Below are 144,179 nucleotides of genomic sequence, written 5' to 3' on the forward strand. Positions count from 1 at the left end.
TTTCAGTGCTCTTGACAGTACTCTTCACACAGTATCATGTCTCCCATTTCATCTTCATCTGCATCCTCTTCCATTTCCATAATACTATCCAAGTACATCGCCCTTGTATTGACCCCCTATATACCTCTTCCACCTTTCTGCTTTCCTTCCTTTGCTTAGAACTGGGTTCCATCTGAGATCTTGATATTTATGCAAGTGGTTCTCCTGTCCCCCAAAGGTCTCTCTACTTTATATGAAGGCAGTATCTATCTTACCCCTAGTGATGTAAATCTCTACATCTTTGCATTTGTCCTCTAGCTATCCCTGCCTAGCCACTTTGCACTTCCTGTTGACCTCATTTTTGTGGTGTTTATATTCCTTTTTGCCTGCTTCATTTACTGCATTTTTATACTTTCTCATTTCATCAATGATATTCAATATTTCTTCTGTTAACCAGCAATTTCTACTGGCCATTATCTCTTTACCTATTTCGTCCTCTGCTGCCTTCACTATTTCATCCCTCAAAGCTACTCATTCATCTTCTACTGTATTCCTTTCCCCCATTCCTTTCAGTCGCTGCCTTATGCTCTGATATTTCTCCAATACAACCCATATAATTTGGCTATGCAGATGACTCGTCAACATCATCTCACCTAGCCATATTCAGCCAAAACTTCCAAAAAAAAGTAGGTTACAACCTAATGTAAGAAAACGCAAGTTACACATTTTCACTTGTAAAACAGACTGGCACATAGAGCCCTTGATGCTCATTTTGACAGAGACAGAGTGTCATAATGTGCACTACCTTGGGACAGACACTTCCTTTTATGTAGCACTTACAACCAACACCTATAAAGCTGTAAAGCACATACAACATTCTGCACCAGCTCTGTGGTCTTGTCGGGCAGTGTCAGCAAACACTTTTCAGTCAATAGCAGAGTACATCTACTGTGTGCTCATTTAGTGGAATAGTACATATGTGAAAAAGGTATATGTACATCTTAACTGATGCACATCCACTGTCAGTAGGTCTGTACAATATATTTCCACACATTGGTTACCTATCTCAGGTCACATTCCACATCATTACATACTGTGAAAAAGTGCTCTACTACACACATATCAGAATTCTTACCATGGCTGGGTTTCTTCCTGAAAATGAATTCAATGCCACCAATAAACAGAAATGCAGTCAGCAACAAAAGTGTTCTCTGCCATGACCGAAACTGTCTTGCACCCATAAGAAAACCCATGGACTTGACAAGCCTTGAGAAATTTGTGTATTTGAATGGTGCAAGGAAGATGTGTAAACACGTTCCGCAAGTGAGGCAAATCTTCATTACCATCTTGGGACTGTGGTGTGCGATGGCAGATAGTAGCTCGTAAGTCAAACATGTCCCACAAGTGCCTACAAGGTTTGTTTTGAAGAATTTCTGACAGTGATGATTAATGTGATGAACTACATAACAGAGCTGCAGGTGTGAGTAATCTGTAAAGCATAAATATCGAAGTAATATATCATCTCGTGTCAAATCTTTTCATTTAAAAAGTAACCATCTGAAATTACAGCTACTGCCATTTGTGTCATATTACATTTGAGAGCTGTGTTGAAATGTAGTAGTTTGTATATGTATCATTTGATTGAAAATCTGTTAACATATGCCTTAAATAAATTGGTTATTCCGTCTTTTTCTCATAGTCACCTACCCTTAGGTAGATTGAAATGAGGGACTAATCCAGAATGTTTTGCCAATGGTGAGTTCATTGTGAACTGTAAATAAAATAGCTTCACCAAAAACAACAAATGAAATTAATTACCTTTATTCTTTGTCCACTCTGAACAGCAGTGTCTCCAACATCGAGGTACTCCATTACAAAATTTCCTCTTTATCTCATCAGGCACTCCTGAAAACATAAATAAAGATATATCAATAACTATAATTGACACTTGGATATTACCTAAAATGTAAAAAGAAGTTCTGCTTTACACCACAGAGAGACAAAAATGAACAAAAGGTGACAAATGCTTTAGATACAGAGTTTGCATGATTTAACAAAAAAAAAAGTGATGCACTGCAGAGAATATTACACACGAATTACGTCAACCAGAACTCTGCACAAGGAAAGCACAACATTTGTTAATAGCAGTACATGTGTGAGTAATCTATAAAACATAAATAAAGTAGTAATAAGTCATCTTGTGTCCAAGCTTTTCATTTCAAAAGTTACCCTCTGAGGAGAGGAGGAGCGGAGTGGAGGAGCCGAGAGGAGGAGCCGAGAGGAGGAGCGGAGTGGAGGAGCGGAGAGGAGGAGCGGAGAGGAGGAGCGGAGAGGAGGAGCGGAGAGGAGGAGCGGAGAGGAGGAGCGGAGAGGAGGAGCGGAGAGGAGGAGCGGAGAGGAGGAGCGGAGAGGAGGAGCGGAGAGGAGGAGCGGAGAGGAGGAGCGGAGAGGAGGAGCGGAGAGGAGGAGCGGAGAGGAGGAGCGGAGAGGAGGAGCGGAGAGGAGGAGCGGAGAGGTGGAGCGGAGAGGTGGAGCGGAGAGGTGGAGCGGAGAGGAGGAGCGGAGAGGAGGAGCGGAGAGGTGGAGCGGAGAGGTGGAGCGGAGAGGTGGAGCGGAGAGGTGGAGCGGAGAGGTGGAGCGGAGAGGTGGAGCGGAGAGGTGGAGCGGAGAGGTGGAGCGGAGAGGTGGAGCGGAGAGGTGGAGCGGAGAGGTGGAGCGGAGAGGTGGAGCGGAGAGGTGGAGCGGAGAGGTGGAGCGGAGAGGTGGAGCGGAGAGGTGGAGCGGAGAGGTGGAGCGGAGAGGTGGAGCGGAGAGGTGGAGCGGAGAGGTGGAGCGGAGAGGTGGAGCGGAGAGGTGGAGCGGAGTGGTGGAGCGGAGAGGTGGAGCGGAGAGGTGGAGCGGAGAGGTGGAGAGGAGAGGTGGAGTGGAGAGGTGGAGTGGAGAGGTGGAGTGGAGAGGTGGAGTGGAGAGGTGGAGTGGTGGGAGGTAGGGAGGGAGGGCAGGGAAGAAGGAAGAGGATGAAACATGTTATCGATTCATGGCCCAATACTCACCGGGCCACAAAGCTTCTAGTCCCCGTCTGACAGATGGATCCCTATGAACAATGTAGTCAGTCCACACAGAGAAGAGGTGGGATATTGATTGATCAGGATACTTGTGCCACCACACCTATTCTCCATGGTAGCCAAATACTAGCAATGAACATTTCCTACGCCACCAGTATTCAAGCTGGCTTGCCTCTGAACAGAGCAGCACAACAGAGCACAAGTGTATTCAGTGATGAAAGGATGCTGACTAGCTGTCAGGTAACACAAAAAATTCCCACTTCTGATGAGTACCTAAGGAAAATTGCCCCTCTATAACAGCTGCTTTTCTGACTTATACAACCCGAGGCAAATAAAATGAACCATCACAAAGGAATTGACTGTATGGGATAGAAATCGGGATTTTGTGTACATATACAGATAAACAAATGATTACAATTTTAGAAAAATGGGATAATTTATCCCACAAAAAAGAGCTTCACAAACTGTGCAAATCAGTAATGCATTGGCCCAACTCTGCCCATTATGCAAGTGGTTTTCAGCTTGCTATTGCTTCATAGAGATGGTGAATATCCTCCTGAGTGATCCAGTGCCAAATCTGGCCAACTGGTGTGTGTAGTCATCAAAATCCCAAGACGGTTTGAGTGCTGTGGTCATAATGCTCCAAACACACACTAGTCAGAAGAGGTCAGGTAATGCTGCCGATTGAGGTAACATTAGTCGAGCATGAATGCTAGCAGTAGAAACTCTCACCATGTATGAGCAGACATTATCCCAATGAAATGTGAGCCCAAAATGGCTTTCAATGAATGGCAATGAAAGAGGCACAGAATATCGTCGTGTACCTCCGTACTTTAAGGATGCCGTGGATGACAACCCAAGGAATCCTGCTACAAATAGAAATAGCACACATCACTACTGGTTGTCAGGCTAAATGGCTAGTGACAGTAAAGTTGATATCTCACTTCTGCCTGTACCACTTCGTGACATGCCTTCTGCCTGGAATCTCAGTGACTTTAGTAGAATTGTCTTCAGTGACGAGTCCTGCTTTGAAGTGAGCCTCTATGACCACAGTACATTATCACATGCACAATCTGCAAACACAGTGGGTCTTGTTTGTGCTTCACCATCGACTGTTTGTTATTTTGAGAAGAGAGGCCAAGAATGAATGCCTTTCTGCAAGCCTTAATTGTCACCCTTAAGCTCTTATAATCGCTCCAAATCATAGAAGAAACAGCCAGAATCAAAGTGAGACCATGAGTAATCACAACAAAAGTGTAGCATTTAGAACCTGTCTGTCCCACATGGTCTACCATTGAGGAACTTATTGCACTATCTTCATTTGAAGCCATGCATGTTTCTAACCGATCTTAACTGCTTTCAGCTAAAGTATTATTTAGAACTATGACATGACTCGCCTTTTATTTTAGGGAATTGGAAAAACAGTGCTTCTGCACATTCCTCAGGTCCCACAACATACAACTGCAAGTGACGTTCTGTAGATACCAGTTTCGAGGACATGCTAAAAACTGAAAAGTCAAAAAAAAAATTCCATCACATTCAAACCGCTCCCCATCTGGGCACAGTTTTTCTGAAGAAAATTGTTTGAAAGCTATCATTTTATGAAAGTATATCGACAGCCATGAGATTCTGTATAATACTCATAAAAAACTTATTTCTGACATTTTCTTCAAATTTTTCTCTCTGAGTAACACAAAGTTTTCTGAATGTCTGAAAAGACTTGTCACACATTGTGTGAGTAGTGTAATGTAACGGTCTACTGAAACTACCGATACCGCCAGTTGGCAAGGTGTGCGGTGCCGTCAATCAACTTGAAGGAGCAAGTGAACTTTAACTACGTAGATATAAAGTGAAATATTATTATTTTGTTACAAAATAATACAATGACAATAATGAGGTATATTGCCACAGAATTATATTATAAACACTTTTCATTTTTCAAACTACGATTTTCATATATGTATACGTGAGGTGTGTAAAATATCGATATACAACCAAGGTTGGCAATACTGCACAGTTTGTAATCTCTGAACAGGAGCCGGTTGTTGGCGGGTGTAGAGTCAGTGGGGAGTTGGTGTTGGGATGTCTTATAATATGCATGCTTTGAAAAGATGAAGGATGGAGGGAATGAAATGATGTACTGGAAAAGTTGTTACATTGAAAATTATTGAATATCATCACAATCAGGATTTGTAAAATAAAAGTTGGAAGTTTAACTAAGCATCTGTTTTTATGCAGCAAAATACACACCCTGGACCTCAAATTTATTTAGCAAACAGTGGATGGCGAGATTCATCACTGGACGACAAGCGTACACCAACAACCAATAATGGTAAGAAAGTTATATTACTCTAAATTCATATTGTGATGATACCTATCTTTCTCCATGTCTTCAGCCCTAAATGTACTCTGTTGTTGGAGTGAACAACATGATGGGGACTGGTGGCCGTTTGACACACCAGGGAGACCACACAAGTTTAAAAATCATAATTTGCAGCTTAATACACTACTACTGATAATAATTAATATTTGTCCCCTGGAGAAAGAGGTGCTTTAAAGTAGGCACAGAACATTTGGACAATTTTTGTGTTGCCAGCTGTAGTTGTGTAAGATTGTTAACAGTATAGTGGTACCTGTTAAACACACAATGGTGGCATGCAAGTGCATCAGAAACACATATCAGATGGAATGTCACCCTTTGTGGTACAGGTAACACAAAGACAGGCAGACAGACTGACCATCAAATGACAATACAGACTTGATAGTTTTACTATATTGTGATTATCATGCAGACTGGTCATGTTGACCCTTGGGGCTGAGATTTAGAAACACTGCTACCTGGACTGAGAATCCTTTGAAGACAGCTTTATCGAGGCTTGGCACTGCTCACATATTCACTAAAAACTGTAGGTAATTGCAGATTGTATTTTGCCGAGGGCACAGAACAGTGTGAGGCAACTTGGGCAACATTTTTAAATCTCCAAACATACCCACCTCTTGTCCCACCTGTACTTCATTGCAGTATGTTCAGTTAGATTGTGATAAGCTGGACCTTAAGCAAAACAGCTTCTACTACTTCTTATTTGGTGGCAATAAATTGCAGAATTTTAAGTATCTGAAGATACATTAGTGGGAGAGGGAGACAAGTGACACAATATCACACAGGATACTATTTAATAACTGATATTTCCCCAACAATGCTCCTTTTTACAGGTGGAGAAAAACTGAGTCCCAAAATTTTAACCCTGGATAGCTGATGCTAATAGGAACCAAAATTACTAACATAGTGTCGGTTAACAACACACCATTTTTAAACTATTTTAACTTGGTGCAATTCACATCAATTGGCCATGGGATTGACTTGTTGCTGTTTGTCAGTTGACGGGCAGTGCTATAGCTGTCAATTCTCACAAACAAATGTCCCTTTCACTGTCACTGCCCTAACACAATATGAACAAGTGTCAAATAGGTCTCAATGTTTGTCTCCATCTCACATAAGAGGCATTCACATGTTACCTTTGTTTTGGAGCACACACATCTTCTGCAATTTGTTCATACAGTGAGTGTGGCGACACAGTATTTGTTTGAAGAATGATGAGACATGGATTTTGTTCATGGACTAGCTGATGGTAACACACATGAAGCTTGATGTTTGTATGAGGAATGGTACCCAGCAACATGTCACCCACACTCGCAAACATTTACAGCAATTCACCATTGAATTGGTGAATCAGGCTCGTTAACAGGATATCGTGGTGATGCTGGAAGACCTCAGACATGATGGGACACTGCATTTGAAGAGACTGTTCTCAATCACTTTTAGGAAGCACCTAAAACATGTACTTGAGCAGTTGGAAGCAACATAGAGGCCACTCATCAGTTAGTCGTGAAGGTTTTGAGGAATGGTGCCCAGCATCCATTTACTTTCCACCCTGCTCAAGACCTAAATCCTTTGGGGGACAATGAATACGGGCTAGAGTTTATCCAGTGGTTTCTGCAACATGTTGCATGAGATCCCAACCCCCCCTCCCCCGCCACTACCTCAATTGTGTTTTTTACCGACGAGTGTGCCTCCTACTGAGATAGTGTTTACAGCACTCAAAACATTGGGGCAAGAGGAAATCCTAGTGTCATGTACATCTACATCCATGGACCCCAGGAACAATTTTTGCTCAACATTTGGGCGATCATTGTGGGTGACCATCTTACTGGGCCTGTCCATCTACCTCTTCGACTTAATGGAGGAAATTACCTTCACTTATTGAACAAACTCTACCCGGCCTGCTGGAAGATGTTCCCTTGGAAATACAGCTATGCAAGTGACTGCAGCATGGGGTGCCTCCACATAAGAGTCATGCTGTGCACAGATATTTAAATGAACTTTGTGATGGCCAGGTAATTGGCAGAGGTGGCCATAGGACACGGCCCCCGCAGTCACCAGAACTCATGCCACAAAACTTTTTCCTGTGTTGATTCTTCAATATTCTAGTTCACCCACCTGGGCAGGATCCACCTAGAAACAAAGAGGAATTAATGCATCTCATTCAACATGCTGCCAATCACGTCAAGGCCATGCCAGGAATCTTTGAAAGAGTTTGGCAAAACACCATTCCACATTACCAAGCTTGTAAACAATGTAGTAGCTACAAAAAAGGCCCTTCTAAGGGCCAAAAGAATTTGTAAAAGACTTTCTGTATGCAAATTAACAGCAGCTGATGATTTTGTTCTCAGTACATCTTATCATGAAACTACAATGGATGTGTTGGGACCCTGACGGATTTGCCCCTAGGGCCCCAGAGTGGAAGGCTGGCATGCTACCACTGAGCATGTGGGCCGCCTCAGATACACCGCGATTTCCAACAGGCAAAGCATTCCAGTCACACGTTGTCCAGAAAACCTGGCAACATGGCAATCCCATGGCCAATTGGAGCACATGACACCAAGTTTCCACAGTTTAAAGACTGTGCATTGTTGACCTACACAACATTAGTAATTTTAGTTGCTACTGGCATCAGGTATCCGGAGTTAAAATTTCACGGCGATTTTGTTCCACCCTGTATATGGATGACAACCATTACGTAGGCCAAATTCAGAAACAGACCCCCGAGAACTACCCAACTATGGGACATCCAGTACGCAGTTGCCACAAGAGTTGAGTGGCATCTGTGGGTCATCAGGATCTCTCAGACTCAGCACTAATTAGAAAACCTGCCTCCAGCATATAGTCTCATCACACTACCTTTCTAAATTTAACCTTCCATCAGTATAACCTCCCTTTTCCTGTGTAGTATATATCACTGAAAGTAAAGTGTGGTCAAGGCTATTACAAAAATATGATAAAATAAACTAGTTCTTAAATTAAGGTGTAGAAGTTATAACATCCCAGCTTCCTCAACCAAATTATAACATTTCAGCTCCTCAACACCAAATTAAAACGCTCCACTTCAATTTGTTTGCACTTATAGCGATCCCAGCTTCCTAAACCAAATTAAAACGTTGCATTAGGAGGTGTCTGCTTCGTGCAAAAGGTCTTGAGTTCATATTGACGACAAGTAATTCTTCATTACAGACGTTTATTTACAAACAGAACTGACAGACTTCACAGACTCAACAACTGACTCTCCGAGCTAACCGCACTGCATATCCGAACTGGCAACTGACAACTCCTAGGTGTATTAATATCTTTCCAAACAGTGAGAGTCTTTTACAATGTTTTGTTTACAATACGATAGCAATTCACGACTTAAAACTAAATTAGACATTACAGAATTTTAGTACAGATTAAAGTAAGTAAAAGGATCAGTACATATAAATTCTTACAAGCATAATTTCCAAATAGATTTTATAACATTTTTCTACCAGCTTCTGGATAACCTTCACCAGATTTGTACCGATGTTTCCAGAAATATCTTGACATTTTATTCTGGATATTTCTTGAGTGATTTAGAACAGTTATTTATATGTAAAATGATTTAAATCATGTTTCAAAACGTAAATAAATCTTTTTAGCAATATTTCTTGATACAAATCGTCTTCGAAATTAGGTTATGAAACAGTTTTCACAAGTTTTTGAATTTTTGCGATCATAATATAGAATTTCTCCATAGAAAGTTCAGGAAGTGCGCATTAAACGTTCATTTACAGACTTTCTCTTTAGCTCGTGAGTTTTTAAAAGTATCTTGTCCATATTATACGAAATAATTTAGCTCAAAACTGATAATTTATACAATTAATCAGAGCTACAGCAAAAAGTGACCCTTTCTTTTAAAAAATGAAATATAATTACAAAATTCTATGAAAATAGGTTACTAACACTAATATATTATTATTATTAGTCGTAAAGCTCCCATGTGGAAGACGCTAAGTAAAGCTGGTTCACTTTCCGTTCTTCTTGGTCTTCTGGTTCTTTTTATTTGCCCACCAGTTTTTCATTGTTTGCGAAAATTTAGTTCTTCTTTCTTCGCTCCATTTTGTTCCGGTTCTCGGTGCTTTTGTCTCTGGTTTAACCTCCCACTTTTCAACTTTTATTCTAAAATTGTTCCTTGCATTTATTTCTTCTTTAGTAATTTTTGCTAATTCCAAATCTTTTTTAACTTTTTGGATCCATTCTCCTTCATTAACAAGAGAATCTACGTATTTTACAATTCTTTTTGTTATTCTGTGTTCAGGAAGTCTCATTATGTGGCCATAGAATTTAAGGCGTCTTTTTCTTAACACTAATACATATTTACATTAATTCTATTTTTGTTCTTTCTGTGCAAAATGTCCTAATATTGACACAGTACAATATTTAAACATCACCAAAGTTTCCCTTTACATTTTGCATATCTGTATCGATATCCCCTAAAAGTCTACAGTATCTAATACTTCAATATGTCCCAATATGTCCTGTAATGTTGCAAAGTATTAGTACTGGTGATGCACGCATATTACTATCCTAGCTTTCAGCACTGTTATGTCTTTCCTCAGTGATAGGCTTGCACAGATTGGGAAGGTTGGAAATGTGGGTTAATGAAATGAGGAGACAAAAAGATGAAGAGGGTAGGAAAAGGAAGGGGGATGTTGTCAGAGAGAGTACATCACAGGTAGTACATTAGTAACCAATGTGCCTGATCCACTATAGAGACAATGACAAGGTGAGCAGAAATAACGGACACGTGGGAGAGATGGAGTAGTGCACTTACAAATGAGGAGAAAAAGAGAGACAGAGGGTGAGGAGGGAGAGAAACAAAGGCAAAGGAAAAAAAAAAAACCTAAAGTAATAAAGAAAATAATGGGACGTAATAAATAAATAAATGTGTAAAATACAATTAAAAGATGGTAATGATGATGATGGCATAAATATGTCAACAAAGGTTAAGTCTCTTAAGATATCAGTACGTAGGGGTGTGTTGGAGGATAAGTTGCCACCTCCAGAGGCCAGGTAAACTTACCAGGTAGGATGATCTCAGTGCCTGCAACAACACATTGTCCCACTAGGTACTGGTTTTTACGGACTCCAGAGAGAAGAATTCTTCCTCACACACACACCTTTGCATCCCAACAGCCTTATGAACTTAGCTTCCATTAACACCTCCCCTTTTTTCACAATAATAACAACAATAATAATAATAATTATTATTATTATTGTAGTAGTAGTGGTAATACCCCATGGAGGCCCGGGAAAAGAATAGGCCTCCAGTCATGAAAGGCGACAAAAAGAACAAACCACCAATAGGGCTAACACCCTTTAGTGTTTTTAGTTGGTTCAGGACAGAACTAATGAAGCCTCGGACAAGCGCTGTCATGGTCGGGGATGACGCTTAAACCCTATACCCGCCCACATTGGTAATGACACTGCTAACCACACGGAAAATAATTTAAATCCGAATAGAGGTGTTTTGTAGGATATGCTTCCTGCAACCACTCTAGAAGGAAAACAAAGAAATAGGGTGAGATGGTCTGATGAAGTTAACCGACACATGATGATCTGTTATAACCAAGCAGCAAACTTAGGATCAAACAAAACTGGATACAGTATACACAACATTTTTACCAGATAACCAGAATTAAAATTTTTAACAGAACAACGACTAGCTAATCAGATCCGTGTAATGATCAAAGGTAACAGGATATCACAGTCAGAATTAGAAAATATCAAACAACAAGTACAACAAATACTGGAACAAAATAATGTGCAATCAGAACAAGAAGAAAATACAGTAATGGACTCTCACATCCCAGAGCAAACAAACAAAGAACACCACACATCAATTAAACAGTCAGTGAGAAATTAAATCTCAAGACAGCCACCAGACCAAGCACAAATAGAACACGAAGTGACACACATGTTAGAGATAAACAAAAAATTTCTGTTGACATATATGGAATACAAAGACACAAATACAGACATTTGACCATTTTTGCGTAGACCACCTAATAAGCCCCAAGTCGAAACAACAATAACTATCAACACGATCATACACAACAAAATAAATGAAAATAAAACTATGGAAAAGTTACAACTACTAGTTTATGTAGGAGCACTCACTACACTAAATATACACACCAGGCAGAGATCAGAACCAACCAACACACAGAAGATACACACAAAACCAGCATGGCAACACAGCCTACAGATCAGAATAGAAATACTGAGAAAAGACATCAGACAGCTAACACAATTTATAAGACATCAAATGTCAGAAAAAAATGAAAAAGGTTAGGTAAAATCTCACAACAAAAACCAATAGAGCAATTAGGTGAAAAGAAGCAGAAATTGCAAGCATTGGCCGACGACTTAGAAGATACAAAAATGTGGAAATAGAAGCAAACAACACCAAACATTCAACACAAACCAAATGGTATTCTACCAGACAATAGACAACACACATTAAAATAGACAATCCACCAAACATAACAGACATGGAACACTTCTGGAGCAACATATGGTCAAACCCGGTACAACATAACAGGCATGCACGGTGCATAGAAGCAGAAACAGACACATACAAGATGATACCACAAATGCCTGAAGTGATAATTTTGCAACATGAAGTCAACTGAGAAATTAATTCTACGCACAACTGGAAAGCCCCTGGAAAAGATAAAATAGCAAATTTCTGGCTAAAGGAGTTCACCTCAACACATTCACATCTAACTAAATTATTTAACAGTTACATTGCAAACCCATACACATTCCCTGATACACTTACACAATGAGTAACTTATCTGAAACCTAAAGATCAAGCAGACACAGCATACCCTGCAAAATATCGCCCCATAATATGGCTACCAAGAATGTACAAAATATTTAGTTCAGTCATTACACAGATATTAGTGACACATACAACACATAACAAAATTATAAATGAATAACAAAAAGGATGTTGCAAAGGAGCATGAGGATGTAAAGAGCAACTGACAATAGATGCAGAGAAGACAAATCAAGCTAAAACTAAACAAGGTCACTACACTACACACACATTGATTACCAAAAAACTTTTGATAGTCTACCCGACTCATGGTTACCACAGGTATTGGAAATATACAAAGCAGATCCTAAATTCACACAGTTCCTAAACATAGTAATGAAACATTGGAAAAGCACACTTAATATCCAAACAAATTCAAATAATATCACATCACAGCCAATACAGATTAAGCGTTGAATATACCAAGGAGATTCATTAAGTCCTTTCTGGGTCTACCTTGCTCTGAACCCACTATCCAACATGTTAAATAATACAGATTATGGATATAATATTACTGGAACATACCCACACAAAATCACATATTTGCTATACATGGATGATGTAAAACTACTGGCAGCAACCAATCAACAACTCAACCATTTACTAAAGATAACAGAAGTATTCAGCAATTATATAAATATGGCTTTTGGAACAGATAAATGTAAGAATAACAGCATAGACAAGGGAAAACACACTAAACAGAAAGATTACATATTGGATAACCACAGCGACTGCATAGAAGCAGTGGAAAAAACAGATGCCTATAAATATCTAGGATACAGCAAAAAATAGGAATAGATAATGCCAATGTTAAAGAGGATCTAAAAGAAAAATATAGACAAAAACTAACAAAAATACTGAAAAAAGAATTGACAGTAAGAAAAAAGACAAAAGCTATAAATAATTACGCTATACCAATATTGTCCTACTGATTTGGAGTAGTGAAATGGAGTAATACAGGCCTAGAAGCACTCACTCAGTACACTTACACGATCACAATACCACAAATATAGAATTCATCACACACATTCAGCAACAGAAAGCTTCACATTATGTAGAAAGGAAGTAGGAAGGGAATTTATTGACACAAAAGCGCTATATTATGGACAGGTAAACGATTTAAGAAAATTCTTTATAGAACATGCAGAAACTAGCAAAATACACAAAGCAATCACTCATATAAATACATCGGCTGCACCATTACAATTTCATAACCACTTCTACAACCCTGTAGATCACATAACATCAACAGGTATGAAGCAAGTAAATTGGAAAAAGAAAAAACTACATGGCAATCACCCATATCATTTAATACAGCCACACATCGATGAAGACGCATCCAACACATGGCTAAGAAAAGGCAATATATACAGCGAGGTGGAAGGATTCATGGTTACACTACAGGATCAAACAATAAACACCAGATATTACAGCAAGCATATTATTAACGATTCCAATACCACAACAGATAAGTGCGGACTTTGCAAACAACAAATAGAAACAGTAGATCACATCACAAGTGGATATACAATACTAACAAATACAGAATACCCCAGAAGACATGACAATGTAGCAAAAATAATACATCAATGACTTGCCATACAACATAAACTAATAAAGCAACATGTTCCCACATACAAGTATGCACCACAAAATGTACTGGAGAATGATGAATACACATTATACTATCAACTACCGGAGTAATACCACACAGTATCCACCAGTACATGAATGCAATGCAGCTACATCCAAACATATATATACAACTACAGAAATATACAGCTACAGAAATATGTAATTAATGATACATGTTCAATTACCCAAAAGTTCCTAAATGCAATGTAACATATACTGTACAATTAAAAGGAAGTCACACTTGATCAAGGTCCACACCACTTTCCATTTTTAATGAGACATAACGCCTGAAAAATGAAATTATATAATAATAATAATAATAATAATAATAACGGTAGAAGTAGTAGTTGTAATTATCATACCTATTGCATCTCATTACTTCTTTCACTGTTCTAACCTTCTTATTTTCAGCCTACCCTCCCTTTCTCTGTCTAATGCTTCTTCTCCTTGCCCTCCATTTCTTAATTGTATTACTCATTCTTTTCCTTCCTCTAAATCTGTTTTCTTTTTTAATCAGTGTAGCTCGTATCTCTGAGTACAGAGAGAAGATTCCAAATCAAGAAATTAAAGCACTTAAAGCGGTGCTACTTTTAGGGGTGAATCAATCTATCCAGAGGGTAAGATAATGGAAAATGAAGGCACTGTATTTTTTACCTACCATGAAGATGACATATCGAGTTGTATCCCCACACAATGAAGAGTGTTACTCACTTTGGGTTTGGCCAAAGCCTTCTTCAGAAAAGAAAACTCACACTTTTACAAACAAGCACACATCATTACCACTGTCTCAAGAAGCTCCAGCAACAGTGCTACAGTCACACTGATTTAAAGTAGCAATCCAGAATGGGGCACAAAAAGGGTTGATATAGAGAATACAGGTGTGACAAGGGAGCAGCACTGTAACAGAGCAGGCAGGCACAGTATCTGGAAGCTGTGGGGGAGCAAGTGCAGAAGGATTGGGGAGAAAAGGGAATGGGGAAGGAGAGGAGCAGAGAGGGGGGAGAAAAACCAGTGGGTGCATTGGGAGAGAGCAGCACACAATGGAAGTGAGGGAAGGTCGTGCGGGACAGATGCAGCAGAAACTGTTGGGTAGACTGTGTGTGAGCAACAGGTTGTAGTAGACTGAGGAAAAGATAATTTTTAGAGTGGTGCAAGTGCTGAGAGGATAACTACCATCTGTACAGTTCAGGAAAGATGGTGGTGGAAGGAATGATCCAGATGGCCCAGGTTATAAGACAGGTACATAATGAAACATATTATGTTCTGCTACATGTTGTTCCACATGGTGGGCCACATACCTGTTGGCCAGTTCGGCAGTGACCATTCATCCTGGTTGGCAGCTGATTGATAGTCCTTCCAATATAAAAAGCTATGCAATTAATGCTGCAGTGCTGGTATCTGACAAACTTGTTTTCACATGTGGTATGCCCTTTTATAGGTTAGAATAATCCTGTGACAGTACTGGGACTGGAATCACTGTTTTGTTGGATGGCACAGGTTTTGCACCTACGTCTCCCATAGAGATGATATCCCCGTGGAGAGCTGAGGGATTTTGAGTATCATAGGGATGAACTAGGATTTTGTGAAGGTTGTGCAGGCATGGTTCACTACTTTAGGAGGGATGGGAAGAAGCTCTGTTAGGGTATCCCTTGTTTCAGGGCACAATGATAGGGAATCGAAGGCCTATCAGAGGGCTACATCTATCATCATGCTACAAAATGTGGTACTTCCTACCCTATCTCTTTCTTACCCATCCTAAAATGGTGTTCCATAGCCCACCCCACCTCTGCAACATCTTAGTCCATGACTATGACTCTCCCCCCATGCCATATCCTTGCCACAGGGGTCATAGCCCTGTGAAAGACCTAGGTGCCAAACCTGCATTATCCAACCACCAACCACTTCCAATTACAGTCCTGATAAAGGCTTATGCTGCCCCCCCCCCCCCCCCCCCCATCATCAGAGGGCAGCCACAAGTGGAAATAGCCTTATTAAATGCCACCTCTGATGCAATCATTGCACAGATTTTTATATTGTTAAGATTACCAACCAGCTGTCAACCAAGGTGAATGGCCACTTCCAGGCCATGGGAGAGAGGTATGTGGGTCATCCCATGGAACAATATGCAGCTAAATGTAACATGCTTCGGTCTGTTAATAGAGAGGTGCTGCCTTCACCAACTACTATAATTGAACCTTGTAGAAAGATCTCCCACAAAAACAACAAATTCTACACATGTATGAATATTATCAGCAGCACCAATGTTAATACCCAGAAACTTATGGATGACAAGGGAATGGAAACTGAGGTAAAAAAGCAAAGTGAAACAGAACTTCAGGACCCATAGAACTCCTCAAAGTGAAAGGAAGCACAGGTCAAATCTGCCTTGAGAAGGGTAGCAGAAGTGACCAACAAACTTATATCCAGTCTATTAATATCCATTTGTTCTAGAATTCTGGACTCAAACCTGACGACATATCTCAAAGAGCATATTCTCTTCCACATCAAACAGCATCCATATAATGACTGTGTGAAAATCAGTTTCTCCTTCTTTCACATGATATCCCGAAATCCAGGGACCATAGCAATCCTGTGGATGCAGTGTATCTAGAGTTATGAAAAACATTTTACTCTCTACCCCACTAATGTTTTTTACAGAGCTATGACTTTATGGGATATCAAACAGAACTTGTTTCTGCATTGATGATTTCAAGATAGGAAAGGAGGAAGAAAGCTGCACAAATATCCAGACATACCTTGATAAGATTTTAAAATTGAGCAATGACTGGTAATTTATACTGGATGTTCAGGAATGTAAGATTATGCATTGCACAAAGCAAAGCATGGTATACTATGACTACAACAGCCGTTTCAGAAAACTGGAATCAGTTAACTCACACAAATACCTGAGTGTAGTAGTTAGTTGGGTTATCAAATGCAATGCACACTAAGCTTAATCACAGGTAAGTAAGGTGATAGATGCCACTTCACTGGGAGTATACTAGGAATCAGTTTGCAAAGGAGACTGTGCAATCACTTTGTCCATCCCACATTTGAATACTGCTCATGTGTGGCACCATATCACGATTAACATACAATACAGAATGCATATGAAGAACAAAAGCAAGAATTCCTGCAGGTTAGTCTGACTCATGGGAGAGTGTCACACAAATGTTGGAAAACCTAAATTGGTATGCTTTGTGATAGATATCACTGACCCTGTAAAAGTCTTCTTGTGAAGGTTTCATGTACGGAAGTAAGTGAAGAATATGTGCATATTCTTCATCTCACTATGTATCACACCAGCAGGGATTGCAGAGACAAGATTAGTTTAATTAAAGCACAGAGCCATTTAAATAGGTGTTCTTCCTGCATGTCATACAGGACTTGAATGGGTAGGAAACTCAATGTTACAATTCTATGTATCCTCTGCCACCCATCTCAAAGCAATTTCAAGGTCATGCAAAATTGCAAATAAAAGTTTCTGTTTCAGTAGCAGTTTTTATTTTAGGAGAGACTCCTCACAGAACTTCTCCTTCTCCTTCTCCTTCAGTCCAGAGACTAGTTTGATGCAGCTCTCCATGCTATCCTATCCTGGGCAAGCTTCTTCATCTCCAAGTATCTACTGCAACCTACATCCTTCTGAATCTACTTAGTGAACTCATTTCTTGACCTCCCTCTAAGTCATAGCATATAGGTAAATGAAAGGCAAAGCTATGGTTATAGCATTTGTAGATTTAGAGAAAGCTTTTGAAGATATTAGTGGAAATAGTCTTTTTAAAATTCTGAAGGTATCATGGGCAAAATACAGGGATCTAAGAGCTATAGCAATAGTGTACAACAGAGATACAGAGGTTGAGAAGGGAGTGAGACATGTTTGTGTTCTATCCCTCAAGTATTCAATTTGTACACTGAACAAGCAGTAAAGACAATGAAAGAAAAATTTGAAGTATGAATTGAAGTTCATGGATAATAAATGAAATCTTTGAGGTTTGCCAATGACATTTTAATTCAGTCAGAGGGAGGTAAAAACACTTGGAGGAGCAGCTGAATGGAATGGAAAGTGTGTTGAAAGGAAGATGCAAGTTGAACATCAACAAAACCAAACAAGGAGAATCAAATGTGTTTGAATTAAACCAGGTGATGCTGGTAGAATTGGATTAGGACATGACCCATTTAAAGCAGTAGATGAGTGTTGCTGTTTGGGCAGCAAAATAACTGGTGATGGCCAAAGTAGAGAGGACATAAAATGTAGACTTGCCATGGCAAGAAAGCAGTTCTGAAGAAGAGAAATTCTGAAGAAGAGAAATTTTTTAACACAGAATATAGAATTAAGTGTTAGGAAGCCTTTTCTGAAAATAATTGTCAGGGTTGTAGCCATTTTTGTAAGAGGAACGTCGGCAACAAAGTGTGGCCTTTGTGGTACAACTTGACCAAAAGAAGAGATTGATTTATAGGACACATTTTGAGACATCAAGGGATCACCAATTTAGTAATTCTTGGTGGGGATGGGTGGGGTGGGGAGGATGGGAGGGAAGGAGGGAGTAGGTTAAAATCTTAGAGGAACGCCACATGACAAATACAGAAGTAAGCAGATTCAGAAGGATGTAGGTTGCAGAATTTATTCAGAGATGAAGAGGCTCGCACAGGATAGAGTAGCACAGTGAGCTGCATCAAACCAGTCTTTGGACTGAAGACCACAACAACAAGATGATCATCATGAGGCACTGATGTAATTTTGAGGTACAATGAGTTACAAAAGAATGCACAGTACTGTGTTAGATAGAAGTAGTTTCATCATGATAGTATCTTGAGTTGAGTGAGGACAAATTATTATTGGTGTTCGATAGGATTGAACTACAGAACCACTCCTGTTCTTGTTCAATATAACTGGTTTTCCACTTTACACTGTCAAATCAGGTAGACTACTCATTTAGTATAATCCAAGATTCAACAACAGGTGCAATAAATGAAATGTTACAAGGCCTCATTAACTGATTCTTGGTAAGCAGTGTATCACGTAAATGATGAAAGGTACAGTTCATTCAGATCTGTACAAGATAAGGTACATTGTTTCAGTGAGGAATACAGTATGTCATGCAAGATAATCTGCAAAATTGGCTGTTGAAAATTCCTGAGTGCACTCATTGTAACGTCCAATGGAAATCACATGATGATGTAGTTCTCTAACCCCTGCCTGCAGCGATTTAGCTTTCTGCATCATTTCAGGTTTTGGTGATGACAGCATTATAAAAATAGCTTACTTCGCGTACTTCCATTAACTGATGTTGGGTGAAATAATTCTCTGGGCCAATTCCACATGGTACACAATGTATTCCACAGAAATTTGCAGTAAGAATATTGTCTGGTGTAACTTCATCTAAAGGTGAGATCGGTAATGCACACCTGTGGGCTGGAGCTCAACTCTGAGCTATGCTGTTTTGAAACCTGATGGTGGAGAAAATTTTCACTGTTTGTGTCTGGCCAGAAAGGACAGAAGAATTGGTGGCATGCATGTTTTGAACATCCATATTTCTGCTAAATTCCTGCATTAAATTCCAAACACTGCCACCACAACCACCATGCAACACTAACATGACACTATACTATACGTGATTCCATTACACTCTCCTACACACTATAAATCCAATATTGACACAGATCCCACATAACAACGAAGACAGATGCTAGTATGCATGGAGGAAAAACACCCTTTGAGACAGGTGGCTGTATCCACCCTATGGGATATCTCAGCCAACAATGAAATATGACATTTTCATTTACATCTCACGGCAATCCTTGAAATTTGTTTAAGCATTGCTTAAAATATTTGAATGACTAACATAAGCCTCACCACATGTTTATTCTTATGAAGTCTGTTGTGTGGAGTTAGGTACAATTTTTAGAAGAGTAGGCATCTTTCATGAATAGTTCACTAGGAAAAACAACGCCGTCCAGCAACTACAATTTAACCTTACCCCACCCCAGAAAGAAAACGTCTGCATCTGTAAGAGTATTATATCACCTCTTTTATGAATTAAAGATACGGATAAAAAATGAATATTTTGAAACAAATTTAAATAATTTCTACGCAAATACTTCTATGGAATAGATCAAGTTCTAAAGTAATAGTACCTGTAGGTGGTCAGTATGGATACATTTATGACATTTTATTAAGAATTACAAAAATTTCCAGCCTGTAGCCAAGATTCCAAAATGAAATTTACCCAATTTCAAATCTACTGAATAGTTCACTAGGATAAACAATGCTGTCCAGCAACTACAATTTAACGTTAGTCGACCACAGAAAGAAAACGTATGCATCCATAAGAGTATTATATCACCTCTTTTATGAATTAAAGATACGGATAAAAAATGAATATTTTGAAACAAATTTAAATAATTTCTACGCAAATACTTCTATGGAATAGATCAAATTCTGAAGTAATAGTACCTGTAGGTGGTCAGTATGGATACATGTATGACATTTTCTTAAGAATTACAAAAATTTCCAGCCTGTAGCCAAGATTCCAAAATGAAATTTACCCAATTTCAAATCTACTGACAAATACTACATCGTGGCAAGCACTCACAAAAGTGATCCACATAACTCACAAGAAAATGTAATCGAACTGAGCTTGGCATCACTTTCTTCTCACAACACACAGGTCCTCTCAGTCTGTGATCCGAGTGAGTTACCCCATTTTTACAACATTGCCTAGCCAATAGCTCCATCCTCAAGGAAGAAGAAACACACAGTTCCAAACCCTATGATTTTTTTTAAAATGTGGTATTATTAGAAGTACTAACACTGTATTATACTGCCAGAAAAGACCACAGTGGATAAGCTAACTACAGAGATCAAACTTGAATGTATCAGTCGCAGTAGATATATCTATCAAGAACTGCTGGGGAGCTGTATCTGAGCCATCTTACACCAGCACAGAAATTTTAATCACAAACTTGAAAAATAAAATTTTGTAACAATTTTTTTGATTGATTGTACGCAAATCTCTGCATTCCTGATAAATTGGAGAAGTGTGTGTCATTTTCTGAACTTAAGGGAGACAGTGTTCCTACAATCTATAATGAAGTGGAAGTGTACAGTAACAGTGCATCATAACATGCAACAGTTAAATGCCTGTGACACTTTCTGTGTCACTAAACAAAAAAATAATCTGGGCAACCATAGCTATGACAAACCATATTGAGAAATGAAACCACATCAGCTCCAAAATCCTTTTATTCTTGGGTACTACCAATTTTGCAACACTTAATGCAGCATCTTCAGGTGCAAATCCGTATGTAAGCAGAATAACAATCCTATAGAAAATAAATAAACCCAAAGATAATATCTAACTGTAATGAAGCATGTACTCAGGGTGAAGCCAATTCAGAATTTAAGTAAATATTACAGGAAGAGCTTGTACTCATTGTCAGCCCACTAAATAAACTATCCCCAAAAATGTGTATGTCCTTAAAGTAATAAAAATGGTGGGGAACACTTACATAAAAGCTGTGAAGAAAGATTAAGAGATGTAAGAGGCACTCACCAGAAACTTTTGTCTGCTACAGTATAAGTATGTCAAGGAATGTATGCCATGTATGAGGTCCCATTAAAACCTGGAATACAGCATGATACTACAAAAAGCAGGTGCATTCCATGGCCTGAAGGTTTAGCCAGCAACCCAGATGACTTTCACACACTATGATAATTAGAATGATGGAAATGGAGAACACTAACTTTTATGCAGCAACAACAAGTAAACTAAATCACACACAGGAACAGGCCTATTTGCTGCAAATGTGAAAGCTAAACTGAGGATTATATGCTACATATGTACAACATACTTTCATGTTTTAGTTTACTTATTGTCATTCCAGCCCTACACTGTCCAACCAGCACCACACATTAGATTATTCTCTCTGTCTGTCATGACTGTCAAAGGTTGTTTAGCCCATATACTGCCACCCAGATAGCATTTACCTCTACACACTGACGTTCAGCAAGTGCCTCTTCCATCTCCCCCCTATCCATTATGACATTACATAAATTCATCCTCTGTTTCTTAACCCTTCTTCATAGGGTTTATTACTTACAAGGCACTCACATTTTTGTGGATAATTATTTCAGTGGACTAACAATGCAAGCTAGGTCATTGCTTGATTCCAGTGATTACACATTTTGATTCCAGTGACTACATGTTTCACTGCAGCTTCATCATAGCTTTGGAATTATGGATTTTCTACATGATTGATTGTATACAGATTTGCACCTGAAACACAGCTGTAACTGCTTTGAAATTTGTAGTTACTAATAATTTTACAGCTGAAGCAGTTTTATTTCGCAACATGCTAAAACAAGTCCAAAGATGAAGAATGACGATGACCACAAAGTGGGTAACTCAATGGTCAACAATTGAGGTGATAGTGGAAAAAGTAGAAATCACTAACAGGTCAGTTTTCAACATGTTGCATGATGTTTTGAGAATATGACAACAACTGACATCTACAAGGTTTCACACCTATTCACTCCCACTTAAGAAAGCCACTGAACTAATGCAGCAGCAGATATATTGCGGCTGTGTTTGGCTAACACAGATGGCTTCTTTAACCATTTGATCACAGTGAATGTTTCTGGACATATTTACATACATCTGCATACACAACACCACGAATGTAGGCAGAGATCTAAATATCATTAGATAATTTGATGCTGTGTGTTCTTTGGAACCGCCTGTGGTGCTTAAAGACTGCAATTATAAGGGGAAAATCTCCACAGGAACATACTGGCAAACTCCCCAGATGAGGAAATTTGTGGAGGTTGTCAAGTGTCACAAGATGCTGTGTGACAGCATATTTTTGCTCCACAGCAACATCCCAGCTTATTCTGTACAGGACGGACATGCTGCTTCTTTGGCTGTGTAATCTTGCCACACTCATATTCTCCATCCAGTGATATTTTCCTCCACCCAAGAATCCACTGGGTAGCAACCATTTTCCAAATTAAATTTAATCAATTTTTACAGTGTAACATTTTCAGAACAATCAAAATGCAGGCTTTTGTGGCTGAGGTATCTGTCACATCATCTGTAATTGGAAAAAGTACATTGCATTAACTCTTGTGTCTACACCAAAAAATTATACTTCTTTCTGTTATCTGATTACCAGAATAATGTTATGAATTTATTGTTCTGGTATGGTACAGTAGGAACAACCATCCCCGTGTGTAGACAGAATTGTTACAACAATGCTGCACAACATTAAGAATTATTATAGTTTAAATGTTGCTATACTGGACATTATCTCTGGATTCTCACAGATGAGATACAAGGATTAATTGAATCAGAAAAAAGTAGATTAAGCTACGAAGCAAAAACAATTATATTAGAAAGTAACTGTCTACTGTTGATCCAGAAGAGAATGAAACTGCATATGTCAGTGGAGAAGATTGTACAGACAAATGGATTTGAAGTAATGAAGGTGCCGCTGCTTCTAGTGATAATGAAGTTAAGTGAGTCACAAACACTAATAGTAGCAATGACAGTGACAGGGTTGACAAGAACCGTGAAGCTACTTTGTTTTCTGCAGACATTCTCTGTGGTAAAGATAGAAATGAATGTCACAATGAAGCTTCTGGGAGAAGAAAACTGCCAAAGCATAAAATTTTGTGGGAAATGGTTGATCCGACAACTGCAACAAAAGTTCTTAACATAAAAGATACTTTCAAGTTTGTATTTACAGACAAAATATTTCATATAATGGTATGTGAAAACAACAGGAAGGTGAAGCTGATATTGCTAAATTATAATCAATTGTGAAGGAGTCGTGAAAGTCTGGAAGCGATTTACAACTAAAGAATTTTACACTTGTCTCGGTATACTAATTATGGCTAGATTAAAGTTCTCCAACAGTGAACACACAAAGGAAATGTGGAAAGCAAATTCTTTCTCATTGCATTGTGCAAACTTATCCTTCAACAGGTTTTGATAGGTAAGCAAATTTATAATATCTATTAGTGTGAAAACTAGGGCTACACTTTTGGAAAGAGAGAAAGCTCCTGCAGTATTTGAAATATCCGATATACTTAATTCAGATTTCGGAAGATGCTATATTCCTACCAATTGCCTAACTGTTGATGACATAGTTTTTTTCCTTAGAAAGGAGAGACAAGATACACAGAACATACACCCTAAAATATAGGCAAATATGGCTCAAAGGCTTGATGGGTTTGTGATTTGCAAAATTCTTACCCAGTAACTGCCCAACTTTATTCACTTAATGAAACATTGATTTCTGCCTTTTATCGTTGTCAAAAACAACTGAATCAACCCTATTGAACTTGGGCTGCTGAACTTCACGGCGTCAGTAGAAAGTGTCGATTTGTTACTGAAGTTCACAAACAATCTTATGCCGATTCCATGGTACGGGATGCTATTATCCAATAGGCGCCTGACAAATAATTTTGGCAACATGCCCTTTAGTTGGCAAATCGGACTCTAAATGAAGTCCTATCCGTCACTCAGAATTTTGAAATTTCTCGCACCGCTGGAGTGCAAAGAGAGACATGGGGCGACGTCGCAGAAATACAACCTCTGTGCAATGTTCAGGAAGCGTGTGGCATGTCCCCTCCAGCCAGGGTGGCCGCAGTACGCTCCCAAGCACAGCCTCGGCCTAACTGTAAACAAACCTCTAAGAAACTGCAGAGAAACCCATGGCAACTTCCATCACGTCAGTGGTGTTTTACGAAACATTCATGAGTATATTGTCCACAACATTTGGCTGTGTGTCACAAATGCGAAAAAAAAGGGGGTCATGTGTCATCCATTTGAAAATCTGACAGCATACATGATGTTTATGAACATGACACTGAATCTGATTCTGTGTTGTCTGTCAATTGCACTTCTTCCCTTTCAGGAAAGCTATTCCTCACTGTCCAAATACTTGGTCGAGATGTTCACATGCAGGTGGATACTGGTTCTGCTGCCACTATCATCAATTCTCAGACGTATCTTCAGTTGGGTTCTCCAATCCTGTCACCTGTCACTAGGCAATTATGGTCTTACAACAAACAGAAGCTTTCTCTCTTAGGACAATTTGACGCTGAGGTATCTTACAAATCTGTCATTTGCACTGTTCCCTTATTTGTGGTCGACCATAGTAATGAGTAGAATCTTTTTGGTTTTGATGCCTTTTGCGTTTTTGGGTTCTCCATTAGATGACTCTGTCAATATCATCTCTGATGCTAATCCTTATGCTCAAATGGATTTCTTGTCACTGAAATTTTTGTCCCTTTTTTCCTCTTGGGTTATGCCGTGCAAATCACTTTGAAGTTCCTATCACGCTCAAATCCAGTGCTCAGCCTAAGTTTTTTCAGGCTCCACCCATTCTGTGGCTCTTCATGATCAGGACAAATGGGAGATGGATTGTCTCCTTGCTTGAGGGGTCTTCCTTCCTGTCACTTCCTGTGAGTGGTCCGCTCCTATCACTGTCGTTGCTGAGCCAAATGGTGAAATTCGTCTCTGTGGTGATTTCAAAGCCACTGTAAATGCTCAATGCCTGAACACTTACCCTATGCCTCAACTTGAAGAATTGTTCACTAAACTTGCTGGGGCCAGTATTTTTCTAAACTTGACCTGTCAGAAGCTTATCATGACACTTCCTCTGGATGCTGCTTCCCCTGAGTTTCTGGTCCTTAACACCCCTTTCAGCCTCTATCAATACCAACGATTGCCATTCGGGGTTGCCAGCACCCCTGCACTCTTTCAGCGATTCTTGGAACAATTATTGTTCACTGTCCCTGCATGTATAAATTACCAGGACAACATTGTTGTCACTGGATCCACCACTGAAGAACATATTCAAAATTTCTGCACACTTTTTCACGTCTTACAGACTACCGGTCTTAAGCGTAATCTTCAGAAATCAAATTTTTTTCAGGCATCTATCACATACTTGGGGTACAACTCTCTCGAGATGGTATTCGTCCACTTCAGCAAACTGTTGCTGCAATCGATGCCCTTCTTCACCCTATATCTGTTAAGTAACTGTAGGCCTTCTTACCATCTGCTGCTTCGGTGGCTCAGCCATTGCATTGCCTGTTGCATAAAAACGTGCCTTTTCACTGGTCCGCATCATGCAATGTGGCTTTCCAGTAACTGAAAACCATGCTGAAACAGGCCGCGTGCCTGGCTACTTATCGACCTGGCCAACATCTTGTTCTTGAAATGGACGCCTCTCAATATGGCGTCAGTGCAGTCCTTGCATATCGTTTTTCTGAAGGTTCTGAACAATCCATTGCTTATGCCTCAAAATGCTCACAGATGCCAAACATAAGTGTTCTCAAATTGAGAAAGAAGCATTGGCCGTTATTTATGATCTTCATAAGTTTGGTGTTTTTCTCTATGGATTCAAATTTCATCTTGTTTCGGATCACAAACCACTTGTTTCCTTGTTTCATCCATCAACATCACTTCCAGAGAGGGTTGCACACCACCTCCAGCGTTGGGCTCCTTACTTCTCTCATTTGAATTATGAGATTCATTTCCGGTCAACAGCTCAACATGCGAATGCTGATGCACTGTCTCACCTTCGCATGGGTCCTGATCTGGCATTTGATAGGGTTGAACATTTGTGTTTCCACCTGGATGTTGCCGAGCAGTGGGTTGTGGTTGGGTTCCCCATCACCGGGGACCGGCTGGCAGCTGCTACGGGTTCTGATCCTACGCTCTCCAGGGTTTTACACTGTATTCGGAAGGGTTCGCCAGATCATCCATCTGCTAAGACTTCTGATCTGTTGCGGAACTACTACGCTTTGCGTTACTGCCTCATGGCTAGGGATGGTGTTATCCTTTCCACCGAAAATGCTTCAATATGTATTGTGGTACCTGCGCCTTTGTGTGCTTCGGTATTGTGCCTCCTTCACCAAGGGCACTAGGGTTCTCTCACAAAATCTCTGTCGTGCCTTCATGTGTAATTGACCAGCACCGACTCTGAAATCGCACACAAGATTGCTGCCTGTGGCCGTTGTGTGTCACAGGCTACTGCCCTGAAGTCATCTTTGTCACCGTGGCCTATGCCTGAGAAGCCCTGGGAGCATATTCATGCTGACTTCGCACGACCTTTTTTGTAGGTAATTATTGGCTTCTTGTTATTGATGCCGACTCTAACTTTCCTTTCGTTGTCCTTTGCACGTTGCCTACCACCGCTGCAACCACCAATGCTCTAGCTTGTATTTTGTTTTTGGAACGCCTTCCTCTACTCTTGTTACTGATAATGGTCTGCAATTTGCCTCTACCGATTTTGTGGATTTTTTGCCCGTCACGGCGTCATGCATGTCACAGCCCCTCTGTTCCACCTACAGTCAAACAGTAAAGCTGACCGCCTCTTCTGCACATTTAAGGCTCAGATGAAGAAACTCCTGACTTCTTCTTCTGCTGGTGATGATGATGATGATGATGATGTGATTCTCCAACTTCTGGCTTCTTACCATTCCACCCTCATGGGTGACCACAGCCCGGCTGAGCTCTTCAAAGGCCAACAGCCCCACATATTACTTCATCTTCTGCGGCCTTCCCCCTTACGGAAGTGGGTGCCTTCACTTGGCCGGTTCACTGCCTAAGACCTTCTATGGTTGCAGGGATATGACAGTCAACCAAAATGAAGTCCTAGCCGCATCTTATGACACCGAGGCCAATGCCTGTATGTAATCCAGATGGATACAAGTGTTGCAGTGCGTCTTTCGGACCAGCTTCGGCCTCGTATGCTGGCAATGCCTGTTCCAGATGCCGCTACACCACCTTTGGCTCTACCTGATGCTCGCGATACTGGAATCTCTCATTACTCACAGGTAGAGGTACAAAGTGGTGCATGTTAACATGTCCAGAGCAATTAAAGAGTCAAGTGCCTAGCAGAGTCTTCATAGAGTCATCTTCACAATTGTCTACCATTCCAATCCTGTATAGTTTTGTATCCTTCGGTTTTCCTTATTTTACCACAGTGATCATTTCTCCATATGTCAGTCAGCATCAACAAAATATTTTCACATTTGAAAGAGAAAGATGGCGATTGAAATTTCATGAGAAGATTCCACTACAGTAAAAAACCTCTGTTTTGGTGATGTCCACCCCAAATCCTGTATCATTTCAGTGTCTCTCTCTCTCTCTCTCTCTCTCTCTCTCTCTCTCTCTCTCTCTCTCTCTCTCTCTCTCTCTCTCTCCTATTTTGCAACAATACAAAAAGGTGCTGACTTTCTTTTAACTTTCATTATGTACTCCATTAATCCTATCTGGTAAGGACCCCACATCGCATAGCAGTATTACAAAACTGGACGGACAATCATTGTGTGGCTAGTCTCTTTAGTAGATCTGTTACCCCTGTCCTGCCAATAAAACAGTGTCTTCAGTTAGCCTTCACCACCATATTTTCGATGTTTTCCTTCCAATGTAATTAGTTTGTAATTGTAATTCCTATGTATTTAGTCGATTTTACAGTCTTAAGATTTGACTGATTTATCATGTAACCAGAGTTAAATGGACTCCTTTTGGCACTTACGTGGGTGTCCTATCACTTTTCATTACTTAGGGCCAACTGCAAATTTTTGAACCACACAGATATCTTTTCTAATTTGTTTTGCAATTTGTTTTAATTTTCTGATAGCTTAACTAGTTGATAAATGGCAGTGTCATCTGAAAAAAACCTAAGAGAGCTGCTCAGTTTATCTCCCAAATCATTTATATAGATAAGAAACAGCAAAAAGCCTATAACACTATCTCGTACAATGCCAGAAATTACTTCTGTTTCACTCGATATCTTTCTGTCAGCTACTATGAATTGTGAGCTCTCTGACAAGAAATCATGAATCCAGTCATGTAACTGAGACCATATTCCATAAGCATGCAATTTCACTACTTGTGTGGTACAATGTCAAAAGCCTTCCAACAATCCAGAAATACAGAATCAATTTTAAATCTTTTGTCAAAAGCACCCAACACTTCATGTGAATAAAGAGTTAGCTGTGTTTTGCAAGAATGCTCTATTCATACACAGGCAGCACAGATTTAGAAAACATCACTTTCTTCAAGGTAGTGCATAATGTTCAAACACAATATATTTTACAAAATCCTGTTGAATATAATATGGACTTGTAATTTATTGGGTTGCTGCTACTACCTTGCTTAAATATTGGTGTAATCTGTTCAGCTTCTCAGTGTATGAATACGGTTCTTTTGTCAAGTGAACAGTTGTATGACTGTTAACTATGGAGCTATTGTATGCATAAAGTTTCTTCACTACTCTGAGTATACCTGTTTCTGTGTTACTCATGTTGGCAGCTGTTCTTGATTCAAATTATGGAATATTTACTTGATCTTCTGTGGTGAAGGAATTTTGGAATGGTGTGTTTAGTAACTTTGGTTTGGCAGCACTGTTTTTTATAGTATATTCATTTCAATAGCAGAGAAAATAATCATTTAAAAATGATCAGTGTCATCAGATGCAAGCAGACATTTGTTCTTTTTCCACATATGGCCATGAGATATCAGAAGTAAGAACATGATAGCCTTTTACAGAGAAACCTACAAATTGCATTCAAAATATACTCTAATAAATGAAAGCGTTTAGACACTGATACAGAGTGATGAGTTGTTGATTGTGGCACTGAAGATTGAATTATTTACCTTGTTTTGGAGTGATAATAAACCCACTGACATTCTTATCTGGCTTGCAGGCAAACTGAATCTTCTTTGTATACAAAGGATATGGTGGTCAAACAGTGCTTAGTGTTGGAGTGAATTATTCAAAGCAATATAACAGATACAGCGTCAGAGCTGAAAATGGATAGAGAGTATTGTCTCATCGACCAAATTCAGCAATTACATGATTTAACTACCACAGGGCATTAGCTTTATGAACTAGAAAATAAAATCTTGTATTAGTAAATGAATATTTTAGTGTATCAGTAAATGACTGCTGTTAACATCCTTTCACAAAGCTGTATTCCCTTTTGGAGTTTTATAGGTTCAATTGTAGTGATTGTAAGTGCATTTTTCTTTATCTTTCAACACTGCAAATGTGTCAAGATTCTTTTTAGTTCCTGTTTAGAGCGGTGGATCATTCATGAATGCTGTGAAGAGGATCAATAGTGTATCAGTATGCTACAAGAGAATTGGTGAGATGTAAATCTGCTGAAAATACTACAGAGAGAATAATGTAGAAGTGTTTGAAAGAATATTCATCAGATATGAAATGAGAAGTGGTGGTGATGTAACATCTGAAATAAACTGTGTCCCAAGGTTATATTTGGAGGATATATAGAGAGTATAACCTCTAATGCTAATGTTAATGTTAAGAACAGACAAAAGACAAAAAGATGGTATTATATTCAAAATATAAACAAAAAAAGCCAGTGCATGTAACTCTATACTATACACATATCGTGTGTTATTCTTGATAAGAAACTGAAGAATTGATCTTTTAAAAGTATGTATTTAAGAAGATTACATGTAAATGTAGGAGTAGGTGTAGATGTAGGTGTAGGTGTAATGTCAGGTGTGCCCCATGGAAGTATGCTGGGACCCTTTCTGTTCATGTTATATATTAACAACCTATCAGAGGAGTTGCTAGTGTAATGGTACTTTAACTACGCAACTATTATGGCACCTCACCTGAACCTCTCGATACCAGTAATATTCTACTGTATTTCTATTAACTACTTGACATATTTCTGAGACAACATTCAGATTTGATTTCACTTTTGATAAATCAATATGTTTATATTGCAATGATATTATTCTTATGTGTTTTCTTTCTTTTATCACTATGACCTTTGACATACTTGTAACTCTGAGTTTTGGGCACATAAGCGATTGTTAGTTAGTTGTTATGTTGTTAGAGTGTTGGATGTTGAAAAGGTCAAGTGCTGGACATCATGTTGGAAAGACGCTTAACATAGTCTGCTTATAAAATATGAACTTTAACAGTGACTGTGAGAAAGATGTTTTGTGTTTACATGATATTACAATTAAAAGGAAGTGTAACTTGAATTCGGAGTGCAGTTTTTCTTTTTTTTATTTATTTATTTTACATCACTATTGTGCTAATTTTGAAAGGTTTAATCTCCAAGAATGGTTTGTGAAGTGCATCTACAAAACTTTTGAATATAGCAGGATAAAACCTAGGCCTCTTTGCATCTGAGCTTGGGATCATAACCACCTAGATTTTCAATGATTGAGCCATGATTTTACATGAGACAAGTGTGGGAAACACGAAAAGATGAGTGCCTAGTATTTTTTATTATTATTACATGAAATGACTTTATTAACTGTGCTCTAATGACACCTGCCACATAATATGGCTGTTGTTGCCCAAAAATGCAGTATTTACCAGCGTAAAATTGTGACCTTTGTTGTGGTAGGGTTGTTAGACTAGTCTCCTCCTTAGCCTCTCTGTAGGTGGTGAATAGGAGGATGCTCACCAGGTATTGTGGATATCAGGGAAATTAAATACCAGGGGCAGACCAAAACTAGTACCAAGAGCATGATGTTTTCACACACCAGTGGCAGTATCCAACAGCTGCTGTTCTACATGTCAGTGGTGGTGGATTAATATCCTCAGTGGTTGGCAACCTGATCAGGTACACAAAGCTTGCTCCACTCAAGGTTGATAGCCTCTGACAGTCAAATATTAAATGGTCTTCTACAGAAAAATTTCCACTCTCCAATGCAGTAAGGAAAGAGTAGGCAACATCAAATTCAGTGGACAGCCAACTAGGAGACTCAAATGAATCTGAGCATTTCATGTCACTCATCCCTCATCAAGTGCACAATGCCAAAATACAACAAACACACTAATTGCATTACAACACATTAATGCACTAATGAAAACTGAAAAGCTCAAAAATGTCACACATGAACTGGCAGACAAAACATCATAATAGCACGATTCCAAGAAATAAGAAGTATAACAAGAGATCGATTTGAACCTTATGGGTATATAATTTACAATGAAAGAAAAGGGAAAAGAGTTATGAAACAGTGTTCACAATCCAAGACAGGGTTTACAGAACATAATACATTCAACAACTGATTTTGAAGCTATTTCTCCATAAATTGCAATTTTAAGTCTGAAAAACACACACACCAATGAGAAACTTTCCAACAAGAACTATGGTAGAAATAGAAAAATTCTGGGGTGTTTATGATCAGGAAATAAATCAAGTCAGTAAAAACAACAAAGATCATAATAGAGGATTTTAATGCCCAACTGGGAAAGCAAAATTAATTGAGAGATATTATCTGGAAATGAGCTCCACATACAAAAACTAAAGAAACTGACAAAGACACAAATTTGCAGAATACATGGGCTCATCTCTAAATCTACACATTTTAAAAGAAAGGTGCCAGCTGAACCATGTCTACATTGTTAAATTCTTTCATAAATAAATTTGAAATGAAATTACTGAGAGGAACCGACAAAGGTTCGGATCATTATTTGGTCAAAAAGCCAAATTCATCCCATTAGGTAAAAAAGGATAGAGAGCAGTAGGAGATAAAGGAAAGTATTACATAATAATTTAATAAAAAATGAGAGCTATAGAAAACACACAAAATGTAATAGTAATGTATAATATTGAGGGCCTAATACCAAGAAAAAAATCATGCTGAAGAATCGGCCACAGAAACCAACATAAAAATTATGCATGGTGGACTGTGGCATGGGTTGAACTTCAAGCTCGGATGAAATTTCAAACTCATAAAATAGAAGAAAATTCAGCTGACCTCAAGACATGAGCAAAAACATGGGAAAAAAATTCTCTCAGATTATCAGAAAAATAAAGTGGTGATATGTAAAGGATCTATTGAGCGACTGTGAACAAAACTACTACAAAACCAAATCCCGAGTGCATTTCAAAGCCTTTGGTAAAGAACTGCATAATTACAACCCTCAACAATAATTCCAAGAAATAAAGATTCAAGAATAGCTTGCAAAAACAAGAAAGTCACAGAAGTCTTGGCAAGTGCATTTGAAAAGCTCTCTAACTGTGATGAACCTGGAAAGCTATTAACAATACGTAAAGACACTCCTTTAGAAACAAGACAAGCAATGTAAAACCGACAACAGTACAAGAAACAGAAACTGCACTTGAAGAAGTGAGAAAATACAAAGCATGTAATGAAAATCAAATTTTTGTGGAAATATGCAGGTAAAACAACTTTGACATCTTTAAATATTACATTCTGATAAGAATGGGTCAGAGTTGTAATTAACGCACTTCACATCATAGGAGACAAAAGTAATTCAGAAAACTATAGACAAATCTCAGTGTTTGACCGTACCTAAAAGATTTCTCCAGGATTTAACACAATAGAGTCACAGAACAACTGGATAACGAACTAGGGGAATACCAAGGAGGCTTCAGACCTTGGAGAGGTTGTGCCAAACAAATAATTACTCTGAAATTAATCATGTCATTACTAAAAATGAAACAAGCCTGTCTCAATTATGTTTGTAGATGTTAAGAAAGCATATGATTCTATCCATAGACCTTCAATGCTAAAAGTTTTGAAAAATTTCAGACTCCACACAAAATTAATTAAACTCATAGAAATCACCATAACAAATTAAGACTTGAAAATTAAGTTCAGACGAGAAGTTTCTGGATCATTTTTGGAAAAAACTGGTTTAAGGCAGGGAGATGCCTTGTCTCCACTCCTTTTTGATTGTGTCCTCAAATACTTAATGAGGGTACCGTTCGCAGACAACTCGAAGAACATTAGTGTTGGAACACAAAAAGATGGCAAATTTTAATGGTCTAGGATTTACTGACAACTTCTCTGCTCACCAACAACATTAAATAAACCAAACAAGAAATAAAATTATTAGAGGAAATAGGACAGAGTATTGGCCTTAAAATATCTTTCGAAACAGCAGAAATAATGCGAACCAGAACCGTCACTGGCAAACAAAATTAGAACTGGAGAACATGATGACATAAAAAATTGTTGAAAAGTTTAAATTGGGAGAAATAATAACACACAACATGAATGAGAAACCATCATGACAGAGGAGAATAAACAAATTGATTGAAACGTGTTATCAAGCACACACGTTACAAAAAATACCTCTCGGTAGCCACAGAACTGAAACACTACAAGAAAGTCACACAGCCCCAAGTAACATATGCTACAGAAATATATTTAAAACAACCAACACAGTAGCAGTCAACAGATTACTCAAAATAGTAAGTAGTATATTCAGAACATGTATAAATAAAAAACACTAAAAAGAGGGAGTCTTGAGAATAGCTTCAAATGAAACAGTTTATAAATAAATAGGACAAATGACAAGTATAATGAAATAGCAACAGATCTCTTTCCTAGGACATCTGATGAGGACAACAAAAAGTAGAATAAGCAGGAGAGTAATTAAGAAGTTATGGAATAGCAAACATTAGGGTGTTTGCAAAAATCAAGGAGAGAATTGTGAAATTACACATTACGATGCAGGATCTAAAGGGCTACACAGACATGCTCAAGATACTTTTCAGGACAAACATATCACACTACAAATAAAAATTAACAAACAGAGAATGGGAGGGTGATTTCAGAAGAGGAGAGTAGGCCAAGATCTGAAAATAATGAACAGGTACTGGGCCAACAAAAAAGAAAAAGCAGAAGTATCTAATCATAATATTGACTGAAATGGTCCAATGTAGGCCATAAAACAAAACGAACAGATGACCGTGCAGACAACATGAATGGTAAAAATCAGCCTTTTTGCAGATGATGCAGTTATCTATCATGAAATACTATCAAAGTAGCTGCATAAATGTTCAGTCTGATCTTGATAAGATTTAAACATGGTGCGGAGACTGTAACTTTTTCTAAATGTCCAGAAATTTAGAATTATACACTTCATCAAAAGAAAAAAAAGTGTAGTATCCTATGACCATAATATCAATAGGTCACTGTTGGAATAAGCAAACTCATACAAATACCTGGGTGTAATGCTTTGTAGTGATATGAAATGGAATGGAATGGAATGATGACATAGGTGCAGTTGTGAGGTAAGCAGGTGGTGGACTTTGCTTATATACTATATACTGGGGAAGTGAAAACAGTCTCTTAAAGAGATTGCTTACAAATAGACCAATTCTAGAATATTGCTGAAGGGTATGGGGTCCACAACAGATATGACTAACAAGCAATATTTAATGTATAAAGAGAAGGGCTGCACAAATGGTCACAGGTTTGTTTAATCTATGACAGAGTGTCACAAAGATACTAAAGAAACTGAACCAGATGACTAAGATAGGCCTAAACTATCTCGAGACAGTCTATTAATGAAGTCTCAAGAACTGCCTTTAAATGCTGCGGGTATGGGCAGCACACGATGCATGGGTGCTGCTCATTTGGCAGCTTGTATAATCCGTGCAACGTACCTCATGAGGGACTCCAATGACAGCTTGTTCCAGATGCTGAGTCTGCCATGCTAGCACTTAGCTGCACAGGATAGACAGAGGACTATGGAACATATGAGGCATTAAAGTAATGGGAATATTTGCTTTTATTGAAGAATATTTATTTATTGATCAACAACAAATTTGTCCCCTTCAAAGTAATCCCCCTCACATGTAGTACATTTGCGCCAGCACTTTTTCCTATCTTGGAAGCACTTATGTAACTCACTTTCTGTTATGGTGTTCAGCTCCTTCAGCAATTATGTTTTTATCTCATAGTGGCAACACAACATTCTTTCATGGTTCTCTGTACCTTCAGGAAAAGGAAGATGTCACAGGCAGCCACATCTGGACAATATGATGGACACTATAACAGTTTTATCTTTTGCCCAAAAATCACGGACAAGCATTGAAGTGCAAGTGGGAACATTATCACGATGCTATTTTCACAAGTAGTTTTGGCGCAATTCTCGTCATTTTCTTCAGATTGCTCTGCAAAAATGGTGCTTAACTGCCAAGTAGTGCCTTACTGACCATATGACCATAAGGCAGGAAATCATTATCAACTAAGATCTAAGAAAACAATGAGGAGAACCTTCACATGAGCTCAAACTTTTAGAATTCTTTCTGTCTTGGGTCTTCAGACAGTTTCCATGGGAACAATTTGTCCTCCGTTTCAATTTCATACCCATATACCCACATTTTGTAACCTGTCACACCCTTCTTTGAATGTGCTGGACAATTGTTGACTTCATTCAGCAGTTCCTGAACAATGTCTATGCAATGTCTTTTTTAGAAAAAGTACCACAATGTTGGAAAAAAATTTACTGCTGCATGTTTCTTGCCTAACATATAAAAAAAATTGCTTGCCATGAGCCAAAGGATATGCCAGGGTCATCAGCAGCCCCTAAAATTCGCGAGAATCATTTTTTTTCTTCACTTCTTCCACAATGTCTACTGCAATTGGTGTGCTAGGGCATCCACAGTTCTCATTGTCTTCATTACCTGCAGTAGGGCACTTGCCCACGAAAGGCATGTGCCGAGTTCAAGTCTTTTACACACACACACACACACACACACACACACACACACACACACACACACACACACTGCTGCAGAGTGAAAATCTCATTCTGGAAAGTCGTGAACTCTTTTCACACTCATAGAACATTATTCCATTTTTAAGCAAATTTTAATGCAAATTCCTTGATTCATCTTTCTATCAAGTAAAATTTTGTCCAGAACTAAAAAGAGATGTATAACCATCTCAATTGTCAACAAGAAACTAAATATTCAAAGAACTAAAACTAGAAACACATCAGGAACATATATACGTAAGAGATAAAAAATTGGAAATATGATACATAACACATGTGAAAATAAAAAATCCCCATTACTTTTTGATCACCTCTTGTACAGTATGTTGCTGCCTCATGGGATTAATGCCAATTTCTTATCCTAAACTTTTGTCTCATCTCAGGTATTGGTCAGAGTTTACTCTTCCTTTTTGAACACATTTCCTAGCCTGGAAGCTTTCCACCCCATAATTTCACACTCCAACACAAAGAAATTGATGAGCCTGCCACACAATTGCAACTTAAAATCAGGTTACTCTGATCCTGACCCGCAATCAGGATGCTACTGCTGTGAAGGTGTATTTATTACAGAACATGCAGATACCTGTTTATCGTTCTGCTTATTCAGCATTTCCAAATTTCTCCCCTGTAATTTTTTTAGTTCATCAGAAGTCATTATATGATTGAGGATGCCAATTAACTACAGGCAGAAAAAAGAAAAAATGCAATAAAAACTTAAATACCAGAGAAAAGGAAGGTCCAAATGTAGGAATTTCTAAAAAAACACTGTTGACTGATGATATATTTAACCTTTGAAATACTTACGATTATTATCATCCCACAACTCGCCGAGGAGATGGCAAGTGTTGCCATCGGTGAGCCTGACGTGACTGCAACTCTGGCCCTGGCCAACTCTAGCCTTCACAGCTGCAGTCACATATCTCATTACACTGCCTCGGAAGTACCTAATGACCATAAAAAATGAATTACATCTGTGTATTACTTTACATTAAACTGCATGCAATTTAAAGAAAAAAAATGATTTAAGAAATTTTCACTAAAACTTAATAGTTACAAAACTCGGTTTGAGGACTGTAGAAATTTCATATCTCCTGCTTTAGGGTACACAAACAGTATAAACATTTACCTCAGACCTATGGGGCAAGTAGCACCCCAAGGCCCATACAATGTTTTGAGTACTTTTCATTGGGTTTTCTTCTGAATGATGTAGGGCATTCTCTTCAAAGTCAGGAGTGAGACATGTCCATGTAGCACTCATTATCCTCATACATGTAAATGTACCAGTTTCTTGCAGCCATTGCTGTAGTCAAATGTAAAGTGGTATGTTGTTCTTGTGGTCTTCAGTCCTGAGACTGGTCTGATGCAGCTCTCCATGCTACTCTATCCTGTGCAAGCTTCTTTGTCTCCCAGAACCCACTACAACCCACATCCTTCTGATCTGCTTAGTGTAGTCACCTCTTGATCTCCCTCTATGATTTTTACCTACTACACTGCCCTCCAATACTAAATTTTCCATCCCTTGATGCCTCAAAACATGTCCTACTAACCAATCCCTTCTTCTAGTCAAGTTGTACCACAAACTTCTCTTCTCCCCAATCCTATTCAATACCTCCTCATTAGTTATGTGATCTACCGATCTAATATTCAGCATTCTTCTGTAGCACCACATTTCAAAAGCTTCTATTCTCTTCTTGTCCAAACTATTTATCGTCCTTGTTTCACTTCCATACATGGCTACACTCCATACATATACTTTCAGAAATGACTTCCTGACACTTATATCTATACTCAATGTTAAAAAATGTCTCTTCTCCAGAAATGCTTTCCTTGCCATTGCCAGTCTACATTTTATATCCACTCTACTTCGACCATCATCAGTTATTTTGCTCCCCAAATAGCAAAACACCTTTACAACTTTAAGTGTCTCATTTCCTAATCTAATTCCCTCAGCATCACCAGACTTAATTCGACTAAATTCCATTATCCTCGTTTTGCTCTTGTTGATGTTGATCTTATATCCTCCTTTCAAGACACTATCCATTCTGTTCAACTGCTCTTCCAAGTCGTTTGCTGTCTCATTTCCTTTACTGCTTGCTCAATATACAGATTGAATAACATCAGTGAGAAGCTACAGCACTGTCTCACTCCCTTCCCAACCACTGCTTCCCTTTCATGTCCCTCAACTCTTGTAACTGCCATCTGGTTTCTGTACAAATTGTAAATAGCCTTCCGCTCCCTATCTCTTACCCCTGCCACCTTCAGAATTTAGAGTTAAGCATTAGGAAGTCTCTAAAGCAGGTATTCGTCTTGAGTAGTAAAGTATGGCAGAAACATAGACAATAGCAGAGTAGAAGCTTTTGAAATGTGGTGCTACTGAAGAATGGTGAAGATTCAGATGGGTAGATTGTGTACATAATGAGGAGGTACTGAACAGAATTGGTTGAAGAAGAAATTTTTGTTACAACTTGAGTAAATAAGAGAGAGGTTGGTAGAGCACATTATGAGGCATCAAGGCGTCACCAGTTTAGGAGCAGAGGGAAGCAGCGGTGGTGGTGGTGGTGGTGAAATTTGACTCTACAGAGAACTATGTGTGCTTGTCTGTCCCTGTTACACATCCTATGAGAAGCTCTTCTAGTGCATCATTCACAATCCATCTTAACTGTAGACCATGGTTAGTATAGCCTTATTGTAGGTTTGCTGTTTGAACATAAATGGATTTACTTAACATCCGTTAAGTACAAATTATTCTCAGAAAATAACAGATCACTGCTCTTCTTAAACCAAACATAAACAAGATTTCCTAGAGGCAGATACATCTTGGAAGTTGAAGCACTCTTAAAATCTACCAACAACTCTAACATTAGTGCTGGAGAACACTAACATTGCCAGGCTACGAATCCTCTTATATGGAACACACATTTCATGCACACAAAGCTGAGAGTGCACTCTCAGTAGGCACTACATGCAGTTGAATAGAGGATGAGGGCTGCCCACATTAGGAAAACAGACATGTCCACATGCAAGCCAAACAGCAGTGGTTAGGGAAAACAGAGTCCAAATCAGTGTTCATGAATAGCTAAATTTTCTAAGCTCACAATAAATATGTCCTCCAGACACTACATAACACTCTTCAGCGAGTACATACAAGAGGAGCTGACGTTGACTTTTGCTGCCCTTTCATTTGCTGTTGGTTTTTAGCCACTTGGCCTGGTGTTGACACATTTATCACTACATGCCATCCTCTGTTGTGCCTAGTGACCTCACTGGGTGTGTTTATAATCACTCTGATTGAGCCATCTTGCTTCCAGTGGAATTATAAGAAATCTCATTTAATAATTGGAGCAAGAGTTGCATCACAGATATTAGTCCAACCTACAGTCAAAGGCAACACAACTGGTCATTGTGCTGCTAAACCGCAATGAAACACAGACTAGTGAGGCCTGTTGCATGCTACAATCCATTCACCTCATTTTTAAAAGCTGTGATTAATTTATTAACTAAAACACACTGTACCTCCTAGTGTAAGAACCTGAACATTCCATTAGAGAATTTGCTCAAGGCATGTTATTCTCTGAAACATGGTTAAGTGTGGCACTTTATTTCATGACCATTACAAATACGGGACTCTACAACTACATTTTTTTTTTCTCTCTACTGTGTGTCTCGCACATCTCCAGTGGCTGTTATCAAGCAGCAAGATTCTTTTCTTTCTATTTTCTAATATTTATGACAAACATTAATGATATTCCAATGAGTCTGCTGCATTCCATTTTAACAAATTTGATAGCCACTTATTCCAGGCAACAAGCCAAACTGTTTGTTAACCTGAATTGCTGATGTGATTTCTATATTTTTTCATTTTTCTTTTTACTTCTTACTCTTTCCCAGTTCCCATTAGATTTTCTTTTGTCAACCTTTCAATTGTAGCTACATGATTACTAACTTTGCATGATGTACACTAATACTTGTCCTCTACTCTCTCCTGCCTAACCCACAGCTGTGAGAGAGGATCATCAAGCACTTGATCCCTCCTTGTGACCAAACCACAAAATCGATCCATAATCATTACATGCCTTATTGAAGAGGTGCCTATATTATATCAAACTTCCGCTAAATCACTAGAGGCAAGCACAAGACTGACTTTCTTGAACATCCTCTCTCAGTCCAAGATAGAGTTCCATTTCAAATGACCCAACTGGTGACAGGATATTCAACCTTAGTCATCTTTCATTCCTTTCTACCTCCCTTACTACTTATCTTAACTGAATACCCACCTCTGACAATATGCCACTACTTATAGCAGTGACTCACAGGTCACTCTTTCACACTTAAGGACTTTTTGGTGTTAAGATGCCTAGATGGTTAAATGAAGGGACTAAATCTTGGCACAATACCTGTCCAGTCTTTATACAATGACACAACCCTAGAAAAATCCAAAACTCATGTCTCACTAAACTCAATAAACCTAGTTCAATAATGGAAGCAGCCAAACCATGATGGAAACTACAGCAGCAACATACAGAAGACACCAGAGGCCTTTTGAGTTCTACAGAAATTTTGTCACAGTGGTGGGTTAAAAAAAAAACTGCCCAAGTGTGGCATGACATCCAGTAAGTACACAAATTCATGTTAAGTTTGAAAAAATATGTCACTGACAAGGTGTGACACATACCTCAAGTCTCTTTCAGTTAGGATATTTTTTCAATCACTGTTAACATGCTGTGCTACAGCTGTCCAAGGAGATATTACAGAAGGTATAACCCTTTTAATGACTTTACTTCAGAGAAAACTGTTTGTTCTTACTTCTCTTTATCTTCTATCAAATTTTTAAAACTTTTTACTAATTACTAGAAATACTTGAACTAATTAGTATAAACACTCAAATCTGTTTTGAAATATGTCTCAATCTTTCACATCCAATGATAAACAGGCACTGGGCAATATTTAACAAAATACATGTAATACAACTCATTTATAAAAGGATCTACATCTACACCTACATCTATGTTTATACTCCACAAGCCTCCCAGCAGTGTGTGGCGGAGGGCACTTTACGTGCCAATGTCATTACCTCCTTTTTCTGTTCCAGTTACATATGGTTCGTGGGAAGAACAACTGTCTCAAAGCCTCTGTGAGAGCTCGAATCTCTCTAGTTTTACATTCGTGATCTCCTCAGGAGGTAGAAGTAGGGGGAAGCAATATATTTGATACATCATACAAAAACGCTCCCTCTCGGAACCTGGCGAGCAATCTACACCGCGATGCAGAGCGCCTCTCTTGCAGAGTCTGCCACTGGAGTTTGCTAAACATCTCCATAACACTATCATGGTTACCAAATAACCCTGTGACGAAACACACCGCTCTTCTTTTGATATTCTCTATCTCCTCCATCAACCCGATCCGGTCCGATATTCCGTAGGCTAGAATGAGATTTTCACTCTGCAGCGGAGTGTGCGCTGATATGAAACTTCCTGGCAGATTAAAACTGTGTGCCCGACCGAGACTCGAACTCGGGACCTTTGCCTTTCGCGGGCAAGTGCTCTACCATCTGGGCTACCGAAGCACGACTCACGCCCGGTACTCACAGCTTTACTTCTGCCAGTATCCGTCTCCTACCTTCCAAACTTTACAGAAGCTCTCCTGCGAAACATGCAGAACTAGCACTCCTGAAAGAAAGGATATTGCGGAGACATGGCTTAGCCACAGCCTGGGGGATGTTTCCAGAATGAGATTTTCACTCTGCAGCGGAGTGTGCGCTGATATGAAACTTCCTGGCAGATTAAAACTGTGTGCCCGACCGAGACTCGAACTCGGGACCTTTGCCTTTCGCGGGCAAGTGCTCTACCATCTGAGCTACCGAAGCACGACTCACGCCCGGTACTCACAGCTTTACTTCTGCCAGTATCCGTCTCCTACCTTCCAAACTTTACAGAAGCTCTCCTGCGAAACATGCAGAACTAGCACTCCTGAAAGAAAGGATATTGCGGAGACATGGCTTAGCCACAGCCTGGGGGATGTTTCCAGAATGAGATTTTCACTCTGCAGTGGAGTGTGCGCTGATATGAAACTTCCTGCCAGATTAAAACTGTGTGCCCGACCGAGACTCGAACTCGGGACCTTTGCCTTTCGTGGGCAAGTGCTCTACCATCTGAGCTACCGAAGCACGACTCACGCCCTGACAGAAGTAAAGCTGTGAGTACCGGGCGTGAGTCGTGCTTCGGTAGCTCAGATGGTAGAGCACTTGCCCGCGAAAGGCAAAGGTCCCGAGTTCGAGTCTCGGTCGGGCACACAGTTTTAATCTGCCAGGAAGTTTCATATCAGCGCACACTCCGCTGCAGAGTGAAAATCTCATTCTGGAAACATCCCCCAGGCTGTGGCTAAGCCATGTCTCCGCAATATCCTTTCTTTCAGGAGTGCTAGTTCTGCATGTTTCGCAGGAGAGCTTCTGTAAAGTTTGGAAGGTAGGAGACGGATACTGGCAGAAGTAAAGCTGTGAGTACCGGGCGTGAGTCGTGCTTCGGTAGCTCAGATGGTAGAGCACTTGCCCGCGAAAGGCAAAGGTCCCGAGTTCGAGTCTCGGTCGGGCACACAGTTTTAATCTGCCAGGAAGTTTCATATCAGCGCACACTCCGCTGCAGAGTGAAAATCTCATTCTGGAAACATCCCCCAGGCTGTGGCTAAGCCATGTCTCCGCAATATCCTTTCTTTCAGGAGTGCTAGTTCTGCATGTTTCGCAGGAGAGCTTCTGTAAAGTTTGGAAGGTAGGAGACGGATACTGGCAGAAGTAAAGCTGTGAGTACCGGGCGTGAGTCGTGCTTCGGTAGCTCAGATGGTAGAGCACTTGCCCGCGAAAGGCAAAGGTCCCGAGTTCGAGTCTCGGTCGGGCACACAGTTTTAATCTGCCAGGAAGTTTCATATCAGCGCACACTCCGCTGCAGAGTGAAAATCTCATTCTGGAAACATCCCCCAGGCTGTGGCTAAGCCATGTCTCCGCAATATCCTTTCTTTCAGGAGTGCTAGTTCTGCATGTTTCGCAGGAGAGCTTCTGTAAAGTTTGGAAGGTAGGAGACGGATACTGGCAGAAGTAAAGCTGTGAGTACCGGGCGTGAGTCGTGCTTCGGTAGCTCAGATGGTAGAGCACTTGCCCGCGAAAGGCAAAGGTCCCGAGTTCGAGTCTCGGTCGGGCACACAGTTTTAATCTGCCAGGAAGTTTCATTCCGTAGGCTGTTACTTTGTTTATCAGGCGACAGTGCGGAAGTCAAGGAAACTAGTATCTACCTGGGAGCCTGTATCTAATATTTTCTGGGTCTCATGAACAAATAAAGCGAGTTGGGTCTCTCGCGATCGCTGTTTCCAGAATCCATGTTGATTCCGACACAGTAGATTCCGGGTTTCCGAAAACAAGCTGTTAGAATGGGGGCTAGTTCTTTCGCGTACTCTGAGTAGAATTGAACTGGTATCCCATCAGGTTCAGTAGAATTTCCTCTGTTGAGTGATTTCAGTTGCTTTTCTATTCCTTGGACACTTATTTTGTTGTCAGACATTTTTTCATTTGTGCGAGGATTTAGAGAAGGAACTGCAATGCGGTCTTCCTCTGTGAAACAGCTTTAGAGAAAGGTGTTTAGTATTTCAGCTTTACATGTGTCATCCTCTGTTTCAATGCCATCATCATTCTGGAGTGTCTGTATATGCTGTTTTGAGCCACTTACTGATTTAACGTAAGACCAGAACTTCCCAGGATTTTCTGTCAAGTCGGTACATAAAATTTCACTTTCGAATTCACTGAACGCATCACGCATAACCCTCCTTACACTACCTTTGACATTGTTTAGCTTCTGTTTGTCTGAGAGGTTTTGGCTGCGTTTACATTTGGAGTAAAGCTCTTTGCTTTTGCAGTAGTTTCCTAAATTTGTTGTTGAACCATGGTGGGTTTTTCCCATCCCTCACAGTTTTACTCGGCACGTACCTGTCTAAAACGCATTTTACGTCTGCCTTGAACTTTTTCCATAAACACTCAACATTGTCAGTGTTGGAACAGAAATTTTCACTTTGACCTGTTAGGTAGTCTGAAATCTGCGTTCTATTACTCTTGCTAAACAGATAAACCTTCATCCCTTTTTTTATATTCCTATTAACTTCCATATTGAGGGATGCTGCAATGGCCTTATGATCACTGATTCCCTGTTCTGCACTTACAGAGTCGAAAAGTTTGGGTCTGTTTGTTAGCAGTAGGTCCAAGATGTTATCTCCATGAGTCAGTTCTCTGTTTAATTCACATGAAACACACACTATACAGAAGTGCTCAACCTATGGCTTTTATTTTTATCTAAGTCTGATTACCTCAAACAATAGTTTACAATGGTATCCAATGCCACTTAAGTCTTGTGTAGGCTTAGCTACAATTTTAAAATATGTTTGATTTATGAATGCATTAAGGGATGTGTATCCCTGATAATTAATATACCGTATTCAATTATAATTTTGTTGTAAACAACAAAATAGAATATTTTTTGGGAGTGTGTAACTTTATCCACCCAATTCATATGTATAGATTTGTGTGTTGTTCCAAAGTTTCAAATTTTTTATATTTTGAATCACATATTTCATCACCTCCTTTGCGATAATTGTGTACGGACTGCAAGGTGACTGTTATGCTACCAGCGCAATGGCTTCACGCTGACAGTTTGTCTGCCCTCAGCCCACAGATGTCTCTCTCCACTAGTGTGTACTTACGAATACCACAAGGACATCCACATTGTGAACATGATGCAGTATAGAAACAATTTGTTGATACACGAAGTGTTACATGTGCCACCAGGGGGCACTAGCCACATTTCTGCAGAGTGCACTCATCAGGAAACAGAGGGCAGTGCTATCAAGGAAACACATTCCATCTGCACATGATGTGGTAATGTACATTCAATTGTTTACTTACTTCCACTCCAGGTGTTGGCTAAATCTCATCTAGCCCAGACCAGCACAGATGCTCCATTCTACACCACACTGCCACTGCACTGCATCATGGTATACTAAACAGTGTGCTGCCCCACTCCCATCCTCTTACCACCCCCCCTCCACCACCATCCCCTTATCACCTTCACACCGTGTGAACACCGCTTGTAATAGTGTCTCAGGATGAGGCTTCCCTCCAAACTTGTATTATGGCAGCAGACTTTGTTTTTCCTACTCTCAAGTGTCCGCAGATGATACATCACTGGCTGTCCAAACAAAACTTCATTGTGAAATTGTGCTGCAATTGAAGTGTTCTTCAACTGAGCATGGAGATTGTCACTCACTATCACATCTATCACACACAACATGTCATAACACTAATAATGACTTTTTTGTGGTTTTTGGGCTCATGACTACAATGGTCATTAGCGCCCTGACTAATTTAGGAATGTGATGCGAGGCACAAGATTAAAACAGCAACTAAAAGGGTCAACACTATAAAAGACGTATTAAGAGGCATAGGATTAAAAAACTACAGCATAATCGAACGTCCTTAGACAGGTGTATCAAGACGATAAAACAAAGAACGCGAGCAGCAGCTCCTGGGTCATCCGCTAAAATGGCATCCAGAGTACATGGCAGGCCAAGATCAAGACGCAGCGTAGTAAAATCTGGACAGGATTTTAAAATTTGGCGGACTGTCAGCAATTGCCCACATGGACAGAACGGCGCCGGCGCTGCCATCAGCAGATGGCGATGGCTGAACTGGCAGTGTCCAATTCGTAGCCGAGCCAAAACGACCTCCTCCCGCCGAGGAGGAGGTGAGGAGGACGTCCAAGCTACGGGAAGAGGTTTCATGGCCCGAAGCTTGTGGTTCGTAAGTGCAGCGCAATCGGCATGCCACAGCGATAAAATGCACTGACAAATGAGCGTTCTACAATCTGATGAAGGGACACAACAAGAAGCCGTCCGAGGCTGGAGGACCACAGCCTTGGCCGTGGCATCTGCAGCTTCATTCCCAGGGATACCGACATGGCCAAGAACCCACATAAAGCTAACTGCAGACCCGTCATCCACCAGCTGCTGAAGAGAGCGTTGGATCCGGTGCACGAAAGGGTGAACCGGATACGGATGACTGAGGCTCTGGATGGCGCTCAGAGAATCGGAGCAGATGACATAAGCAGAATGTCGGTGGCAGCAGACGTAAAGAACAGCCTGGTAGAGGGCAAAGAGCTCAGCTGTGAAGACCGAACAATGGCCATGTAGCCGGTATTTGAAACTTCGTGACCCGACAATAAAATAACACCCGACCCCGTTGTTGGTCTTAGAGCCATCTGTATAAATGAAAGTCATATTAATGAACTTCGAACAAAGTTTGACAAATCGGGAGTGGTATACTGAACCGGGGGTAACCTCCTTTGGGAGCGAGCGGAGGTCAAGGTTAACGCGAACCTGAGCCTGGAGCCAAGGTGGCGTGTGGCTTCGCCCGCTCTAAAGGTTGCAGGGAGTGAAAAATCAAGGTGTTGAAGGAGGTGAGGAAAGCGAACTCCAGGGGGTAGCAGGGCAGAGACATACAACCCGTATTGACGGTTGAGAGAGTCATCGAAAAAGGAACGATACGATGGGTGGTCGGGCATTGACAGAAGCCGACAGGCGTAACGACAAAGAAGTATATCGCGCCGGTAGGTAAGTGGCAATTCACTGGCTTCAGCATGAAGACTCTCGGCGGGACTAGTATAAAACGCTCCAATCGCAAGCCGTAAATCCCGATGTTGTATGGAGTTGAGGTGGCGTAAGATGGACGGCCGTGCAGAGGAGTATACAAAGCACCCATAATTCAGCTTGGAGCGGACGATCGACCGATATAGGCGAAGTAGGACGGTTCGATCCGCTCCCCACGACGTGCCACTGAGAACACGGAGGATGTTTAGAGAACGGGTACAACGGGCAGCCAAATATGACGCATGTGGAGACCAACTAAGTTTCCTGTCAAATGTAAGACCTAAAAATTTTGTTGTCTCCATGAATGGGAGAGCAACGGGGCCGAGTCATAAGGACGCTGGGAGACATACTCTGTAGCACCAGAAGTTAATACAGACTGTTTTCTCGGAAGAAAAACAGAAGCCATGGCGACATTCCAGGAATAAAGACGGTCAAGAGAACGCTAAAGACAGCGCTCCAGGAAACATGTACGCTGCGGGCTGCAATAGATGGCAAAATCGTCCACGAACAGGGAGCCTGATACATCATCTGGGAGGCAATCCATTATTGGATTGATCGCTATGGCGAAGAGAGCGACGCTCAAAACTGAGCCCTGTGGCACCCCATTCTCCTGGCGAAAGGTGTCTGACAGGACAGAACCTACACGTACCCTGAACTGTCGATCCATTAAAAAGGAACGAATAAAAAGCGAGAGGCGACCGTGAAAGCCCCATGTATGCATGGTGCGGAGAATGCCCGCCCTCCAACAGGTGTCGTAAGCCTTCTCCATATCAAAGAACACAGCCGCGGACGGGCGCTTCCGCAAGAAGTTATTCATAATGAAGGTCGACAAGGTAACCAGATGGTCAACAGCAGAGCGGCGCCTACGAAATCCACGTTGTATATTGGTAAGTAGGCGTCGAGATTCGAACAGCCAAACCAAAGGAGAGTTAACCATTCGCTCCATCACCTTACAGACACAGCTGGTAAGCGAGATGGGTCGATAACTGGAAGGCAAGTGCTTGTCCCTCCCCGGCTTAGGAATCGGTAGAACAATAGACTCGCGCCAGCATGCGGGAAAATGTCCCTCAATCCAGATGCGATTGTAAGTACGAAGAATGAAACCTTTATCCGCAGAAGAAAGGTTCTTCAGCATCTGAATATGAATAGAATCAGGCCCCGGAGCAGAGGACCGTGACTGGACAAGTGCATTTTCGAGTTCCCCCGCATGGTGAATGGGGCATTGTAGTTTTCACAATTCGAGGAGTGGAAATTAGGTGGCCGAGCCTCCTCTGCCTGTTTTCGTGGGAGGAAGGCAGGGGGGTAATGAGTGGAGCTCGAAACCTCTGCGAAAAAGCGGCCGAAGGCATTGGAGACACCCTCAAATGCCACAAGGACGTCATTGAAGTCCTTCAGAAACTGGTGAGTAGACCTTAGTGGCAGATAGCCGGTCCAGGCTACCCCAGACAACAGAAGAAGTAAAACTGTTTAAGGAGCTTGTGAAAGCAGCCCAGCTGGCTTTCTTGCTTTCTTTAATAACCAGACGACACTGCGCACATAATAGTTTGTAATTGATACATTCGCCACTGTAGGGTGGCATTTAAAGGTGCGTAAAGCACACCGACGAGCACGTTAAGTGTGTCTACATGCTGCAGTCCACCAGGGGACCGTTACGCGACTTGGAGTAGAAGTAGTGTGAGGGATGGAATATTCAGCAGCAGTGAGAATGACTCCCGTGAGGTGTGCGGCCTGACTATCACAGCTTGTGAAGGTTTGATCCTGAAAGGTCGCCCTGGAAGAGAAGAGCCCCCAGTCTGCTTTGGAGATGTTCCAACTAGTTGACCACGGAGAGGGGGGTATGATGCAGGAGATGGATAACACACGGGAAGTGGTCACTCGAATATGTATCAAAAAGTGCATACCACTCACTCAAACCGGCGTGCAAGTTGGGTAGTACATACAGAGAGGTCTAAATGGGGAAAGGTGTGAAAGGTGTCTGAAAGGAAAGTAGGGGCGCCAGTATTGAGGCAGATATAATTGAGCTGGTTGAAAACGTCTGCTAACAGGGAGCACCTCGGACAGGATGCTGGAGAGCCCCAAACAGGATGGTGAGCACTGAAGTCTCCAGTTACCAAAAATGGTGCAGGGAGCTGAGCACTAATTTGCAGCATGTCTGCCCTGATAACGGCAGACAACGATGGAGTGTAAACGGTACAAATGGAAAATGTAAAAGTGGGGAAAGTAATGCGGACGGCAACTGCCTGCAGGCCGGTGTGCAATGTGATGGGATCATAGTACATATCATCCCGTACCAGCAACATAACCCCTCCATGAGCCGGAATACCTGCCATAGTGGTAAGTCAAAACACACAGAGGTGTAGTAAGCCAAGGCAATTTGATCGCATGGGCGTAGCTTAATTTCCTGGAGGGCTACGACGAGTGGACGGTGCAAGCGGAGCAACAATTTCAAGTCCTCTTGGTTGGAGCGAATGCTGCGAATATTCCGGTGAACAAGTGGCATCGTGAGAGGAAGAAGATGCAAGAAGGGGTCATTTCGAAGGCCACTGAGAGCCCGGCTTCGAGCGAGCACTGCCGCCGCTAGCAGGAGGCGGACAGTCATCGTCCATTTGTTCTATAGGTTCATCGGACATCTTGTGAAGATGGCCGGGAGGGGGAGCTTCCTCCGCTGGTGAACGGCCAGATGTTCGGCTACCAGCGGTGCGGCCAGGCGAAATGGATGACAGCCTGGGGCGGCAACCGCTGGGGGGTGCAGGAGGAGAAATGCACCGTGGCAGGGAAGGAGAACTGTGCTTCCTATGAGCCTTCTTGGAAGGTCGTTGTGTGGAAGGATTGGTCGATGGCTGAGGGCTTGAGGTATGTAGAAGGTCTGCACGAGACGGTTATTTCTTGAAGGCCCGTGCTTCTGACTTCTGTGTCTTCGTCCTGGCAGAAGCTGATAAAGGTGCTTGTGTCGCAGGGGCGACGGGAGGAAGAGGAGACGTCGACCGGGCGATCTTAGCACTGGCCGAATGGACGACCGTAGTGCTGAAGGTCAGATCACATGTCTGCATCGCTACCTCCCTAGTAGTCTGAGGAGAGGCGAGGACAGTACTGTATATCCCCGCTGGGAGCAACGTGGGTTTCCTACTAGCGAATAGCTTGCGAGCAGCCGAGGTGGAGACTTTCTCTTTGACCCGAATTTCTTGGATACAGCATTCTTCCTTGTAGATGGGACAGTCGCAGGAGGACGCTGCATGGTCACCGCGACAGTTCACACAATGAGGAGACAGAGGTAGACAGTCACCCTCATGGGCATCCCTGCTGCAAGTCACACGTGTAGCCGCATTGGAACAAGAATGGCGAGTGTGATTAAAACGCTGACACTGGTAGCAGCACGTAGGTGTCGGGACATAGGGGCGAACAGAAATAACATCGTAGCACGCTTTGATGCGCGACGGCAGCTATACGCTATCAAAGGTCAAGGAAAGTATCCGGGTCAGTACAAGGTCATTGTTAACCTTTTTCATGACCCTATGGACAGCTGTCACGCTATGCTCAGCGAGGAATGACAATCTCCTCGTCAGTCAATCCGTCGAGTGGTCTAGTGTAGACCACACCAGGAGACCAATTCAAAGAGTGGTGAGCCTCCACCCAGACAAGAGTGTGGCCCGAAGCAGTTTTTGTGCCTGAAAGGAGCTCTCAGTTTCTAGTAACAATGTACCATTACGCAACCTGGTACAAGACTTGACAGATCCGGCTATGGCATCTACGCACTTCTGGATAACGAAAGGGTTGACAGAGGAAAAATCCTTTCCGTCCTCAGATCGAGAAACTACGAGGAACTGTGGGGCAGGCGGTAGTACTTTTGTCACTGGTGGCTGGTCAAGTTTCCGTTTCTGGGCAGAAGTCAAGAGAGAAGAAGAAGAAGAGAAATCCATTGCAGAGGAATCCACCATGATTGCCAGCATTTCCGATGGCACGCTCCTTCCTTGTGGGGACCCTCTCAGAGGGCACTCCTCCCAGGTCACGCCTCCCAAGAAACGGACGGAGGGACCAATCGGCATGGTCAGAAGGTGTCAGCTCAGGCAATCACCCCTCCATGGGACTGGCCTTTACCAGGGGGTACGTGCGTGCCTTACTTGGCTACCCAGGGCGGGGAATTACGCGTTACCCCGTCACCGGCTACACGTGTGAATGCGTGGATTGGCCTTCAGGCATGCACAGGGAGGAAGCAACCAAAGGAAGGAAGCAACCAAACGAAGGAAGCAACCAAACGAAGGAAGCAACCAAACGAAGGAAGAAACCAAAGGAAGGAAGAAACCAAAGGAAGGAAGAAACCAAAGGAAGGAAGAAACCAGAAGAAGTGAAAAACCAAAGGAAGGAAGAAACCAAAGGAAGGAAGAAACCAGAAGAAGTGAAAAACCAAAGGAAGGAAGAAACCAAAGGAAGGAAGAAACCAGAAGAAGTGAAAAACCAAAATGAACGCAAATATAGGTCGTGAAATCGTCCGTCTCCATACGCAGGCGCTAACTAGCCCCTTGAGGGGGAGGGAATCCTTTAGTCGCCTCTTACGACAGGCAGGAATACCTCGGGCCTATTCTAACCCCCGGAACCGCAGGGTGGAGGTTTGTACTGAATTAATACCGAGCGTGTGTGTGTGTGTGTGTGTGTGTGTGTGTGTGTGTGTGTGTGTGTGTGTGTTTTTTCAAAAAACGCTGGTCAAAAAAAAAAATACATTTTGTTCAGTAATGGAGTGACTACTTTGTTAGCCTCCAAAATGGAAACAGTGACATATCTAAGCATTGTATTAATAGGCAATGGTATTGCACACAAAAAATGTAGATTTGGAAAATTCCACACGCAAGAGGACCAATGTCTAATTCAGCACTTGCATCATCATCATCATCATATCATCATCATATCATCATAATATCATCATCATCATCATCATGTGTTCTGTTTCAGTGATGAACTAATGATTGTTCACCATTGAAGTCGAGTGGTGTCAGATACTGTAAAATCTCAAATATTACCAAATCAGTAAAATCAGACATGTACTTTTATTATTAGTTTAAATACAAACAGGTTAATGGGTTCAGTGGAGTTCCAGAACAACAGAATCTTGCCCTCTATGTAAAGAAGTTTTCGAAAAAGCCACAATGCTGAGGAAAATTAGAAATATTTTTACTTTTTCCTGGCAAATCTGTAACTAATTTTCCTAACATTTTCATTCTGATACCCAAATTATTATTTTAATTAGTGGCATCTGAATTCATCATACAACCCTAGCATCGTGTTAGGCTCCTTTTGAAGAGAGATTAAGACTGTGATCAAGTCAATTGTACTTTGGTCTACACAGAATCACAGTGACTTGTGATGATCTTGAACAGTGGAACTAATAAGGAAAATGGACTGGAGTGGAGAAAAACAGCAAGCATTTGTAAAGGCACATCTGTATGTAAGGGGAAAAGTTAAATTTAAAAAATGATAAATACCTCAATCCCTCAAAGTGGAGATTGCCCGCCTCCAGTATAGGGCACCAATCAACCAGCTGTATTTCCTGTTCCTGAAATAAATTGTTTGTGTGTAAGGTCTAGAACAACAAACAAGCAAATCTACAAAAATTAAATAAGATTATACTATGTCACATTTAAAGCAATTTGCCAATCATTGCATCGGTTTGGAAACCTATCGACACGTGACTATTTTTATACAATACATCACTACAGATAAATGTCATCTCTGCAAAGACTGAATGTCTATTAATATTGCTTGTCTTGTCATCACTATACAATGTAATGAGGATCATAACATGATTTCCTTGCTGGAAGCTACAACTAATATCCGTATCCATACCTGCCTTATTTTTTGCATTAGGTCGTAAGTGCCCATTCTATCAGAATATCTAAAATCATTGGGGGAAGTGACAACAAAACAATAATTCACATTGGTGTGTAGAATGTATGAGTCTAGCAATATACCATCTGACATTCAGAAGAATATCGTCAGCTGTTGTGAAGAGTAGGCTGACATTCAAGAGATTGGTCATCAAGACTCGATACACAAAGAAGTGCAGTTGATCAATAAAAGAAGGAAGTACAGAACTGTTCAGGGAAATTAAGGAATACAAAAATAAGTCACTGAGGGATGAAATAAATAGGAACAGGGAAGCTAAGATGAAATAACTGCATGAAAAATGTGAAGAAATCGTAAAAGAAATTATGGTCAGAAGGACTAAATCGGTATGTAGAAAAGTCAAAACAATGTTTGCTGAAATTAAAAGTGAGAGTGGTAACATTAAGAATGCAAAACGAATTCAACTGATAAATTCAGGGAAGTGAGTGAATAGGTGGAAAAGTACTTTGAAGGCCTCTGTGAATGGATAGATTTGCCAGCTGTGGTAGAAGAAGAAACAGGAGTCCATCCGGTATTATGTTTCCATCCAAGAACAAATTCAGAATTTCTTTTTCTGTCTTTTTTATATGAGTTTGCTTTTTTGGTCTAGGCAAATGCATAATAAAATTACAACATCTGCTTCTAACACTGGTAGGATATTTATTTTTCCTCCGTTTAGTTATTCCATCTTTCGCTAAAAAAATGTATCCTCTTGACTTCCTTTTTTCTTTGATTCAGTCTCTGAGTCAGTGCCATCACTATTAGCATCTTCATCACTCAGCTCATTGAACCATTCCACCCATACGTTAGGATCCCTACTGAACTCTGTCTGAGATTATTGCCTTTGACATTTCTTCCACAATTTAAAAATAAAGATAATACTAGGCAACATGGAAGGCAACTGCAATGAGTTTCAATACATCTAAGTTTACACCTATGAAAGATTGACAGAATCTAGGGAAGCAATAAAGTAATACAGACCTGATTTGTTTCAGACTGTGGCAGCACAGCTGTCCTCCAGACTATAATAATGTTTCATAAACAATGATTGGAGCTAACTGCCAGAGAGTTAACAGAGAGGTACTGAAAATGGTGTGAACTGAATCCAGCCCTGTCAGAGAAAACTGAGCAAGAAAAATGGTGTGGATGACGAGTGCCATCCATGCAAGCAATGAAGGGTTACATGTCCTTTGAAAAATTGCTGTCACTTCTAAAACAGCCTGCATGTTGTATGCTAAAATGGCCAATAATTCATGCAGCAAACATATAGTGAAACGTAAGCAGTTCAGAAAAAGATATTGGCTCAAGAAGTAGCAAACCACAAAATCATTATTATGACAAGCACAAATTGGTGAAGGATCGCTGCTTATCAAATGGTAATGGTCAAATAGACAGTGCCCAATAAAAGGCCTAGCTAAAACAATCATCTTGTGATGAAAGGGCCAAGAGGTGGCCAGCCAAACCATTGGGAGAGGTTCAGTTCCCTGGAGCTTGTTCCTGTGAAGAGAAGACCAGCACTTATTCCCAAGTGGTACCATCTACCAACAGACAGCAACAAGGAGATCATCCGAAGCAACCAAAGAGCTAGCAGGTCAAGGTAGGAATGCAGCTTCGGCAGCAGCCTCATTTCTCATCAGACCAACATGACAAGGAAATCGTGGTGGCTCCCTCAAAAGCAAGCAAGTGTAAGCTTCCTTGGACTTGTTGCACTAAGCACAATGAGGCCCTGAATGCTCCTGAGGGAATTGGAGCATACGGCACAGTTAAAAAGTATATGTTGTTGGGTGTACTAGGTGGTTTGACAGAGGAAATAGCTTTGCTGTAAAAATCTAGCAGTTTACAGGAAGCTCATAACAAAAATGGTCAGTGCCAGTCACCAAGGCACATCTGACGCCACGGGCTGTCTGAGTCAACAGTCTACATTAAGATGCTTCCACTAATTTGTGTGCAAAGGTTGACAAATCCAAACAGAAGAATGGTGTGGCCCATACAGGCAATTGAGGGAGTCATCAAAATACAGGGAATAGGATGTGTGGCTGGGCACACACAACGAATGGCATTCATATCCGCCAAGGAGAAGATCATGCCAGGAGTGCAGTTGTAGTTAGGCAGCTTCTGCATAGAGGCTCTCAATGGGACTATGTAAAGGTTGCCAGTGGCCTAACATATTCCACTCTGGTGGATTGGGTTACATCCATGTACAGTGGATGGATGTGTAGATTAATAAATCAAACAGATGTAGTCTAGTTTCAAATGGACAAGGGATCAATAAAAATGGAGGAGGGTGATCTGATTTAAGCCCCAGGAAATACCGCTTTGGACATGTAGGACACTGATAGACTGGATACAGTGTGTGGCCAAATAAGACACGTGGGAGGGACAAAAACGTTTCCTAACAAGCACAATTTCCATGAATTTTGTAGTTGCAGTGAAACAAAGAACAATGGGTCCAAGATGTAATGATGGTGGAACCCATTGCACCACTAGAAATTTGTACAAACTGTTTTTTTTCCCAATGGAAAAGCAAAAGCCATTTTTGATGCTGCACAAATAAAGAGAATTGAGACACCACCAAAGATGTTGGTCAAGGAGATGAGTCCATGGAGAACTGCAATAGATTGTTAAGTCATCAACTAAAAACGAAGTCAGAGATGCCTGGGGGGAAATGCTTTAGCAGGTTTAATGGCGCTTAGGACAGAGCCTCGAGGCACCCTGTGCTTTTGGATAAAGGTATAAAATAAGGGTGAACCGACATGTACCTTGGAAATTTGGTCTTTTAAAGATTTGTACACAATATGTGGCAGGCAGCATGGGAAGCCCCACATGTATATAGTACAAAGGGTTCCAGTTCTCCAACTGGTATCACAGGCTTTCTCTAAATCAAAAAGCCTGTTCACAGTCCACAGTTAGTAGATTGTGAGACTCCAGGCTCCACACCAGCTGGCCATGAATCATACATTCCATCATCCTGCAAACATGACTGGTGAGGGTAATGGAGTGGCAGTTAGAAGACACGTATTTTGTCCTTACCAGGCATATGGATTGGTACAAGGGTGGCTTCTGCTAGTGTTGGGAAAACATGACATCTGCCCAAAAGAGTGTCCTACTATGGAGGAGACAGTGATTCCATTCTCTAGTGGGCAAACAGTGTCTGGCTCTGGGGTGGAGGATTGGGATGAGGTGACAGCACATAAAGGCTACATTGTGGTATTCATAATTCTGAGAGGAGAAGTATATCATCCAAGCTGCCTCCACTCATTTCAAAAGGAGTAAGTTGGGGTGACAGTGAGTGTAGCTATAATTCTACAAAAAATAGTGGCCCACACTGTTGGAGACAGGTGTAGGTTCTACAATGACATCTGCTACAGTCTGACTGGTCATCTGTCAACAGACCTCCGTCACAGAGAGACGTTGCAGGGTGCACCCTGTGACAGAAGATGGGGGTGGAACTGTTGAAAGAATTAGTAAAAAAAATTCATTTAGATTTCTTGCTACCCCAAAGAATGAAATGGCACTGAACATGCAACAGTTTATAATCAATAGATTTTGCCATCATGGGATGACCGTTAATAAAGGGGAGAGCACTTCTCTGCATGTAAATTGCATCACAGCATGCCTCAGACCACCAGCTGACCATGACACAGCGTGGTAAAGAACTGTGTGGTATGCAACATTCTGCAGCAGTAAAGATAATGTTCATAAGGTACTGTATCTGGTCATCTTAACTGGGCAGATGATGTCCGTTGAAGGTAGTCAGGGGCAACAAAGCCTCCAGTCAGCCTTGGGAAGGTGCTAATTGGGTTTACACATACATGGAGGTATGAGTTGGCAAGTGGATAGTGCCCAGTAAATGGTTGCTCGGGTTTGTGTCAGAGAGAAATGACCACTGAAGATGATGGGCAAGCTCGGCAGTGCAGAACAAGACATCCATAGGTGTGTATCTTGTCTGAAAGGAACTTGGGTGCTGCAGTGTTAAGGTAGATGACATCGAGTCAGTTGAGAAGGTCAGTCAAGAAGGAACCTATCTGACAGGTTTTCAAACAGCCGCAAACAGGATGGTGGACATTAAAGTCATTGAGCACGGAAAAAGGGGTGAGGGAGCTGACCATTAAGCTGCAATTGTGACAGGTAATGATGGAGGGACAGACCCTGAGAAAAGGTTAAATAAAGAAGGAAAATGTGGACTGCAACAGCTTGCACCTGTGTATTCAATAAGATTGTTTGGTACAGTCACAACAAAGGAGCAGCATGATGAGTGATTTCACTGTAATTTTTCCCATAACTTGGTAAAATCCTGTGTAGACCTGACCATACTGATATTGGTTTCCAGGAACTAATTAAGCTTGTTTTCAGATTACATAACAATTAGTGGAACTTTAGTCAATATTGTCAGTAGCTGTGGAAGTCATGGATAAAATATTGTAAGTAACAAAACAAATGGTTTCCATCCCATTGAACTCAATATTAGGACCCACAGGCAACTGGGACAATGCAATGGCAACATCATACCTGGTGTTGGGACAAAAGTGGCTATCATCAAAATAATTGTTGAGAAATATTCCTCAATGGTGTAGTGTGAGCCATCTTTTCAGGAAGTCTGGCCTTATGTTTAAACAATGGTACTTACTGTTTATGATCCACGACCAACTGAGATTTGGAGCCATACAGGGAAACTTAAAGCTTTTTTAACACCACCTCTGTCAGAGAGTAATTCATTTCGGTGTGTGGAAGGGTCTTAGGCCCAAAGATAATTCTCTGCTGTGATGCATCAGTAGCCAATATTAAGGTTTTCTTGGGATCAAAGGTTGTAAGGCAATGATCATCAACAATGTTTTAACCACAAAAGGACATTCTGACAAGTGTGTGACCAAACAAATTTTGCATCTTTCTTAAGGAGCTGATTGAGAGAGTGAGAGACCACAGATGCTTTTGGTTTGGATTTGTTATAATAGTTCCCCTTGGCAAGGAAAAACAACATCCAGCTCCTTCAAGTTCTGATGTACAGGCAGCTGATCAACTGGTAGAAAGCAGTCATTTAAGGCATGGCGTTAATACTCGACATGGGGTGCAAAAATGTACAATTTCCCAACCTACAATGCAGACCACTGTCCTCCACACCTGAACCACCACCTGGAAGTACTGAAAATCCTGGCAGCACCTCTGAAAAGAAGAGCATCCAGATAAGGTGCACACTTCATGTTATGGTGAGCTCTCGGCTTGATGACATTCTCCAACTGTAAGAACACCAAAAGGCAATCTGGTAAACTTATAGAAGCCAAATGTCATATCGGTAATTGGCAACTGCAGTTACGTGTATCTCTAATCAGTGTTTGAAAAATAATGTCCACCAGCCACCCTCATTAGTATCTCCTTGTTGCCAGTGACCTGATCAAGTTCCACCTCACACTGGTTTTTAATTGTGGCCTTAAAACTGCCACATGATCCAATTACTGCACCGAGTTTTTTTAATCAACATTAACTGTATTGCCTACTGACTCAATGCTGCAGGCAAAATAACCCTTAATTCCTATAGTTTGGCTAATTCAGTGGCAACTGCAAAACTCATAGCAAATGGCAAAGTGCAAGGACAGGAAACATTTGGGTTCAGAGGTCACTCTAGCTAAATTTGGGCTAGCAAATCCCTTGCTTTACCCAGCATTTGCTCAAAACACTGTTTATGCAACTGCAAAAGTGAGTCAAGGTCACAGAAGGAAATGAATGATGACACTAAATTAATGCAGTCAACAACTTTGAAATCAAAATGCTGTGAAAGCAACTAATTGAAAAAAATGTTGTCAAAGAGGGATCAACCACCAAGAATGCTACTCGATTCTCCAAATTCTCATACTCTGCAGGCCACAACCAGTTGATCTCTTAATGGAGCTATTTGGCAACTATAGGAGACACTTTCTTTGCTAAATGCTACACAGCTCGTGATACATATGGCACATTTACCAACAAGGCCACAGTGCCAATATCAAGCTGAAACACAACCGGCCATCTCAAAACAGACAAGTGCATTATGAGATTGTGAGCTGTTTACCTGATTTGTGAGATAGGCATGGAAAATGTGTTAATTGACAACTAGTCCGCATTGTAAACACTACACTCCACAGCATAGACATCAGTGATGTGGCTACAGTGGTTGCACCCGACAACACCTTTATTTACATGCAGACATTTCCAGCACTTATGTTGAGTGTAGCAACTGAGGCATGCCCTACAAACTAAGAAGCTTACCAGTGCCAAGGAGGTGGCCAGTATCTTCTCTTATACTGGACAACAAATTGTGATACCACTGCACCTTTCATATGAAGACATGTCCACTAACGGGGAAAGCCTATCCCTACTGTCTGTCTTATTAAGTTGCTTAACAGAGCTGTAGCAAGACTGCTTTTTGACAACTAATGGTTGCAGGTGCAGATAAGTCCCAAGGAATTGGACCCTATTGTGTCATCTGACAATGTACTACAGGAACAGCTACGATCTTCTTACGCTATATGGCACTCGTCAACAAATGCTTCCCAGGTCTGTGCAGACAGCTTGTATGACCACACCAACTGTGCTATGTCATATACAGATACATCAGTCAACTGAAGACTTCACTTTCAACAACTGATTAAAAAGTAAGCTCATAATTATATCACAGATAATGGCATCTACATAAGATATGCCACACTGATGACATTCAAACTTACAATTTCTAGACATATCCTGTAATTCTGCTATCCACTCTGCATCCAATTTTTTAGCACACATCAATCACCAATTTACCTTACGCTACATTGCCACAACTTGCAATTTACATTCAACATTTGCAGTTATTGCTTTACACTAACCATCAAATTTCAATAAGTTGGGTTCACACCAAATTATAAAGAAAGGAACTAGAATGAATGAAGTCCGCACTCACAACCAGTTCAGGTAATTTTTCCACTTCATACATGCATACATAATAACGTCTAGAAATTTGGATGGGTTAGGGGAAATGGGAAGGATGCCTGGTGTCAGTGATATGTGTTTCTATAGTTTCTCTCAAAATGACAACACTTGAAGAAGGTGAACTATCCAGCATGTTGTTACTACAGTGCTCCTGCTGATGCCGTTGCCACTGCCATAGTTCTGTAAAGTGACTGCATGAGATGATGCAGTTGTATTGATGGATGCATGAGCCACAATTGTCACCACTTTTACAACTCACTCAAAGGGTTCAGGTTCAGATAAGCTAGGTCACAAATGGGGGTGGGGTGAATGACATCACACCCTATCCAGCCTATACCAAATTGTGAACAGCAATAATTTGAACTTTCGAAGAACTGAGCCAATTCAACACTAGACAGAAAGGGGAGCATAATACATCAAGAGAGGAAACAGGCCACGTCTATGACTGGTAGAATATCAGCAGGCCTGACTTTTAAGCAACCACCCTACCAAAAGCATCAAGTCAGTGGTTACCTTCCGTTCCCTTTAGGCCTCATAAACCAGAGGCTTTTCCAACATACATGATTAAGTCAAGCCCTGTCAGCAGACACTGTAACTGCACCCCATTTGCTGGCTGCTAACATTGTTGTTTCTGATCTGAGAAGGGGCTAGGCAAGTGAAGGAAAATGACTGATGAACGAAGGTTGAGGCCAGGAGGGGTACAGAAATGTTGGGTACATTCTAGGGAGAGTTCACTACTGTAAAGTTCAGATACGCTGATGTTGGTAGGAGGAATGCAGGAGGCACAGGCTGTGAAGTAGTCTTTCAAGGGAAGAACATGTCAGGCAGCATGCCCACCAACTGGATGGTCTAGCTGTCTCTCAGCAACCTTATGTCAGTGGCCATTCGTATGGAAATAGAGCTTGCCGTTTGCTGTCCTCACGTAGAATGCAGCACAGTGATTGCAGCTTAGCTTGTACATCATGTGACTTGTTGCATAGGTGGCCCTGCCTCTTGATGAGGTAGGTGATTTTGTGACTGGACTGGAGTAGATGGTAGTGGTGGGAGGAAGTACCATCCAGACCTTGCATCAAGGTCTATTACAGGGTTATAGGCCAAACAGACAAGAGATTGGGAGCAGGGGTTGTGTATGGATGGGTGAAGATATTGTGTAGGTTTGGTGGGCAGCAGCATACCACAGTTTGAGAACTGGGAAGGATAGTGGGTAGGACATTCTTCATTTCAGGCCACAATGAGTGGCAGTTGAAACCCTAGGAGAGTATGTGATTCAGTTGCTCCAGTCCTGGATCATGATGAGTCATGAGGGTAATACTCCTCTGCAGCTGGACAGTGGGACTTTGGTAGATGGTGGGTGACTGGAGACATCACAGGCCTCCTCTCTCCAGTCATTCAATCACCCCCAGTAAGCCCCACCATCCGGCCACAAAGGAGCCTTCTCCTCGTGACTCAGTACCACCCAGCAGCGGAGTAACTGAATCACATTCCCTACTAGGATCTATTGCCATGGCCTGAAATGAACAATGTCCTTCCTACTAACCCTCCCACCCATCCCATAGTGGTATTCTGCCACTCACTAAAACTACACAGTAACTTCCTCCATCGTTACACAACCCCTATTCCCAAACCCTTGCCAGACCAAGGTTTCCCACACACCACCACCACCACCACCACCACCACCACCACCACCACCACCACCACCACCACCACCACCTGCTACAGTCCCATCAGAAGCAATTACTATCCCATAAAATGCCAGGCTATTTGTGAAACAAGTCATGTAATGTACAAGCTAAGCTGCAACCACTGTGCTGCATTCTACTCAGGCAAAACAACAGATAAGCTGTCTGTGTGTATGAATGGCCATGAACAAAGTATCTTGAAGAAACAACTGGACCACCCAGTTGAGAACACTGTCCAACACTGTGTTGTAATGACTGCATCCACCAATGGGCTACCTGCCAACTGCAACTTTTTAATATTATACAGATAAGATATATGTTGTTGTTGTTGTTGTTGTTGTCTTCAGTCCAGAGACTGCTTTGATGCAGCTCTCAATGCTACTCTATCCTGTGCAAGCTGCTTCATCTCCAGTACCTACAGCAACCTACGTCTTTCTGAATCTGCTTAGTGTATTCACCTCTTGGTCTCCCTCTACGATTTTTACCCTCCACGCTTCCCTCCAATGCTAAATTTGTGATCCCTTGATGCCTCAAAACATGTCCTACCAACCGATCCCTTCTTCTAGTTAAGTTGTGCCACAAACTTCTCTTCTCCCCAATCCTATTCAATACCTCCTCATTAGTTACGTGATCTACCCATCTAATCTGCAGCATTCCTCTGTAGCTCCACATTTCGAAAGCTTCTATTCTCTTCTTGTCCAAACTAGTTATTGTCCATGTTTCACTTCCATACATGGCTACACTCCAAACCAATATTTTCAGAAATGACTTCCTGATACATAAATCTATATTCGATGTTAACAAATTTCTCTTCTTCAGAAACGCTTTCCCTGCCATTGCCAGTCTACATTTTATATCCTCTCTACTTCGATCATCATCAGTTATTTTACTTCCTAAATAGCGAAACTCCTTTACTACTTTAAGTGTCTCATTTCCCAATCTAATTCCCTCAGCATCACCCGATTTAATTTGACTACATTCCATTATCCTCGTTTTGCTTTTGTTGATGTTCACCTCATATCCTCTTTTCAAGAAACTGTCCATTCCATTCAACTGCTCTTCCAAGTCCTTTGCCGTCTCTGACAGAATTACAATGTCATCGGTGAACCTCAAAATTTTTACTTATTCTGCATGAATTTTAATACCTACTCCAAATTTTTCTTTTGTTTCCTTTACTGCTTGCTCAATATACAGATTGAATAACATCGGGGAGAGGCTACAACCCTGTCTCACTCCTTTCCCAACCACTGCTTCCCTTTCATGTCCCTCGACTAATAACTGCCATCTGGTTTCTGTACAAATTGTAAATAGCCTTTTGCTCCCTGTATTTTACCCCTGCCACCTTCAGAATGTGAAAGAGTATTCCAGTCAACATTGTCAAAAGCTTTCTCTAAGTCTACAAATGCTACAAATGTAGGTTTGCCTTTTCTTAATCTTTCTTCTAAGATAAGTCGTAAGGTCAGTATGGCCTCACGTGTTCCAACATTTCTACGGAATGCAAACTGATCCTCCCCCAGGTCCGCATCTACCAGTTTTTCCATTTGTCTGTGAAGAATTCGCGTTAGTATTTTGCAGCTGTGACTTATTAAACTGATAGTTTGGTAATTTTCACATCAGTCAACACCTGCTTTCTTTGGTATTGGAATTACTATATTCTTCTTGAAGTCTGCGGGTATTTCACCTGTCTCATACATCTTGCTCACCAGCTGGTAGAGTTTTGTCATGACTGGCTCTCCCAGGGCCATCAGTAGTTCTAATGGAATGTTGTCTACTCCGGGGGCCTTGTTTTGACTGAGGTCTTTCAGTGCTCTGTCAAACTCTTCACATAGTGTCTTACCTCCCATTTCGTCTTCATCTACATCCTCTTCCATTCTCATAATACTGTTCTGAAGCACATTGCCCTTGAATAAACCTTCTATATACTCCTTCCACCTTTCTGCCTTCCCTTCTTTGCTTAGAACTGGGTTGCCATCTGAGCTCTTGATATTCACACACGTGGTTCACTTATCTCCAAAAATCTCTCTAATTTTCCTGTAGGCAGTATCTATCTTACCCCTAGTGAGATAAGCTTCTACATCCTTACATTTGTCCTCTAGCCATCCCTGCTTAGCCATTTTGCACTTCCTGTCAATCTCATTTTTGAGACGTTTGTATTCCTTTTTGCCTGCTTCATTTACTGCATTGATAAGATATATAGCAGCGTGAATTCCCCTGTTCCCTTAAACCTACTGGTCTGTACTTCAACTACTTAACTGCTTGCCTGTTCCCTGTCCAGGATCACACAACCTTTTATTCCACAAGAGCATTCATAGTCTTTTTTCCTTCCCTCATTCCCCAGTTCCCCTCCAACACACCATGTGAACTCCCCAATGCATCTCGCTGTCCTACCCTCTCCTCACCATATCCCTGCATAAAACTTGAAACAACATGGGCTGGACTAGATGCACTGAAATCTAGAGGGTGGCAGGGATGAAATACAGCGAGCAAAATATTATTTGCAACTTCAGAAACCAGCTGTAATTGTAAGAGAAAAAAAAAAAAAAAAAACAGATAAATGTGGGCATTGCAGTTGAGGAGAGAGGGAGACAAGATTATAGCCTATCCCAAATGTTATTAAGTACACATTTACACCTACAGTTATACTCTCTGCAAACTGCAGTGTACTGCATGGTAGAAGGTACTTCCTATGGTACCATTGTTTGGGCTTCTTTCATATTCCATTCATGTATAGATCTTTGAGAGAATAACTGCTGAATTCATCTTCCTCAGTATCTATAAATGATATAAATATGGGTTTACCCTTCTTCAAGCTATTTTGATAGGCAAATTCTAAAGACAGTATTGACATTTCTGCAGTACAAAATCTAAACTTCCTAGAGATAATGTTCTATCTGTTTATTGACAGCATGTGATTTTGCAGTTCTAATCAACACTTCATAATAAATTTTTGTCAGCAGTCACATCTCCCCCAGGAAATGTCTGTTTAAAATGTGGTGTCAAAATATCTATCTCACCTTTAGATCAATTAGAAACCTTCCAGTGATCCCAGATATTTCCCAAATATACAACCATTTTTTATTGTAGCTTGCATTTCATCTTCTTCTTCTTCTTCTTCTTCTCCTCCTCCTCCTCCACCTCCTCCTCCTCATTCATTGTTAAACCTATTCCATGATTACTGCTACTTAACTTTGTGTTGACAGCCCTGAAATGCCCTGACCAGATATCCTATTCTTTCTTCCACAGTATTTTACTAGTTCTCACTACATATATCTTTTCATTACAAAGGAAGATACAGAAGAATTGGTTCAGTTTCCTTTTTACACCACTGCAAAGATGACTGCTGTAGATATTAGTCTCACTGGAATTCAGAAACAGCTAAAATCACTGACATTGAACAAGAATTAAGGGCCAGAAGAAATTCTTGTCGTGACCTATATACAATTTCCAGCTGAGGTAGCTCCTGTTTTCACTCTAGTACATTACACCATAAATACCTCGAGCTAACAATCTGTGTCCAGTGATTGGAAGGAAGGACAGGACATACCTATCTACAAAAAGGGTATTAGAAGTGTTCGACAGAACTAACATACTATTTCATTGACATTCATGAATTGCAGAACCTCATAACATATTTTGAAATCAATATTTGAACAGAATTACATACTAGATGCAAACCACCAAAGATTGCATGCTGTGCGAAATGTTGGGTGAAGGATGTAGGGACAGTAGGTTACAATAGGTTACCATAGGTTGAGGCCAGGATGATTTCTGGAGCAGTGAATGTGTTGTAAGGATAGCTCGCAGCTCACAGCTTCACAGCTTGGAAAAGCTTGTGGTGGTGGAGACAAACCAGATGGCCTGGGCTGTGAAGCAGCAACTGTAATTTGATAGGTTATGTTCATCTGCATGTTGTGCACTGTGCTCCACTTTGCTCTTGACCACTTGTCATGTTTACAATGAGCATCAGTCTGTCCTTTACAGAACTGCTTTTTTGTCGTCAGTTATCTGACTGGTTTGATGTGGCTCACTATGAATTCTTCTCGTGTTCCAACCTCTTAATTTCAGAGTAGCACTCGCAACCGATGTTTCGATTATTTACAGGATGTATTCTAACTTCCTCTACAACTGATTCTATCTACAGCTCTCTCTAGTAACACAGAAGTCATTCCCTGATGTCTTGACCCATGTCCTATCAACCTGTCCCTCATCCGTATCAATGTTTTCCCATATTCCTTTAATCTTCAATTCCGGGCAAATCTTCCTCATTCCTTAGCTTATCGCACCTATAATTTTAAATATTCACCTAGAGTACATAATCTCAAATGTTTTGATTCTCTTTTCTTCTGGTTTTTCTGCTGTCCATGTTTCACTATCACACAAGGCTGTGTTCCAAACATACATTCTCAGAAATTTCTTCCTCAAATTAAGGACTATGTTTGATACCAGTTGACTACTACTGGCCAGGAACACTGTTTTGCCATATCTAGTATCCTTTTGATGTCCTCCTTGCCCATCTATTGTTTGTTGTTTTGCTGCCTAGGTAGTACTGTTCCTTGATATCATCAACCTCATCACCATCATTTCCAATGTTACGTTTCTCATTCTTTTCATTTATGCTACTTTTCATTACTTTCATCTTTCTTTTAATTTACTCTCAATTCAAATTCTGTACTCATTAGATTGTTCGCTCCATTCAGAAGATCACTTGATTCTTCTGCACTCTATACCTGTAGTACAGTTCACTGATTACATTGCTACTCTCACCTTCAATTTTAATCTCATTACTGATTTTTCATCATTGCTCCTACACTGTACAGATTAAACAGTGGGGGGCAAAAGATTACATCCCTGTGTTACACCATTTTAAAACCAAGCAATTTTTTCTTGGTCATTCACTTATTTATCCATCTTAGCTATTTTAAATATTGTATATTACCCATCTATTCCTATAGCTTACCCCTATTTTCCTCAGAATTTCAAATATCTTGCACCATTTTACACTGTTGAACACTTTTTCCAGGTCAACATATCATACAAACATGTGTGTATTTTTCTTTAATCTTGCTTCCATTATGAACTAAAACCTCAGAAATGTCTCTCTCATGCATTTACCTTTCCTAAAGACAAACTGATCATCATGCAATACATCCTCAATTTTCTTTATGATTCTTATTCTTGTCAGTAACTTGGATGCATGACCTGTTAAGCTGATTGTGTGATAATTCTCACATTTGTCAGCTTGCAGTCTTTGGACGATATTCTTCTGAATGTCAGATGGTATATTACCACACTCATACATTCTACACACCAATGTGAATTATTGTTTTGTTGCCACTTCCCCCAATGATTTTAGATATTCTGATAGAATGTTATCTACGCACTGTGCCCTATTTTATCTCAAGGGTTCCAAAGCTCTTGAATTGTGATTCTAATACTGGATACCCTATCTTTACTGGATGGACTCTTGTTTCTTCTTCTACCACAGCTGGCAAATCTATCCCTTCGCAGAGGCCTTTAAAGTACTTTTCCACCTATTTACTCACTTCCCTGAATTTATCAGTTGAATTCGTATTGCATTCTTAATGTTACCACTCTCACTTTTAATTTCAGCAAACATTGTTTTGACTTTTCTACATACTGATTTAGTCCTTCTGACCATAATTTCTTTTACGATTTCTTCACATTTTTCATGCAGTTGTTTCATCTTAGCTTCCCTGTTCCTATTTATTTCATCCCTCAGTGACTTATTTTTGTATTCCTTATTTCCCTGAACAGTTCTGTACTTCCTTCTTTTATTGATCAACTGCACTTCTTTGTGTATCGAGTCTTCATGATTCAATCTCTTGAATGTCAGCCTACTCTTCACAACAGCTGACACTATGAATTAAGTAACTGAAAGCCCAGTAGAATCTGAATCTTTAGTTTAGATATTCAAGGAAATGCTTCTATGATACTAGACAGTCAATTTATTTCTCTGTATTGGGGAAGAAATGTAAATTATGAACTTCATAGTTTTTCTGGTGTACATTACAAAGAGTTACTCATCACGTTGCCTTTATTAAATCTAATACAAATTTGATTTAGCATTTACAGACACAAATAATGAAACAAGAAAGATAAATGAAAATTTCCAAGTGGCATTGAAATGTTCGACTGTCATTTTACAGATAATCCACATGACCAGGATAAATAAAGGTTCTTTATCTTCAGAACATAATAAATCTTGAAATTTGATGCTGCTCTCTCCTGGGTACCATTATGTCCTGATTGGTTTTCTAAGCAGGTTACCCCATTAGGCTGTGATGTTCTGTTTCTTTGCTTGGCAAATATTTTTGGTTTTGTTGTGAACCATAACATTTTGTTGGTGTTCCTTTTCTGCTAGCAAAAAATTCAAAATAACATTTGATCTGAGTATTTTGAGACCTGCAATGAGATGGTGGTTCTTTTTGCTATAGTTGTGGAGTAGATATAATAACATGAAATGCTGTAGCATGTGTGTTAGATAATGTGGCCATTTATCTGTCATTCTTTGGCAGTGTTCTGTGAATGTTCTGGATGAATTCTCTCTAAATTAGAGTTATAACTTGGGGAGAACTGTTCACTGCTGAATGGCTAGATAGTAAGTTAAAGTCATCTCAGGTGAAATTTGACGCTCTGTAAAAACTGAACATGCAAGTCTAGACTTGGGAATAACTTGAGGATTTGAAGGAAAGACTCCTGGTTCTTTGAAACAGTCAGCTCACCTGGTGCCATTTCTTTCAGCCAGGCACTTCCAACAACAACACATGTGACTGGTTTATCTCTTCCAATTGTCCAGTACTTAGGTCAGCAACATCCCAAAATATTCAAATGGTTTGAAAATACCCTTGTCAAGTAGGGAATGTTCACATTTCTAATTTCTTTAGAAGCAATAAAGTATGTATTGTTTCCTTAAGCAGCAGCAACAATAATTGTCATCATGACATGATTTACCTCCATTAACAATGAGGAAGATTTTTTGAGGATACTGGCTATCACTGAGTCTTTTCTATACTTGATACAAGTGTTACCAGATTAATTAATGTGCCTTTCATCTTTATACATCCTTCCTCTAAACAAAATCATGGGAGGAATACTTTTAAGTACAGCATTTACATGTTCAACTACTGTTACATTCTGAGCTTGTTCATGAACAATAATCTAAAGTCCTCTTATTACAACAAATGTATGAAGCAAGTGCCACCAAGGTTTTATTAGAGACCTACTTTTCCTCATTCAGCTACTCACTAGCTCCATACCACAAATAAATTTCAAATTTAATAACTATTTCCTAGTAACAGAGAAATGAGCGTTTGAGGCATATATAATGACAGTTTTCCTACAAATTACTTTGGATATCTGAAGTCACATTATTTGAAGCTGGTCTAATGTAGCACTCTAAACCAATTTTTTAAGGGGTGAGGGGGACGGTGGGGGGGGGGGGGGGGGGGGGGGGGGGGAATTATATCATAGCTTAAATACATTACTAGTGACTTAAGCATATACAAGCAGAAGATTCAGTGCAAGCTGCAATCTTCCACATATCACTCACACTTTCAGAACTGTGAGCTGTGCATTTCATTTGAAACTGGAAACTTACTTCTTCATGCTCCATTCGCTCATAATAAATTATTCACAGTAATCAAGTTAAAATAATAGGATCTAAAACAGTTTCCACAGTGAAACTTTGTCTCGAAACCTGGCAGAAAATCCAAAGAGATTCTTGCCACATGTGAAGTATGTTAGCAGCAAGAAACAATTAATGCCTTCTCTACATGATTGCAATGGAGATACTACTGAAGACAGTGCTACTAAAGCAGAGTTACTAAACGCAGCCTTCCAGAATGCCTTCACAAAAGATGGAGTAAATATTCCAGAACTCAAATTGTGAAGAGCTGCCAAAATGAGTAACATAGAAGTAAATATCCTTGGAGTAATGAAGCAACTTAAATCATTTAATAAAAGCTAGTCTTCTGGACCAGACTGTATACCAATTAGGTTCCTTTTGCAGTATGCTGATGCATTAGCTCCATACTTCATGGTCATATACAACTGTTCGCTCAATGAAATATCTTTACCCAAAGACTAGAAAGTTGCACAGGTCAGGAACAGTACAAGGAGTAACCCACTAAATTACAGGCCCATATCATTAACATCGATATGCAGCAGGATTTTAGAACATATATTGTGTTCAAACATTATGAATTACCTCAAAGGAAACAGTCTATTGATGCACAGTCAACATGGGTTCAGATATCATCGTTCATGTCATAAAAGAGCTAGTTGTGTTTCACAGGAAGTGTTGAGTGCTATTGACAAGGGATTTCTAAAAGGCTTTTGACACTATCAAACAAGTGACTGGTACTGAAATTGCGTGCTTATGGAATATTGTCCCAGTTATATGACTGAATTTGGATTTCCTGCCAGAGAGGTCACAGTTTGTAATAAATGATGGAAAGTCATCGAGTAAAACAGAAGTGGTTTCTGGCATTCCCCAAGGAAGTGTTTTAAGCCCTTTGCTGTTCCATATCTATACAAATCATTTTCGAGACAATCTGAGCAGCCATCTGAGTCATTTATCGACTAATAAAGTCATCAGAAGAATAAAACAAACTGCAAAATGGTTTAGAAAAGATATCTGAATGGTGCAATTGACCATAAATAATGAAAAGTGTGAAGTCGTCAACATGAATGCTGAAAGGAACTCGTTTAGCCTAATCTAAAAGCCACAAATTCAACTAAGTACCTAGGTATTACAATAACAAACAACTTGAACTGGAAGGAACACACAGAAAATGTTGTGCGGAAGGCTAACCAAAGACTTAAATTTTTTGGCAGTTCAGTTAGAAAATGTAACAGACCTATTAATGAGACTGCCTACACTACACTTGTTCATCCTCTTTTAGAATACTACTGTGCAGTGTGGAATCCTTACCAGATAGGATTGACAGAGTACATCAAAAAGTTCAAAGAAAGGCACCACATTTTGTCTTATTGAGAAATATGGGAGAGATCACGAAAGAAATGATGCAGGATTTGGGTTTGAAATCATTAAAAGAAGGCCGTTTTTCATTGCGACGGAATCTTCTCATAAATTTTCAATCACCATCTTTCTCCTCTGAATGCGAAAATATTTTGTTGACACTGACCTACATAGGTAGGAACAATAAAATAAGGGAAATCAGAGCTCATATGGAAATATGTATGTGTTTTTTATATAAATAGCAAAACTCCTTTACTACTTTAATTGTCCCATTTCCTAATCAAATTCTGTCAGCATCATCCAACTTGACTCAACTACATTCCATTATCCTCATTTTGCTTTTGTTGATGTCCATCTTACACCATCCTTTCAGGACACTGTCAATTCTTTTCGACTGTTCTTCGAAGTCCTTTCCTGTCTCCGACACAATTAAAATTTCATCGGCGAACCTCAAAGTTTTTATTTCTTCTCCATGGATTTTAATACTTACTCCAAATTTTTCCTTTACTTCCTTTACTGCTTGCTCAATATACAGATTGAATAACACCGGGGAGAAGCTACAACCCTGTCTCACACCTTTCGCAACCACTGCTTCCCTTTCATGCCCCTCGAGTCTTATAACTGCCATCTGGTTCCTGTACAAATTGTAAATAGCCTTACACTCCCTGTACTTGCCCCCTGCAACCTTTACAATTTGAAAGAGAGTATTCCAATCAACAATGTCAAAAGCTTTCTGTAATTCTACCAATGGTAGAAACATGTGTTTGCCTTTCCTTAATCTGTCTTCTAAGATAAGTCATAAGGTCAGTATTGCCTCACAAGTTCCAGTAATTCTATGGAATCCAAACTGATCTTCCCTAAGGTCAGCATCTACCAGTTTTTCCATTCATCTGTAAAGAATTCATATTAGTATTTTTGCAGCTGTGACTTATTAAACCGATAGTTCAGTAATTTTCACATCTATCAACACCTGCTTTCTTTGGTACTGGAATTATTATATTCTTCTTGAAATCTGAGGGTATTTCACCCATCTCATAGATCTTGCTCATCAGATGGTAGAGTTTTGTCAGGACTGGCTCCCCCAAGGCTCTCAGTAGGAAAAGGGAGTGAAGGAAACCTAGTAGGTGAACATGTATTGGAATGTTGTGTAATCTCGGGGCCTTGTTTCAACTTAGGTCTTTCAGTGCTCTGTCAAACTCTTCACATATCATTTTCATCTACCTCCTCTTAAACTTTCCTAATGTTGTCCTCAAGTACATAGCCTTTGTGTAGATGCTCTATATACTCCTTCCACCTTTCTGCTTTCCCTTCTTTGCTTAGAATTAGGCTTCCATCTGAGCTATTGATATTCATACAAATGGTTCTCTTTTCTCCAAAGGTCACTTTAATATTCCTGTAGGCAGTATGTATTTTACCCCTAGTGAGATAATCCTCTACATCCTTACATTTGTCCTCCAGACATCCCTGCTTAGCCATTTTGGGACGTTTGTGTTCCTTTCTGCGTGCTTACTCTAATACATTTTGGATGTTCTTCTTCTTCCATCAATTACATTCAGTATTTCTTCTGATACCCAAGGATTTCTATTAGCCCTCGTATTTTTACCTACTTGATCCTCTTGCCTTCATTTCTTCATCCCTCAGAGCTACCCATTCTTCTTCTACTACATTTCTTTCCCCCATCGCTGTCACTTGTTCTTTTATGCTCTCCCTGAAACTTTGTACAACTGCTGGTTTATTCAGTTTATCCAGGTCCCATCTCCTTAAATTCCCACCTTTTGCAGTTTCTTCAGTTTTAATCAACAGTTCGTAACCAATAGAATGTGGTCGGAGTCCACATCTGCCCCTGGAAATGTCTTACAATTTAAAACCTGGTTCCTAAATCTCTGTCGTACCATTATGTAATCTGTCTGATACCTTCTAGTATCTCCAGGATTCTTCCAAGTATACAACCTTCTTTTATGATTTTTGAACCAAGTGTTGGCTATGATTAAGTTATGCTCTGTGCAATATTCTACCAGGCGGCTTCCTCTTTCATTTCTTACCCCCAATCCATACTCACCTACTAGGTTTCCTTCTCTCCCTTTTCCTATTATCAAATTCCAGTCACCATCACTATTAAATTTTGGCACTCTTCACTACCTGAATAATTTGTTTTATCTCACCAAACATTTCATCAATTTCTTCATTTGCAGAGGTAGTTGGCATATAATCACATACTACTGTCAAGGGCATGGGCTTCGTGCATATCTTGGCCACATTAATGTGTTCATTATGTTGATTGGAGTTGCTTACCCGAACTCATATTTTTTTATTCATTATTAAACCTACTCCTGCATTACCTCTAGTTGATTTTGTATTTATAACCCTGTATTCACCGGAGCAAAAGTCTTCTTCCTCCTGCCACTGAACGTCACTAATACCCACTATATCTAACTTTAACATATCCATTTCCCTTTTTCAAATTTTCTATCCTACCTGCCTAAATAAGAGATCTGACATTCTACGCTCTGATCCATAGAACACAATTTTTCTTTTTTCTGATGACTATGTCCTCTTGAGTAGTCCCCACCCGGAGATCGGAATGGGGGACTATTTTACCTCTGGAATATTTTACCCAAGAGGACACCATCATCATTTAACCATACAGTAAAGCTGCACACCCTGGAGAAAAATTATGGTTGTAGTTTCCCCATGCATTCAGCCATTTGCAGTACCAGCACAGCAAGGCCGTTTTGGTTAGTGTTACAGATCAGTCTATCATCCAGGCTGTTGCCCCTGCAACTACTGAAAAAGCTGCCCGCCCCTCTTCAGGAACCACACGTTTCTCTGGCCTCTCAACAGATACCCCTCCATTGTGCTTGCACCTATGGTATGGCCATCTGTATCACTGAGGCACACAAGCTTCCCCACCAACGGCAAGGTCCATGTTTCATGTGGGGGATTTATCTTCAAAAACAGATTAAGGGAAGGCAAGCCTATGTTTCTAGAATTTGTAGACTCAGAGAAAGCTTTTGACAATGTTGACTGAAATACTCTCTTTCAAATTCTGAAGATTGCAGGGGTAACACACAGGGAGCAAAAGGCTATTTAGAATTTGTACAGAAACAATATGGGAGTTATAATAGTCGAGGGTCATGAAAGGGAAGCAATGGTAGGAGAAGCGAGTGAGACATGGTTTTAGCCTATTTCCAATGTTATTCAATTTGTATATTTAGCAACAAGTAAAGAAAAAAAAGAAAGATTAGGAGTAGGAATTAAAATCCATGGAGAAGAAATTAAAACTTAGAGGTTCGCTGATAAAATTTTAATTGTCTCAGAGACAGCAAAGTATTTGGAAGACCAGTTGAATGGAATGGACAGTGTCTTGAAAGGAGGATATAAGATGAATATGAACAAAGCAAAATGAGGCCAATGGAATGTGGTCGAGTTAACTCAGGTGATGCTGAGGGAATTAGCTTAGGAAATGAGACACTTAAAGAAGTAAAGGAGTTTTGCTGTTTGAGGAGCAAAGAAACTGATGATGGTTGAAGTAGAGAGGATATAAAATGTAGACTGGCAATGGCAAAAAAAGCGTTTCTGAATAAAGAGAAAATTGTAAAGTTTGTGTATAGATTTAAGTGTCAGGAAGTCGTTTCTGAAAGTATTTGTATAGAGTGTAGCTATGTATGGAAGTAAAACGTGGATGTTAAATAGTTCAGGCTAAAAGAGAATAGAAGCTTTCAAAATGTGGTGCTACGGAAGAATTCTGAAGATTATATGGGTACATCACATAACTAATGAGGAGGTATTGAATAGAATTGGGGAGAAGAGGAGATTGTGGCACAACTTGACTAGAAGAAGGGGTCGGTTGGTAGGACATGTTCTGAGCCATCAAGGGATCACCAATCTAGTATTGGAGGGCAGCACAGAGGGAAAAAGTCATAGAGGGAGACCAAAAGATGATTACACAAAACAGATTCAGAAGGATGTATGTCAGTAGATACTGGGAGTTGATGAAGCTTGCACTGGATATAGTAGCATGGAGAGTTGCATTAAACCAGTCTCTGGATTGAAGACAACAACAACAACATATGAGATGTGAATAATAGAAAATTGTGAAGGTGGTTCTATGAACCATCTTCTAGGGACTTGAATGTGATTTGCAGAGTGTGCATGTACATATAGGTGCAGATGTAGATGTAGTGACACTCAATGGAGTGTCTCATACTTTACATGACCCTCAGCTTAAGACAGTTGATCCAGAGGTGAACCATTGATATCCAACAACTTTACACATACATTTTATGTCCCATACAGAGGAGACAGCTCTCAGTAATATAACAGCAGTCTCTCTACAGTTTAAGTAGTAGTTTTTATGTACAACTGAACAAAGTGAAAGAAGTAGATGCATAATCCATAAACACAACCAGAATGATGAGAGACCAAACTGAAAGCCAAATGGAGGATTGAGGATGAGGGATGGGCAAAAATTTGCGAGCATAAATTCAAGTGAAAGAGGAGGCGTTTCATTTCAGCTTATGTAACACTGGCTGAAAAATTTAAGAATGATGAAGTTACGCATTTCATTGGTTACAGTACTCCAATGACATTTTCCAGAAACATAGTTTTACAGAATCTCAATTTGCTACAGTATCACAACGCAAACAGATGAACAATTTTTGTAAACAGCAAGACATGTCAGTACATTCATACATAAATATTTGAACAATAAAGACTCTGCATGTACTGGTAGAATAGAAGACTGTGTAGTGGTGCATTTGGAGGACAAGGACTAATAAAGTTTGATGCTGGTGGAAGGGGGGGGGGGGGGGGAGGGGGTGAGAAGAGATGAAGTGTGGTCTCCAGGAACATATGACATATTGCAATGGGGAGGGGGCCATTCGCACCTATGCAGTTCACAGAAGCTAGGTTGGGAAAGAAGGGTACAGATGGTACATGCTGTGAAGCAGTCATTAAAGGGCAGGTCGCTCTGTCGGGCAGGACGCTCTGTCGGGCAGGACGCTCTGTCGGGCAGGACGCTCTGTCGGGCAGGACGCTCTGTCGCGCAGGACGCTCTGTCGGGCAGGACGCTCTGTCGGGCAGGACGCTCTGTCGGGCAGGACGCTCTGTCGGGCAGGACGCTCTGTCGGGCAGGACGCTCTGTCGGGCAGGACGCTCTGTCGGGCAGGACGCTCTGTCGGGCAGGACGCTCTGTCGGGCAGGACGCTCTGTCGGGCAGGACGCTCTGTCGGGCAGGACGCTCTGTCGGGCAGGACGCTCTGTCGGGCAGGACGCTCTGTCGGGCAGGACGCTCTGTCGGGCAGGACGCTCTGTCGGGCAGGACGCTCTGTCGGGCAGGACGCTCTGTCGGGCAGGACGCTCTGTCGGGCAGGACGCTCTGTCGGGCAGGACGCTCTGTCGGGCAGGACGCTCTGTCGGGCAGCATGTTCAACAACTGGGTAGTCCAGCTATCTCTCTGTAAGAGTTTGTGACCATTCACGTGAACCTACATCTTGTTGGTTGTCTCATCCAATAGGACATGGCACAGTGATCACAGCTTAGCTTTTAGATTACATGACTGCTTTTACAGGTAGCCTTGTCTTTGATGGGATACGTGATGCTTGCGAGTGGACAGTAGTAGGTGGTTGTTCAGTTGCTACACTTGACCGAGCCAATGGAGTACACTGCCCTCTCTCAAGCCATTTCTATCTGAGGGACAATGGCCAAGATGACACCACTCCTAGTGTGGCTAACAGGACACTTGCCACAGCAAGAGGGGGAACAGTTGTGAAAGAGTACTTAATCTGGCATCTGTCACAGGTCACTGCATATGGTCCTCTTACACTAAAGTGTGAATGTGTGTGTTTTCTTTTATGTGTGTTAAGTGTTAATTATAAGTGATTCTTTACACACACCCTCATTCACTGCCATCTGAATGGATCTGAACCATTATACGTCCTTTAAATTCCTGGTCCTCAGATAAAATTGATGATTTAAATTCCTGTCTGTGGACACTAACATTTTGGTCCATGTGGGCTGGACTGTTATGGATTCTATGAAATAGCAAGTGGGGCAGACACCTGTGGGTGAAAATGCAGTGAGCTTCAATGGAGCAGCATGGGGATGAAGGCAGTGGCAGACACGGCACATTATAAACTAAGTACATGGTCTGGTTGTTCTGCTTCCTGTAAATTTCCCACTCATTCTGAATGCTGCGTCTGCTTATACATGCTTTGCTAACCTTCCATGATGGATGAATTTTTAAGAAAGGAACTAGTTATTACAACCTCAGTGGTGAAAGCATGGCTCACATGTTTGCCGAAGTTTGCAAATGAATTTGGCATAAAGGGGATTTTGAACACTTTGGGTACTACTGTCAGGCTGGAACAGCTCCCAAAGATAGTGGATAAATATGAAGATGCACAGCCACAGACTGAATTGTTTAAGACATAGACAGACAGATGTGCTGATAACATGGAAAACTTCAGAAACATGCTATTTGAGGTTTCAAAATAACAGATCATGCCAATGCAGGTGACAGGATTTCATTACATGACGGAACTGACTTGACCAATTGATTCATTGAGAGGGGTTATGGGACCAAACAGCGAGGTCATCAGTCCCACAATTCCAAAGTTAGACACAGATGAAAGAGAGTCCACTGAAAGTATATGGACCCAGTCAGAGGTGTCAAATAATAAAATAATGAAGATTAAAGAGACGCAGCAAATGGCATAAAAGGTTAGACCAAATCTAAAAACTGGAAAAAGAAAGGAAAAAGCAGAAAACGTGGAGTGGTCTTTCCATGGGGGAGTGTTCATGAGGTCCCACACCGAAAAGACTGTAAAAGAGGTCCCAAGCCCTGCTCTAAGATTACTGAAGTAGAAAATTATATCTGGAAATAAAAACCACTTTCACAAAGGAAAGTTCAGTAATATTTATTGGTTTTTCTTTTATAAACAGATGCTTATTTGTGTCTAAAATTTTGCACTTTTTCTTCTTTAACTCTATTTGTTATAAATTGAAGGCAAAGAAGTAACCAATATTCTGTATAAGTTTCATTGATATACTGTTAGCAGTTTTTGAGAAAATGTTCCTCAAAGATAAAAATTTTAAAGTTACGGGAAATGGCTTCCGAAGTTTTTTAATACATTCCTGCCCCATATGATGGATTATCAGCATGCTCTTCTTTTTGCACTGTTAGTTTCCTTTTCACTGATATTTTCTTCCCTTTTGCTGCATGTTGTAGACTTTTGTCTCTTCTTCCTGCACCTCTTAGTCTTTCTCCATCAGTTAGGCACTGTGTGGAAATTGTGGTGTGTCCTGGTTGTAATCCTGAACATTTAAGCAAATCATATTTGACAATGTTTCCTTCATTGTATGTTTCCACTGCATCATACACTCCAAAATGCAATGATTTTATCTGTACTAACACACTTTTGGGAATCCTAATCCAAATTAAATTATTTACACCTTCATTTGGTTTTTGAGTTTTCTCATGTAAACACTTTTCCAATAAATTTGGCTGTGATAAATCTCTAAATATGGGCTTAATTAAATCAATTACAGCATTTGGGAAACACTTTTTATGGGCATATTCCTTTCCTGATAGGTACTTACACCATGAGTCATCACCTGTGGGGCACAGTGCATGTTGTCGATGTTCATTTGTTGATGCAGTATGAAAAAATAATGCCCATATCGCTCTCCTCATATGTACAATGCTTCTTGTATTTTGCATAATTGCACACCCATAATACCTCTGTAATCTATCAATTGCTTCGTCTGTCAATCTTCCTCTTCCTCCTAGCGTCTTACCATCACCAAACTTCTGCGATCCTAATGTCTGCTTTAGTTTGCACAAGTGAGCCCCCATGTGTTTCTGCACATGTCCAATGCACTCCTGCTTTTTAATGTGAATTTCATTATCATAAGGTTTGAGTTCCTCTACAGCTTTATATCCCTTAGAATCGCCATCTCCTAGATAGTGTATTGTACATCATACCATTCCTGTGATCTGAAAAATATTGCTTTCACTCGCTTTACTTCAATCGCTCCACTCACGCCATGAAAATTTGCTTCACAACTTCCAATATGGACGTCCTTGGTATTGCCCTTACATCTACAATGTTTTATGAGAACAACAACATCAATTACTTGGCAACTGTCTCCACTTGTAGCTGTCACAACTCCGTTTAGAGATTTATGACCTCTACGTTGCCTTGATCTATGTAAAGCAATGGTTAAATCTCTAAAATTCCCATTATCTGTTACAGATTCTTAAACTGCTTTCTTCTGTGTTGCTTGAGCAATATCTTCAGCAGAAGATCACACCAATTCATTGTAAAATTCAAACTTTGTTGGTGGTTTTGGCAAGTTCATAATTCCACATAACATTTCCCTGCAGCACTGCCCTTGCCAATGCAACGCAAACCATACATTAGCCTAACAATTATATCATACACTTTCATTCCACTATTACCACTATGAGGAATAATGTTAGAAAATGAAACTTCTGCAGCACATTGACACTTCAATAACATGCCAAACCAATGTTTGAAGTTATTTTCAATTCCAGTCCTCTTTCTTTGCAAACTTGGCATAATGTGTTATGTTTCAAAATATTAGAGAGCAAGGAAAGGTTAGTTATTTCATTCACATCATTACTGTCACTTTCATAATTTTCAAATTTTTCTTTCCTGTCACAAAGGTTCTTGCTGGAAAAAGTTTTATCACATTCATTTGGACTAGTCGGTGAAGCAGTCGGAGCAGCATCTACCTTTGAAACAAAACAAAACAAAACAAAAAGATTTCTTCTTCCTTTCATTGTGCCTTTTCTTAAACACTCAATTGTTGAAGCAGGGCATATTGATATCCACAAACCAAATATGTAAAACAGGTATGAACAAAATTCATCAAATACGCAAAATTGAACAGCTAAACAACACAAAGCAAACTCCACAAGTCAACACATATGGCAAAGCATTTATGTTTACAGATATGAACAGTCACTTGTCACACAGATAGCCAATGTCTTGTTTTCAGATGTTGTATGGCTAATTCCGCAAAGATACCCTGCTTGCAGTCAGCGAGCACTGCCATCAGAGGTTACACACCAAGTTGCTACAACCATGTATGCGGTGCATCTACTTTGCAGCAATAAAAAAACACACTTAGAATTCCATGAGAAGTGTGAAACTTGATTTGTTTTATTCAGAAAATCCAAATAATTTTATACTGAAAAAAAGAAACATTTACAGGATACCATCAGTCTGGCTCAACAACCACATTGAGTGATGGGTGGGGGGTGGGGGGGGGGGGGGGCATTACATAGATTACTTAGGAGGAAACAATGGGTGAGCCTGGTAGGACCAGTGCATTGATGGCCTAAAACATTGGACTCCCTCTGAGAGGAGTAGACTACTTGATTGTGGGGGGTTTATTACTATGAGCAGTAGCACACGAGCTGTCATTCCATTTTTGGGCAAAGAGGGATATGACATAGATCCACATATCCACACCTGGAATCATGGAAGGAAATGGCAGTAAGTACCTGCTTCTCTAGTCAAATGGTTAGCCAGTTCATTCCCAGGGATGCCCACATGACTTGGGACCCAGAGAAAGACAACTGAACAGGCAGCACACTCAAGGGCAGAGAGAAGGGCATGGATAGCAGAGACCTAGGATGATGAGATTAGCATTGGTCGATAGCATGCATGCTGCTCATCGAGTCTGAAGTATTGGAACACTTGGAGGGAGGCCTGAGAAACAAAAGTGGAGGGCTCTGAATTGCTAGAATCTCTGTTGTGAACACACTAAATGATCCCAGCAGTAAATTTTTTGCTAAGACGGTAGGAGGCATGAAAGTGTATTCCACCTTACTGCCTGTCTTATAACTATCAGTGTACAAGATTGTGGCACCCTGGAGCTCTTCAAGGATGGCACGTACAAATTGGTGGAGAACCAAAGGGGCAACACAGAGATCTTAGGACCATGGAATAGATCAGTCCTTAACCATGGTCTAGTTACAGTCGAGAGGAAGGGGGGGGGGGGGGTGTATGGAGGGGGGGGGGGGTATGGAAGGAAAGACACGAGGTGCATTACAGTGAGTGGAGATGGGGATCCTAACACAGGGAAGTGTGATGCATGCCAACTGTCAGTCCCACACAAGAGCGGGTCTCAGGAGCAAGACATCCCTTATTGGTGAACAGCATAGGGTACATCGGATGGTCAGGGAACAGGCAAATGATGACTGCAATAGAAAGTGGTAGTTTGCTCTGTTGTATCTGTGGTGGGGGAAGCCCCACTTCTGTGAGGGACTATCGATGAGACTAGTGTGAAAGGCACCCCACAATGGTGAAGAGCGTCAAGAAGTTTCAAAGTAGAAGGAGCTGCTGAGCCATAAACTTGACTACCACAATCTAGTTTGGACAAGGCCAGATCACAGTAAAGATAGAAAAGAGTGATACAGTTTGCACCCCAAGAGAAGAGGGCCAGCAGGCAGAGAGCATTAAGCTCCCACATACATACAGTCTTTAGGTGGAAAATGTGGGACAGCCATGTCAGCTTGTTACCAAAGATAAGGCCCAAGAAACAGGACTGTGGTACAACATCGAGGAACTGGTCACCTCCATGGGATGGCATCTTGGAGCCGGCGCTCACTAGATCCTATTTAATTGGAGCTACATCACATGCAAAAATCATCAATGTACAATGCCAGAGTAACCAGAGGCTCAACAGAGGTTGATTGCAAAGAGGAAGAGTGGGACACTTACCACCGACCCCTGTGGAATACCATTCTCTAGAATGCCAGGGTGCTGAGTGAAGTGCCAGCTTGAACCTGAAAGAGCCGCTGAGAGAAAATTTCGTGGATAAAATTCTGAAGGGGACCACTGAAGCCTCAGTCATGAAGGGTAACTAAAATGTGATGGCACCAACCCATGTCATGTGCCTTAGGTAAAAAGAAGACCACAACAAGATGTGGGCAGTGAGTAAAAACCTGTAGGTGGCTGTTTCCAATCCAAGTAAATGGTCAGTTGGAGATTGTCTTGCTTGATATGGGGACAAAAGGCACAGAGATTTGCGTACCCAACATAATCTGAAGCTAACCATCCCCTCAAGCAGTTTACACATTACGTTCGTCAGCTTAATTTGGTGGTAGCTGTCGGGAGCTGTTGGGTTCTTCCTGGCCTTAAGGAAAGGAATAACTATACTGTCTGGTCATTGTGACCATAAATCAGATGTGAACCAAATGCAGTTTGAGATCCAAGACAATCTGGTTGTGGATGTAATCTTGGCCAGGTGCCATGTCCCGTGAAGAGGTAAGAACCTGCAACAATTTCCATTCAGTGAGGGGTTCATTATAGGGCTCCATGTGGTGTGGGATGAAACAAACAGGTGTCTAGTCAACACCGCACTTCTGCTGGAGGAAGTTAGTAGGAAAGAAAGATGATGTCAATGCCATCACAAAGTGTGTAGCAAGGTGTTCTGTGAGGACCAATGGATCAGTGCACAGATCACATTCAAGGTTAAGGCCCCGGACAACTGATAGTCACTGGCAGCCCAGAACGCTGCGGTGCGTGGACCAAATCTGCGATGAAGATGAAGATGAATATGTCCCCAGGGAGAACACATAGTGCTCCCAGCATTCCTTTTTATGCTGATTAATAAGATAATGAGCCTTATCATGGACACAGTTAAATGCGAAGAGGTTGGTCTCTGAAAGGTATCACTTAAATTGCTGCAATGCCCATCAGTGGTTATGGACAGCGACTGTGATGCCCTTGGCCCACCACAGTATCAGTTGACAATGGAGGACCTGTGGATGGGGGGCACAGCAGTGCCAGCAGCGTGAAGAAGAGTGGCATATATACCTTGACTCACCATATCAATGGAATTAAACACGGAGGTGTACAAATGCATAGCAGATATATATAAAGGAAAATTGGCCCTGCATAATGCATAACTTGGGGACCTGTCTGCCTGGCAGCAGCAGGTAAACAATAGAATCACTGGAAAGTGGTCACTATCACAAAGAGCCATCATGTGATGACAAATGTAGGGAAACCACAAAGGCAGGGGAGGAGATCATGAGATCAATACCAGTAAAGGTGTCATGATTAGCACTGAACTGGGTAGAGGAACAATAATTGAGGAGACACAAATTCACGTCTGTAATAAGCTAGATATTTAAGACACAACTACCCATTGAAGATATACTCTCCCATAGTGAGTTGCAGGCATTCAGGTCCCAAAGGAGGAGAAACGGGGGTGGAAAATGCTGGATTAAGGTACAGTGCAACATAAGGAGTTATCTTACCTGAAGAAAAGTGGACACTGCAAATGGTGATTCCCAGAGGTTGCTTCCAGGTTGATACATAGGGGGATCAGGTCACTAATGACATTGGAGTGAATTAAAGGGAAGATCCTACCAGATGCTGCCTGGGGACAGTACAGTTCTGACAGAAGGTTGCATTTCGGGTAAGTGATTATAGTATCCATGGCAATTCCTCTGGATGATTGTGTGGCCAAAATCCAGGTGAAAAAACCACCTCGCCATTAATAGTCGTCACCGACAAGGATGAGGTGATATACCTCAATAAGATGACAGATGCGAGGGAGGAACATTTTGTCTTGGGATTTATGTTTCCATTATTATTATTATTATTATTATTATTATTATTATTTCTTTCTTATCCCAGACATTATGTCTGGTCTAAAGTAGAAACTGAAGCGAACCTTGATCAAGCGTGATTTACTTTTAACTGTACGGTACATGTTATATTGCATTTAGGAACTTTCGGGTAATTGAACATGTATCAACAATTACGGATATCTGTAGTTGTATATATAAGTTTGGATGTAGCTGTATTGCATTGTTGTACTGGTGGATATTGTGTGGTATGAGTCCCGCAGTTGATAGAATAATTGGTATAATGTCAACTTTATCCTGATGATACATATCCTTGACTTCGTCAGCAGGTTGGATGTATTTTTCAATTTTTTTCTCCTGTTTTCTTTTGTATATTTGTTGTATTGGGTATGGATATTTCGATTAGTTGTGTTAATTTCTTCTTTTTATTGATGAGTATGATGTCAGGTTTGTCATGTGGTGTTGTTTTATCTGTTATGATGGTTCTGTTCCAGTATAATTTGTATTCATCATTCTCCAGTACATTTTGCGGTGCATACTTGTATGTGGGAACATGTTGTTGTATAAGTTTATGTTGTAAGGCAAGCTGTTGATGTATTGTATTATTTTTGCTACATTGTCATGTCTCCTGGGGTATTCTGTATTTTCTAGTATTGCACATCCACTTGTTATGTGTTCTACTGTTTCTATTTGTTGTTTGCAAAGTCAGAATTTATCTGTTGTGATATTGGGATCTTTAATAATATGCTTGGTGTAATATCTGGTGTTTATTGTTTGATCCTGTATTGCAATCATGAATCCTTCCATCTCACTGTATATATTGCCTTTTCTTAGCCATGTGTTGGATGAGTCTTGATCGATGTGTGGCTGTGTTAGATGATACAGGTGATTGCCATGTAGTGTTTTCTTTTTCCAATTTATTTCTTTGTATCTGTTGATGTTATTTGATCTAAAGGGTTGTAGAAGTGGTTATGAAATTGCAGTGGTGTAGCCGATGCATTTATATGAGTGACTGCTTTGTGTATTTTGCTAGTTTATGCTCTTTCTAGAAAGAATTTTCTTAAATTGTCTACCTGTCCATAATGTAGGTTTTTTATGTCAATAAATCCCCTTCCTCCTTCCTTTCTGCTTAATGTGAATCTTTCTGTTGCTGAATGTATGTGACGTATTCTATATCTGTGGCATTGTGATTGTGTAAGTGTAATGAGTGCTTCTAGGTCTGTATTACTCCATATCACTACTCCAACTGAGTAGGTCAATATTGGTATAGCACAATTATTTATAGCTTTTGTTTTGTTTCGTGCTGTCAATTCTGTTTTCAGTATTTTTGTTAGTCTTTGTCTATATTTTTGTCTGTATCCTAGATATTTATAGGCATCTGTTTTTTCCATCGCTTTATGCAGTCACTGTGGTTATCCAATATGTAATCTTCTTGTTTAGTGTTTTCCCTTGACTATGCTATTTTTCTTATATTTGACTGTTCCAAAAGCCATATTTATATCATTGCTGAATGCTTACCTTATCTTTAGTTATTGGTTGAGTTGTTGATTTGTTGCTGCCAGTAGTTTTAGATCATCCATGTATAGCAAATGTGTGATTTTGTGTGGGTATGTCTCAGTAATATTGTATCCATAATTTGTATTATTTAGCATGTTGTATAGTGGGTTCATAGCAAGGCAGAACAAGAAAGGACTTAATGAGTCTCCTTTGTATATTCCGCGCTGAATCTGTATTGGCTGTGATGTGATGTTATTTGAATTTGTTTGGATATTACGTGTGGTTTTCCAATTTTTCATTACTATGTTTAGCAACTGTATCAATTTAGGATCTAATTTGTATATTTCCAATATTTGTAGTAACCATGAGTGGGGGTACACTATCAAAAGCTTTTCGGTATTCAATGTATGCATAGTGAAGCAACCTTTGTTTAGTTTTAGCTTGATATGTTACCTCTGCATCTATTATCATTTGCTCTTTACATCCTCGTGCTCCACTACAACAGCCTTTTTGTTATTCATTTATAATTTTGTTCTGTGTTGTATGTGTCATTAATTTCTGTGTAATGACTGAAGTTAATATTTTCTATATTGTTGGTAGGCATATTATGGGGTGATATTTAGCTGGGTTTGCTGTGTCTGCTTGATCTTTAGGTTTCATATAATTTATTCCATGTGTAAGTGTATCAGGGAATCTGTATCGATCTGCAATGTAACTGTTAAATAATTTAGTTAGATGTGAATGTGTTGAGGTTAAATTATTTAGCCAGAAATTTGCTATTTTATCTTGTCCAATTGTGAGTAGAATTAATTGCTTGGGTGACTTCATGTTGCAAAATTATCACTTCAGGCATTTGTGGTATAATCTTGTATATGCCTGTTTCTGCTTGAATCCACCATGCATGCCTGTTACACTGTACCAGGTTTGACCACATGTTGGTCCAGAAGTGTTCCATGTCTGTTATGTTTGGTGGATTGTCTATTTCAATGTGTGTGTTATCTATTGTCTGATAAAATTTCTTTTGGTTTGTGTTGAATGTTTGGTTTTGTTTCCTTCTATTTCCACATTTTTGTATCTTCTAAGTCGTTTGGCCAATGCTTGTAATTTCTGCTTCTTTTCATCTAATTGCTCTATCGCTTCTTGTTGTGAGATTTTACCTAACCTTTTTCATTTTTTTCTGACATTTGATGTCTTATAAATTGTGTTAGCTGTCCAATGTCTTTGATCAGTTTTTCTATTCTGATCTGTAGCCTGTGTGGCCATGCTGGGTTGTGCATTTCTTCTGTGTTTTGGTTGGTTCTGATCTCTGCCTAGTGTGTATATTTAGTGTAGTGAGTGCTCCTATATAAACCAGTAGTTTTAACTCTTCCATAGTTGTGTTTTCATTTATTTTTTTGTGTATGATTGTGTTGATAGTTTTTATTGTTGTTTCGACTTGTGGGTTATTTGGCGGTCTATGCAAGAATTGTCTAATGTCTGTATTTGTGTCTTTGTATTCTATATATGTCAGCTGAAATTTTTCTTCTATATCTAACATGTGTGTCTCTTTGTGTTCTATTTGTACTTGTTCTGGTGGCAGTCTTAAGATTTTGTTTTCCTCTGATAGTTTAATTGATACATGTTGTTCTTTGTTTGTTTGCTCTGGGACCGGTGAGGGAAGGGAGAGACCGGCGAGGGAAGGGAGAGACCGGCGAGGGAAGGGAGAGACCGGGGCTGCGCAAGAAAGACGTTAAAGGAGCAAATGAAGTAACAGACAAGAACAGAGAAGAAAGTTGAAGATACTAACAGTGGATGAAGTGTCTCATACTTACGGCCATCCTCAGCAAAATACAGGTGATACAGACACATGTATACTTTGATCTTCTCTCTTGTACACTGGGCAAATCTGGAGAGTGGGTGGTGTGTCTTTCAGTTCATTTATCACACACAGGTTTTATGACAGAGGGGCTTTCATCATGAACTCTGTGTTCACAGTCACTATGGGGTCTGCTGTACAGTGGAATGACATTCTCAAAATGCAACCGTGGAAAGAAGCACATAGGGGGAGGGATGAATGGCTAACGTTACATCTATAGCACGAAACCTTAACCCCTCTGGGAGGGTATCCCCTTCAAAAGCTAGAATGAAGGCACCAGTATCGGATGGTTGTCTTTCTGGCCCTTCCTAACACATCAAACAAAAAGAATGCCACAAAAATCCAAATTAACCTCAAGTTCCTCATCAGTTTGCAGGATGAGATCCCTATGAAAAATCACTCTCTGCACCATATTAAGAGATTGGTAAGGGTAATAGACACTGGAACATTGCCAAGGTGATCAAAGGTGCAAGCAGCTGCAGAATAGGTGGCAGAAGACTTTATCAACAAATTTATGCTCAATGTATTCCACAAAAAACAATGCATTTCTCACAAAGCATGTGTCCCATATCTGTCGTCCCACAGATGAGGTAATGGAGTAAGAGTTTCTTATAATGGACTTAAGATAAAATTTCGGTCGCCAGTGTAGACCAAGTTGCAAAAGTTGTGGGGCCAGGAAGGAGTGTGGTGCAAAAAATAATGAGAAAGAAAGTGGAAATGAATAGGATACATAGGAAGGAGTTGACTAATTAAAATGAGATTGTGAAGGGCTGTGCGCAAAAGGGATGAAAACACTTAGCTGTTGAAATTTATGAGCACCCGGGAAAAAGGCCAGGAAACACTGCGGGGTTCATTAAATGCCACGAAACCTTACTTGTTTTGCTACTGGTGGGACTCACCTGTGCTTGGCCAGTCTCACAGGTGCTATCCTCTACTCTCACTCACCTGAGCAATAGGAGGTGGGACTTGCTCCTCAACAGGGCCTGATTGACAAGAAAAGAAATTGCATGTTAATATAAGAACTACTTTATCTGCAAAGGTAACACAAACAGGTGATTAAGTAAGAATGTTACAATATGACAAGATACATAAAAGAATTATTTCAATCTTTTAGAGTGCCTACTGATCATTGAACAACTGAGCATCTGATCTACTCAATTATGTACAGCAGTGAACATTACTAACCCATTTACAGAAAGCCAGAACTTTACTCCAGTTGGAGGCTGCTAACTGAAGACTGACAGGGACAAACTAAATTTTTACTGTCAACATTTCACATAATGTAACAGGATTATCTCACTGTGGCAAGTGGGACAGTTAGGAACTGTGTCTGTGACTGTTTATGCAGCTTCATTCACTGGAGGCATATGCAAACATTATATTCATTATGTATTTGACAATGAGAGCACTTAATGACTTGCAGGGAACTTCACCCCCAATTTCAAATTATCATGAATTTTTTCTCAGGGATACCCCAAATCACAAACTCTACATCAACTATAACTTCGGATTGCCATGACTATGTTAATAAGAATGTAGCCTTCAATATTGGCATCACCAGTGCAAAATACACATTAGGTGCCTTCAGCAGTGCTTCTCAGTTGTTACAGAGAGAGTGCTGAAATGGAGATTCAAGGAATAGTTCTCATAGTAGCAAATATCTTTCAGTGGATCAGGGCATTCTCTATCTTACCTTCACTAGAAATCTGTTTCATTAGCTGCATTTTGTTACACACAATCTGTGCTGCAATGAAGCTCTATTCCACTTGGCTACTCAGGAACATCTCTCTTTTTGTGCTGTTTTCATTACTTCTTTGTCTCTGGAAAATTATACCTCTGCCTTGTGTTCCATTTCATAGCCTTGATCACTGTGTCATTCCACCTCACCATCCTCCTTCAATAATCATGCGGCCCGATTCCTATATTATTCTTCCAGGTCTATGCCTCCTATATGCCACTGCCATTGCCATTGCCTCCATGAGGGTGACAGTGGATATATTTTTTGCTGCTGCATAGAAAACTTTTCCTCTGAGCACAACAACAACATTGGAATCTGGGATATCACCAGTGCAACTTTGCAGTGTTCACCTAACACTTCAAAGAATGATTCTCATTAGTGACAACCTTAGTGCATATATGAAGTACTTTTATGTTGCTTGCACTAGGAAGCTGCTTCACTTGCACAACATTATCATGTGCCTTATGTGTCACAACAAAGTTCTAACGTTATGGCTATCTGAGCAATATTTCTCTCCTTGTGCATATGACCACGAGTATGGGTGGTAGATAGCAGTTCCGTGCTGGACTCCCAGTACAGAGGTGAGGCATGAATACAAACAGATTGGTCTGGGAACAGACTGTAGCAAATATCTAAATGGGAAATATTTTGCCAACAAAGGGACAGAGAAACTGTACATACATTATCTTTGGATACTTATTATCAGTCATTCTCTCCACGTGTGTGAAAACATTTCTTCTATGGAGACGTGGAAAGGTCAGAATGGGTGAGGAAACTGACTACGCAAGGTTGAGGCCGGGAGTGTTATGGGAACAAAGGATATACTGCAGGCAGGATTCCCACGTGTGCAGTTCAGAAGGATCCATAATGGCACAGGCTGTCAAGCAATCATTGAAGTGAATGATGTGATGTTGGCAGCTTGCTCTGCAACAGGGTGGTCCACTTGTTTACTGCCCGCAGTTTGTAAGTGGCCTTTCCTGCAGACAGACAGCTTGTTGCTTGTCAGTCCCATGCAGATAGCAGCACAGTGGGTGCAGTTTAGCTTGTGAATCACATGACTGGTTTCACAGGAAACCTTGCCTTTGGTGGGTACGTGATATTTGTGACCTGACGGGAGTAGGTGACAGTGGAAGGATGTATGGGACAGGTCTTGCATTTAGTTCTGTTACAGGGATATGAGCCATGATGTAATGGGTTGGGAGCAGGGTGTGTGTTAAGATGGCCAATTATATTTTCTGAGTTTGGTGGACAGAGCAATACCACTGTGGGAAGGGTGGGAAGGATGGTAGGCATGGCATTTCAAATTTCAGAACACAATGACGGGTATTCAAAACTTTGGTGGAGAATGTAATTCAGTTGTTCCAGTTGTGGTTGGTACATAGTTATGAGGGGAATGCTCCTCTGTGGCCAGACAGAGATACTTGTGGGGAGACTGCAAATATAAGGCACAGGAGATTTGTTACAGTACACTTTATTGAGACCACCAGTACATTTCGAGGAGGAATGTTCATCACTGTAGATGTGACAACTGTTGGTGGATAGGCTGTATGGAAGGAAATTCTAGGTACTGAATGGTTGGCAGTTGTCAAAATGGAGGCATCACTTGTGTTTAGTATGTTGGATATGGACAGAAGCAGTGATGTAGCCATCTTTGAAGGATGTCAATTTCTATGAAGGTTGAATGTTGCCTTAAGAAACTCCAGGTGAAGCAAAGGGGCAGAAGCTGCCTTTACTCTTGATCCAGATCACAAATATGTCTTCAGTAAATCTGAACAAGAGGAGGGGTTTAGGATTCTTAGTGTTTAAAAAGGATTTTCAAACCATTACCTCATCACTCATATCAATGTTACAGTCCTAGATGTAAGACCTGTCCATTCACCACCACCACCACCACCACCACCACCACCACCACCACCTACTGCTCCTGTGCTGTCACAATCACGACCTATCCCATCAAAATCAGGGCTACCTGTGTAACCAGTCATGTGATATATAAAACTTTGATGCACCCATTGTACAGTACTGTATTAGGGCATGACAATGAATGAGCTGTCTGTCCACAGAAATGGCCAGCTATGAACAGGGCAAGAAACAATTTTATACCCTGTTCCTGGGCAGGCTGCGCAACAAAACATCCTTCAGTTCAATGATTGCTTCACACCCTGAGCCATACAGATCATACCCACTAACACCAGCTTTTCTGAAATGTGAAGGTGGGAAGCTTCCCTGCATGGAAGTGCAGTGGGTGAGAGGACTGGAGATGGGTCTGTAGAATGCAGTACACATGTTGTGGTGCTACCAACAAGTCAGGCGCCATATACCCTGTAGCATGTTGTCATTTGGTAGTCAAATAGCCTCTTGGCAGGTGATGGTGAACTGTGGCACTCAGATGTGTCAGGGTATTTCACACATCAGACAGGTGGCAAAATACTGCTTTGGGAAAGAAGAAGGATTACAAGGACAGTAGTCTTCATTTCAAGAGATGATGATAACGTTTCAAATCACTGGCCGTGAATGTGGTTAACTTGTTCCAGTCCCCAATAACTTTGTTAATTTTCCTCTTTAAGAAGCTCAACTATGCTGAGCAATAATTGTATACCTAAAAATATTTCTCTCAAGATGATGATTTTAGTATGAGCCATGACTATGGAATAAGGGGACTGTGATCTAAACATTACTTCTTGTAGTAGTGTACCAATTAGTAATATGAGCTTACCTTTACAATGACTTACTTTTTAAATGTCAATTTCCTACTTAAATATTTGTCTTCTTCCTCTTTGATCACGTTTTCCTCACAATCTACCACAGTACACATTTGAAACACAACTGCACATTTGTGACCAATCACTTGTAGTTACAAAGGCACTGCCAATTTTCAGTATGAATTATGTACTAGGTAATTAATATCCAGTGTCAGGTTCTAGCATAAAATTCTGAACAACTGTTTCACTGATATGCTTTAGTACACAAACAATGAAGAATAAATGTCCAAGAAAATTATGAAAAAATGTGCCACACAAGATAACATTAAAGTGATTACTTTAACATGTAATTAAGCTACTGAAGAAAGTGAAAATCTCACCTGCTACTACCTCCTCTGCTTGCACCTCTCGTGGCTCCTGCAAGAAGAAAAAAAAACTGAATAACTTTACGTCAACTTATTTTAGTGTAAATCAAACACCTTAAATGTGCCAGTGGTATGTCATCTCACTGCACATGCCCATCTAATTGTTAATGAGTTGGCAAATTAAATATTGATAGTGATTAGGAATCAGGTGCAGTGACAAGTATATGGATATGAAATTCTATTAATGTGAGACTGATAAAGCTGCATAATGATCCAAGTTAAGAATCACAAAATATTTGAGTTTTAATTGAGCTTAACGGTCTGAATTCCAGCTGCTACATACAGCCATTGTCACAGAGTAGGACAAGGTGCCCTCAAAACGCAAGTCAACAGGGTGGGAAAGGAAACCATAGTTGCTAGATGTTTGAAGGCAGGTGTAAGGATACTGCCAGTGACCAAAATAGAAGTACAGCATAGTTTGCTGGATCAAACACCCCTCACAATGACCTGGTGTAGTAGTCAAAATGATAGTGGAAGGGGAAATGTATAACAGACCATTATAAAATCACATATCATAGAGATAGTGATAGGGGCCATCATGACTACATCTGCTGCTATTCGGACAGGAATTTGTGAGTGGATCTTGGTCCCAGAGAGCCATTTGAGTTTCACACACACAAGATGGAGTGAAATTGTTAAAAGAACTATTACATTATATAAAGCCAGCTTTTTGCTATCCTGAAGAGTGCGACGACACAGAGTGTGCAACTGTTTATAATGAATGCATTTTACCATCATAGAATGATGGTTAAAAACATGGAGACACATCTCTGCATGTGAGATGAGTCCCTACATGGCTCAGTCAGTTGAGTGACTGTGACATGGCACAGTAAAGATGAAGTGCAAGAATGGAACATTGTGTCGCAGTAATGATTACATTTGTAAGATATTCTACCTGGGCATCACAACTGGGGAAATAATGTTTCTCGAAGGGTGCCAGGGACCATTGAATTTCTTGTCATCCTTAGAAAGCTGCCTTGTGGGTGTACACAAAGGTGGCGTAGGACTCAGAAAATGGATGTTGTTGTTGTTGTCGTCGTATTCAGTCCTAAGACTGGTTTCATGCAGCTCTCCATCCTATTCTATCCTGTGCAATCTTTTTCATCTCCCAGTACTTACTGCAACCTACATCCTTCTGAATTTGCTTCGTGTATTCATCTCTTGGTCTCCCTCTATTATTTTTACCCTCAACACTGCCTTCCAATACTAAATTGGTGATCCCTTGATGCCTCAGAACATGCCTACCAACCGATCCCATCTTCTAGTCAAGTTGTGCCACAATCTCCTCTTCTCCCCAGTTCTATTCAATACCTCTTAATTAGTTATGTGATCTACCCATCTAATCTTCAGCATCCTTCTTAGCACCACAATTGGAAAGATTCTATTCTCTTGTCTGAACTATTTATCACCCACGTTACACTTCATTACATGGCTAAACTCCATACAAATACTTTCAGAAACAACTTCCTGACACCTCAATCTACACTCTATGTTAGCAAATTTCTCTTGTTCAGAAACACTTTACTTGCCATTGCCAGTATACATTTTATATCCTCTCTACTTCGACCATCATCAGTTATTTTGCGCCCTAAATAGCAAAACTCCTTTACTACCTTAAGTATTTCATTTCCTAATCTAACTCACTCAACGTCACCTGACTTAATTTGTCTACATTCCATTATCCTCGTTTTGCTTTTGTTGATGGTCATCTTATATCCTTCTTTCAACACACTGTCCATTCCGTTCAACTAGTTTTCCTAGTCCTTTGCTGTCTCTGAACAAACTACAATGTCATCAACAAACCTCAAAGTTTTCATTTCTTCTCCATCGATTTTAATACCGACTCCAAACCTTTCTTTTGTTTTCTTTACTGCTTGCTCAAAATACAGGTTGAGTAACATTGCAGAGAGGCTAACATCCCTGACCCTGTCTCACTCCCTTCCCAATCACTGCTTCCCTTTCACGTCCCATAACTATCGTAACTGCCATATGTTTTCTGTACAAACTGTAAATAGCCTTTTACTCGCTGTATTTTACCCCTGCCACCTTTAGAATTTGAAAGAGAGTATTCCAGTCAACATTGTCAAAAGCTTCATCTGAGTCTACAAATGCTAGAAACATAGATTTGGCTTTCCTTAATCTAGCTTCTAAGGTAAGCCATAGGAGCAGTATTACCTCATGTGTTCCAATATTTGTACGGAATCGAAACTGATCTTCCCTGAGGTCTGTTTCTACCAGATTTTCCATTTGTCTGTAAAGAATTCGCATTAGTATTTTCCAGCATGATTTATTTAACTGATAGTTCAGTAATTTTTCACATCTGTCATCACCTGTTTTCTTTGTGATTGGAATAATTGAATTATTCTTGCTGTCTGATGATAGCAAATGACAAATGGTCACTTAATTTCTTACCATAGATACTTGGACTACTTCAAGCAATGTTCATGTGCTGATGGCATTACAACTAAATTAATCTTTGCAAGACATAACTATATCTCAGCTATTTGTAGAAAATGTTGACCAGTCTGTGAGAACAGAATTTAAATTACATCAGAGTTCAAAAGCTTTCTGACATTAGGAGAGAGGTAGGTTTTTCTGTAAAATAAATGCAAATCTGAAATCAAGAAGGATACAGACCTACATGACACAGCGCATATGGGAAAAAACAGCAGACCACCTGCAACACCAAGCACTTTGTGCATTTGAGATTGATCTAGTCCCTGCTAGTGCTGCATTTGTCATGTCCCACTTGCCTCATGCTTTGCAGAAGTGCAGAAATTTCAGGCAAGCCACATGTAGTGAACACAAACCTATTCTGATGCCCAACAAATTGTTTGCATAATTGCTTAAAGCATGTTTGTAGGGCTTCTAGTTGCACATCTGTATGCTGTCACGCTTGTCAAAAATCACACCACACAGAAATAAAACACACAAAATGGAAAAAGGTACGGGACTGTCCTAGTGACACAAAATACAAACACAATGGTATACATCCATCAACTGCATTGTGTTATTGCTCACCTAAATCATCCCTGGCAAACAAGTATTGCTTACAACAATGATAATATGGTTAAAAGATAGCAGTGGCACATGAAAAACTTATGCTCTCTCAGTTTCTGACTTGCAGACACGATTTATATCTCAACCATGTGCACAGTGCCTCTGAATTCACAAATGGCAAAGTAGAGCACACATTCAAGGAACAGATGGAATCAAACCAGAAACAAAACAGTGCATCTTCGTTCATATTGACTCCTGTATAAAAGTTTTCATTTTACCTTCTGTCTGTTTAATGTTGCTGAAGATAACTGACATCTCATCTCAATCACATTGTGTTGGATTTGATGAGTATAAAACTTTTTGATCCAGAATTTTGGTCACCTTGCAAGATCAACATGGTGTTGGGAGCAGAAGTTTGTCTGTACATTCAGAAGGCAAGGACTCTCCATAGGAACTGATGATCATGTGCTTCAAAAGACAGAACTGTGTTGGGTTATGTATGTCAAATCAGTATCAATTGGTAGAACAAAAAATTTTGTCAAGGTAGCCATTTGTGTTATGCTCTGCGAAGACTTACACTGACTTTCTTGAAGAAACTGAGGGACAGAAGGACCAAATCAAGTCTGAGCAACAGTATCTCTAATCTTGGAGGCACTGTATTCCACTGGCATCTTTAACTACTTAGGTTACTGATATTGATTAGATTGCAAGTTGCAAGCTAATATCTTTGATCAAAGCACACGTGCAATTGTGCATGTGTGTCCGTTTGGTGGGGCCTGGAGAACAGTTGGCTGGAGTGCATATGGCTGGCAATTTGTTACTTTTGAAGGACTCCCACTATCCAGTGCAGGACCCAAGATGCCACTGAAGGTCGAGTCAGTGAGAGAAAAATGGACCAGATCACATGAGGACCAACAGCGTTGACATGCGAGAAGACATGCGGACATTGCACACAACCTGCTTGGCAAGTTACTGGCTTATTCTACAAGCTTAAATTTTATCGCTCCTTGATGATCACAAGTGGGGGTAGGATGCAATATTACCCTGGATGGAATCCTGCATAGGCACTGCTCCTTCACAGCTGAGTCGAGTTTTGAGTTGTTTTGTTATATTTGAGTAAGGTCATGTCTGTGTTATCTAGAATTGCATCTGTAATAATAATGCACCTATGAGTGATTCAGTGCATGATCATCAGTCAATGTTATTAATTGCAATTTGTGTTCTGGGTCATGCATCATGCAAGTGTAAAAGTATTCCGTGTTTTAAGTCTCATGATGGGAATCTACTCCAACACAATCTGTGTCGGAGGCAAAGCATCCTTGGTACATGTGTACACTTGAGCTAATGTATCAGAACGTGCTTAAATTTTTGCTTCTGAATAATACAAATTTTAAGGAGTGTTAATTTGTATCTCTAGTCAGTTGTGCCAAGCATTCACATTTTCTACTTCCTGGCCCTTATTGTGTGAAGCTTTATTTGTGCAGACCACTGTTCCCATTGATGTGTGTCAGTGGGAAATGACATGTTGCTATTCCCTGAGCACAGAGCAGAGGTATGTTTGCATTTGGCCATGGCAGCACTTCCGTCATCACGTGGCACCCAGATTGACTGGCAGTATGCTGCCCCCTACCAGTCACACTGTGGGGCCTCGAAGGAAGTGAAGTTGCTCATTTGACGTGTGCCATGGTGGAGTTTCACCTCTGGGCAGAAACCAGTAATCTGCTCTTATTTTATTGATTTATTGAAATCAGGAGATTAAGGCATATTTCCTAAGCCTGAGGTTCCTCCTCATTATGCCTTTAATTACTTGCTTAAACCTTGCATTCTTAGTCCTAATTCTCAACACGTTTAGTTTAAACCCTGTTAGCTATCAGTATAAACTGTCAATTGTTACCTCAGTGAATAGTCATTAATTAACTTCACTTGGGGAATTTGGCTGTTTGTTCCTTGTTGACTGTGGTAGCTCTCTGCTTTAGTTCTCAGCTTACTCTGAATTTTGGACGAATGTATATTTATTAAAGGCAATTTTTCATGTTTGTTTGCAATGTACAGGTTACTGCTTAAGCGTTATTCTTTCTTTTTGTTGTGTGTTAAACATTGCTAAGGGGCCATCCAACAGCAACAATCAGTAATGTGACTTGCAAATCTTCCTGTGTTTGTATGAATGTTATTCAGTTGTGTAACAGTTACAAAAGCAGCAAGTTATTAGCACATATAATGTCTGTCATTGTAAATCATTTAACTCATAATATTTTTGTTTAACCTACCCAACTGCTGCGACGTTTCCTTATTTTGTGACCTGTGTACTTCAAATTTCATGCCCTGTTTGCAATGGTACAATTGACAAAATATGGCTTCTAATTAATTAAGCCTGTTCAAGTTTCAATTGTGAATATCGTGACTTTAAGTAGGTTATTAATTTGTAATAATAATAATAATAATAATAATAATGTTGCTAAGTAAAAAAGTGTATTACATAAAGTAACAAGTTACACAATATGCGAGTCCACATTCCATTTCTTTTCCTTAAAGCTGTTCCAACCCTAGTTGTGAGGTATCAATGTCTTAACGATGTAAGAAGAGCAGCAATGTGACTCACCCATCCTGGAACACACAACTGAAGATTCAACAGACAGATTCATTGTTCATCTTCCATTTCAGGAAGAGCTGAGTTTGTTATTCAATTCTTTCCACAATACAGCAAGATTACTCTCTTAAACTGAACAGAAACTTGCAAGACATTCAAAGTTTGTGGAAAGCTACACAGAGTTTATAAGGAAGCATAAAGATTTAAGACATATGGTAATAGTAGTTATGACAGACGCCATTTAATATTGCATGCCGATGAATATTGTGGAGGAGTGATAGATTTGCAACACTTCAGGAATACCAACGAAAGACAATCACATAAAAAATGACTTGTGCCCCCTTCCTTGCAGCACTGTGTCTGTTACAATTAGCTCACGAAGAGAGTGAGCAGAGTGAGGCAGCAAACATTCTCACTAATCACTTCAGTATGGACCACTGTGCCTCAGTTTGTGATACAATAAGGGCTGAAATTGAGCTCCAACAAGATCTCATGATGATATTGATCAGAAGTGGATCTTCACTATGGAAATGGTACAACAACAGTGCCAAACTATTCAAAAATATCCCCTCAGTGGAGCAAGAAACACAACTACTTTTACTGCTTGGTAATGATGAGGATATTAGAGCACCTGGTTTATTCTAGCATCCAGCTAATGATCATTTTAAAATTGTAAACAATCTCAAACCAGCACCTAATATCTACAGCTTCACAAAACACACATTACTGTGCAACACGTCAAATATCTTGGGTCCTTTTTGATGAATTAGTTCAACTGTGATCACACTTAAAACATTTTTGCAATGTCTATGGCAGTGTAAGTTAATGTGGAATGAGCTCTTGCCCTCGGACTTGCATTCCTTGTGGCAGACACTATACAGTCAAATTCATATGACAGACAGCATGCACGTTGATCGTATAGTCATTGCAAGAGGGACACCTACCAGCATACAGAAGTCAGTACAAGATTTGGAAGACTATCCAAAGATTTATCATTTGATTCTATTTCATGTATCAGAGACCTATCTTAATATTACTAGAAGCAAATCCCAAAAAGCAAAAGCAGCTACACACTTACTTTTACTTCACTCAGCACAATCTGTGATACATGAGCTACCAAACATGAAGTTTGTTTTATTGAATTACTAAGCTACATGTGTTAAAATCTTCACACCCAGAGACAAGATGACATCTCTATGAAAAGCACGAGATATCTATTAAATAGCCACAAAAATATCCAAAGAAGATTTTTTGAAGTTTGTCTCGCTATGATAATAGCAAGAAGAGTGACTCTGCTATCAGTGTAGGAAGGTACTTCTTGTGTAGTTGCAATAACTAAATATTTTAGACACATTAGTTATCGTATCTACTGCTGTGTAATCTAAAACTTGGGTAAAGTTACATATTTTACAATGTCTATAGGACCGATGAACAATGGCTGCAGCAATAAAGTCATATTTTAGTTCAAACAGTTGATTTAAACTTTTATTGACTTCAGGAATTTTTTTCTCTTGTGGATGAACTCTGTTGCAAATTTATGAAGAAATTCTACAGAGTGGGAAAACGATAGTTGCACTATTAGGCTTCACCGTACCTACTGATTTTTGGTTTATTCCTTGCTACCCCATTCTTGTTCAGTGATGTGCCTAGCCCATAGATCTGTAAGCATACTGGCAACTGTCATTGTATCAGGAGAAAAACATGAAGGTGAGCTGTCATTAGCCAGTATGAAAGTATTGTTTGAGAAAGTTTTTCGATTCTTCAATATACAATTTTATTGTGACAATTTATTTGAGATAACATTTTGGTAACCAGTGTAAACGGAGTTCCATATGTTGTAGGGGCCAGAAAGGAGTGGAGTGCAAAAAAACAATGTGAATGAAGTGGAGATGAATAGGATACATAGAAAGGAGCTGATTAATTAAAATGAGGTTGTGAAGGGCAGCACACACAAGAGATGAAAACCCTTGGCTGATGAAATTAGTGAGCACCCTAGGAGGAGGCCAGGAAACTGTGTGGTGTTCATTACATGCCACAAAACCAAACTTGTTTCGCTACTGGTGAAACTCACCCATGCTCTGCCAGTCTCGCAGGTGCTACCATCTAGTATCACTCACCTGAGCTACAGGAGGTGGGCCTTGCTCCTCGACAGGGCCTGATTGAGAGAAAAGAAATTGCGTGTTAATATAAAAACTACTTTATCTGCAAAGGTAAAACAAACAGGTTATTCACTAACAATGTTACAATATGACATGATAAAGAAAAGAATTATTTCAATCTTTTAATGTTCCTACTGATCAGTGAATAACTGAGCATCTGATCCACTCAATTATGTACAACAATGAACATCACTAAACGATTCCAAGAAAGCCAAAACTTTATTCCATTTGGTGGGTGCTATCTGAAGACTGCGCAAGGGCAAATAAATGTTTAGTCAACATTTCACATAATTAAGGACCAAATTTTACAATCCTGTAGTAATGTGCTTATTGAAACATACCACTTTATTTAAACGGATTAACTTACTGTGGCAAGTGTAACAGGTAGGAACAGTGTGTATGACTGTATATGCAGCCTCACTCATTGCAGGCATTGCCAACATTATATTCATCAAGAAGTTGACAATAAGAGCACTTAGTGACTTGCAGGAAACTTCACCCCCAATTTCAAATTATCATGAATTTTTCTCAAGGATACACCACACAAAGTAATAGCAAACATTTTGATCACTTACCACATTTTTGATGTTTGTGCAGTCAAACTGCCACATCAAACAAATGTAATGCAACCCTTCTTTCTTTATTTACAGATGGGTACATACAGCCACAAGAAGGCATGGAAGATGATGTGGGGTACTTCTCAGGTGCTTTCTTCATAGGGGTGAGGTGGGAAGAGCTTTGATGGGTATGGCAACAGGATGGAGCAGGAGACATAACAGGAATTAGGTGGACATGGGCGGTGTACCATCTGGATGGTTCCTTACAATTCTGTCTTGTGAAATTCAGCAGAGGGCTCTCTGTTGCTGGCATGTTAAGAGGCGTGAAACGAACTCAGTATAGCTCATCTTGCCCATGACAGACACTGCATAGTTTCTGTGCAGAGGCCCATAACACTGGACAATTTTCCAGTACTCCTGCAATGCACAGCCTTCATAGATCACTACACAAGAGCTTACCAACCAACCCAGGTCACAAACTCTACATCAACTATAACTTCAGACTGCCATGACTATACTAATAAGAATGCAGCCCTCAATATTGACATCGCCAGTGTAACCTACACTTTAGGTGCCTACAACAGTGCTTCTCAGTTTTTACAGAGTGCTAAAATGGAGAGTCAAGGAATAGTTCTCATAGTAGCAAATATCTTTCAGTGGATCAGGGCATTCTCTACCTTACCCTCACTAGAAACCTGTTTCATGCTGATACACACAAAATGTGTTGCAATGAAGCTCTATTCCCCTTCCGTACTAAGGAACATCTCTCTTCTTGTGCTATTTACATTACTTCTTTGTTTCTGGAAACTTATTACCAGGGTCTTGTGTTCCCGTGGGTAGCCATCTCTGTGTCATTCCACCTCACTATCCTCCTTCAATGATGATGTTGCCTGATTCTGGCATTATTCTTCCAGTTCTGTGCCCCCAGGATGGCACTCCATGAGGATGTCGGTTGTCACATTTTTGGTGATGTTACAGACAAATTTTCCTCTGAGCACAACAACAACATTGGAATCTAGGACACCACTAGTGCAACTTGCAGTGCTCACCTAACACCTTGAAGATTGATTCCCATATTAGTGATAACCTCAGATCAAATCAGAACTATTTTTGTGTTGCTTGCACTGGGAAGCTGCTTTACTTGCGCAACATTATCATGTGCCTTCTTTTTTGCAACGAAGTTACAACGGTATGGGTACCTGAGCAAACTAGTTGGGACATGGGACCATGAGTGTGGGTGGCACATGGCAGTTCCCTGCTGGATTCCCTGTAGAGAGTTGAAGCAGGAATACAAATAGATTGGCTTAGGAACAGACTGTAGGGAAAATCTTAATGGTAAATATTTTATAAACAAAGGAAGAGTGATACTGTACATACATTATCATTGGATACTTATTATCAGCCATTCTCTCCACATATGTGAAAATATTTCTCCTATTGAGACAGGAAAGGGTCTGAATGGGTGAGAAACTGACAAATCAAGGTGAAAGTGGGAACCCTCCTTGCATCATATTCTATGTTTCTGTGACCCTCCTGGACTCCAACTTAATTAGTGATGTTTCTCATTCATCCATATCTTCCTATTTCAGCACTGCAGCACTGCTCAGCACTCATTCTGCCATTGCACGGAGTCTTCAATATTCTCCTTAACTGCTACCACACCCCCACTCCCCACCACACAACACATACTCACACACACCCAGGTTACCATCATGCTACTGCAGGGCAGCATAGGAGTAGCGACTACCAGCTTGAATGAGTTTTGTGGAAGTTAAGGATGAGTTAAGAGCAAATAACATATGTTCAAATTAAGAAAGCTGGTATGGGCGTGCAGTGGGTGAGAGGACTGGAGATGACCTCGAGAATGCTGTACACATGTTGTGGTGCTACCAACATATCAGAGACCTCATACTCTGTAGCATGCTGTCATCCGGTAGTCAATTAGCCTCTTTGCAGGTGATGGGTAACTGTGGCACTCAGATGTGTCAGGCTATTTCACACATCAGACAGGTAGCAAAATACTGCTTTGGGAAAGGAGGGGGATTACAAGGACAGTAGTCTTCATATCAAGACATGATGATGAGGTTTCAAATCACTGGCCGTGTATGTGATTAACTTGTTCCAGTCCCCAATAACTTTGTCAACTTTCCTCTTTAAGAAGCTCAACTATGCTGAGCAATAATTTTATACTTAAAAATAATTTTTCTCAAGGTGATGATTTTAGTATGAGCCATGACTACAGAATAAAGGGACTGTGATCTAAACATTACTACTTGTAGTAGTGTGCCAATTAGTAATGTGAGCTTACCTTTACAATGACTTATTTTTTAAATGTCAATTTCCTACTTAAATAATTGTCTTCTTCCTCTTTGATCATGTTTTCATCACAATCGACCACAGTACACATTTGAAACACAACTGCACATTTGTGACCAATCACTTGTAGTTACAAAAGCACTGCCAATTTTCAATATGAATTATGTACTAGGTAATTAATATCCAGTGTCAGGTTCTAGCATAAAATTTTGAACAACTGTTTCACTGATATGCTTTAGTACACAATCAATGAAGAATTAATGTCAAAGAAAATTATGAAAAAATGTGCCACACAAGATAACATTAAAGTGATTACTTTAACATGTAATTAAGCTACTGAAGAAAGTGAAAATCTCACCTGCTACTACCTCCTCTGCTTGCACCTCTTGTGGCTCCTGCAAAAAGAAAAAAAAAACTGAATAACTTTACATCAACTTAATTTAAGTGTAAATCAAACACCTTAAATGTGCCAGTGGTATGTCATCTTACTGCACATGCCCATCTAATTGTTAATGAGTTGGCAAATTAAATATTGATAGTGATTAGGAATCAGGTGCAGTGACAAGTATATGGATATGAAATTCTATTAATGTGAGACTGATAAAGCTGCATAATGATCCAAGTTAAGAATCACAAAATATTTGAGTTTCAATTGAGTTTTACGGTCTGAATTCCTTAGAACATTCAGCTGCCACATACAGCCACTGTCACAGAGTAGGCCAAAAGTGCCCACAAAACGCAGGTCAGCAGGGTGGGAATGCACACAATAGCTGCTGGATGGTTGAAGGCTGGTGTAAGGATACTGCCAGTGACCAAAATAGAAGTACAGCATAGTTTGCTGGATCGAGCACCCCTCAACAATGATCTGGTGTAGTAGCCCAAGGGATAATGGAAGGGGAAATGAATAACAGACCACTATAAAATCACAGATCAGAGAGATAGTGATAGGGTCCATCATGACTACGTCTGCTGCTATTGGGCCAGGAATTTATGAATGTATCTTGGTCCCAGAGAGCCATCTGAAATTGGGCAACACAACAGAGGAGGAAGTACAACTGTTAATAGAACTAGTAAATTAAATGCAGCCATTTTTTGCTATCCTGATGGGTGTGACAACACTGTGTGTGCAACTGTTTATAACAAATGTAGTTTGCCATCATAGAATGATGGTTAGAAAACATGGAGAGCACATCTCTGCACGTGAGTTGAGTCACAATATTGCTCCGTCAGACGAGTGACATGGCACGGTAAAGATGAAGTGCAAGAATGGAACATTGTTGGCAGCAATGATTACATGTCTAACTGGGGAAATAATGTTTCACTGAGCGTGCCAGGGAGCATTTAATCTCTAGTCATCCTTAGAAAGCTGCTATTTGGGTAGGAGTGAGAAAATGGATTGCAAATGGGAAATGCTCACTTGATTTTGTTCCGTAGATAATGATGAGATGATGGGCAAATTTGGCAGTGCAGGTGAGGTCCAGATGGGGATTGGAGTGCATGGAGAATGAAAGGTATGTGGGTACTAGCACAGTAAATATAAGGTGACAGGAGGTCAATGAAGAGGGCACCTTTCTGACAGGTTCTGTGGGAGCCGCAAGGGGATCAGCAGAAAGGGGTGAGGGAGTTGGCCAGTAAGCTAGAAGCAGACTGTTCAGCGACTTAGGGATGTAAACAGTACAAATGGAAAAGTCCTGGCAAGGAAGTGAAAGGCAGACAGGAATAGTTTGAAGCTGGTTAGTCAGGAAAACTATGAATGTCATGCTAATAAACAGCACGACTCCAGTGCATGACATAGAATATGTCCCTGGGTGATGGTGTGAGGTTGGGGGGAGCCTTCTGGGTTGGCAGAAGAAGACTGAGATGTTTGTTGGCTGGAGGAACATGGAAAGTTTTCATAAGAGTGTTTCTCCTATCTTTCCTGGCCTGTCAGTTGAGTAGCATGTAACTTTCTCCCATTACGCAAAAGTTTGTGGCTTGTTTGCACAGCTGGAAAAAGGAGGAGGAGGAGGAGGAGGAGGAGGAGGAGGAGGAGATGGGGCTGCAACTCTGACACTGTGTAATTTTACAACCACAGTGCTGTATTTCATATCATATGTCTAGATGCCCATGTCCTTCATGAACTGAGATGTAGCAAGTACAGTACTGTAACTGCCTGATGGTAGAACACAGGGTTACTGACAAGCCGACAATTTTCTAGTGACCTGGTAAGGCATCATTCCCCTTGACCAAGATTTCCTGGAACCCCCATCATTAAGGTACAAGAGACAACCTCAGGCAGAGGTGGCATGGTCACCTTTACAACTTTTGCAACTGGAGGAGGAAGGAGCCAGGTTACACAGTTGGCTGTGTGTCACCAGGACATTCGAGTGTGGTCATAATGATGATGCCGGTAGCAGTAAATTTTGTTCAGAATGTGTTGTCTTACTAATGTTTGACAGAAACATCACTCTATCAAACGTGAAAAAAAGAAGGCAAGCCTGGACCTCCTCCCACAGTGTAGCCAGGGAAGGAAGAGTTGCTGGGTAGTATGAAATAGCATTCAATGATTGTTCAACATTCACAGGAACACCCATTTGATATCAGCCAGAATTTTGCAGCTCAATACGCTTCATGCATTAAGCACCCAACCAATACCAGCCACTCTGACAAGGGAGCCCTCCACAAGGACACCACCATGCCACAGCAATGGCTGTCTGGAATGGCAGCCACTGCTGGGAGTCCGATGCTCTGAGAAAACAAGCAACGACTATTTGCCATACATGGGGAGTGAACAACTCAGGAATCAGGAGTGTGATCCCTGTGTTGTCAGGGGGTTCAGCCATATGGGTACATAACAGCCCCATCATCCTGGTGGCTCAGCAGGGTTGAAGGGGACTACAGGGAGAAAGGGCAAGGGAAGGACAAGGGAAGGAATGGGGAAAGAGGCATTCACACCACAGATGCCAGGGGGGGAGTTGTTCCTCAATAGGCTCGCACTAAAGTACAGGAAATTTTAAAGTGGAGGTCAAACCTCAAGTGGGGACCAAAACACCATAAAGGGTGAATGAACAGGCAGAAGAAACAAAATTGCAAACAATACAAGAAAGCAATTGGATAGCGATGTCGATTTAAATCAGAACACTGAGAAAGGGGAAGGAGGGGGGCAATGGAGAAAAAGCAAGGATAGAGAGGGAGAGCAGGGTGACAAATGTAGCCAATAAAGAAGAACTGGATGCATTGCCCCATGTGCACCACGTCTGAACTAACGAAACAACTGTGAGACCGCAGGGAAGGATCTGACCCGAGTGCATCAGAATGTTCCATCAAGATGCCCATCATAAAACTGCCATCATTCAGAGGTTATGTAAAGCAGTTCAGGCATTTTTGTGACATTTGTGAGTCTTGTGGTAAATAATAAGGTGTTATAGGACACTGCTAAATAAAAATTTACTTTGATCAGTAACGTGTGCCTCTCACAATGTAATTGCCCTTCTTCTGGTGGCTAGCACTAATTTCAATGCAGCTTTTGCTACAGTTTGCAACACATACGATAACCCTAGATTGATTGTGTCAGCACATCTTAAAAAAACTGTGGGTGCTCCTTTAGTGACTGGGGAATGTGCAAGTGAATTTCTTGGACTACTTCAAGCAATGTTCATGTGCTGATGGCATTACAAATAATTGTATCCTTGCAGGAAATAACTATATCTCAGCTATTTGTAGAAAATGTTGACCAGTCTGTGAGAACAGAATTTAAATTACATCAGAGTTCAAAAGCTTTCTATTAGGAGAGAGGTAGGTTTTTCTGTAAAATAAATGCAAATCTGAAATCAAGAAGGATACAGACCTACATGGCACAGCACATATGGGAAAAAAAAGCAGACCATCTGCAACACCAAGCACTTTGTGCATTTGAGATTGATCTAGTCCCTGCTAGTGCTGCATTTGTCATGTGCCACTTCCCTCATACTTTGCAGAAGTGCAGAAAATTCAGGCAAGCCACATGTAGTGAACACAAACCTATTCTGATGCCCAACAAATTGTTTGCGTAATTGCTTAAAGCATGTTTGTAGGGCTTCTAGTTGCACATCTGTATGCTGTCACGCTTGTCAAAAATCACACCACACAGAAATAAAACACACAAAATGGAAAAAGGTACAGGACTGTCCTAGTGACACAAAATACAAACACAATGGTATACATCCATCAACTGCGTTGTGTTATTGCTCACCTAAATCATCCCTGGCAAACAATTATTGCTTACAACAATGACAATATGGTTAAAAGATAGCAGTGGCACATGAAAAACTTATGCTCTCTCAGTTTCTGACTTGCAGACACGATTTATATCTCAACCATGTGCACAGTGCCTCTGACTTCAGAAATGGCAGAGTAGAGCAAACTCCAAGAAACTGATGGAATTATACCAGAAACAAAACAGTGGATCTCTGTTCAAGTCGACTCCTGTATAAACATCTTCATTTTACCTTCTGTCTGTTTAATGTTGCTGGAGATAACTGACACCTCATCTCAATCCCAATGTCTCAGATTTGATGAGTATAAAAATTGTTGATCCAGAATTTTGGTCACCTTGCAAGATCAACATGGTGTTGGGAGCAGAAGTTTGTCTGTACATTCAGAAGGCAAGGACTCTCTCCACAGTAACTGATCATCATGCACTTCAAGAGACAATTTTTTTGGGTTATGTATGTCAAAGCAGTATCAATTGGTAGCCACAAAATTTAGTCAAGATAGCCATTCGTGCTGTGTTCTGTGAAAACTTAGGCTGTCTTTCTTGAAGTAACTGTGAAGGACAGAAGGATCAAATAATGTCCGAGCCACAATATCTCCAATCTCAGTGCACAGCATTCCACTTTCATCACTAACTACTTAAGTTGCCAATATTGATTTGATCACATGTTCCAAATTGATCGATGCAAAAGTGCGATCGTGCATGTGTGCATGTGTGTCAGTTTGGTGGAGCCTGGAAAACATTTGGCTGAAGGGCACGTGGCTGGCAAGTTGTTGCTTTTGGGGGACTTCCATTGTCCAGTGCAGGTCCCTAGATGCTGCTGAAGGTCGATTTGGTGAAGGCAAACTGGGCTGGATCACATGAGGACTGATAGCGGTGACCTGCGTGAAGACATACGGACATTGCGTGCAACATGCTTGGCAAGTTACTGGCTTATTCTACAAGCTTAAATTTTATCGCTCCTTGATGATCACATGTGGGGGTACAACGCAATAATGCCTTGGTTGGAATCCTGAAAGGCACTGCTCCTTCACAACTAAGTAGAGTTTTAAGTTGTTTTGTTATATTTGAGTAAGGTCATGTCTGTATTACGTGAAACTGCATCTGTAATATTAATGCACCTATGGGTGATTCAGTGCATGATCATCAGTCAATGTTATTAATTGCACTTTGTGTTCATGGGCCATGTGTCATGCAAGTGTAAGACTATTCCGAGTTTTAAGTCTCATGAAGGGAATCTACTCGAACACTATCTGTGTTTGAGGCAAAGAAATCTTGCTACATGTGAACACTTGAGCTAATATATCAGCAGGTGCTGAAATTTTTGCTTCTGAATAATACAAATTTTAAAGAGTATTAATTTGTGTCTCTAGTCAGTTGTGCCAGACATTCACATTTTCTACTTCCTGGCCCTTATTGTATGAAGCTTTATTTGTGCAGAATACTGTTCCCACTGATATGTGTCAGCAGGAAATGGTGTTTTCCAGTTACCTGGGCGCAGAGCAGAGGTATGTTTACATTTTACCATGGCGGCACTTCCGTCGTCACGTGGCACTCAGATTGACTGGTAGTCTGCTGCCCTTAGTAGTCACACTGTGGTTGCTCAAGGGAAGTGAAGTTGCTAATTTGACATGTGCCATGGTGGAGTGTCACCTCTGGGCAGGAACCAGTAGTCTGCTCTTTTTGGAGCATCTCTTGAAATTGGGAGATTAAGGCACATTTACCAAGCCTGAGGTTCCTCCTCATTATACCTTTAACTACTTGCTTAAAATTTTATCTCTTACTACTAATTCTCAAGACATAGACTTTAAACCCTGCTAGTTAAAAGTGTGAACTGTCGATCGTGATTCACTAACTCCACTTGGGGAATTTGGCTGCTTGTTTCTTGTTGACTGTGATAGCTCTCTGCTGTAGCTCTCAGCTTGCTCTGAATTTTGGATGATGGTATATTTATAAAAAGTAATTTTTAATGTTTGTTTGCAATGCAATGTATAAATTACTACTTAAGGGCTTTTCTTTCTTTTTCTTAAGTGTTATACATTGCTAAGAGCCCTTGCAACAGTTTCAATCAGTGGTTTGACTTGTGAATCTTCCTGTATTTGCAATAATGTTATTCAATTGTCTAACAGTTGTAAAAGCTGCAAGTTGTTAGCTCATTTTCTGTCTGTCATTGTAGTTCATTGGGCAGGTTCAACAAAAAATTTATCAGTCCAATCAGTGTGACCTTTCCTTGTTTTGTGACCTGTGTAATTCCAATTTCATGCTCTGTGCAAAATGGTACAATTGACAAAATACAGCTTCCAATTAATTAAGCCTGTTCAAGTTTTGACTGTGAGTATTGTGACTAAGCAGTTTATTAATTTGTAGTTTTAGTATTATTATTATTATTATTATTATTATTATTATTATTATTATTATTATTATTATTAATTTGGCTTCTGGTATGCTCTGCCAGTCAAAGGCATCGAACACAACAAACCACTAATAGGGCTAACCTCCCTTTTAGTGTGATTAGTTGGTTCTGGACACAACTAAAGAAGCCTCGGACAAGCGCCGTCATGGTCGGGGACGACGCTTTAACCCTATGCCCGCCCACAATGGTAACGACACTGCAAGCCAAATGGAAAATGATTTAAATCCAAATAGAGCTGTTTTCCAGGTTATCTTACCTGCAACCACACTAGATAGAAAACAAAGCCAGAGGATGAGATGGTCAGATGAAGTTTATCAACACCTCATGTTCTGTTATTACCATGCAACAAAGATAGGAACAAACAAAACTGGATGCAGATCACAAGTATACACAACATTTATTACAAGATACCCCATAATACAATTCTTAACAGAACAATGACTAGCTGATCAGATTCGTGTAATGATCAAAAATAACAGGATACCACAGACAGAATTAGGAAACATCAAACAACAAGTACAACAAATACTGGAACAAAATAATGTGCAATTAGAAGAAGAAGAAGAAAATACAGTAATGGCCTCACACATCCCAGAGCACATAAACAAAGAACAACACACATCAATTAAACAATCAGAGGAAAACGAAATCTTAAGACTGCCACCAGAACAAGTACAAATAGAACACAAAGAGACACACATGTTAGATATAGAAGAAAAATTTCAGCTGACATATATAGAATACAAAGACACAAATACAAACATTAGACAATTTTTGCATAGACCGCCAAATAACCCACAAGTCGAAACAACAATAAAAACTATCAACACAATCATACACAAAAAAATAAATGAAAACACAACTATGGAAGAGTTAAAACTACTGGTTTATATAGGAGCACTCACTACACTAAATATACACACTAGGCAGAGATCAGAACCAACCAAAACACAGAAGAAATGCACAACCCAGCATGGCCACACAGGCTACAGATCAGAATAGAAAAAATGATCAAAGACATTGGACAGCTAACACAATTTATAAGACATCAAATGTCAGAAAAAAACGAAAAAGGTTAGGTAAAATCTCACAACAAGAAGCGATAGAGCAATTAGATGAAAAGAAGCAGAAATTACAAGCATTGGCCAAACGACTTAGAAGATACAAAAATGTGGAAATAGAAGGAAACAAAACCAAACATTCAACACAAACCAAAAGATATTTTACCAGACAATAGATAACACACATTAAAATAGACAATCCACCAAACATAACAGACATGGAACACTTCTGGAGCAACATATGGTCAAACCCGGTACAACAGAACAGGCATGCACGGTGCATAGAAGCAGAAACAGACACATAAAAGATGATACCACAAATGCCTGGAGTGATAATTTTGCAACATGAAGTCACCAAAGCAATTAACTCTACTCACAACTGGAAAGCCCCTGGAAAAGATAAAATAGCTAATTTCTGGCTAAAGGAGTTCACCTCAACACATTCACATCTAACTAAATTATTTAACAGTTACATTGCAGACCCATAAAGATTCCCTGATACACTTACACATGGAATAACTTATATGAAACCTGAAGATAAAGTAGACACAGGAAACCTAGTTAAATACCGCCCCATAATATGCCTACCAACAATATACAAAGTATTATCTTCAGTCATTACACAGACATTAATGACACATACAACAAAGAACAAAATTATAAATGAAGAACCAAAAGGTTGTTGCAAAGGACCACGAGGATGTAAAGAGCAACTGATAATAGATGCAGAGGTGACATATCAAGCTAAAACCAAACAAAGGTTGCAACACTATGCATACATTGATTACCTAAAAGCTTTTGATAGTGTACCCCAATCATGATTACTACAAATATTGGAAATATACAAAGTTGATCATAAATTGATACAGTTCCTAAACATAGTAATGAAAAATTGGAAAACCACACTTAATATCCAAACAAATTCAAATAACATCACATCACAGCCAATACAGACTAAGTGTGGAATATACAAAGGAGACTCATTATGTCCTTTCTGGTTCTGCCTTGCTCTGAACCCACTATCCAACATGCTAAATAATACAAATTATGGATACAATATTACTGAGACATACCCACACAAAATCACACATTTGCTATACATGGATGATCTAAAACTACTGGCAGCAACAAATCAACAACTCAACCAATAACTAAAGATAAGGTAAGCATTCAGCAATGATATAAATATGGCTTTTGGAACAGTCAAATGTAAGAAAAATAGCATAGTCAAGGGAAAACAGACTAAACAAGAAGATTACATATTGGATAACCACAGTGACTGCATAAAGCGATGGAAAAAACAGATGCCTATAAATATCTAGGATACAGACAAAAAATAGGAATAGATAATAAAAATATTAAAGAAGTAAAAGAAAAATATAGACAAAGACTAACAAAAATACTGAAAACATAATTGACAGCACGAAACAAAACAAAAGCTATAAATAATTATGCTATACCAATATTGACCTACTCAGTTGGAGTAGTGATATGGAGTAATACAGACCTAGCACCACTCATTACACTTACACAATCACAATGCCACAGATATAGAATGCATCACATACATTCAGCAACAGAAAGATTCACATTAAGCAGAAAGGAAGGAGGAAGGGGATTTATTGACATAAAAACCTACATTATGGACAGGTAGACAATTTAAGAAAATTCTTTCTAGAAAGAGCATAAACTAGCAAAATACACAAAGCAGTCACAGATATAAATGCATCGGCTACACCACTGCAATTTCATAACCACTTCTACAACCCTTCAGATCACATAACATCAACAGATACAAAGAAAGTAAATTGGAAAAAGAAAACACTACATAGCAAGCATCCGTATCATCTAACACAGCCACACATCGATCAAGACGCATCCAACACATGGCTACGAAGAGGCAATACATACAGTGAAATGGAAGGATTCATGATTGCAATACAGTATTAAACAATAAACACCAGATATTACAGCAAGCATATTATTGAAGATCCCAATACCACAACAGATAATTGCAGACTTTGCAAACAACAAATCACATCACAAGCGGATGTACAATACTAGCATATACACAACACCCCAGAAGACATGACAATGTAGCAAAAATAATAGAACAACAACTTGCCATCCAACATAAACTAATAAAACAACATGTTCCCACATACAAGTATGCACCACAAAATATACTGAAGAATGATGAATACAAATTATACTGGATCAGAACCCTTATAACAGATAAAACACCACGACTTAACAAACCTCACATCATACTCACCAATAAAAAGAAGAAATTAACACAACTAATCGAAATATCCATACCCAATACAACAAATATACAAAAGAAAACAGGAGAAAAAATTGAAAATACATCCAACTGGCTGAGGAAGTCAAGGGCATGTGGCATCAGGATAAAGCTGACGTTATACCTATTATACTATCAAGTACAGCAGTCATACCACACAATATCCACCAGTACATCAATGCAATACAGCTACATCCAAACTTGTACATACAACTACAGAAATCTGTAATTATTGATACATGTTCAATTACCCGAAAGTTCCTAAATGCAATGTAACATATACCACACAGATAAAAGGAAGTCACACTTTATCAAGGTCCGCATCACTTTCCATTTTTAACCAGACATAACGTCTGAGAAAGGAAAGAAATAATAATAATGTTGGTAAGTAATAAAGTGTATTACATAAAACAACAAGGGACATAATATGCGAGTCCACATTCCTTTACTTTTCCTTAAAGCTGTCCCAACCCTAGTTGTGTGGTATCAATGTCTTAATGATGGAAGAAGAGCAGTGATGTGAGTCACACTTCCTGGAACACACAACTGAAGATTCAACAGACAGATTCACTGTTCATCTTCCATTTCAGGAAGAGCCGAGTTTGTTATGCAATTCTTTCCACAATGCAGCAAAATGATTCTCTTAAACCGAACTGAAACTAGCAAGACAATTAATGTTTGTGGTAAGCTACACAGAGTTTATGAGGAAGTATAAAGATTTAAGACATATGGTAATAGTAATCATTACAGATGCCATTTCATATTACATGCCAAATCAGCTATCTTTAAAAAACCAGCTCAACTACTAAAGCAAGAGTAATGTTTGATTGTCTTGCCAAATGGAATACGAATCTGTCACTTAACAGTCTTCCAATGGTAGGAGCAACCATGAAATATTATTTGTACACCTTAAGGTTATGCTTCCAAATGCGTCGTGTTGTCTTCACAGTAGACAAGGAGAATATGTTTTGACAAGTTCTGGTAGTAGATGAAGATCACACTTTCCAATGAATGTTGTGGAAGAGTGATATATCTGCACCACTTCAGGAATACCAATGAAGGATAAACACATACACAATGACTTGGGCCCCCTTACTTGCAGACGTGTGTCTGTCAATAGCTCAGGAAGACAGGGAGCAGAGTGAGGCAGCAAACATTTTCACTAATCATTTCAATATGTACTACTGTATCTCAGGTTGTATATACAGTAAGGGCTGAAACTGATCTCCAGCAAGAACTTCTGAAGGTATTGATCAGAAGTGGATCCTCACTATGGAAATGGTACAACAACAGTGCCAAACTATTCAAAAATATCCCCTCAGTGGAGCAAGAAACACAACTACTTTTACTGCTTGGTAATGATGAGGATATTAGAACACCTGGTTTATTCTAGCATCCAGCTAATGATCATTTTAAAATTGTAAACAATCTCAAACCAGCACCTAATATCTACAGCTTCACAAAACACACATTACTGTGCGACACGTCAAATATCTTTGGTCCTTTTTGATGAATTAGTTCAACTGTGATCACACTTAAAACATTTTTGCAATGTCTATGGCAGCGTAAGTTAATGTGGAATGAGCTCTTGCCCTCGGACTTGCATTCCTTGTGAATGAACTTATTTAGATATGTATGAAGAATTTCCACAGAGTGGGGCAATGATAGTTGCTTTATGAGACTTCACCGTACCTGCTGATTTTTGGCTTATTCCACGCTACCTCATTCTGGTTGTGTGGTGTGCCTAGTCTCTAGATCTGTGAGCACAGTGACAACTGTCATTACATCAGGACACAAACATGAAGTTGAGCTGTCATTAGTATGTAAATATTGTTTGAGAATTTTTTTGGATTTTTACTGTAGACAAATTTTTGTGATAATGGACTTGATGTAACATTTCAGTCACCAGTGTAAATGAAGTTGCATAGGTTGTGGGTACAGGAAGGAGTGGTGTACAAAAAACAATGAGAATGAAGTGGAGATGAATAGGGTACATAGAAAGGAGTTGATTAATTAAAATGAGGTTGTGAAGGGCAGCACACACAAGAGATGAAAACGCTTGGCTGATGAAATTAGTGAGCACCGTAGGAGGAGGCCAGGAAACTGTGTGGTGTTCATTACATGCCACGAAACCAAACTTGTTTCGCTACTGGTGAAACTCACCCATGCTCTGCCAATCTCACAGGTGCTACCATCTAGTATCACTCACCTGAGCAACAGGAGGTGGGCCTTGCTCCTCGACAGGGCCTGATTGAGAGAAAAGAAATTGTGTGTTAATATAAAAACTACTTTATCTGCAAAGGTAAAACAAACAGGTGATTAACTAAGAATGATACAATATGACATGATAAAGAACAGAATCATTTCAGTCTTTTAACGTGCCTACTGATCAGTGAATAACTGACCATTGATCCACTCAATTATGTACAACAATGAACATTACTAGACAATTCCAAGAAAGCCAAAACTTTATTCCATTTGGTGGGTGCTATCTGAAGACTGCACAAGGGCAAATAAATGTTTAGTCAACATTTCACATAATTAAGGACCAAATTTTACAATCCTGTAGTAACGTGCTTATTGAAACATACAACTTTATGTTACAGGAGTAATTCACTGTGGCAAGTGGAACAGTTAGGAATTGTGTGTATGACTGCACACGCAGCCTCACTCACTGCTGGCATATGCAAACATTATATTCATCAAGTATTTTACAATGAGAGCACTTAGTGACTTGCAGAAACTTCACCCCCAATTTTAAATCATGAATTTTTCTCAGGGATACCCCACACAAAGTAATAGCAAAAATGGTTATCACTTAACACATTTTTGCTGTTCATGCAGTCAAAGTGCCACATCAAAAATATAGAATGCAACCCTCCTTTCTTTACTTAAAAATGGGTACATACAGCCACAAGAGGGTGTGGCAGATGATGTGGGGTATTTCTCAGGTGCATTCTTCGTAGAGGTGAGGCGGGAAGTACTTTGATGGGTATGGCAACAGGAAGGAGTAGGAGACATAATAGGAATGAGGAGGAAGTGAGTGGTGTACCATCTGGATAGTACCTTACAATGCCTTCTTGTGGAATTCAACAGAGGGCTCTCTGTTGCTGGTATGTTAAGAGGCCTGACCAAAGTGAGTGCAACTCATCTTGCCCATGACAGCCATTGCATGATGTCTGTACAGGGGTCCATAACACTGGACAATTTTCCAGTACCCCTGCAATGCATAGCCTTTATAGATCACTGCACAGTGGCTTACCAGCCAACCTAAGTCACAAAATCTAAATCAACTATCTACTTCGGAGTGCCATGGCTATATTAATTAGGATGCAGCCCTCAATATTGGCATCACCAGTGCAACCTACACTTTAGGTGCCCGCAGCAGTGGTTCTCAGTTGGTACTGACAGAGTGCTGAAATCCAGATTCAAGAATAGTACTCATTTAGCAAATATCTTTCAGTGGATCAGCACATTTTCTACCTCGCCTTTTGTAGAAATTTGTTTCATTAGCTACATGTTGTTGCACACAATCTGTGTTGCAATGAAGACCTATTCCCCTCTGCTACTTAGGAACATCTGTCTTCTTTCGCTATTTTCATTACTTCTTTGTCTCTGGAAACTTATTACCAGTGTCTTGTGTTGCATTGGGTAGCCTTTATCTCTGTGTCATTCCACCTCACCATCCTCCTTCAATGATCATGTGGCCCGATTCCTGAATTATTTTTCGAGGTCTGTGCCTCCTGCATGGCACTGCCGTTGCCTCCATGAGGGTTACAGTCGTCATTTTTTACTGCTGTTACAGACTAGTTTTCCTCTGAGCACAACAACAACATTGGAATCTAGGACACCACCAGTGCAACTTGCAGTGCTCACCTAACACCTTAAAGAATGATCCTCATATTGTTGAGAACCTTAGAGCATATCAGAACTATTTTTATGTTGCTTGCACTAAGAAGCTGCTTCACTTGCATAACATTATAATTTGCCTTCTGTGTTGCAATGAATTTCTAAGACGGAGGCATAATTTGTGGTTAGTAGATATGATATAGACAGAAGCAGTGACGTAGCCATCTTTGAAGTGGATGACCAATATCTATGAAGGTGGCTTGTTGGCTTGAGAAGGTCCAGGTGAAGCAAAGGGGGAGAAGCAGTTGCAGTTCTGTGGGATGTGGATAGGGTATCTTCACTCTCGATCCAGATCACAAAGATGTCTTCAGTGAACCTGAATGAGAGGAGCAGTTTAGCCACCACCACCACCACTGCCGCCGCCGCCTACTCATACTCCAGTTCGGGCACAATCACCACCTATCCCATCAAAGGAAGGCTACCTAGGATATATAAGCTAAGATGCAACCATTGTGCTGCTTTCTATGTGGGTACGGCAACAAACAGGCTGCCTGTCCACATAAATGGCCACCTACAAACAGGGCAAGAAACAAGTTTATACCCTGCTGCTGGGCAAGCTGCTTAACTCAACATCCTTCATTTCAATGACTGCTTCACAGCCTGAGCCATATAGATCATGCCCACAAACACCATCTTTTCCGAAATGTGATAGGTGGGAACCCTCCCTGCATCATATTTTATGTTCCTGCGACCCCCCTGGTCTCCACCTCCGTTAGTCACATTTCTTATCCATCCATATCTTCCTATTCCATCACTGCTCATCCCTTATTCCACAATCACACCCAGTCTTCACTTTTCTCCTTTTCTGGTACCACCAACCACCTTTCCGCAACACCCTCCTCCTCTCGCCCCCCCCCCCCCCCCCCTTTCACACAGCCCACCATCATGCGACTGCGCCCATCTGCCCTACTCTCTCCCTACCTCATCTCTGGGAGCTTTCAAGCAGCACTTCACTTTCAGCCCACCGCTATCCTACTATCCTCCCTCATCCCCCCCCCCACCCACCCCCCCCCACCGCCACCCCTCAAACACGGCTCTTTAGTACCTCCACTTTTCACTTCAGTGCAGTGCTTCAGTTTTAGGAGTCATTCACCCCAGTTGCATACAGTCCCATTTTGTGTTTAATGAACTATTTCTCCTTTGCAATTTAATTTTATAGAGAAAAAAAATTACTTGCCATGCAGGAGCAGAACATACACATGAAACAAGGTAATAGGTGATTAGCTGTATTTATCTATCCAAATAAATTACACTGTTCAAGAAGGTTCTATTTCTGATATTTAAGTGTGTGCTTCTAACACAGTTTACCACAGGAAATTCAAATATGCAATCAAAATATTCTCGTGTGGGATACTTTTTATGTAATATGTAACGATGTATATATCTATGATTCAAACACAGGGACGTTACAGAGAAAAATAAGTATGTTGCCGCATCCAGTAATAATGGAATATGACAATTGCCTGTTCAACAGCGTGTGAGAAGAACTGGATGTCATTGTGTTATCCCTCCCCCCCACCCCCCTCGCTCATTTTCCCAATTCCCATGCCACTACAATCTCCCCAATGAAAAGAGTTACTACATCCATCACACCAGACCCCGGAGCTAACAATTCTACGGCACGTCAGGCACTTTACACTCATGGTACAAATCGATTATAGTGACAGAAAGACAATTAAGTTACCGGAAAACAATGAAAATACGTGTACAAAAAATTAGGCCTACTCGTGACAATGTAAACAATGGTTCAGAAGTTTCTTACTAAAAATTACTTAAGAGATGACGATACTCTACTGATATAAAGTGGCAGCAAACGTATTTGGCCCACTAAACTATCAGTAAACGCACTTAAAATTGCGGTATGAAGTTTAATCTGAAAGCTCCAAAGTTTGGCCTGGCCGCGATATATAAACAAAACGAACTTTGCTTGATTACTGTGAAAATATGCGAGTAAGACAAAAACTTTTAATGGTATGCTTGATGAGCACTATAATTAACGTAAGAAATAAGTTTCAAATGTTAGAAACAGTTTATTACTACTAAAATTACTTATCTTGTACGGGAGCTGTGACTCAAACGTCTGTATAGCAGGCGCAGGGCTACCAAATAGTTAAATTTGTCAGGTTAAACACATTCTGTGGTGTAGGGCATTTAGGATTATGTGAAATTATTCAGGTGTTTAATCATGATGTCTATTTAGCTAAAGTTGTTGGTATCAACTGACTAGAGAAGCGAATTACTACAAGCTCAAAATATTACCACTGATGATGTGGTAAGACACTCTGAGCTTATGAAGTGACTTAAAATATTTTTATGAAAATTGGGGCCCCACCCCCCCTGGACTAAGTTTGCTGCCAGTGCAGTTAATATCAATCATGAATTTCACTAGGTGTTTCTTGATGAAACCAGGAACAGATTTATTCAAGATGAATATATATCTTATCTTATTGACAATCTAACTTTAAAGCCAATATGAAACAGTGAAAACTTTAGATGAAACATTTCCTGAAAGATAGGCCCACTAATTGTCATTGCCAGTGTAACAGGCAGAAGGTTATAATATGCTACCCACTGCACAAATAATGGTGATTTACATGAGAGTGCACTGTTTACTGAAATGTGTGGGCATGTTGGGGAAAGAACGGGGACTCAATACTCCATATCACACCAGGCATTTCATCATCTTACACATAAGTACAATATTTAGTAGTTTTTATAGTGAAGTAGTAAAAGTAATTTTAAAAATTAAATGAAATGGACCATACATACATTTTACAATAATTCATTACTGAGCAGCATCTAAAGCTGAGCTTGTAAGTTTAGCAGTAATATTTGTTTTCTACCTCATCATGTAGCTCATGGTTGAGCTATCATTCTGTTACCTAACTCATATGTTATTATTATTTCTGTCTCCTCCTCCATGAAGACTTCATGGTGATAGTACTTTTTATCACTTGCCATGGTTTATCTAGTGTTTGTGCACTTTCCAAGCCACAGTGGGAAACTGGAGTTAGGGTTCATGATTACATTTTTGTTTTGCTATGTTCCAGATAATTTTAATTGTAATAAAATATCATACAAGATGTATCATAATAGCTATTACTAGTTTTCTGAAATAACAGAGGGCATTAAGTTAAACATTTTGCTTAATAATGCAATGTCCATTACTGCATTCTTTTTGTACTTGTGCTGGGATTTAATGAAAGGGCAGGAAGTACTTCACAGCAAAGCAAATGAGATATTTAGAGCATCAACTTAGCAAGGGCTCATCATACGGATATGCTATTGTTTTATTTCTATGAAATCATCATAATTAAATACAATTAAAGTTGCAAATATAGTTTTAAATGTTATTTAAATTTGTTCATAGCAACATCTAATTCTGACTGAAAATGTGTGTGAGTACAGAAGTGTGAATGCAGAAAATGTGCTTGTAAAATAAATAAATAAATAAATAAATTACTTATTGGAGGCAGCAATTTTAGCTTTCATTGTCAGTTCTGTAATTAGGTCTCCCGTCTTTCCATACTATGAAAAGGAATGCTGCTGCACACTGCATAGCGGAGATGCTGAGATGCAGGTAGGCACAACAGAGAGACTATTGTTGATGAAGGCCTTAACGGCCTTTTATGTGGGTGTCTTTTTGTTCTTCCTATGTACGAATCAGCATCTCTGCTATATGGCGAATAGCAACTTTCCTTCTCATAATATTGTTACATTACATCCCAGATTTTCCATTGTTTCTCTTTTGTCTTTCCATACTTTCATAGGGAAACACTCAAGTATTTTTATGCCTGAAATGAAGTAAATAAAGTTTACATATAACACTAATTTCAGTAATTCCTTGTCTCTGTGGGAAGAAATACAGCTAAAGGAAAACATCTAAAATCCGAGTGATGAGCACTATCTCTTGCACAGAAAATGAAGCATTAGGAGACACTGTAGTATTGATTAGTAATGCTTACATCCCTGTCCTCTTTCCAATGAGAAGACTGTCCCACTGCCCACCAATATCTCCTTACCTTTCTTTTTAAAGAAATTTCCATCATTTGACTATTAATAGTTCATTTGTTTCACACAGTCATGATTTCAGCTGTATACCCACTCTCAAGCTCGTGTTGAAATTTTGAGATATGTTTGACCTGTCTGTGAGTCATAGAAAAATTGTATTATTGGTCTTATGATGTGTTCTACTGCAAGATATGAGTACATGAGGAGGATATGTAAAATGGCTGTCATTGTGCACAGTTTAAAACCACAAATTAGCCTATAAAGATAGAAATACATTTTTCCAATAACAGAACAACACAGCATGACAGACATATTAACATTTCAACATGCATTCAAGAATGGCTATAAAGATAATGCAATTATTGTGAAAAATAAAAGCACACTCTGAAGTCAATTTATGGAAATTTGTTCTAAAAAATTCCTCACGCTTGTTCCCTCATGTCCATTCCACCATTGTGTAGCATTTGAATGCAATGGAGAACGTTCAACAATGAAGTTTATGAGTACCACAAGCCACATCAGAAAAATTACTGGTTGGCCTTATGTGCATTATCCACTTGCTTATCATCAATTAGTATGTGAACGCCACTGATCATTCCTATCCTGTTTCATTACTGATGACTAGAAAATTTGTCTTTATGTTAATCTAAGGGAAAGAATAGAAAGGTATTCTTTAGTCCAAACAAAGCAGCAATGCCACATAGAAAGACTTGTTTGCATCCACATAAGATAGTGTTATGCATCTGGTCAAACAGTGGCCATGTGATGTACTATGAGTTCCTTGCAAAACAGACATCTTGCAGATGCAGTTCCAGAACAACAACCAGGAAGACTGTGTGAAGTGACGCTATTCCACAGTAATAGCCACCGGCATTCTACTAGAAACATTATACAACAGTTGGGTTGGGACGTCTTTCTGCACCCACCTTTTTCCATCTGATCTTGCGCACTCCAGTTTCATCTTTTCTGCTCTCTGTTCGATGATCTTCACGTACCCCCTTTTGGAGTGAAAATACAGTTTGAACATGGCTCTGTGTGTTCTTTGCTACAAAACTAAATGAATTCTACATTTGTGGATTGAGAAAGTTACCCCTACACTGGAATATGGTAGTGAACAGTGAAGCAGATTACGTTACTTGTGATGACTTAAGTTTCCATTATGTATAGTCTGCGTTTTTTGAGCTTATTGTAAACACTACAGCTTTATTTATTGGACTAAGATGATCCATTGGTCATAAAAGGGTTAATCTGGAAACAAACAGTAAAAGGCTAAGTATGGAGTAACATTTGCCACACTGAATCCCTCTGCCAATCAAATAAACCAGCAGGCTAACTGCATGAGGAGTTGTGGTGGACAGAGTGAGTGAGAATGTCAGTGAGGGGATGGGGTGACAGAGGGTGTAATATAGGAGGCACAGGGACAGGGATAGAGTTATGCATGTGAAAGGGCAGCATGAGATGAGTATGTGCCATGCAAAATGGTAAGAGTTGGAAAAGAGTCACCATGGTACAACAACCGAGTTAGAAAACTGCTGCGGAAGCAAAGGGAACTTCACAGCAAACATAAACATAGGCAAAGCTTTGCAGACAAACAAAAATTACACAAAGCGAAATGTAGTGTGAGGAGGGCTATGCAAGAGGCGTTCAGTGAATTCGAAAGTAAAGTTCTGTGTACTGACTTGGCAGAAAATCCTAGGGAATTTTGGTCTTACATCAAAGCGGTAGGTAGATCAAAACAATGTCCAGACACTCTGTGACCAAAATGGTACTGAAACAGAGGATGACAGACTAAAGGCCGAAATACTAAATGTCTTCTTGCAAAGCTGTTTCACAGAGGAAGACTGCACTGTACTTCATTCTCTAGATTGTTGCACAGATATCGAAATAGCTGACAGAGGGACACAGAAACAATTAAAATCGCTCAAAAGAGGAAAGGCCGCTGGACCGGATGGGATAGCAGTTCGATTTTACACAGAGTACGCAAAGGAACTTGCCCCCTTCCTTGCAGCAGTGTACCGTAGGTCTCTAGAAGAGGGTAGCATTCCAAATGATTGGAAAGGGCACAGGTCATCGCCGTTTTCAAGAAGGGACATCGAACAGATGTGCGGAACTATAGACCTATATCTCTAATGTTGATCAGTTGTAGAATTTTGGAACACGTATTATGTTCGAGTATAATGACTTTTATGCAGACTAGAAAAGTAGTTTGTAGGAATCAGCATGGGTTTTGAAAAAGACGGTCGTGTGAAACCCAGCTCATGCTATTCGTCCACGAGACTCAGAGGGCCATATATACGGGTTCACAGGTAGATGCCGTGTTTCTTGACTTCCGCTAGGCATTTGACACAATTCCTCACAGTCGTTTAATGAACAAAGTAAGAGCATATGGACTATCAGACAAATTGTGTGATTGGATTGAGGAGTTCCTAGATAACAGAACGCAGCATGTCATTCTCAATGGAGAGAAGTCTTCTGAAGTAAGAGTGATTTATGGCGTGGTGCAGGGGAGTGTCATAGGACCGTTGCTATTTACAATATACATGAATGACCTTGTGGATGACATCGGAAATTCACAGAGGCTTTTTGTGGATGATGCTGTGGTATATCGAGAGGTTGTAACAATGGAAAATTGTACTGAAATGCAGGAGGATCTGCAGCGAAATGACGCATGATACAGGGAATGGCAATTGAATCTCAATGTAGATAAGTGTAATGTGCTGCGAATACATAGAAAAATAGATCCCTTATCATTCAGCTACAAAATAGCAGGTCAGCAACTGGAAGGAGGTAATTCCATAAATTATCTGGGAGTATGCATTAGGAGCGATTTAAAATGGAATGATCATACAAAGTTGATCGTCGGTAAAGCAGATGCCAGACAGATTCATTGGAAGAATCCTAAGGAAATGCAACCCAAAAACAAAGGAAGTAGGTTACAGTATGCTTATTTGCCCACTGCTTGAATACTGCTCAGCAGTGTGGGATCCATACCAGATAGGGTTGATAGAAGAGAGAGAGAAGATCCAATGGAGAGCAGCGCGCTTCATTACAGGATAATTTAGTAATCGCAAAAGCATTACGGGGATGATAGATAAACTCCAGTGGAAGACTCTGCATGAGAGATGCTCAGTAGCTTGGTATGGGCTTTTGTTAAAGTTTTGAGAACATACCTTCACCAAAGAGTGAAGCAGTATATTGCTCCCTCCTACGTGTACCTCGCGAAGAGACCATGAGGATAAAATCATAGAGATTTGAGTCCACAAAGAAGCATACTAACATTCCTACTTTCCACGAACAATACGACACTGGAATAGAAGGGAGAACCTCTAGAGGTACTCACGGTACCCTCCGCCACACACAGTCAGGTGGCTTGCGGAGTATGGATCTAGATGTAGATGTAGGGGCTACCGACTACTGAGGGAGGAAGATTGTGGAACTTAAGAACAAGTTAATGGGAAATCCCTCATGTTTAAGTTGGTGAAGCTGGTATGGGAGTTTAATGGGTGAGAGGACTGGAGATGGATCTTGAGGTTGCTTTACACCTGTTGTGGAGCTATCAACAAGTCAGGCACTTTGTACTCAGTGACATGTTGTCATTAGGTAGTCAAGTACCGTCTTGGCAGACAAAGGATGCAAAATAACTGTGGCACCCAGATGGGCCATGCTATTTCATATGTCCGTCAAGCGATAAATACCGCTTTGGGAGAAAAGAAGGATTACACAGACAATATTCTCCATTTCACAGCATGATGATGAGATTCCAGATCACTGGCTATGAATGTGGTTAACTTGTTACAGTCCCGATTAACATTGGCATATTTTCCTCTTTAAGAAACTCAACTATGCTGAGTGATATTTGTATACTTAAATATATTCATCTGAAGATGCTGATTTTAATATGAGTCATGACTATGGAATAAGGGGACTGTGGTCTAAACACAACTACAATTAGTAATGTTTGCTGACCTTTACAATGACTTATTTTGAAATGTCAATTTGCTGCTTAAATATTTGTCTTCTTCCTCTTTGATCACATTTCCCTCACAATCTATGACAATAAACATTTAATTGCTACTGCACATTTGTAACCAATCGTTCATAGTTATGATGACAATGAAAATTTTCGGTATGAATTATGTACTACATAATTAATATCCAGTGTCAAGTTCAAGTACACAATTTTGAACAACTATTTGAATGAAATGCTTTAGCATACCACCAATGAAGAATTAGTTTCAAAGAAAAAGATGAAAATAATGTACCATATAAGAAAATATTAAAGTGGCAACTTTAACGTATAATTAAGCTACCGACATAAGCGAAAAACCTCACCTGCTGACTGTTCCTCTAGGAGTACCTCTTGTGCCCCCTGCAAGAAAGTAAAAAAGCTGAATAACTTTACATCAACTTAATTTAAGTGCAAGTCAGACACCTTGAAACATGGCAGTGGTATGTCATCTCACTACACATACTCACCTCGGTGTTAATAGGTTGGTAAACTAAAATAATGATGGAGATTAGGAATCATGTACAGTGACAAGTTGATAGTTATGAAATGTTATTGAAGTGAGAATGATTAAAACTGCATAATTATCTAAGTGAAGAAGCACAAAATATTTGAATTTTAAATGAGCTTAACAGTCTGAATTCACTACAGCTGACATCTGCAACAAAGCTTCCGTCAGAGAGCAGGACAAAGGTGCCCAAAAAATTCAAGTCAATGAGGATACTGCCAGTGGCCAAAACAGTAGGACAGCACAGTTTGGTGGAATGAACTCCACTCAAATATTACCTGGTGGAGTACTCCAAAGGATCATGGAAGGGGAAATGAATAATGCACAATTATAAAATCGCGAAATATAGAAACAGTGATCAAAATAAGGTCCATTTTGACTTCATCTACGTCTGTCAGGCCAGAAATTGGAGAATGGTTCTCAGTCCCAGAGATCCAACTGAGGTTGGCCCACACAACAGAAAACTAGGTGGAATTGTTGAAACAACTAGCAAACGAAATCCAGTCAGTTTTTTGCTATCCTGATAAGATGTGACAACACTGAGTACAGAACTGTTTATAATGAAGATAGTTTGCCATTGCAGAATGATGGTTAAAACATTAAGAGCATATCTCTGTATGCGAGTTGGCTCGTGACGTACCTCAGTCCACCAAGAGACCGGAACACACCACACTAAAATTGTGAGAGAATGTAACACTGTGGCGGTAAGAATAACATCTGTAAGATATTCTACCTGATCATCACAGATGGGGAAATGATGTCTCTTGAAGGGTGCCAGGGAGCAGTAAATCTCCAGTCATCCTTAAAAAGCTACCATTTGGGTGTTCTCGAGGGTGGGGTAGGAGTCAGAAAGTGGCCAGCAAATGGGAAATGGTTGCTTGAATACTTATCAGAGACAATGGAACATTAGAGATGATGGGCAAACTGGCCAGTGCCAGAGAGCTGTAGATGGGGGTAGGAGTGCACAGAGTCTGGAAAGAAATGTGGGTGCTCCCATGGTAAGGCAAATGAGGTTAAGGTAATTGAGGATGTCAGCCAAGACGGCACCTATGACAGGTTAGTGGAGAGCCTAAAAGGGGATGGTGTGCATTACAGTCAATGAGCAGCAGGACGGGGTGAAGAAGATGCCTAATAAGCTGGAAGAAATCTGCCCATAAAACTGAATGTTTGCAGGATTTAAACAGTACAAATGGAGACGTTCAGGTACGGAAGTAAAATGAGCACTGGAATAGCTTGAAGCTTTGTGTCAGGGAGACTATGATCATCATCCTCAATAAGCAAAATCTGTCTACTACATTACATATAAGAAGTGTTTGGGGGATGGGGGTGGATCTGAAATCTGACTAGAAAGAAATGCGAGAGCTCAAAGCAGTCATTAGTTTTGTTTTGTGTAGGCACAGAACAAGCAGAGGTTGTGATTCCAAGAGCAGACGGAAGTCCGCTTTTTGGATCGAAGGCCACAAACATTCCATTGGAAGAGTGTCATGATTAGGGAAGGGGAGAGGGGGAAGAAATGGAGGGGTGTCACCTCAGCAGCTATGGAGTGGCAGCTTTCGAAGGATCACTGCTAAAGGGCACAGAGGCTGGATTATACTCCTGTACAGAGTTGTTGTCACTCTCCTTCTGTCTGTCCTCAGAGTCCAGAGCACAGAACAAGTAGAAGAGGTGGCATGGTCACTATTGAAACTGATGCAGCAGAGAGGAGAAGGCAGACAGGCTACACAGTTGGCTGGGTGTCGACACGACCTACAAGCGTGGTTGCAATGATTATACTCATAGCAGTGCAGTGGGTTCTGAATGTATTGTCTGACTAAGATATTTCGGGCAACATTTATGCAAATTATGGAATTGAGTGTGAGAGATATGAAATTTCTGCCCTTTTTGCATATGGGCTTCACTCTTAGATTATTTTCTTAAAGTACCTGTAGCTAAAGTCATGAAAGTTATAATGTCTTGTGATAGAGAAAAGGCCACGGCCTTTGACAGAAGCACCACTCTAATAAAAGTGAGAAAAAGAGTGTGTGTGGTCTCTAACAATGCCTCTGATGATGATGACTGGTTTTTGGGGCACTGAACTACAATATAATCAGTGTCCATACAAAGTCCCAATTTTTACACAGTCCAATTTTTTTACACAGTCCAATCTGGAGACTGTCATGAATGATGATGATGATGATGATGATAATGATGAGGAGGACAACACAAACACCCAGTCCCAATAGGAATGCGTCTACTTTTTCATCAAGAAATCGACTGTGACGACACCCTGATTGGAGAGCTACGTTTGGATTTCTGCTTCGTTCAGACCATACAGCAGCCCAGTGTAAATAAGAAGACATGAATAATTCTACTTTTGATGGGGCTCAACAAGAACAGGATAGGCGTGGAGGACTGAAGCTGCAAATTTTTGTTGTGCCTGAGAATCTTAAGTAGTCTCCAGATGTGAAGAGCCATTGTGTTAATAGGAACAGGATTTCACAGTGATGGCAATGACATCAACACCATTCTGAATAATAAATGGATTTACCGTAGCAAAGGACTGATCATCTACAGTTTGAGAAACCACAAAGCACCCTGCTGAAGCTGGGAGGGTTTCCAATCATTAAGCCCAATTCCGTTTATGTTTAGTAGATGCTTACTATGAAGATGATGACTGACTCATCTTAAGAATATTCCACACGATCGCTAGCATCTCCAATGGCACACAACTTCAACAGGGGCCCCTCTCAGTGGGGAGCGCATCTGCCTTGTGTGATTGTTCACAACTTAAGTCACACCTCCTGAACACCTGACAGACGGACGGACCAATCTGTAATTTGGGAAGGTAGCAGCTGAGGCAATCACCCCTCCTTGGGTCTTGCCTGTCCTAGAATTTATGTGCAAACCTTACCTGTAGACCTGGGGCTGTGATATGGGTCAGAACATTGTGTTTGGTGGTGTGCTCAGCAACAGGGTGGTACAATCATTTCTTGGCCAAGGTTTATTAGTGGCCATTCATGCAGACAGGCAACTTCTTGTTTATCACCTACTTGTAGAATGCAGTACAGTGGTTACAGCCTAGCTTGTGGATCACATGACTGGTTTCCCAGGTTGCCCACATTAATGGGATAGGTTACATTCATGACTGGACTTCAGTAGGTGGTGGAGATGGGAGGATGTGTGGCCAAGCCCTGCCTCTAGATCTATTACAAGGGCATGAGACATGAAGCAAGGGAGTTGGAAGCAGATATTGTGTAGGGATGGACAAGGGCACTGTAATAGCATTGTGGGGGTTGTGGGAAGCATAGTGGGTAGGAAATTTCACGTTTCAGGACACAATGAACGGTAGTCAGAACCCTGGTGGAGAATGTAGTTCACTTGCTTCAGTTCTGGGTGGTACCAAGTCACAAGTGAATGCTCCTCTGTGGCTGAACAGTGGGACTTTGTGAGGTGTGTGGTGACTGGAAAGAAATGCCACAATGTTGGAAGGGTAATTACCGTCTGTAAAGACATGAATGACACCCTTTATATTTTAAGGCTCTGAGGAAGGGGTTTCTTGGTATGGAATGAGTGGCAGGTGCCTATGAGGAGGTACTCCTAGTTGTTGGTAGGTTTGATATGGACAGACATACTGATGAAGTCATATTTCAGGTGGAGGTCACATTGAGGAAGGTGGCTAGTTGGGTGGAGTAGGATCACATGAAGCAAATGATAGAGAAGGTGCTGTGGTTCTGGAATAATGTAGATAGGGTGTCTTCGCCTTCAATCTAGAGCACAAAAATGTCATTAAGGAATCTGAACCAGGTGATCAGTTTGAGGGTCTAGGTGTTTAGGAAAGATTCCTCTGGATGCCCCATGAATAGGTTGGCATAGGATGGTGCCATGGGGTGCCCACAGCTTTTTTTTTTTTTAACAGAGGCCTTGATAGGTGTTAGCTCTAATCCGAAGACTAACTTTGTTGTGTCTATCTGTGACTCAGAATCTTGGCTACATGGTGAGTAGCAACCATCCTTTTCACAATATTGTTGCAAACAAATTTAGTGTTTCAGTCTAGTCCAAAGATGTCTAATACTTTCAGACAAAGAGAACCTCGCCAAAGAATTACATCACATAAGAAAAGTGTTACAAAGAATGAGTAGCCACATGATCAAATTGAATGGGTATTCCAGTCAAATTCAACAACAGCTGAATAAGAAATTGAGAATGAGAGTGTAAGAGAATCCAAAAACTACTTTTTTAGCTTATGTTGACCCAATATATGAGAAGATTGGGAGACTCCTATGGGTACACAGCATCCTGTGCATTTTTTTCTTTTCAGCTAGGATAAGAAGTCTCCTTTGTAATGTCAAAGATGAACTAGATAGAGCACCAGCAACACAACCAAGTGAAACAAAGAAGCAAATCAGATGTCACCAAAGTCTGCTCTGAATATAATCATGAAATGAAATGTGGTGAGACCATTTTCATGTTGGACACTTCAGATAGCTTGAACAAAGTCATTAAAGCTCTAGTGGGTGCACCTATGTATAAAGTGCACCATCTGCAAATAACCTGTGAAAGAGAAGACCCAGAGTCTGAGATAGCAGCACAACCCCTTAATGAGGCAATTGCCTATGAGATAATTAGTACTTGAATATATGTCTGACTGGGATCTGATGCAACTGTGCTGTTTGATACTCTGAGTAGGTCATAATTGTGCAACAACGCTCTAATGCGGCAACAGAGTTATACAATGAAGATTATTTTGTTATTGTTTAGTTAAAAAGTGACTCAGCTGATATAGAAGGGGTTTATTTTATCATTGCTTGGTTAAATTAAGATTAAACTGTCATTTTTCTCATAAGTGTTTACCTCAGTAACAAGACAGCCACCCTTTACATGTGTACAAAGTACGCCACAAGCTTGCTCGTGTTACAAAAATCAGCACAACAGCCAAGGGTTAAGGAGTGTTGAAATAAATATGTCAGAAAATCTAATAAACAAAAACAGTCATTTCAATTTAACAAGGCTTGGAGTGCAGTGTTGAATTTATTAAGCACTCACTGCCAACCAAATTCACCAGTGCTGAGATAAAAACACAATAGTTGCATGTCATGGAATATCGGAGAGGTCTCCAAACAGTAGTACATGAAAGGGCATAGTGGATATGAGCAATCAAACTTTGTTGTTGGTCATGTACCACTATCAATAACAAAGGCTTCTTTGTCAGGTTGGATACCTAGCACTGAGTTCATGTAACTCCAGACATGCAGCACCTGAAAGGGCCTGCTCAATATGTCATCAAAATATTATGCATAAAATGTTAAAAACTTTGGAGGACTCCTGGAATCACAGAATTAAACACTGACAAGGCTTCCACACTAGATATTTTCAAGTAGGTGCTAAGAGATGCTTATGTAAAATTCACAATGTTTCATACTATATTTGTGACACTGCAATAGACTGCATCATCACTTTAAGTACTTGGTCTGGACAAGAGGAGGGGGTTATGCTTTGGAACTTCTGCCAAGGGTGCCACACTACTTTGATGCAGGTCTGTAAATAATGAATCACGCATACAAATTCAAGAGCTTTTAGAATTTCCAGAAAATGTAACAAAGTAATTAGAAAATAATACTAACTGCTAGTGGTCCTCCTCAGCCAAATGAGCATTTTCCAAAAGACGAAGGAAGATACTTTTCTTGTAATTACTGTAATGTTGGAACCGAACTGACCTCAAACTTCACAGTGATTTGTTAACATGTTCAGAGAAACAGCACATGTATTGACTGTATTGTCTATTCTGTGGATCAATGAAAACAGGTTTGTTACCTGTCTGACACATATTTTTATGTACTTGGTAAGGGCTTGATGCCAAAATCATGACAGTAATGAAAATAAAGAAAAAGAATAAAAATTGAAAATGAAGTAGGGCATCACTCATCTTACAGAAAAACCAAAACAATTGGTGCCAATCATTTGAAACTAATGTCATCCTACCTTACGAAGCTCCCAAGGGAAGCTCCAAATGGGTATCTCAAAACACAATGTCCAGAAAAAACTGTAGATCTTGTGCTTATTCCACAAAGAAGTACAATGGGAATTATGAATTTGAAAGTAGTAAGGAATGGTGAATTTGAAGTCCAACTCCTACCTAATAAAGAATGAAGAGAGACACAAAGGTCACTAAAATTAAATGCAGACAGACTCGCTATACCAAAAGAATTTGCTAAAAGCTATTAGCATGAAATTAAACTGACTAAACATGGCAGCTGGCAAAAAGATATCCACAGCAATCAATAATGGTGCACAAAAAATATTTCAATCTATAAAAAATTAAAGGAAAATATGGGGGAATGAAATATGCAAACAAACCATAGCAGAGGGGCCTAAAAGGCGAGAAACATGGAAAAGCTCAAAGGAAATTCAAGATTATGATCAATTTAAAGAACAAAGAAAGAAAATAGCCAGATTAATCAGAAAAAACCAATGAGCATTTGAAAATGAGAAACTTTTGCACATAGACAAAACTTTGTAAAAATTGTTCCCATGATTTTTAACAAACTTTGAAGAACAAATGACATGGATACCAGATTTCAAATGTGTTTCTAAAATGGAAACGGCCAAACTGGGTTGAGCAATACTGGAAATTATGATATACTGGCAAGATATCATTATCAGCTTCTGAACTGTTCTGAACAAAGTCATACATCTGAATTATGAGATATTAATGAAAATTCTGAAGTTTTACCACCAGCTATGTAAGAACTGAAGAATTACTTAACACCCTCAAAAATAACACAGCTTGTGGAGAAGATTCTATTACAGCTAAACTTTTGAAGTGGTCTTCGCCAAATAAAGCAAATGAGCTAGATTTACTCTTTGATGAAACCTGGAAAAAAGAAAAAAATCCAGAGAACGGAGATTTGCCTTGATACATCCACTGCACATGGAAGATAATAAACAGGATGTAAACAACTACATAGTAATCTATTTACTGTCAGTAGCATCTAAGTATTTTCCAAAATTGTATTAAGCAGAATAACAACAACACTAGATGACCATTCAGGTGAATATCAAGGTTGTTTTAGGAATGGATGGTCATGGTCATAACAAATATTTAATCCCAAGGCAGTAATTCATCATCAGTTACTTAATTCAAAGGACACTGTAGTTATCTTGTGGATAACAAGAAGGCTTTTTATTAAGTTGACAGAATAACTATAGATAAAATAATGTGGCATCTACTACAACACAAATTTATGTAAGAAATAGGCAGTAGAACTGGCTTAAAGACATATAGGACAAAAACAATTTAACAAATGTTAAGGAAGCTAGAAATCACTGAAAAGAGATGTCCAAATAGAGAGGGTAAGAAAAATTAAAATATGTAGGGGAGATAACACAAGAATGTTATTTACAAAATTATGCAGTACAAAAAAATTTGAATACATTGGGGATAGCATAGATCATCACTAAAGAACTGTGGAATAAAAATTGCCTCACAAAAATTGCAAAGATAAGGCATTACAACAACAGTAATGAAGTCACAATGCTTATATTCAAGTGAATGCCTAGCATTACACTGCAATTTAGATAAATTAGTAGTATTACAAAGGAGAGTTACAACGAAAATATTAAGACCAGAAAACACAGCAGAAGGGTGGAAATTACAAATTAATGTTGATATACACTGTAATACAGAAAATATTGCAAATTTAGCTGAAACTGAAACATGGTCCTGAAATGGTCTATTCACAGGAAAAAACTAGGTTATCCGTGATCTTTATACAAATGTTCTTTTTTTGTTTTTAAATCATTGTTTTCTTTGCTAAACAATGGAAAATCCAGGTGGAATGTAACAATATATGACAAAGGCCTTACTGGCCAAAAGCTATGAGTGTGTGAATCTTTTTATTGTGACTATCAAAATCAGCACCTCTGCTATACTGTTTTCTTTGTATTTCAAATAACCTGTTTCAGACCCAAGATGTTATACGCTTATTTGAGAAAGTCAAATAGTGACAAAAGTAAGAAGATTATAGTTGAGAAGAAATTTTGCAGATTAATATGTGCCAAATTTTTCCCACGACAGTCCTGCGCCATACTGGAATGAAGCAGCATGCAGATTCAACCAAAACCTTCCCTCCACCACACACCGTCAGGTGGCTTGCAGAGTATGGGTGTACACGTAGATATAGACCAAGAAGGAAGAAATATTCTCTAAGCCAAACAGGGTGCAATTTTGGAATTACATAGAAGAAACATTGTGGGTACAGTATGTTGTTGCTGTGGTCTTCAATCCTGAGACTGGTTTGATGAAGCTCTCCATGCTACTCTATCCTGTGCAAGCTACTTCATCTCCCTAGTACCTACTGAAACTTACATCCTTCTGTATGTGTTTAGTGTATTCATCTCTTGGTCTCCCTCTACAATTTTTACCCTCCATGCTGCCCTCCAATATCAAATTGGTGATCCCTTGATGCCTCAGAACATGTCCTACCAACCGATCCCTTCTTCTAGTCAAGTTGTGCCATAAAATTCTCTTCTCCCCAATAATATTCAATATCTCCTCATTAGTTGTATGATCTACCCATCTAATCTTCAGCATTCTTCCGTAGCACCACATTTCGAAAGCTTCTATTCTACCCTTATTTAAACTAGTTATCGTCCATGTTTCACTTCCATACATGGCAACGCTCCATATAAATACTTTCATAAACAACTTCCTGACACTTAAATCTATACTCGATGTTAACAAATTTCTCTTCTTCAGAAACGCTTTCCTTGCCATTGCCAGTCTACAGTTTCTATCCCCTCTACATCAACCATCACCAGTTATTTTGCTCCCCAAACAGCAAAACTCCTTTACTACTTTAAGTGTCTCATTTCCTAATCTACACTCCTGGAAATTGAAATAAGAACACCGTGAATTCATTGTTCCAGGAAGGGTAAACTTTATTGACACATTCCTGGGGTCAGATACATCACATGATCACACTGACAGAACCACAGGCACATAGACACAGGCAACAGAGCATGCACAATGTCTGCACTAGTACAGTGTATATCCACTTTTCGCAGCAATGCAGGCTGCTATTCTCCCATGGAGACGATCGTAGAGATGCTGGATGTAGTCCTGTGGAACGGCTTGCCATGCCATTTCCACCTGGCGCCTCAGTTGGACCAGCGTTCGTGCTGGACGTGCAGACCGCGTGAGACGACGCTTCATCCAGTCCCAAACATGCTCAATGGGGGACAGATCTGGAGATCTTCCTGGCCAGGGTAGTTGACTTACACCTTCTAGAGCACATTGGGTGGCACGGGATACATGCGGATGTGCATTGTCCTGTTGGAACAGCAAGTTCCCTTGCCGGTCTAGGAATGGTAGAACGATGGGTTCGAAGACGGTTTGGATGTACCGTGCACTATTCAGTGTCCCCTCGACGATCACCAGAGGTGTACGGCCAGTGTAGGAGATCGCTGCCCACACCATGATGCCGGGTGTTGGCCCTGTGTGCCTCGGTCGTATGCAGTCTTGATTGTGGCGCTCACTTGCACGGCGCCAAACACGCATACGACCATCATTGGCACCAAGGCAGAAGCGACTCTCATCGCTGAAGACGACACGTCTCCATTCGTCCCTCCATACACGCCTGTCGCGACACCACTGGAGGCAGGCTGCACGATGTTGGGGCGTGAGCGGAAGACGGCCTAACGGTGTGCGGGACCGTAGCCCAGCTTCATGGAGATGGTTGCGAATGGTCCTCGCCGATACCCCATGTGCAACAGTGTCCCTAATTTGCTGGGAAGTGGTGGTGCAGTCCCCTACGGCACTGCGCAGGATCCTACGGTCTTGACGTGCATCCGTGCGTCGCTGCGGTACGGTCCCAGGCCGATGGGCACGTGCACCTTCTGCCGACCACTGGCGACAACATCTATGTACTGTGGAGACCTCACACCCCACGTGTTGAGCAATTCGGCGGTACGTCTACCCGGCCTCCCGCATGCCCACTATACGCCCTCGCTCAAAGTCCGTCAACTGCACATACGGTTCACGTCCACGCTGTCGCGGCATGCTACCAGTGTTAAAGACTGCGATGGAGCTCCGTATACCACGGTAAACTGGCTGACACTGACGGCGGCGGTGCACAAGTGCTGCGCAGGTAGCGCCATTCGACGGCCAACACCTCGGTTCCTGGTGTGTCCGCTGTGCCGTGCATGTGGTCATTGCTTGTACAGCCCTCTCGCAGTGTCCAGATCAAGTATGGTGGGTCTGACACACCGGTGTCATTGTGTTCTTTTTTCCATTTCCAGGAGTGTAATTCCCTCAGCATCACCTGACTTCGCTCGACTACATTCTCTTATCCTCATTTTGCTTTTGTTGATGTTCGTCTTATATCCTCCTTTCAAGACACTGTCCATTCCATTCAACTGCTCTTCCAAGTCCTTTGTAATTCTGTCAGACAGCAATGTCATCGGTGAACCTCGAAGATTTTATTTCTTCTCCGAGGATTTTAATACCTGTTCCAAATTTTTCTTTTGTTTCCTTTATTGCTTGCTCAATAAACAGATTAAATAAGGTCGAGGACAGGATACAACCCTCTCACACTCCCTTCCCAACCACTGCTCCACTTTCATGACCCTCGACCATTATAATTGATATCTGGTTCCTGTTCAAATTGTAAATAGTCTTTCACGCACTGTATTTTACCCCTGCCACTTTCAGAATTTGAAAGAGAGTATTCCAGTCAAAAGCTTTCTCGAAGTCTACAAATGCTAGAAACCTACGTTTGACTTTCCTTATTCTTTCTTCTAAGATAAGTCATAGGGTCAGTATTGACTCAAATGTTCCAACGTTTCTAGGGAATCTAAACTGATCATCATCAAGGTCAGCTTCTACCAGTTTTTCCATTCATCTGTAAAGAATTCGCATTGGTATTTTGCATCGATGAATTACTAAACTGATTGTTCAGTAATTTTCACATCTGTCAGCAACTGCTTTCTTAGGAATTGGATTATTATATTCTTCTTGAAGTCTGAGGGTATTTCGTCTGTCTCATAAATCTTGCTCACCAGATGGTAGAATTCTGTCAGGACTGGCTCTCCGAAGGCCATCAGTAGTTCTAGTGGAATGTTGTCTACTCCGGGGGCCTTGTTTCATTTCAGGTCTTTCAGTGCTTTGTCAAACTCTTCAGGCAGCATCGTATCTCCTATTTCATCTTCATTTACATCCTCTTCCATTTCCATAATATTGTCTTCAAGTACATAGCCCTTTTATATACCCTCTTCATACTCCTTCCATCTTTCTGCTTTCCCTTCTTTGCTTCCATCTGAGCTCTTGATACTCATACAAGTGGTTCTATTTTCTCCAAAGGTGTCTCTAATTTTCCTGTAGGCAGTATCTATCTTACCCCTAGTGAGATAAGCCTCTACATCTTTACATTTGTCCTCTAGCCATGCCTGCTTAGCCATTTTGCACTTCCTGTTTATCTCATTTTTGAGACGTTTGTATTCCTTTTTGTTTGCTTCATTTACTGCATTTTTATATTGTCCCCTTTCATTAATTAAATTCAATATTTCTTCGGTTACCCAAGTATTTCTACTAGCCCTCGTCTTTTTACCTATCTGATCCTCTGCTGCCTTCACTACTTCATCTCTCAAAGCTACCCATTCTTCTTCTACTGTATTTCTTTCCCCCATTCCTGTCAATTGTTCCCTTATATTCTCCCTGAAACTCTGTACAACCTCAGGTTTAGTCAGTTTATCCAGGTCCCATCTCCTTAAATTCCCAACTTTTGCAGTTTCTTCAGTTTTAATCTACAGCTCATAACCAATAGATTGCGGTCAGTGCCCACATCTGCCCCTGGAAATGTCTTACAATTTAAAACCTGATTCCTAAATCTCTGTCTTATCATGATATAATTTATCTGATACCTTCTAGTATCTCCAGGCTTCTTCCATGTATACAACCTTCTTTTATGATTCTTGAACCAAGTGTTAGCTGTGATTAAGTTGTGCTCTGTGCAAAATTCTACCAGACGGCTTCCTCTTTCATTTCTTACCCCCAATCCATATTCACCTACTACGTTTCCATCTCTCCCTTTTCCTACTACCAAATTCCATTCACCCATGACTATTAAATTTTCATCTCCCTTCACTATCTGAATAGTTTCTGGTATTTCATCATACTTTTCTTCAATTTCTTCGTCATCTGCAGAGTTAGTTGGCATATAAACTTTTACTACTGTAGTAGGTGTAGGCTTTGTGTATATCTTTGCCACAATAATGCATTCACTATGCTGTTTGTAGTAGCTTACCCGTACACCTATTTTTTTTTAAATTCATTATTAAACCTACTCCTGTGTTACCTGTAGTTGGTTTTGTATTTATAACTCTGTATTTGCCTGACCAAAAGTCTTGTTCCTCCTGACACCAATCATCACTAATTCCCACTATATAGAAGTTCAATCTATCCATTTCCCTTTTTAGATTTTCTAACCTATCTGCTAGATTAAGGGATCTGACATTCCACACTCCAATCCGTAGAATGCCAGTTTTCTTTTTCCTGAAACATCGTTCTCTTGAGTAGTCCCCGCCCAGAGATCCAAATGGGAGATTGTTTTACCTCTGGAATATTTTGCCCAATAGGATGCCATCATCATTTAACCATACAGTAAAGCTGCATGCCCTTGGGAAAAATTACAGCTGTGGTTTCCCCTTGCTTTCATCCAATCGCAGTACCAGCACAGCAAGGTTGTTTTGATTAGTGTTGCAAGGCCAGATCAGAAAATCATCCAGACTATTACCCGTGAAACTACTGAAAAGGTTGCTGCACTCTTCAGGAACCACATGTTTGTCAGTCCTCTCAACAGATACCCCTCCATTGTGGTTGCACCTAGGGTACGGCTATCTGTATCACTGAGGCAATGGCAAGGTCCTCGGTTCTTGGGAGAGAGGGAGGGGAAGGGGAATGGCACAGTAATAGGACAGCAATTCCAGCATATGTGAAAAGTAGCAAATATGAACCTAGGACAAGAGGGGCTTGATATTTAGGCTCATCAGATAAAAAAAAAAAAAAAAAAATCAGGAGAAATAGCTGATTTGACGAAGTCATTTAACACATTACAATGACTATAAAATTTAAGGCTTTTAGCCTTACCTGTATTTGAGCTACACAGCTCCCTCTACAATCAGCTAATGAGACAAAGAAGATTTTTTCCAAGGTTTCTTAGAACTTATCTAACTTTTCCCTCTAATAAAAATAGGATCTTGGAATAACTGTCTCTTTAACAAGTAATGATGCCTTCTTTATCAAGTGCACAGGAGGTCATGAAATACACTTTTCTGAAGACAAACTGGATGCATTTTTGCAGCCACCAACCTTGAGACATTTCAGTAGTTTCCAGGAGCTTGCTTTGTCTGCATACATAGATAGTCTAAAGTCACACTGATACTGGTATAATTAATTATCCCTATAATTTCAGGAGTCGTCAGTTCACTCCCCCCCCCCCCCCCCCCCCCCACCCTCTTTGTTAGACTACAGTTAGCAGTATGTGTCATTTTTTAAGATGATCAATTGTCATGTTTAATGAGTATCAACTATGATGTAACCTATCACTCTGGAAAAATTATGGATCTGACAGTGTAATGTCTACAGTACTGATGAACAATGGTCACCACCAGAAAGTCATTTTTTAGTTGAAATGGTGCATTTAAACTTTTGATCACTTTAGAAACTTTCCATCTTGTACATGAAATCATGTACAGATTGATGCAGCATTTCTGCAGGGTGGGATGATGATAGTTGCTTTATTGTCCTTCATAGTATGTGATGATTTCAGTGACTTATTCCATGATAAAGATAAAGATATCTGGTTAGGGCGAGCACTCAATTGCATGGTTATCAGCATCCATTCAAAGTCCCAATTTTTGCGTGGTCCAGTCCTGCCACTTTTTATTCCAAATTGTCTCATTCTGGGTCAGTGATATGCCCTCCCACTACATCTGTGATAACTGTGAAATATACAATTACATCAGGAAAGTGAAGATGAAGTTTAACTGTCATTAAGATTTTGGTTACTAACCACTCACACACAACACAGCATTAATTATTAAGGAGAGTTGCTTGTTGTAAATTAAGAGCCAGTATGTGACTGGTCTTTGAGAAATGTTTTGGATCATTTAGCAGATAATTTAGACTTGAGATAGCATTCCAGTAACCAGTGCAATAGAGGGTAAAAAGTTTGTGGGGTCAGGAAACAAAGCAGCATGGGAGATGTTATTAGAATGGAATGGAGATTAATAGGATATGTAGAAAGGAGTTTACTTGATTAATTAAGTCAGTAACATGTGGGAAGTATTGTAATGGCTCAAAGCCCTGAGCTGATGAAAGTTGTGAGCGCCCTGGAATGAGTCCAGGGAGGAGGATGGTGTTAATTACATGCCACAAAATTAACTTTCTGCCAGTGGTGAATCTTACCCTTGTTCCACTGGTCTCTAGAGTCCCCTCTTCAATTTCGCACTCTTCAGCAATAGGAGATAAGACACCTGAACATGATTGACAGAAAAAAATTCGAGTTAATATAAAAAATACTTAAATGCATAAGTAAAAAACAAACAAGTGATACACAAAGATTGTTTCAACATTACAGGATAAAGAACAGAATCAATTATTTCAATTTATTAGAGTGCCTACTGATCATCTAATCTACTGAATTATGGACAAGAGTGATAATTACTAACCTTGTTCCAGAAAGCCAGAACTTTATTTCAGTTGCAGGCCAGCTATTTGAAGACTGACTGGGACAAATAAAATTTTACTCTCAACGATTTACATAATTGACAAAATTTTAATATGTAAAATCCTTTAGTAATCTGCTTATAAAAACATACAACTTTATGTTACAGGATTAACTCACTGTGGCATGTGTAAAAGTTAGGAACTGTGTGTATGACTGTATATGCAGCCTCACTAACTGCAAGCATATGCCAAAATTATATTCCGCCAGTATTTGACATTGAGAGCACTTAGTGACTTGCAGATAATTTCACACATCATTCAAATTATCATAAATTTCTCTCAGGGTTACCCGACACAAAGTAATAGCAAAATTGTTTATAACATACTACATTTTTGCTGTTCATGCAGTAAAATTGCCACATCATAACACATACAATGTGACCCTGATTTCCTTACTTACAGCTTTGTACACGAAGTCAGGAGAATGAATGGTAGATGAGATAAGGTGCTGTCTTTGTAGTGGTGAGGTAGGATGAAAAAATGATGGATACAATGACAGTATGGAGTAGGAGACATAATAAGAATGATGTGGAAGTGGGTTGTGTAGCATCTCAGTGGTGCCTTATGATCCTGCCTTCTGCCACACAATGCAGGGCTCTCTGTTGCTGCCATGTTAAGAGGCCTGAAACAAACTCAGCGCAGTTCATCTTTCCCAGACAGCCACTGTACAGTTTCTGTACAGGGGCCATGTGATACTGGAAAACTTTCCAGTATACCACCACTGCACAGTCTTCATACATCACTGTGCAGTGGCTCACCAGCCAACCAAAGTCCTAAACTTGACATCAATTATCTACTTCCGAGTGCCATGATTATATTACTAAGAATGCAGCCCACAATATTGTCATTTCCAGTGCAACATACACCAAATGTGCCTACAACAATGATTGTCAGTTGTTACACAGTGCTGAACTGGAAGCTTCAAGGATAGTACTCATATTAGGGACAATCTTTAAGTGGATCAGGATGATCTCTACCTTGCCTTCACTAGAAAGCTGTTTCATTTGCTGTGTGTTGTCACATACAACCTGTGCTGCAATGAAACTCTATTCCTCTTGGATACTCGGGAACATCTCTCTTCTTGTGCTTATTTCATTACTTCTTTGTCCCTGGGAACTTACTTCCAGTGTCTTCTGTTCCATTGGGTAGCCTTCACCTCTGAGTTCTAGTGCTTCTGCACACTTTTTGGATCGTTTTGCTTCATGACCAAAACAGTTTCCATTTCCTCTGAGTTGCAGATGGCTCTACATTTTTGTTCTTGCATGTTCTTTGATTCATTAGCTTATTATTACTTGTTTTATCTTGTCTCTGTCTTGTACCTCTTCATTTCTTCATTCTGTTGTAATTCTGCCTGTACCACCCCTCCATCTCATTCCTCCTTAACAATGTCCTGGCCTGATTTCTCCCCCCCCCCCCCCCTCAAACCTGAATGGCACTGCCATCTCCTCCATGGAGATGACAGTCTTCATATTTTTGGCTGCTGTTACAGTCACAACATTTCCTCTGGGCGCAACAACAACATTGGAATCTAGGATATCACCAGTACAACTTGCAGTGCTCAACTTGCTCCTTGAAGAATGATTCTCATACTAATTTCAACCTTACATCACATCAGGACTGTTTTTATGTTGCTTGCAATAGGAAGCTGGTTCACTTACCCAACGCTATCATGTGACTTCTGTGTTGCAATGAAGTTATAATGTTATGGCTACCTGGGCTTGGATCATCCACAATAGGTTGGATGTGTTACTATGAGTGTGGGTGGCATATGGGGCAAGGCAGTTCCTTGCTGGGCTCCCTGTAGTGAGGTGAGGCAGGAAGACAAACAGACTGGTCCTTGAACAGACTGTAGTGAAAGTCTTAATGGGAAATAATTTATGAGTAAAGGGCCTGGCTCCAGAGATAAATCAAGAGACCAAGAAGTGACACTGTATGTACTTCATCAATTGCAAATATACAGATAAGCTGTGTGTTTAATAAGAAATTATATTTACTTTAGATTTTATCTCAATGTGTATTTTTCCTATATCATCAATACTCCCCAGACTATGTTATGTTTCACTCTCACTCAGCAGTCCTGGTTACAATAGCTGGGCTTATTCTGAAAGCCACACACTCCTGGTCTCAACATAAAGCAATGCTGAAGGTCATGTAATGAGCAATATCCACTAAACAGTGAACATTTGGAAGCAAGGGATTTGGAGCGAAGTGACAAATCATTCTGTACTCTATGGCAATGTGATGGAAGGAGTTGTGTTAGCTGAACACTTAACTTTACGTGCCATCATCAGTAGTGCCAACAATGATGTGCAGAGGAGGCAGTGTGACAGTATGCAATAGCTCCTCTGAACTTGTTCCCTCCTTATCACACTTTAGAAAATGCTAAATGCAGAAGGATAAATGTGTATTTGATAGCAGTGTACTGTCTATGGCAGAGGAAGAGTTCAGACACAATGACTGACTGAATCAGCTCAACAATGCCACCTGTGATGAACTAGCATCGTGAGGCAAAATTTTATGGACAGTTATATTCCTGCATTGAAATTGCCCGCCAATGTTCCAACCAGAAAGCAATGGATCATCTTAGGGACAAGTTATGATGGTGACTTCACTCCAAACCCAATGTCCTACATCTCTACCTTCTTTGGGTTCAGCTCTCAAGGAAGAATGGGCTGCCATTCCTTTACAGAGGTTTGGGTGTTAAAGAAGAGTTCAAGCTACTATGAAGGAGACAGGTGGAGGCACACACCATCTTAATGTTCACTAATAGGTGACCTGATACATTTGATTCACAAGCCTCCCCTTGTGGGCTCTCACTGCTACTCACCCACTGAGTGCTTGGCATCCCCAGACTTGTCCTGTTGCTCGAGCTGCTGCCGTCTTTCAGCAGCTGCAGCTATACACACAGAGAGGAAAGCATCTTTTAATAAACTTATTTACTGCTTTAGTGAAATGCTGCTTCTACTATTTTGAAATTATAGCTGCAACAACTGGCATATATGCATCTTTTAACATACACAGTGCCATATTGAGCCTGCTGCTAATCTCAGAAGGAATTACTAAGAAATAGAAAGCCACATACATTGTGTGTGTAAAAAGAAAATTTTTGACAGTGTCCATTGGAACAACTTTCATGGACCATGCTTATATAAACAACTTTGAAGGAGTGATGAACATACCGATGTCTCTTAACAAAGACTGACATTTTCAAAAAATATGTCACTAATACAGTATGAGTAAAGTAACACAAAACAACTTGCCATACATACATACAAATATCATTCATTACATTTATTACATTTATTTCCATTTTGTTTATGGTGAGTTACGTCAGGAGAAAATATGCACCTCCAGCATGGGACAGCTGTCACAGCAGCATTGCGTGAGAAACTATATGCTCAGCTGTGGAAATAGGTGTTCTGTGAGTCACCACACTGTCCTGCAGTCGTATAGGTTTCCAAAGTGCAGTTATTTTAATAACTGGTACACTTTGTGAGACACAGAAGAGGAGCCTTGGAAATATTGTAACTGTCGCTCTTATACTAAATGAATGAAAGTGGGCTTAGTGAAAGGGAGAGAGAGAGAGAGAGAGAGAGAGAGAGAGAGAGAGAGAGAGAGAGAGAGAGAGAGAGAGAGAGAGAGAGAGAACAAACGTGTAAAATGAGAAAACACTGTTTGAATTTCAATACTGAAGAAATTTTCATTTGCCACTATTCAATTTTTCATTGCCCTATTCAAGTAGAAGCCAGAATTTTCCTTCAATAGATCTAGATAGTGTTTCAGTCCAAAGGCTTTCAACTTGTGTATAGTGCTTGGCTACATCCTGCAATGTCTTCTCATTTATGGCTGAGTAATCTTGCAGCTTGAGATAGCCAAAGCAGTGACGAGTAAGGCACAAACCAGTGCATACACATTGTGGAAGTAAATGGGGGGGGTTCTAATCAGTGAAGTGTAGAATTTATTTTGATTGGTTGTGGATGGAAACAACAAGTCTAGTCAGTACATATTGCGCATATACTGCTTTTGCTTTATGGTGTTTCAGGAAACTCTCCTTTAAAGCAACCCATCTGTAAGGAAATCCACACTGTCACAGCTCTTTCAGGGATACTGGAAATAATAAACAACACTGTAACATGGAAGTGTGCTGCAATGTGAGCCAAAGACACAAATCATCGTAATGCTATTTCTGGTGAAGGTTTCAAAGAACTAGTCAAATAATACATAGATCTAGGTGAAAATTTCATAGTATTTCAGATGTACTGAATTCATCAGCACAACACTGCAAATATAAATTATACCTGCTATGCATTGCTGGGAAACAAACCTGTTCCATTCATTAATAGTACTTGCTGTTAGCAACATAATGCTGATCTTTCTCTTCTCTTTCGAACTTGCATTCATGCTGCTCAGTTCTGTCTCACGTTTGATTTTGCATCTCTATTAATTCTATGTGAACAATGATATCCAGAACTACAGATAGCGTAGCTCACTAAGAGACCCACCCCATCAGTGGCAAGGGGCAAGGCACCTCAGACAATGCAACTACATAAGCGTAACATACGCTTTTTTGGCAGTACAAGAAGTATGTATTTTAGACAAAAATGTTACAGAATTGAAAAACTACGGGCATTTTAGGGGTAATAAAGGATTAAAAATTATGAAAAAATAGGACTACCTGGTACTGTTTTCTATATTCATAAAAATTTAGAAGATTATGTGACAATTCAAACTGATTAACACAGTGACATGAAAAATAAACAGGATACGATTGTTAATTGCCAAGTTCCAATTAATGATGACAATAAGAAAACTATGAGTGAAGTAAAAGCACTCTGGGAACTTTTGGAAAACACAATATAAAAAATTCCAAAAGC

General features: G+C 40.2%; 1 long non-coding RNA gene across 1 annotated transcript; it reads right to left on the minus strand.

The window, feature by feature from the left end:
• Positions 1-37,338: 37,338 nt before the first annotated feature.
• LOC126336132 (uncharacterized) lies at positions 37,339-87,605 on the minus strand. The gene is made up of 3 exons (XR_007564902.1): positions 87,565-87,605; positions 52,615-52,685; positions 37,339-37,410 (listed from the first exon to the last, which is right to left on the minus strand). It is a non-coding gene; the product is annotated as an uncharacterized LOC126336132 (long non-coding RNA).
• Between the last annotated feature and the right edge of the window lie 56,574 nt (positions 87,606-144,179).

Source organism: Schistocerca gregaria, chromosome 2, assembly GCF_023897955.1.
Source record: "Schistocerca gregaria isolate iqSchGreg1 chromosome 2, iqSchGreg1.2, whole genome shotgun sequence".
Classification (NCBI taxonomy): domain Eukaryota; kingdom Metazoa; phylum Arthropoda; class Insecta; order Orthoptera; family Acrididae; genus Schistocerca; species Schistocerca gregaria.